This window comes from Culicoides brevitarsis, chromosome 1, assembly GCF_036172545.1.
Source record: "Culicoides brevitarsis isolate CSIRO-B50_1 chromosome 1, AGI_CSIRO_Cbre_v1, whole genome shotgun sequence".
Lineage (NCBI taxonomy): Eukaryota > Metazoa > Arthropoda > Insecta > Diptera > Ceratopogonidae > Culicoides > Culicoides brevitarsis.
Genome location: NC_087085.1, coordinates 23746990 through 23874614, shown reverse-complemented (window position 1 = coordinate 23874614; position 127625 = coordinate 23746990). Strand labels below are relative to the sequence as shown.

Sequence of the window (127625 nt, the reverse complement as noted above, 5' to 3'; positions counted from 1 at the left end):
GTTTAATTAAGGGTAAAAATAAAATAAAGAGCTATGAAAATAATATTTTACATGGTTAAACAAACTAATTTGTGGAGAAGTGTTGTAACGAAAAAAACATTTTAGGTATTAAATTAAGTAAATGTAGATCTGTATTTAAGGAATAAGGAATATATCTTCTTGATTATTATAAATATAAAATAATTGATTCAAATAAAGAAACAAATTAAATCAATTGGTTTTTATATTCAAATTGATCTTCTTGCAATTTTTCCATTCATACATACCTAACGACTCCCAAATATAACTCTTCATATATTGTTTTTTAATTCAATTAAAAAAATAAACAGGTAGGTATTATTAATGAAGACAATTAATAAAACTATATAAAGATTGAACAGTTGTCTAAAGTGTTTTTGATTTCATAGACATCAGAAACATTAGGAAGGAAAGATAAAGTATCAAGCAGTACAAAGTAGTACTATTATCAATAGAATTACTTAAAATGTTGCCAAAATATGCATTAAATTTGATAATTAAAAGAAACAGTACTTTTTATTGAAAAAAAAACTTAACATTTATAACTGAAAGCTTAAAAATGTTTTTTTTTTTAAATTATCAAAATAACTAAATAGAAAGGAGTTTATGATGATCGTAATACCTTAATGCAGTGTGTATTCTTCGTGAATCAAGTGTGTATGATATCATGGAAAGGTTTAAGTTTTCTATTTATTAAAATTCAAAGAAATTCTTATGGTTATTTGATATTATATGTTTTTATTTATTTTCATACTTTTTTAATTTAATAAAAAGTACATCGTTTTTTAAATTTTAAATTTGTAATTAGTTATGTAATAATTATGTTTATACTTCATGCAGGGTATTTTCAATAATTTATTTCTTATAAATCTTTTATTTATGATGTTTTTAATCTTTGTCATGTATTAAGTGTTTTCATCAATTTTAATTAATTTGGTTATTTTTAGTACAGATAATATATATAATAAACTGTCTTTATTTACTTTTTTAGACATATTATAAGAAGTGTCTGTCTAAAAAACTTATAAAATTTTATTGAATAGTAAAAACCGAAGCAGGTTTTTAAATGATATTTGATGTAATTTTTATATTTACTTGCCTTATACATAGTATTTATTATTAATTTATATAATTATCAATTTTTATTGTTGATCATTTTTTTTTTGTTGTGTATATGTATAGCTGTCGGGCACAATATTGATATGTGTTTTTTTTTATAATTTTTCACTTCACATTTATATTTTTGAATTTTAGTACACTTGTAATTTTAATTCAGTGTTAATTGAATACACCACAATTTTTATGTAATATATATTTTGGTGTGAGTCAGATTAATTTTAAAAGTTTATCTGTATACTTTTGAATACAACGTTAATCATTAAAAAGTTAAATCATTATGTTCATGTCTTTCGATTTTGTGTTTATAATTTAAAAATAATATTTGAACTTACATTGCTTCTATTGTTGCGAGATTTTTATCTTAGAAGTCTACTACTAAATATTATTTTTGGTTTTTTCCTTAGAAAACATAATAGTAAAATAAATAATATCTAAATATCAATAAAAAATCATTTGGTTTTCTTCTTGGTTGTCCGCTTTGTTTTCAAAATAGCATTAATTAGTAGAATGATTTTTATAACATTTTTAACTTATTTTCCTATATCTATATATTAATTGTCATTTCATTATTAAGTCAATAAATTTTTAAATTACATAAGTTATTTTGTTAACAAAGCCATAATATAGCTGATATGTATTATATTTCCACGCTTTTTGTCTACTATTCTATTATATAAAGTTTGTTCCCACTTACATCATTTAATACAATACATGCATAAAAATCTAAATGATCTTTTTGTTTCAAATTTCTTATTTAGTGGGTTATTTTTGGATTAATTATTCATAAGAATCATTTAGAGCTATTTTTTGCGTTTTAGTTTAAAATTTATTTCTTACGTTAACATTAATTTTCACTGTATTTTCTATCCAATTAAATACATTAATATATATTATATTATTATTCTAAATATATTTCAATGGACGGATTTTCTTCATTGTTTTAACTTATTTTATATTTAAATTTCAATTTAGAGTCAAAATCAGATATGCTCAGAATTATAAAAGTGATTTGAATATTCAATTGTTGGATTTTTTAAATATTCAATGAAAATTTGATTATAAACTGTCTTTTCCACTCTTTTACATTTTAATTTTATTATTATTAATTTTATATGTTGATATTATAAAAATATAGAAAAAGTAGTCGTCTAAAGAACGACATACTATACCGCATTTCAATATTACATACATATCTTTATTGTTGTCCTCACTTTACAATTTCATACTCCTCATTTCAATTTTCCGAACTTTTTATCAACTACAGACTTTTTCCATTGAAATTCATATAGGTATTTCATAATTTTCACATATTTATATATTTCACATTTTCGTACTCCTCGAAAAAGAAGAAAAACGGTCATAAGATTTATCAAGTCAAGTTTAAGTAAACTTTTGATGGATTTCAAAGCTAAAATTGAATAAATATTTATTCTAAAGATGATTTCGATCGAGATCTCCTTGATTTTTGAAGAAATAAAAAAAAAATTTTTCATGACCGTTTTTTGGAAAAAAATTAAAAACAGTCATGAAATTTTTCAAGTCAAGTTTAAGTAAACTTTTGATGGATTTCAAAGCTAAAATTGAATAAATATTCATTCTAAAGATGATTTCGATCGAAATCTCCTTGATTTTTGAAGAAATAAAATTTTTTTTTGGGGCACAGCGTTACTGACACACACACACACACACACACACACACACACACACAGACGACAAGTCGAATTTAATACCGCATTTTTTCTTCGAAATGCGGTAAAAATAAGTTTAAAAAAATCTATTTTTTTTTATTTTTACCACATTTGGAGAAAGAAAATTAAATTTCATATTGAAAATGACGGTATTGTTGGTCGTACTTCTAACGATAACTTTCTCTATTTTGTTTGGGAATGATAATTTTAAGCTTTTAATATATGAATTTTTGTTTTCCGTATATTAATATGTAGGTAGTTTAGAGTGTTCCAAAAAAGTATATTGTTTCGCGTTTTCTCCCCCATCATTTTTATCAAAAATGGCCATGGGAATTTATATATAGATTTGGAAATACTTTTTCATATTAAATGACTTAAGAAATCAAGTTTTGCTAGCTTTTTTAGCGATATTTTAGTTGTTTTTCAACAATTTTGACATTTTAAACTATTTGAGAGTTTATTCATGAACATTTCGATTAAAAAATCAAGAATTAATTTTTTACAAAAAATTTAAAATTATTTTTTAGAAAAAATTTTCAAAATAATTTTTGGAAAAGAAAAAATAAGTCAAAACGCTAATTTAACAACAATATTATAGGAAATAATTCAAATTTGAACAATTTTACTAAATAGTACTAAAAGCGAAAATCTTTACAAAATTTCTATATCCCTCATGGATTTTTTTCGAACATGTAACGCGAAACAGAAAACGGTTTTGGAACACCCTTAGATATTTTATAAAAATTATAAACCTTGTTTCTTAAATAAGTTTCACTTTTGATACCTTGTTGTTATGTCCAATTATGTTTTTCAAAAATGTTCAAAAAATGTTTGTTTTTTAATTGACAGATTTGATACTGTAAAATAAAAATGTGCATTTAAACACTCGAAGATATATATATATATACGGTAGACACGACCTAAGAATCGTTTGACTCATATGTAAAAATTTTAAAAATATTTTCCACTTGTTTGAATTATTTTTTTCATTGTTTGTATTTTTTAACTTAATTTTTTTAAATACAGTTTATATATTTTTTATTATACTACGCAATAAATAAATATTATGTAACTTTTAATTATTATATAATTAAATTCTTTAATAAATTCAAGGGACCACGCAGATTGTTTTCGAACTTAAAAATCTTAAGACAAGTATTTTTCACGAAACATCAATGATTTCATTTAACATATTTTTCAATTAAATCAAGGTTTTAGTAATTATTATGACTCATACATTTTCGAATTTTTCTATATGAAAGTTTATCTATTTAAGTTTTGAGTTGAGTTTTCTATATGAGTTATATGAAAATAATGTTATATATCGAAATTGTAAAATAATTAAAGATAGCTTAAATCTTTATTAAGATATAGTGAATTCTAGTAACATATTTGAGTATTCATAAAAAATACTTGACTTGGGCCCGAGAAACATTCTAATTTGATTGATATCATTTGTTTAAGGTTTTTTCAATGTACTTCTTTATAATGGTGGTACTTATAAAATTACGATATTTGTATTGTATTTTTAGTCACATCAAATGTTTATTGTAATTATACAATAAAATGTAATAATGTGAAAGAATAATACTACTATTTTTTAATAATACTAATTGAAAACAACATAAAAATAAATAAAGGTACTTAGCCACACTCTGATGATTCTAGTTTCTAGTTTTGCAACTTATTTATTTTTGATTTTCGATAACCATTTATTTATTAATCGTTTAGTCAAACAATAAAATATGATATTAGGTATTTCACAGTATTGAGTAAGTCCTAATAAAAATCGTCAAGAAACATAAAATCCAGTATTTCGCTAGTAAACGTGATTGTCGTTGATAATGTGAGATTCCTTTCATTTCTTTTTGACTATACCTTGTTAATTTTTTTAAACAATATAGTGCTGGTATTTTTTTCCGAAAGTCAGTCAATATTGTAAGTCCAATATTAGGTACTTATTTAGAAAATATTTTGTTCTATTTTACTATTATATTTACTATTTATGTTTTTTATTTTTTTTTATCAAAGCTTTTTCATTAATGCTTTTATATAGTCAAAATGAAATTCAAGTTCAACGACTGACTGGGTTGTATTTGTTACCGTAAATTTTCATGAAACTAGAAACTAGGTGTATACATTTTTCACTTAATAACTATCAATTTTAAACAATTAAATTTTTTTAGCTTAAACCGAATCGTAAAATTTTTAAATGGGAATTCAAGATTATATTTATGAACTAACATTTTCATTTTCTTTATTTACTAGTATCATTCAATTTATATTGCTTTGGTAGAACTTTTACTTGTGTTACTTTGGGATAAAAAAGTGGTATGCTTATTAAACTATGAACTAAAAATTATAACATAAATTCTACTGATATTAAATATACATATATACAGTGGCGGATTTACCCTTAGGCTGATAAGGCTGAAGCCTTAGGCCCAGAGCTTCCTGTAGAACAAAATTCTTCAAAATAGGCCCTTAAATTGTTGAAAAAGGCCCAATAGCCTTAGGCCCAATTTTCAGTTAATCCGCCACTGCATATATATTATATGTAAAAATAAATGATAATGGTTTTTATGTTTTTGTTAATTTTACTACACGGATATTGTTCATTTGCTATTTAAGGTTTTATAATGTTTAAGAAAATTTTCAAGATTGAAACCATAGTAGCGGATTAAAAATTTTAGAATGTAAGACTCTTTTGGGCCTTTTATAAAAATTTTAGGGCTTTTTCATAAGGTTTTGCGAGAGGACAGGACATTGTATTTTGTATGTCTAAATAGCCTAAAAATTAATCCGCATATAAATTTATGATTTGCTACTTATTGGTATTAAAATTCATTTTTTACATGAATTGACCCTTTTTAGTTTTCTAATTCAACTATTAACAATCGTTTATTTTTCTTTTTTGTTAAACTGTATCTCTGTATGATGCCAATTGTAAACAGGTGTATATATCAAATATCTTTGTCAAACTATAAAAGTACATAGCTTTTTGCATCAAAAATTTTAATTTTACAGTAGTAATTTTTAGGGCACATTCTGGTTAGAGATTTATCAAATTACAATTTGATTAGCAAATATAAAGTTTTGACAAAAGCTTAACTGATGTTAATACTTGTGAAAGTATTATTCGATTTTTAGATGTTTGTATTGGATCAAATTAATTTAAATAGTCTCTTAAAAGGCTTTGGGTGAAAAAGATGATTTAGCTACCTTAAGAATATATATAATTCAAATAGATTTTTATCCATTTCAAAACTAAAAATAGACATATCATATCAATTTAGACTCCCTTCTGTTTTCTAGACTTAACTTCACGAATTTGTCGAAGAATTTAAAGTATTTTTCCAATTACCAAATTTTTATGTTTTGCAGATTCATCTTAAAAATGGTTCGTTGATATTGTCTGTTCATAGGTCAAGTTGTTTTCAATGAAGAGCTTGAATCAATCTGATGATCTTGGTATTTCAAATTTTCAAAATTAGGTTGTCCTGTTCTCGACTCTATTTCTGCATTCCTATAGAAAGAAAAACAACAATAATTTAATTTTTGTAATTATAATTTCATTGGGAATTATAAGATTCGAATAAAAAATATAGATAACGTGATTTAAATATATGTATAGTTTTTTTTATAGATATCTGTTTTGAATTCAATAGTTCAAGAATTAGAATAAGTTCTAGTTTAAAAAAAATCAGTTGAAATTAACTCAATATAAACAATAATCATTTAATGTCCATAAAGTTAAACGTTTTAATAAACAAAACTGGTATTTTAAATAAAAATAAAATAAAAATGAAAAACTTTCAAATGGATGGCCGATTCAAATGGAACTCTAGACTAGTGTCCGAGTTTGATTTGAAACCAAAAATAAAAAAATCCAAAGCATTGGGTGCATTCAAGAATGCTCATCGATGGACATCAATGATTTTTTCCAAAAATTTTGTCATCGAACGCTTTCAAGTTTAATAAATAATTTAATTGTTCAATTTTTCGAAAAACATCATAAATCGTTAACATTAATCATAAAAGTCAAAAAATATTCATCTGTATTATCATGGAAAAAATATAACAGAAAAAAAGCATGATGGAAACGATGAGTGATCTTGAATGCACCCATTATAAATCTACAGTTACAGTTAAATAAAATAGTTACAATACATACATTTCTTTATAATCATTTTCAGATAAAAAGTGGCCCAGATTTGTTACAAATAAAGTTGGACAAGAACTGATTGAAGGCAATGAATTTGATGTTTGTATTTGAGAACTTAGAATTCTTCTATTTGAACTAGTTGGACTTGGTAAAAAATGTCCGCTTTGTTGTTGTAATTGATGATAGTTTAAAGTTGTAGGTATAGTATGAGGATTATGATGTAACATTAATTGATTCTTATTTTATGATATGTACAATAGAATGGGAAACAAAAACAACCAGAAATCACTAAATGCGTAAATAACACATTGTTGTAATAATAATTAATCACTCTAACAAAATTCTTTTGGTGCTTACCTGATGTAACGACTGTTCTGTGAACTTGTCTGAATTTAGTCAAAGGTATGATCGTACGGGTACTTGAGGATGAAGAGGGTGCACTAACGTGGCATGTTGTAAGGCTGCTGCACTTGGTAATTCAGCGGCTGCTGTAATACAGCAAGGTATTGGCTATCTGTATTGAATCCATTATTGTTTTGAATTAATTTACCTGCTGCACTATAGGCTAGCTGATGGTGCCATAATTCTGGACCACCTGGGAAAAATGGTGTTCCTAAGTCTGAAAATATATTACGACAATGAAACTTTATGAATCAGAATAAATAAAAACATGATGGAGCGTGCCTTATTACGCACTTAAGTTTACTTAAGTTATTACGCAAAAACAGCTTAATCTTTGACCCTGGGACATTGCTCATCAGTGGTCATATTAAAAAACTTAAAAGAGACTTTTGTTTTCAAAAGAAATAGCTAAAGTATTTAGATGGAAAATTTTAGATGGACTTTATTTAAAAAGCTTTTCATTTAATTTTAATTCTTTATTTAAAGGTTTTTATTTGAGGGTTTTGTATGAAAAAAACCTTTTGCAAAATACTTATTATGGCTACTGTATAATTAGTTTTATACAACATCCATTAATTTTTAAACATTAGATTAAAAAGATAGTATACTTACGCCCAGCGGTAAGTGGGTGCATCAATGCAGGATGAGTGCCTGTAGTCGTTGTATTAGGCTGAGGTTTTGGTTTGCTAACCTTGGTATTACTTTTAGCAAACTCTAATCTTATAGTCTGAGGCATGTCAGGATCAAAGCGCACCCCTTGCTGTAATTAGTTGTTAAGAATTCAATAAAAAAATTAGAGTTTGACATCTGGAAATATGTATTAGTTACATTACACACAAAATGCAGTTAGCGCATTTTTAAAAAAATACGCTGTTACTTTTTTGACGGAACGAAGAATACAAATATTTTATGTACCTGTAAATCCTGTTTAGCTGCCTCAGCTCCGGCACGTGTTTGAAAAGTAACAAATCCAACGGGCTGAATTTGATAAATAAAGAAGGAATTTAATAAAAAACATTTGAAATTCAAGTTTTACTTATATTAAATTGTTTTATTTAATGATTTACCGAAGCAGTTTTTCCATTTTTGCTTGTAACTTTTAACAAGGATCCTTCATAACCTTCGTAAGCTCTAAATAAAAGATATAGTTCTCGTGGTTTTGCATCCATTGGTAATCCACTGACAAACAATGTACGCACCTGAAATAAAGGATATACTAGCTTTATTCAGAGTTTTTTGTTCATCTAATTTGTAAACCCAGTAAGATCTCTCTTACTGGTTTAAGGTTTTTATTTTAAGACTAAACCATTTCTAAAAATATACGGAAATCGGCATTTTTTTAAAAAACTAAAACTTCAAAAACTTAACTTGTTATGCTTTTCTTTCCCATGAAAAACTTGTTAGAATAATCCTATGAAGTTTTTCGAAGCTTCTATGAACATTTTCGAAGCTTGTATGAAAATCGTCGAAGCTTCAATGGAAAACTTGTATGGGAAATTTTCGTACATTCCATGAAGTTTTTCGAAGCTTCTATGAAAATTCTCGAAAAGTTTCTCATATATTTCTAAAGTTTCTTTAACACTTTGCCTAATAAACCATATAAAACTTTGCCCCAATGCATATTCTGAAAATTTGACCCAAACCACAATCTAATACCCTGCCCCAATGCACATTCCGAAAATTTGACCCTCTTTTCAGCTATTTTTTTTAGCGAATCAACTTTGACATATTCAACCAACTAGAAAATATTTTAAAGTTTATTTGTTCTATTAATATTGACCAATAATGTTTCCCATTTCCACGACATTTTTACCCACGACCAAAATATTCAAAAATTATTTTTTTAAAAATATTTTGAAAAATTGCTAAAACAATATCATAAAAAATAATTCTAAGACTAGAACAAAAAACTAAAAATGAAAATATATAAAATTTTTATATCTGGTTTTTATTTAAAAATTGTAACGCGAAACTGAAAACTTTTTTAGGACACCCTTAAAAACCAAAAAGAGGAAATTTTCAAAAAAGGAATATTAAATCTGTTTTCACAGTTGTTCGTTCGAAAACAGTTTTCATAACTCATTTTCTTCAATTTACGAATAAAAAGTATAAGAGGGAAGAAGAGAAAGCGCAACGTTCATGCTTCAATGTTTTAGAAATTTTTTTATAAATCTAGTCTAGATTTATTTTGCTCAATTAAAGTACTTCATAGTAAGCACTAACTCTTGAAAACGTGATATTTATTATGAATGATTTCAAAAGCAAAACATCTTAGATTTAACTTTGAAACAAACAATGGAATACCAATACGATCTTATTCCTATAGATTTTTGACAGTTTGAAACAAAAACCGCCCTGAAAATCCAAATTTGTAAAAGGGTGGAAATATGTATGTATCAAGCTTTTCAGAGAATCATCAATATTACACAACGCAATGTAGCTGGCTATATTAACTCGGCCCACAAAGCAGTCCAATTTGACAATTATTATTCTATTAATATTTTTCCGTTAAAACAAAAAATAAAAATCATCTAATAAATCTTAATATGGTATTGACCATACACATTATATTAATGAGGTAAGTAATAATTAAGTTTCGAAACTCCTACGATATGTCCATGTATGCGTATATTGTTTTATACTAATTAATGAACTTTGTTCTGTTTTATATATATAAAAAAAATAAGCTTTGTTGAAAATTTTTTAAATCAAATCCGCTTGTTCAGGTTTTTTTTTATTACAGAAAACTTGTTTATTTTTAAACACTTTAAATAAACGGCATAACGGATATATCGAACAGCCGCAGATTTTTCCAAGTTGATGTTGGAGAAAAAATAATGAAAATTGGTACATATATTAGAACAACTTACTATAATGAAGTTGAAAACCGAAATTATGGTAATGCAGTAATATTTTAAACTATGTTTTGCAAAACGGAATATAAAGATAACGACGAGACACATAAACTCATTATTTTGAAAACAATCGGAAGTGTTGGCTGAGCTGTGATGATTCTATGATGCTTTGATTCAACAACTGGATAACAAAAGCACAATCTCGGTTAGCTTTGAGAATCTGTCAAATATTATTTCGACAAAAATTGCATAAATACGTATTTAATTTCACCCTTATTACTCTAAGTATCTTTTGATAAATTTAATTTATCGTAATTTTTGTAAAAATCGTAAAAAAGTTTTATTTTTAAATAGAAATTGTATTTTGAGTTTAGATTGGGTGCATTCAGCGAACGTGTTTGCGTGAAAATTTTGCGCAAACATTGCATTTAGTGAAAATTTTGCGCAAACTCTGAAAAACAAGGTTTGCTTGAGAGTAAAGTGTTTTTTCATATTTAATTTAATTAAATTAATCATATTTGTTATTCAAAATTATTATTAAAAATATTTATTCAATTAAACTTATTTTTTAATTAATTTAAATTAAATTAATTTTGAGACCGTATCGAATTTTCTCCAAATAACCCGGAAATAAAAAGTAGTCATCGAGCTGAGAAAACCTCTTTATAACCCAAGCGCTTTAAAGTTTTTTAAAATTCGGTCTATGCGTATAGCTATGAAAGGAAACTTAATGAGAACTTCGGAGAACTTGTTTGAAATTTTTTGCATGGCAAATTAGTTTAAAATAAGAAAATATCTTTAAAAGTTATTATGGAAATTGTCAAAATTATTTTTGTGATAAAAACTTCATTCAATTCGAAGGAAAGAAAGAAGAATGGAAATATTTTATTAAAAATAACATACAGAAACTCAGATTTTTACTCACAAACTTTGTTTTTTATATACCTAATTTGTTAAAATTTACCAATGGTCATTTTTGATAATAATTTTAACTTTTTCTTTATTTTACCCATGGATTTTTACTTTCAAAATCGGTTATCGAATCTTATCTTTTAGTTTTATTTAAAATCGGCATTAATAATGAAAACATCACTGCTATTTTAACTTAAATTAAGAAAAATCTAAAATTCAAGTATGATATTAGAAAGTTGAGAAAATTTCATGAAGATCCTTCATACATCGTTTCTCTCTCAGACCACTCTAAATAGGTGAAAACTTAACAAAAATGTAAAAAAAATATATTAAAAAATATTTAAAAAAAATATATTAAAAAATATTTTAAAAAAATATATTTAAAAAAAATGTTATACAAGAAGTTTTCAACTTCAAAAATAGAACATTTATATTCGTCAAATAAAAAAAAATAGTAAAAAAAGCGAACTAAAAAGGAATAAACAAGAGCCTTGTGGTAACAAAGTCGAAAAAATTGCCAAGTAAATAAAGTTACAAATTTTTGAGAACTATAACTTGAATATAAATTATTTATTTCAGTCTACGTCAGCATTGATATTTATTCTGAAATAAATCCTTTATATTCAAGTTCTTGTTCTCAAAAATTTTGTAATTTTATTTAATTGGCAATTTTTTCGGCTTTGTTACTACACAGCTCTTGTTTATTCCTTTTTAGTTCGCTTTTTTACTATTTTTTTTATTTGACGAATATAAATGATCTATTTTTGAAGTTGAAAACTTCTTGTATAACATTTTTTTTAAATATATTTTTTTAAAATATTTTTTAATATATTTTTTTAATATATTTTTTTAAATATATTTTTTTTTTATTTATTGCTTTTTAGTGTTGTACAGAAGAAGTTTTTAACATTCATTTAATCATAAAATTTCTAAAAACTCAAAAAATTACCCACAAAAAATTCATTGTAGTGACCGCCTTGGGTTAAGAGGTGTCATTTGTATGGGATGTCCATTTTAGAGAACCCCAGGACAAAAGTGATGTATGGCAATGTTGTGCGTCTCGACAAGACAAACATTTCTGTATCATTAGATTTTTGAAATTTGCACTGGGATTCGGTTTAAATTTGAATTTTCCGTTTATTTTCCGTCATAATTTTGAACTCTTATATGGGGAAAATTTTTTCTGCATTGGAATCATGCCTCGATTCCACAAATGGGACCTGCCCAATGCAAAATAAGCATGACCTGTAGAACAAATGAACCTTCTATCTTTTACAGGAAAGCCGTAAAATCGGTTCCAACAGACTGACAGAAGCCTCATTGACTAAATATAAAGGATCTATAAAAATATGTTTACGCAAACAAAGCAAATACATTTTTTCGTTTGCGGTTTTGCGCAAAACTTTTACTGAATGACTTATTTGCGCAAACTTTTCACTAAATGAACGCAAACTTTTGGGCTCGCAAACCATTTGGGCAAATTTTCGCGCAAACACGTTCACTGAATGCACCCATTGTTTGAACTTTTAAATGACAATTTAAAATTTGGATTCTTTTTATATTTTTATTGTTTTGTTTTGCTAAAACCTAAGCCAAAAAAAACTAAAATTATAGTTTATTTAGTTTTGTATAAAAAAACTACATTTTTGAATTCCGGCTTTACTTAACCTTTGGTTTTACCTAAAAAATATGGTTTCTATTATTTATTTCAAAGTTTTTACGCATTGTACAAAAATATTTTAAGGGGAAACGAAGTCCACTGGTTCATTTAACTTCATACAAAAATAAGAGTATAAAACAATGAATTTAAAAAATGTATACTTATACAATAAATGGTAATGCTGGAAACAAGTGTTCTACATGACTGGTCAAGCGTACATTTTGTGAAACGTAGGTAGGGCATTACCTTGTCATGCTTGTCAATATTGTACAAAAAATTTAACTATTTTTTATTTAATATAAGTTAGCAAAATTGTTTTAAAAATTTAGAATATTGAAAAAACTAGACTAGAAATATTTTTAAAGACAAATTTTATTACAATAGTTTTGGAGTGGAGTATGTACAAAGGCGTGTAAATAAGTTTTGAAAAAAAAATCAACATTATTTTTAAATTATGATATCGATGTTCTTGGAGCCATTATTTTTTTAATCTTGTTAAGTGCATTTTTCTAATGTTTTATTTTTTAACAATATTTTGTATGTAAGTTTGTAAGAAGGTTGGTTTATCTTTAAATTGGAGCTAAAATCAGTAAGCATAAGAAAAAATCGTTTGATATGAAATTATTAACATTATTTAACATGACAAAAAGATGCCATAAGAGAAATAGTCGTAGTCAACAAAAGTTAGAGAAATTAAGACAACATAATACCTAATGGCTTTTGGGAAAAATTTAAGTTTGATGATCAAACAAAATTAGTTTTCATATGAAAACATTAAATTTTAAAATATGAGCTTGTCAGTTTGAAAATCAATTTCAAACTTGTTAATCAGAAAAAAATAAAATTAATTACTGGGTCATCCTGTTCAGATATTTTGTCGATAAAACAATTGATAATATGATATACTTATCAATGCTTTCAAAATATGTATGTATAATATTTATTTAGTTCAAAGAAGAAAAGTGTTCTTTATTATCAGTACCATGGCACGTCCTGATATTATTTGACTTAACAACAATATTCAACAACCGAAAATAAACAAAAACCGATAAAATGATTCACGTAAGTAAATTGTTTCATATCATTTATTCTAGAAAAACATTATAGAGCTTCATTTTTAGCAATTCTACGCTGATTCTATTACAAAAGAAAAAAACACATCGAATTCATCAAACATCAACAAACAGATCAATTCTAAAGTGAAAAAAAAACCAAAATTAATAACTATAAAATTAAGTTGTTCATGAACAAAGTATGGATGTATGGAATATTATTTATTATTGATGAATTGACATAATTTGATTAGATGATTACATTTAACTATTTAAATTTTGATCCCAACTATATTTGGTAGTGTTAGGAAGAAAAATACCCTGTCGGAATTTCTCTGTGAGAATTCTGAATTCTAAGGCTAATTTTAAATATATTTGAGTTCCTTTTTTTCAATGCGTCCTTTTACCTTAATTGTAACTTACCTCTTCTTCATTGCTGTTTGTGTTCACTGAGTCCATGCTTTGAGACAAAGTTATTGGAGCAATTGGTGCTATTTGCCCCATTGGATTGTCCATGTTGTTTGATGGATTTGCGGTCTGTGAATGAATGTCTGTATTGATATTATTGCTGTTAGCAGAGTCCAAATTTTCTGTTGATGAGCCTTGTTTTTTGTTGTTGCCGTAATTTAAATTTGATTGTGGATTACTTGAGGAAACAGCAATAGTAAGCTCGTTTTGGTTGGATGTTGTGTTATTATTGTTTAAGATTGTATGGTTATTAATTGAAGAGGCGGTTGTAGTTAATATTTGTGTTACTGGTTGTACTAGATTGCTTGTTGTATGTTGCAACTGAATCTGCGTTGGTTGTTGGTGCAAAAACGGCAGCGAGCTCTTGTTATTTGCTATCAGCTGTTGCAAAGCAGCGTGATGTTGATGGTGATTTGCTGGTATTGATTGTATTAATCCAGCAGTAGCTTGATTACGAAGTAAATTTTGGGTATCAAAAACTTGTTGTTGAACAGGTGTTCCAGCGATTATTTGATGATTTGTAATGCCGGTCGTTACAAGTGAAGTCTGACAAAATCGTTTAGGTGACAATACTTGAGGGGCACTCGCTACCGTTATTTGCGGAGCTGGCCTTCGCTTAGCCACAGTCGACGAAATGGTGACGCCTTTATTTTCTGAAATTTTCTTCGTTTTTTTTTATTTCCTTTTTAATAATTGACTTTTCTGCTTAGTTATACACGAGGACCAAATATTATATAGCCTGAAAAATAAGACATTACAAGCTTTATTAGTATAACATGTATCAAAAACACTACATAAAACATATTTCACTTCAAACAATAAGAATAAAATATTAAAATATATTTGCATGACATTTTTCTAAATTTAGATACAGAATGTTTTAAAAGACTTTGTCGATCTATAGACATAAAGTTGTACTGTGCCAATAACTGAATTAAGATTATCATCGGAAGTTTTCATCGATATCAAATTTGAAAAATAAAAAAATATAATAAAACGTGACGTTAATGAAAAATAATATCTAACTGGAATACTAATATTATGTTTGTACAACCTGGTGTCATGGCTACTAACATACACTAAAAATTTTCATTAGCAACGTAAAAAAGAGAATTGTTTTAAATTAATCATAAATATTTTGGATTATTTTCGGTAAATACCTAACAAGAAATTCAATGCATAATGTATTTTTGAATTTCCTTATTATAAATATGTATAAGTTATTTTCATTTTATGCATATGTAAATTTACATTTCTCATGTAAATTGACAATATTATTTATAATATTTGACTAGACATCGGTTTTAAAAAAAGATGAAATTATTTTTCTCTTAATTTACAACACTTAAAAAACCTTGATCAAAATTTCGAAATTTTTATTATTTTTTCATTATTGTTATTTACCTAGTAGTTATTCAATTACTAGAAATTAGAAAATTGTTAAACAATTTCGATTGTATGCCAAAAAATCAAAAATGAGATCAAAAACAATATTTGTCATTAATATTTATTTTGTATTTTTAGCAGACTAACTCAATCATATATTTCTCTGTTGTTTCGATTTAATATGAGTGCAAGTTGAATGCTTGACGGACTTGCAAAATATATATGTATTTGTATCCCACAAATTGGTATGGGCTTCATTGCAAAATGAGAAAATTTTGATTTGCAATTTATTGAACGTCATGAAGGAAACTTGTACCTTTTTTAAAGCATATGTAAATATTTGTTCCTCTGAACTAATTTTTATATTATTAATTATAAAGTATCGTAGCAGTATTAAGCAGCTCAAAACACCTAATAAGGTATAAGGATATATTCAATATAAGATTTAATTAATATTCTTTTTAAACATACCAATACAATATTTATTGGACATTTGAATAAACTTCTTCCAATGCATTTTAATATTATGTAATATGTGATTTCTTTCAATCAGTTGATAATGCATTAACTTCTCGTAGGTACAAAACACTGCATTCATGATCATTTTTTTTATTAAAATTGAATTTAAAATATATATATTTTTTATACCAAAAAAAATCAATACCAGTCACACAAAAAACAAAAAAAGTAAATAAATGCGGGAAATAAGTTCGTTTGGGCTGTTTTTTTACCTTATAAATATTCATATATGTGAGTATATAGTTTCATGGTCGACATAACATTCTATAAAACAATACTTCACTAATAAATTACTGAAATTTTATTTGTATTTTAAATCAGAAAAGCCCTATCAGAATGCAAAATTATTTATCAGATTCTTATTATTAAAGTCATTGAAACTCTATTGAAATCTCCATTGAAAATCTATTCGAGATGTCTTATCATATTTTACAAAAACACTTCTTTACTGTATTTTGGTTTTTCAGTTTTTTTATAATAATGTTAAATAAAACTAACAATTTCGTTTTATCATTCACAGGTACTTTTGTTTTTCAATGCAATTAAGTTCTCAAAAAAAGAAAATAAAATAAGAGTTTGATATCCTCATCCACAAAAATTCTTATTCTTGCACATAATCCTAATTTTTCTGTTCCAAAACATTCTGTTGACAAAAAAAAACAGAAATACTCAAGAGATTTTCAATTATATGAACATACATTTTTATACATGCATATTAATATGGAAGTACATAATTACTAATATACACTATTTTTGATTAAAATTTCATATTATTTATTAAATACTTTATTTTTCATATGCTAAAACTATAAACATATATATATTTTTTAATATTTTCACTTACAAGTTTGTGAGTCAATTTACTTTTTTGTATCGATCTAAGAAATGCAATGACGGCTCTATATACTTGTATTTATGAGTTGTATTTAACCTCTTGATCTAAGTCAGTGTAGGAAAAGTCAGCGTAAATGAAATATTTAACATATATGGAACAACTACAATTCTCGTTATATGTTTGTTTCTGCCGTTTGATTCAATTAACTTCATTAATTTTCAAATATTTCTTTATTGTTTTTTAAGTGTCCAATTTTTTACTTTGACTGTAATTCTAATTTCACTTTTTTAAGTTAGTAATTCCATTTAAATTACTCTTTGTATTTAGTAATGTATTTAGGTATTATATTTTTAAGTAAACTTCAACTTCAAATTGTATTTCAATATGAAAGAACTAAGCATTATATTTATTTCTACTGCATTATACTCTTTAATTCTTACAATGTTCATTGATATAACGAGTAACTTTTCCGAGTGCTGACGGCAAACTAATGAGTAACAACCAACCTATTAACTCTAAAGCTATCGTACAAGAATTTTTTCCGTTTTTGTATCGACCGACTCATTATTCTATGGTTATATGTATGTAATAAATGCGCGAATGTCTATAAAAACAGCATGTAGATAATTTTATATAAAACTTGATCAACTACAAAACATATGACTCTATGCATATACTCTACATTGCCCACCTGTATATTTTATAAAATAATTGGATACTTGTACCCGTATATAAAATTAATAAAATAGACAGAGACAAGTATATTTTCTTTATACATATGCGCACATCGGAACCGGTGGTCGGAGTACCCTCGACTTTGTTTTCAGTATGAATTGTTTTATATAAGGCTTTATTATTGTTATTATTATATTTAAACACGAAACTCACGCGATGTTCTCATTGATGTTTTACCTAAGCACATGCGAAGAATTAGTTGTTTGTTGAAATAACAATAAAATAATACCTATATATTACCCAGTTTCAGCATGCAACGAAACTTATTTACATAATCGTGAGTGAAAATAAGTGAGACAAATATATATATTAAAGGAGGGGAGCTTTGAGATCTCTGGTGAATTGAACTTTCATTGAATTTGAAAAACCTTCCAGACTTTCTATGGAGTTTTAGAATATTTACAAATATTATAAAAGATGAAATATGTGTGAGTTAATTCAAATTTATCACCAAAAACAAACAAATGTTACAATGCGTGAGCGACAAAAAGAATTTTATTGTTCCAGAGTATATATTTATATGACTGAAGAAAATATTATATTATATGATCATTACCATTGTTGAGTATTAACAAATATACATATTAAACTCTATGCCAAAAGTTTGAAGCAATTATAAGACCCATTGAAAATGATAGAGGATGTGGCTGGCCAATTCTTTTATGGCGAATTTTTGTTACTTACACCTATCATATATAGGTTTTTTTAACACTTAGCAACATGTTAGATTAAAACACAAACAAGGTATTTTATATTGTCTGTCCTTTATATTCCTGATTAAAACTAACATGTGTATTTGTGTACATATCTATAAAATTATAAACTTAAGGAAACATTATTTTAGGATTACAGGTGTTTTAAAAAAATATATATATATAAAATTATGGATGTAATGTAACATATGACAAACATACAATATAAAAACTTGTATATATTTTATATACCTATAAATATGGGTCATTTTACGAAGAATCACAGAAAATCACAACATCGCCAAATCAAAAATTTAAGAAACTGGGAAAATTTTTTAATCGCAGTAGACAAAATTTAGGGAGATGCGGGAACAGTAAAAATTTGAAGAAAACTACAGAAAATATTTTCTTTATACATTCATATTTTATGTATTTTTGACAAATATTTTATTCAAAAGTTTTTAAATTTATTTTTATATTTATCAAGATTATCTTTGATAATTTGCTTTTAAACAAAATTGCATTCTTAGCATAAATTTAATAGTTCAATGTATATTTTTCTTCAATTATCTAAAATATTTAAAATTACAAACTAAAACCTTTTAGAAAATTAATTAAATTTAATAAAATTAATAACTAATTATGACACTAATGTTATTAATAACTTTAGTAAAATTTATAACTAAAAAAAACTAATATAACCACGACAATATATTGATAAACAAAAGCCTGCAATTAAAAATAATTTACCTTCACAGTTTAGTTTGTAATTTTAAATATTTATGAGAATTGAAGAAAAATATACATTGAAGTATTGTATTTATGCTAAACATGCAATTTAATTTTAAAGCAAATTATCAAAGATAATCTTGATAAATATAAAAAAAAAATTTAAAACTTTTGAATAAAATGTCTGTCAAAAATACATAAAATACGAATGTATAAAGGAAATATTTTCTGTAATTTTCTAGGTTTTCTTTAAATTTTTACTATTCCCGCATTTCCTAGATTGAGATGAGGCTTGGTGTTCTTGATTAGGCTTTATCATCCTGAGCAAAACCCAATCGGTTATTTTGGATTCTGACCCGCGGGATCGTTTTCTGCGAAAATCTCCGAATTCGCGCAACTCTGTAACTATATATCAGATTTTAATAATTTTAACGTCATTAGAAAAGTATTCAAAATGCCAACAACTATGACTTTTGACTCTGACTTATTTTTCCTTGGAAAAAGAAAGATATTGACCAAAAACTGTCAAAATGTGGTTAACTTTAAGCCGTCGTACCTCCTTAAGTTATGAAAAGTTTTTCATAAAAACTTCAAAAAATGTTGTTTATTATTATATCTTGTTAAAATGCAGATATAGAAATTATCGTACCTATTCCAGTTTCTTAGTTACAGTTAAAACAAAATTGCTAAATTTTGAAAAATTTAGACCTTTTTAAACTATAATTTCTACGTTTTATGCGTAATATTGTATGAGTAATTCACCAAAACAAGAAAAATGTGAATAATTTATACAACATTACGTACAAAAACATACGAGAAATGTTTGGAATACTAATTCTTTCGAATCAAAAGGTCTAGAGTATGAAAAAATAAGAAACTTTTGTTCTACCGATAATCTTTGGCAGTAAATTTTCTGAGTTTTTCTCCAGAAACCGATTGCACTGCAGAGTAAAATGTATGAAAATCGATACATTTTTTGGTTTTTTCAAGTAATGATCCATTTCTGACCATAAATCTTGCAAAGAAAAATGATCTACTCCACAAAACAAGCAATTCCAGTGAAAAAAAATAGAAAGTATTCCAAAATTTTTATACTATAGGTAGAAATTTTCTTAGATTTTTGATTTGGTCATGTTATGATTTTCCGTGATTTCTCGTGAAATGGCCCATATAAAAGCGTTCGATATATTATTCATGTTTAATCTTAAATTTGTTTTTAATAAGCAATAAATAGTTTAAATAAATTGATGTAATTTTTTTGTCTATTTCAATCTAAAATAACATTAACATGTAGAAACATAATCCGTATATGACCTAAGCGCATGACAAATTTCAAGCGAATATTTTTGGTCATAAATTATAAATGTATCGCATGCGCTTTCGACAGTTTTTCATTTCAGAATAGGTATAGAATACATATTTATATTTATTATTTAAAAAAAAAATTTTATCAAATATTAATTTTTTTATATATTATTTTAAAGTAACTTTCTAGTAACAAATGCTACGAATTTGCACTTAAATAATATCTTGTTTCTCACAATATTTTCACACATTATACAGAAACATCAATATTAAATTCAGCAAATTACATGCTGTATAAATACGGACATAATTTTATTTTTTTAAAGAATAGTAACACCCCGGTCGTCACTAAGTCAGTCAAGTTTGAAATATAGTCATAATAATATTTCGTTTTACAAACCGTCGAAAAATATACTAAAGTCCTCTACTTTCGAAAAAAACCAAGATAAAAATAACCATTGATTTTGAATTATTAAAAGGTCAGAATGATTTTAAAAATACAATATGCAATTTAGTAAAGACATTAAAATAAATAGTGTATAAAATTATTATTAAACATTTTTTAATATATTCAATTCGTCTTGACAGAATATTTAAATTAAAACTACATATATTTAACATAGATCGTAGGGAAGTAGGGTCAATCAAACATTTATTTAATTCACAATCTACGAATCTAATTCTAAAACATCAATTGAAAAATTTAGGATATGTTTCCACATTTTATCTTTTTTTCCTTATTACGTCTTGCGCACATTGTAATTATAAGACATAAAATATCAATATTATTGAATAATTAATAAAATTATACTTACAATATCCTGACTATTCTTTGATAATATTTATCAATATGCGACACAATTCATTTAGCAATAACGATGTATGATAATATTTAGAAATTTGTATTAATGTGTTTCATGTTTTTCGAAAGTTAATAAAAATAGACCATTTATACTTAAAAATAGGAATATAAAAATTTTCCACTTTTTCTATCTTTTATATCAATGATTTTTACATATGATTTAAAGCAAGAAATATTCCAAGTAAAATTATATTTTGACGTGGCTGTTTGCTTATGATTTCTTCATATAACCTTGTTTTATATATTTAGATATGTATTAATAAACTAAGAATTTAAGAATCGACTTTTGCTTATTTAAGTTATTTAACTTAGCTCAAAAATTAAAATTTTTGTGGATCCTTGTGATAAGTATTGAAAACTATAATGATCTGAAATATGTATGTATTGTGAATGTTTGTGCGCATGTGCCCAAACTTCCTTTGTATTTGACAGATTTTTTGAAAAACGTAAATGACCATGGACAAAATAAAATCGGGAAACCAGAAGAGTTAAAATAAGGGCAAAACTATTTTTGAATATGTATTAACATTTTAAAAATTGTTGATATGAAATGTATAATACATTTAGTATTCTTAATATACTGCATCAAATACACCGATGATAAACGAATAAACATAAATGAGTTAAAAAACGTTTATGAAAGTCTTAATAGATTATTGTTTTATTTATCGAGCCACATGGACCATGTAAGTTAAATGTTAACTGTTAAAAGGTTAATTTTGAATAAGCTTCATACGAATGATTAACAACTTGCAATATTATGCTGATGATACAATTCGTCTGTCCATCCATATGGTATAGCTGTTGTATGTATAAAATTTTAAACCATTCGTGCAGAGGTTTGCATTGTAGCTCAAAATCAAAAATGATATTTTTTTTTGTGACAAATCAAACAATGTTTTGTTTTTGATTTGATATGCAAAACATTCAAATTGTAATTTTTTTTTGTTTTGACCTAATTTTGACAAGAGCGAAGGAATCTGAAGGGCATTTAAAAGTTTTTAAGCATCATCACTTTGTTTTATAAACATGTGTGTATGACCCTAATATTTTTTTTTGTTTTATTGATATTTAGATGGAGGGAAGCATAAGTTTTTGTGGAAAAACTGTTTTACAGATCAGAAAATGTTATGAAAAACGTTTTGAATTATTACATTGAAATGTATAAGAAAAGTTGGTCGAAATGCGGTCTTTCTTCTGACAACTGCTGCATTTCAAGTTTTTAATGTGTGGGTCTAAAGCTTAATTTTTCTTTAAAAATATTCGAGAAAGTCTAGTGAGCAACGTGAAAACCCGGAATATTAGAAAAATATGAGCTAAACACATTGAAATGCGGTTTTAATTTCTACGATTACTTTTAATTCTCTTTTGTTTGGAGATATATTTTGAAGATAAATTAATTTTTTATATAGGTATGTATTTATTTTTATCAAATTTTTATTGTATCAGAAACAAACTAAATTAGGTATATCAAATTTTTGACAAAAGCCTCGCATTTCTAAAGGTGCAAAACAAATACTTTTTCATACTAAATTCTTATTAAAATGATATCAAATTATCATCAATTAGATATGAAGTTTTAGTTTTACTTATAAAGTCGCTATCAATTAAATATAAAATATATTTATATTTTTAATAAATTTTTTTAAATATTTAAATATAAATAAACACAGATATTATACTCATGTCGACCTTTAACATTTTTTATTTGCTTGAATTTGCTTGAATTGCCATAAAATAAAATAATTTTTGTATAAATATTTTATGTAATTAAAAAATTTTGTTTTACTTGAAGATTGGAAGCAGTTCTGGATATTCCATTGAAAAAGCTGGTGAAAATGAAAAAGTACTAAACAATCTTATGAACAGACATGATTATTAATTTAGATAGATATGGCACCACCGCGTAATTCTGTAATCCTATTGTGGTTATTATTAATTTAGTTTTTCTTTTAATTTTCAGCTTGATGTGAGCGTGTTTTTTGGTGTATCCATTTCTGACAAACTGATTGAAACAGACTTAAATATCAAATCAATGATGGAAAATTGTAATTTAAAAAAAACAAAGCTAATCCATCACAATTTCCACTTGCTATTGAAAAAAACTCACTATAATAAATTCGTGTCTAACACCATCGTTCATATTTTAATTAAGAAATGGTTAATAAATAAACATTGGAAACTATGGAATTCTTTAAAATGTAAAAAATACTTGAACATACTAAAAATTCAAAGTCAAGAATTAATGCAAGTCGACTTATATATAAAGCTTATGGATCAAGGATCACCTTCATCAATTCAATCGGATGCTTGTATAGCTGAGCTCGTTTTGTCAGAAGCCTGTTTCATATCGAAATTCTGTCAAAATACAATGAATGAATACAAAGCGAGCAAAGGTTATAGATTGACACACAAACTGATATATTATATAATAATACATGATAAAGGATGTTTCAACTTTTTTTCGAAAACTTTTTGGATATTAACCAGACATATATGTCAAGAAGTACATACAGAATTTGTTAGATACTTGACATATACTTTGGATTTAAAGTTAAGAGACATTTTCCTTGAACAAATGATATTTTGTGTGAATCTTGGCTATAGTGAATTTTTATTGAAAAACTTGATTTACATGATACTCACATGGCAAGATGCTGACGGGCAATTCATACATTTCGGCAAAGAGTTCGATAAACATATAAATGGATTAGGGACTACATTTTTAGCTACAGTTTCAATAAAAGGATAAATGATGAAGAAACCACAAGTAAAACAATCATGAATTTTCATATGTTTTTATTATTTTACAATTTTATTGTCGGTTCTCGACATTTATAGTTAAATTTTATAGTCGAGAGGAGAATGGATAAAAGCTTAAAGATTTTCGCAATATGATAATAATAAAATGATAATAATTGATAATTTTCAATGTTGGTATTTTTAATAAAATTAAATATAAAAACAAAACATTTATTTTTATACTTGATATTTTGAAATTATTTATTTTACGGTCAGTTTTTTGGCTGATTTATTGTTTTTTTTTCTTATAGTCCTTTTTATAGTATAATATTATTAATAATAATCGTTCAATATTATTAATAATAACTGTAACAATATTTATTTATAATCATTATCATCCTATTATACAAAGTTATTACAACTGGTGTATTCAATTCTAAAAAAATCGAAAATCACGTAAAACTGACTAGATTTTTGTACTTGTATCTAAGGAGAGAAAGTTGTTCTGGCGAAAACATATATCATATTTTATAAAGTATAGTAGAACATAATTTTATTACAAAATACACGTGAAAGATTCTTGACTTTTCAATGTACATTTGAATTAGACAATCATTTTCTATTTTTTTATAAACATTTTTAAATTAATGAATAATTTCATTAACGAAAAATTTAGACTAAAAAAAGTTTTTGCACATTGTTACAAACATTTACTCAGTTTTCAATATGATTTTTAAATTCTTAGAATAGAATGACTTCAATATGTTATTTATCTTTTTACATGTTTTTTGCACATAAATTAATTGTATAGAATTTTAATTTTTTTAAATTAAACAAGTTGATTGATTCAGCTATACAACTAAAACTACAATTTTTTCCTTTCATTTTTTTTCAATAGTAAGTTTTTTCATAAAAAAACATCAAAATAGAACTTTGCATACTGAATTGAGAATAGGTAGTTATAAAATTTTCTAACTTAAGTAAAAAACAGGTAAATGTTTCTGAATCTGCATTAGTTTATTCATAATTTTAATCTATATAAAAATTTTGTTGGACTGCTCCAAATTTATTTCGAAGCTTTTTTTTCAAAATACAGGCATGGTAAAAAAAAAGTTCAGAACTAATATAATAGTAATAATTTTACATAATAATAGTAATAGTAATAGTAATAGTTTTTATTATTTAATTTGAAAAATAAAAAATCTGTTGGAGAAGAAAACTCATTCATATGAAACATTATTTATGGACATTTTTTTAAAATTTAATTTTAAAAATAATTGTGAATCAAAGGCTATGAGAAACGCAAAAAGTTTTCATACATAGAAATATTTTCCTCCAATGTATTTTCGTCTTTTGAAACTGCGCAAATTCGAAAAAATTTGGAGCGATCTTTCTTGAAAATATAAAAAATGATTATGATCATGTAGATTGTAGATTTTGTAAATATTTTTACAAGCAAACAATAAAAATTGGACGGATAAGGAAACTGATCTTATAAAATAAAAAAAAAACCAAAAATATACATTTATATAGTGTATTTCCATTCTAAAAAATACGAAAATCACGTTTTAAATTTTATAAAACAGTAAAAGAACTAAAAAAACTGAATAGTTTATCGTTAGGTCGATCAAAAAAGAAACTTTTGCTTTGGTGTAATTTTTTTCCTTGTTTTTCAAAATTTTATGAGAGTTTTAAAAATTTTTTATCACAAAATATCGACAAATTACGTGTAGTGAAAATAAAAAAGGTCAAAATTTCAAGTTTTTTATTTTAAATTTTTCATACCTATTTGAATTTTGAAGTAAATTTAAAAGGTGGGATTTTGATATTTTTTAGAATGGAATGCTCCGTATATAAAAATGTAAATTAATATTATTTTTTGAAATTTTGTAGCATCATTTATTTTTACTAATATTTGTATACAATCAACAACCAATCCCATTCATAAAACGCAAGAATTATGTTTTGTTATTTTTTAGTCTGTATTACAAATACGTTGCCTGGTCATTTCATATTTTATCACTAATTTTCGTTTTACATACTGTGACTATAATATTTTAATGTTGTTGCTTATACAATAATAAGTAAGTCTCGTTTGCTTTTTAAGTTTTTGTTTTCATAAAGTAAAGAAGGAGATGCTGATATTCTAAAAAGACTCAATTTATTCAGTTTTTGTTTTAATTCGTGTGCTAAATATTAAATGAAGAAAAAATAGTAATAACTTTTTATAATCAGTAAAATCAGAAACTGAATAAATTGAAAGTTTTCAACACTCCTGCACTTTAAATGGTTTAAACAAATGATTTTGTACTGAAATGAGGATTTTTTTTTTAAATTTTACTATACTTATTAATATATTGTTATATAACATTTTTTTTACTATTTGTTTATTTAGTTAGTTTTTTCAATTCCCAAGAAGCATTAATATTTATGTAACTTTTTTTTATAAATATATTATTAATTTATTTCTAATCAATTATTCTATTAAACTTACTCATTATTTGCAACAAATTTTATGAATAAGAGTTTTTATATTTTAGTTGTTCTTAGTTCTTCTTTAATAATATCATAATATTAGCCTTTTTAAATGTACTAATTTTTAAGACAAGATATGATTTTGGCGTATTTTATATCAAATTTAAGACGTTTTTTGACAAACAAAATAAGTTAGGTTTTCTTTAATTTTATTTTAAATGAAACTATGAACATACACACTGTACAATAACAAGTAGTAAACTTGCTCAGGAAAACCGATAATTTTATTATTTAATGAAATAGTGTTTCTCATGATTTACATGATTCGATGGTAACAACTTTTTTCGAGAAGCATAACAACTTTGAATGCATTGAAACCAAAAAAATCTCTAAGCACTATTTGTACCGAAGCAATCCTTTTTTGTACAGCAAAATTACTTTTATTGTACATCTTATAATGTTTATCACGTTGGAACCTTCTGTAACAATATTGTACGTAAAATTAAATCAGTTGCATTCCATTCTAAAAAATACCAAAATCTTTTTCCAAGAAAGAGTAATAAAACTCAATAAACTAGTTTATCGTTTATCCCTGGAAAAAGTGCGAGAACCTTGATCTTGAGAAATTTACAAAAATCATTAAAAAAAATGTGAATTTATAGGAGAAAAAAAATTTTATAATTCAAAATTTAAAAAAGGTATACCTAAACTTAATTTAGGTTTTTTAATGAGTTTGGTTCCCGGAAAAAAAAACTTTTTCCGTATCTGAATCGTTGGGTCCATCAATGAAGAATGAACTTTCGCTTTGGCGAAACATTTTTTCCCAGTTTTTGTTTAATTTTATGATAGTCTTGAAAAAAACTTAAAATGTAAAGTTTTTAATTTTCTCATCAAAATTGTTTGTCGTCTCGAGTACATTAATTTTTACTATAAATAGTATAATTTTACTACATATAGTTGGTTGGTTTTTTGGTAAGGCAAGTGCAATTTCAAAAAATGTTTCACATGTCCTCCCACCTAACTTTTTCCGAAAATCCAAGGAGGGAATAATGATAATGGTTTTGAAATATTTTTACATTCAAAACATACGAAAAATGACTAAAAATCATCAAAAATTGGTTGAAGTCAATAAATTTTGTTATATTTTGCAATTTTTCAAAAGATTTGACTAATTTTCACAGAAAAAAATTAAAAAATTTATAATTTGGAATTTGCCAAAAAAACTTTAAATTTCAAAAAATCGTTAGAAATTTTTTTAAAAATTTAAATTTCGAAAATGAATCAATTGTTAAAATAAAAGATCTAAAATGTCTATAAAGCACACAATTGAATATTATAACTTTTTAAATATGGTGAAAAAGATGCAAAAATCATTGATATTATTGTTTTTCATTATCATTATTCATTACTCCCACCTCCTTACTTTTTGAGGTCCAAAATAATGTGAAACATTTTTTTTAAATTGTACTTGCCTAAATGGTAATTTTTTCGCTATAAAAATATTTTTGAGGAAAAATTTTCGCTATACCAAAAAATTCTTATTTTTTGACTTATTTTTTATTTTTAAAATCAGGGATTTCGGTATATTTTTAGATTGGAAAGCTCCAAAACTAGAGCAAACAATAATGAAAATAATAGAAGGCTAGTTATAATTTTGCAGTGAGAGATCTGATAAATATTTTTATTTCATTTTATTTTTACGGTATTTTATTTTTTGGAAGGCTTATTCTTTACAGTTTTTAAAAAAAGTTCATAATAAATTTATGATTCAGAGTATTTTTTTTAATTCAATGTTTAATAATTAAGTAGTTATTGTTATAATTAATAAGCATGATTTCTTTTATAAAATAATATCCTACTTTTTGCATTTAAAATATTTCATCACATTTTATTATGCTTTAAATTTTTTCATTTTTTCATTTCAATTTGCCTCAACAAAGATTTTTTAAATAAATGTACACATGTATTTAACTATGAGATTAAAATCGCGTGCTAGCAAGCAAAGGTTTTTGACTGCATATAAGGAATATTTAATAGATATTTTGTTTTATAAATTTCGCTCATCAAAACCACATTTTCAGTGATTCATTTTCTTTATATATGTTTTCTATTGTTTTTTACATAACTTTGAATTACCTTTAAATAAGATTGAAGGAATTAATAATAGCATAATCAATGTATTGATCTTTGGAGAAGACTATTAAAATATATTATGCAAGAAGAAGATCTGTTGGTCGTTGTTTTTCCACAGGAATCTATAATAAGAAACCCTTTGAAACATTTGGTAAGAATAATTACATATGGGTCATTTCACGAAGAATCACGGAAAATCATAACTTTGCCAAATTGAAATAAGAAAAAATGAAAAAATAAGAAACTTTTTTGCAATGGAGTTTTTCTTCAGAAACCGATTTTACTGTAGAGTAAAATGTATGAAAATTGACATATTCTTCTTTTGAATTATGTTTAGTTTAGTTTTAGTTTAAGTTAGAATGAAATAGAGGTTTTTGTGGAGATTTTCCTCTCAAAAATTTAAACAGTTATAAAAATGTAAATCTTGCTCTGACAACTTTGTACAGTAAATTAGTTTGTTAGAAGCCACCTCCCTGGCGTTACAGTAGATTATTTAGTCCGTAACAAAAATTGTACAAATATGAAGAACACGACAATAAAATATATTATTATTATTATTAAATCGACACATTTTTTGGGTTTTCTGATGCAACGGTCCAATTCCGACCATATGTTTCATGGAAAAAATGATCTACTCGACGTGACAAGCAATTCAAGAAAAATTGACAAGAAAAATTTTTTTTCGAAAAAATTCGACCTGAACCTATGAAAATTGTCAGATTTTCACGTGAGCAAAACGTCAAAATTTGAATGTCAATTTTTTTGATTTTTTTTACTAGGATTGTTTGTCGTCTCGAGTACATCATTTTTCTCCATGAAATATGTGATCGCAAATGAATTGTTGCGTCAGGAAAACCAAAAATGTGAATTTTAAGTCCCATTTTTCCAATTTGGTTTTTGAAGAAAAACTGTGAAAATGAACCGCCACAGAGTTTCGCTAGAACAAAAGTTTCTTTTTTTTATGCTCTAGATGGAAAGTTTCTTAGATTTTTTATTTGGCGATGTTGTGAGTTTCCGTGATTCCTCGTGAAATGACCCATATGACTTATCCCATTCTAAATGAAGTTAATGCCACATATTTAATCTTAGAAAATATACTTTCAATGTAAGAAAAAGGTTAATAACCATCGTAAATTAAAAAGGTTCTTGCATTTCGTGACTTTTTCTTCGTTTAGAATTGAATTAGCAATATACTTATGAAACAAGTTATTAAAATGAGAAAATGTTGTTTTGAACGAGGAACTCATGATGTTACTTGGACCTTTGCTTTTCAAATTATTAAACATAAAAGCAATTCATTAAATATCTCTCTGTAATCTGAACATTATAATTACGTTATTATTTTATAAGAAAACTATAAAAATATGAAGTTCATCGTAATGAGCTTGTAAAATAATAAATATCAGGCACTAATAACAATCAAAAATGTTTTCGATTTCCTTAAACATAAATACGAGAAATTTTCAGGAAGGATATCTAACATCCTACGATGTAAGTACCTACAAGTACTTAAAATGTTGTTCATTTTACAGGAAATATTATTTGAAATCTTTGCGAAAAATGATCAAATTTTATACTAAAAATATTTATCTCTCATCTTAAATATTTATCTCAATTTTAAGACATTTCAATACTTTTAGAAACTTTTTATACTGCTAATAGTTTGATATAATTTCTTCTGAATGTTTAGGGAAGCTACGAAATTGAAAACATTGTCGATTTTTGTATAGCCTTGTGTTGAAAAAAAAATAAATAAAATGTACATAAATATAGGTATCATTTTGTGAATGATCCCGTACAAGTATCATTAAATATTTAAAGTAGCCAAAAAGAATTTATATTTTAATTTATACGTGTAAGTGCAATTTATAGTTTATTACGTTATGAATGAACAGTTTATTTTTTCTTGAAGGTTTAAAACATAAAAAAATGAAGATAAAGAAATTATTCTGCTATAAAAAAAACTAAAATGTGTAAAAGTAATAAAAAAAACAATGATATAAAACACATCTAATTTAATAGTTTGAGTGATTCAAATGATGTGATTGAAGATCGCCTAGATAAGTTGATAGTTGGTGTACCACTGACCAATGATGTTGTTCCAAATAGTTTGTACCATCCTATTACTATATTCGTCAAATTCAAGTCATCCAACATAATTTGAGCTACTCCCATGAACACCTTTTTACCCTCAATTCGTCCATAATCACCCCAAACAGTCACCTATAAAATTATTCATTGTTACACACTTTTTTTTTACACATTTCAGGCAAATTCAGACGTTTGAAATAATTTCAAAGTTATTTTTTCGGAATTTTCTATGGCCATACTGATCTATTTTCATAATATTATGACAAATCTATCCATTTAAAATTTTTTAAAGAGTTGATGATGTTGAGTGAGAGAATGACATTTGAAACTTACGCGACATTTCCGGTTTTTTTTCAAACAAAATTTTATTTTCTAGAAAAATAGCATCTAGAAACGCAAATGAATATTTTTGAATATTTATGAACATATTTTGTTTTTTAAATTATTGATTAAAATTGAGTCCCAAAAAAATAATTTCGAAATTTTCGATTTTTCAAAATCTCCATGAAATGCCTGATTTACAAATTTATATACATACTTGTAGCACACATCCATCAAATGGTTCTCGAAAGGCTAATTGCTGCTGATAAAGTGGATCTAAAGTTTTTCTTGCAGTTGTAGTTTTTGCTTTTGCCACACATTTTTTACCTTGCACTAAATATACTTTTACATAAGGAGCTGGTAAAACTTTCGAGCCAGGTCTAGACTGTAATGTTTAAATATAAGCATGTACTAGGCTAGTAAATTGAATTAAAATAAAAAATCTTACTTGAAGACCTCTAGCTCTGATCACCTCAACTTCTAGAAATCCTTTTTGTCGACACATTGATAATTGAATATCACCTAAAGCAGGAGCACCTAAAACTTGTCGTCCAACTAGTTGCCCTGGTCCAAGCCCGTCAATAAATTCTGATAATTGACCACTATCTGTGATTCTTAATGACGGTGACCATCTAATATTTATTGATAAGAAAATGTAAATGAAAATAAATTTTATTTTATTATTATCACAAATTTTCAACAAAAAAATGTCGAAAATGATTAAATTTTTCAGAGTGTAAACAGAATGTATATATATGTATATATATGTATGTATATATATGCATATATATGCGTATAATGTATATATATATGCACTCAATGATGGGTTTACTATAAGGCTGACGCGTTAGATTTCGATAATCATGCAAACGTGTGAACTGAAACTATTCAAGAAAGGAGAACTTTTATAAACTCCGAATTAATAGTAAGCCCGACATTGTTTGTGCCCAATGTAGATAATACTTAAGGAATTTTAATAAAAAAAAGATCACTATAAAATGTTATCAATTAAAATTCAAATCTAAAGATAGTACAAACAATTGGTCGATTCTGCGAATTTAGTAAGAAAATATGGAAAAAGGAAGGTACATATATTCCTATTTTTCAAAATTCTAATTTTCTTTATATTAATTATGAAAAAGAAAACAGTCAACTTAAGTACAAAAAATGTTTTGTTGCATAGATATTTTTGTGTTATTTGATAATTTTTCTTCATTTCGGCATCAAAATTCGGATCTATTGAGGAGATATGAGAAAAAAAGTTATGAATTTTTAGGAAATTTTTGAAGTATTGTCACGTCAAAAACCATTTCTTATACAAATTTTATATATCGTTGGTATCAGAGCAAAAATTCAATCAAATACCAGTTAAATACATTGTTTCAATAAACTTTAATCCAGATTTTACTTTTTAATTTTAATTTTTTGCAAGTAAAAATACATAATTTACTTATGAATAGTAAAATAAATTGCTTCACTCATAAGTAAAATTAAAATTTTGTTTTTTTTTTTTTTTACTTTTTACTTAAATATCAAGTTAAATTTTTAAAAATCATACTCCTTAGCTGTTTTTTTTTGTGAGTTGGCTACATAACTTTAATGGGAATCAAAAGTATTTTTGTTTTGGGCTCCTGGCGAGCCATGTAATTAAATACAAATAATACTTTCTATCGAATTTGAAGAGTGACACATTTTCTAAACAAAACAAAAATCATAGAAAATTAGTATTTTCACAAAGGAATATAAAAAAAATTATAGCGATCTTTTTCTCAAAACTCCTTAAGCGATCAAGATGAAGGATGAATGAAAAAATAATATTTAATTTAATTTAAATTAGGTACATTTAAATACTGCATTAATAATAATAATAACAAAAGAGAATTGTTACTTTTAAATTATAATCTTCATCCAAATATAATTTTACTTTTTTGAATCATTTTTATAATATAAATTTAGCAAAATTATACTAACTACAACTACTTTTTAATATAAGAGAAAGGTTTTAACATAAGAGTCACGTCATGTTTTTCACTATAAAAATAAACAGTCAAAAAGTTGAATAAGTTCGAGTTAAATAGGTATGTGAGTTAGGTTAGGTTACTTTAAAATGTGTCTTTTTTAGACGTATAATAATTTACAATTCCTTTTTTTGAATGCATCTTTTGAATTCGACTATAAGTATTTGTCCTTTGTTAATGTAAATAAATTAAAATTTACAGTTTTCAAACAAGAATTTCTTGTTTTAAATTTTCCGACAAAAACTATACATTTTATTTTTCCAAACCACCAAAATTCGATAAAATCTTCAAAAAACGCTTTTTTATAAATGTTTCCTATTGAAAATACTGTCATAACTGATTTTCTTAAATCCAATTTGAGCTCAAAATTCTAAGAGTATTTACAAAATATAAAATTTATCTGAGACGATAAAATTTAATTTTCTCATGTCTTCTCGTTTTCTTTTTTTTATAATTTTCTTATTATTTCTATTATATTTCTACAAATGGTCAAAAGAAACCAACCGTAACAGTTGAAAAAAAAAATGTTTTTAAACATGAAATAAGCAAATTAACAGTGTAAATTTTCACATTACACATCATATGCATGGCATTGTAGACGTTTAAATTCTCTCATATTTAACAAAAATTAAATTATAAATTAATGAATATTTTAAAAAGCATTCCAATTAAGTTTTGAAAAATTGATAACACTCATTAGTAAAAAAGATTTAAAGTTTTATTTAGAGGTATACAGCTTGGTTTTTGTTGTTTAGAAAAGAATGTCAGATGGAGGATAAGAAAGGACGACAGTTGATGTTTCGTATGTTTATGTATTAACATACAACGTGCGAAAAAGGGATATCAATTAATTTAAAAAAAGAAATTTATGGTAATTTGCGTTTTTTGTTTTCAGAAAAACACAAAACTTACGATGAGCCCTCTGAACTGGAAATTGATTGCAGACTTCCTGCACGAATATGCTGAGTTGTATTGGATGCTACTTCACAGGATCTTTGAATTGATCCAGCAGATGCTCGTTTTCGTTGGTCGGCTGATCCCCGATCTACGTATATGTTAAGATTGTGTTCTTTAAATATTTAATTATTTTAACAGATACATGTTATTAAACAATTTTCATTATAATATATTCAATAGATATTAATTAACGGTAATTCTGTTAATGTTTGGTAGTATATACCTCAAAAATTGATTTAGATCTTTTTTAGATATTACAAATATAATCTTCACACCATGACCAAGTCACAATCATAATCAAAGGACTATGTTTATCTAATCAAATATTAAGTTGGCTTATTTGATGTGTTAAATTTAAAAACATCTTTTCTTGTAACATATTTGATAATTGTCTCACAATAATCCGTTTCATGTCATATTTAATATTTCGTTTAAAATAATATATAGCAAATAAAAAAATAAGAATGATATTTGGCGAATGATAAATACACTACATCTTGTGTATAAAAAGGCGAAAAGAAATATTAGCGAACCTGTCGCCTAACTCGCTTCCTTCACCATCGCTAGATGCCGAGGATCCTCTAGAGAGGCCTCCGCGCATCTCTCCAGGTAGAACTTCTTCGCTTCGTTGTACAGTAAAGGAGGTTTTGCCACGTTTGCCAAATCCCAACCGTCTTTTTCGACCTTTTAATTTTTATTTAGTTTTATATATTATCGTAAAAGATTATATTAAGTGAAATTATATCTACTATTTGATGCTACTTTTTTTTACACAAATATCTATTTAATTTTCAATATATCTTTGAATGAAAAAACTATGAAAATGGGGTCAACATTTATAGGTAAGGAAAATTTTCTTATCGAATTCTTTTTGGTACTTCTGAATAATACATATATTTATTACCTGTTGCTGAGAGTTGTGACGTTGAATTACTCTTTTTACCCATTCCACTTATACCTATGCTTCGTTCACTTGTTGGTGTTGCAGTCTTAGGGGATCTTTGATCATGGCGACGTCTTGCTGAATCTAAGCATTGAAGTCCAACAGCCGTGTCACTTAAGCTGCCATCTGTAAAAAAGTAAAATAAATAACCACTCAATGTTGTATTAGAACTCACATTTTTACCTATTTTATCATCAGGCGTTCCTTCATTATTTGAAAAGCTTCTATCAATAGTACTTTGATGTGAGCTTCCTCGTTCTTGATCACTACTCATTGTTCCGTCTAACTGTTCTTGTTCTCGCTTTCGCTCCAAGTCTCTCTGTCTATCTCTATCAGTTCTTCGACGAACCGATCCTTTTTGGTGTTGCTGGTCTTCTCTGTATTTTATTTTATCTCTAGATCGTTCATCATATTCACTGTTGCTTATAGTACGTTTTGTTTTTTTTATAGCACCAGAATTTACAACACAATTTGAAGATGTCGTGTTTGATTTTTTTAATGATGTACGTTTAGGAGATGTGGACAACAAAGCAATACCGTTTTGAGGAGAGGGAATACAAGAAGCAATGTTAGCGTGTTTATAATTAGCACAATGTATACATGTTTTTTGAGGCGATGAAGGAGATTTTATGTATTCATAAATACTAGGATGATCATTAATACTAACAGAACTATGTCTAGTCTTATGTGTCAATTTATTTGTAAAATTATTTAGTCCATCTAAACTACTAGTTCGTCTATAGTCATGTTTTTTATTATCTATAATCGAGTCACCATGTAATGATGCAGGTCTATTATGGCAAAATAAATTATTTATGTATAAATCACTATTATATTTAGGTTTTGGATAATAATTATCATTGTTGATTTTTTTGTTTTTTCTTTGTTCATTGTTTTCTTTACAATTTAAGAAAACATTATCATCGGCATATTCGATGTTCATATATTTTTTAGACTTTTCATAATGCCTTTTACCTTCGATTTTTTGTTTTTTTTCCCTCAATGTTTTTACTTTATTTATATTTTTGATATCACTTTTATCACTATCACCATACTTTTCACGGATTTCCGTCTGAGTTAACAAAGCATTCCGTATTTCCTCATTAAACATATTGCATGTAGCTGATTGATTCTTCATGTAAGAAAATGGTGCATCATACTCATTTATTCTATTGGAATCAAGTACGTCAGTTGCTGTTTTTATTTTAGCTGGTAATGAACGTGAACGTTTCGTAAACAGTTTTATCTCATCTCTATTCAAACATTTTGCTGATAGTCCCTTTAGCACCGATTTATTTATTTGATTGTCTGTTGAGTTTTTTTCTATATCTAATGGTTTAAATAACCGTTTTGTTGATCTATCGACATAATCAATAGGAACAAAGCTTGTATGTATGGTAACTGGCCGGAGTTTTTTAAATTTAGGAATATCTGGAAGTCGCCGTCTAACATTTTGCTCATGTAAGTTTATTGTTGAATGTGACTTAGTATATTGTTTCGAAGTTGAAATATCATCTATAATGTCTTTTTTTGTCATATTATTATCATCAGAAAAAAAAAATTTATTAGGTTGATATGTCCGCTCACTTTTAACTTTCTTTTCTCCAAATAAATTTGTCAGTACTTCCATGTCTTGTAAAAGGTTTTGTTCAGAAAAAGCTGACCTTAGGGTGGCAAAATCGTTTGGTTCAATTATAATATTTTCGAAATTGGTAAAAACCTTTTCAATTGGTATTGATGTACATATCAAATCTGTCTCACTATTAAGTTTATTTTCATTGAATTTTATATCATTTTCATGAGATAAATCACTAGAGTTTGAGTTTATAATTTCAGGTAGCATAATTCTATTTGCAGGCTTTTCTCTTAAAAATAAACATTGTTCACTTAAAAATAATTGTTTTTCACCGGAAATATTATGTATTTGACAATCGATTTGCATCGCTGGAACACTATTAATATTGTCGTTTTCACTCATTGAAGCAGAAATAGAATATATTGATTGTGTTTTAGGTAGTGTAAAAGATAATTGTCCAGAAGCTATTTCTGATAAAATTTTTCGAGTTTTTGAAATGTTTTTATTTTCGGTCGGTATAACTGAACGTGGTCTTGTCAAAGGAAGACTCCGATGTTTTATAACCCGTCTTTATAATTAAGCAATTCTTTTTTAAAACACGTTATATATATTCATATTATATTAAATTACCTGGTAACGCGGGAGCCACGTGGACGTTCTGATTGAGTTGAAAAAGCACTTGAGGTAACGCTTACTACTGATTCCATATCAGAGTCAGCAAATTCTCCCAGAAAGTCTCTATCGGGAGATAAGGAATGTCTTGGTCGTAAGCTTGTTTCTGTGTGAGAGGTCAAATCACTATCAGATAGTCCTGAATAATGACGTTCCCAACCTAAAAAAATTATCCATAGTTCAAGTGTTTTAATTGATTCACAAAATCCGGTAAAATATCTACTTACCCCCCATTCCAGTACTCCTATAAGTTGGTTGTTTTGATAACTGCTGCCTTGCACGTTGCCTGCTGTATCTCTGATTGCTTTCTCTGTCGTCAGACTCGTGTAAGAATATAGCTGAACTTCTACTAGCTACATGAGGTACTTGTGGCAATTGCCTTTTCTTTGGAGAACCAGTTGGTGTAACTGTAGCCGATTTAGATGATGTTTGAGGTTGAATTGGAAGAACTGGATATTCAGAATAACGATTATCTGGAGGTGATAATGAGCCACGACGACTGCCTCGTGGGTAATAGTCTCCCGGAGTTGCTGAATGGCTACGATGAGCTTGTGTCATTGTTTCACTACGTCGGTTGGTCGATGACTGTTTCGTTAAAATTAGAAGTACATTTAGTTTCAATCATAATTTAAAATTTTAAAGACTCACTTGATTATAATATGATTGCCCTACTCCTGATACGGTTCGATAATCTTTTGAAACCATACCACCTAATTTTCGTTGTCCTTGTGGAGACACGTCACGTCTAGATCGACGTTCAATCAAATCCACCTGTAAAATTAACAAATATTTTAATTAATTATAGCATACAGTATTATTTATTTATCAATCAAAAAAAAAGTTGAAAAATAAATGCATATATCAACTATTAATCAAGACACTTCCATATACAAAACTATTCAATAAAGCTACAAACATACAAACAAAGCTGAAAAATTGACTTATAAAATTATCAGCATCATAACAAAAAATAAACAAATTAATAGATAATAATGGGTCATAGGTACAATTTATTTTTTCAACTTAGTTTTCAACATATTTTTCTTTAAATGTGTATGTATGTGTGTAATGTTCTTTTTTGGTAAACGTATCACACTTTCTTATATTTCAAAGCTTTGTAAATCGGATGTGACTCATGTTATCTAAACTGCCAAATAGAAAGAAAAAAATTAATATAAGAAAAGTAAGTTTTTATAGGTTTAGAAAGTGAATATTATTTACATCGTATTGTTAATGTTTTAAGATGATAGAGAATAGGTAACTACTAGGTGTTCAGTTTAAAAGAGTATCTAGAGCGCAATTACATTTTCTGACTAAAAGACCAACTTAACAGGTTTTCTATTTAAATGCACGTCATAAGATCTCGTATTTTTAAACAATTTAGAAAATCATTGTAAAAAAATCAATTTTTACTATTATATTAAGGCCGCTCCAATTTTTTTTCTATGTTGCCCCGTGCTTGTCCAATGCCCTATTTCAAAAGTCAAAAATCCAATGGGGCGAAATTAAAAAAAAAAGTTAAAAATTTGATAAAAATTTACTGTTTTTTTGTCCTTTTCCATATTTTTAAAATTTTTTTGTGAAGTATTTCAATTTTTAATAATTTTCAAAAAAAAAAATATTTCAAAATTTTTTGACAGTTATTTTTATGAAATTTTAATCAAATCTCAATGTAGATATCATAAAAACAACTAAAATAATCGTTAATGACCAACAATCGTTTTTATGTTGTCATTTTGAAGGAAAAAGTATTTTAAAACTATTTTTAATTTTTATTTTTCAACCAGTCTTCGAAAATGTAAATGCGCAAAAAAGTGCAAAAAAATGATGAACATGTGTAATGAAAGGTAATATATATTTATTAATGCCAAATTTTTTAATACTAAATTTATTTTTAATATTATTTCATATTATAGATTAAACAAAACCATCATATAATATCAAAACAAATCTGTGAAGTATTTTACAAAGATTTTTACGAAATGCAAATTTTTAAGAGTTACAAGCTTTTAAAGTTTTTGAATTTAGAATGTTTTATCTTGAAGAATGAATTGTATAAAACATTTTGTATAAAAAAAAACTGAAATCAATGCTTCAAAAATATATATATATATATATAACAAAAAACATTGAAATTATTTTGATAACATTAAAGAATTCATTGCTTATAGTTGTATTGTAAATGTTAGTGAAAGATTGAAAAAATGGGATTTTCGCGTAGTTGTGTTCATTTTTGCAGTAAGATTTAAATAAAAACAAAACTTTTTTTTTTCGAAATTACCTCTGGTGGCGGACTCGTCGAGCTGCCTATAGAAGATATACTGGCACCATCACGCCCTGTATTTATACCATCAAAGTCAACTTCTGAAGTTGTATCTGAATCACTAAATCGGGATAACGTACTTGGTGGCGATAAATGATCAGTCGGTGTTGAAATCATTTCTATTTCATTTGATTGAGACAAATCCACATCTCGACGTGCCTGCAAAGTAATAATAATAATATATGAAAAATAAAATATTAGAACATACAGGTATTGAAAAAAAAACTACATTTCTAATATAAATTTCGAACATAAGAGTATTCCGTTTAGGATTGTTTTTACATTTAAGACACAGCTGATTACTTTGCTCTGTCGTAAGTAAAACGTTGCACCGTTATGCTCAATTCTCTACATTGAGCAATGAATATATGCATTGTCTAAGATTTGTGACACGGTGATATGTGAATTGATGAGTCTTGGGATCATTAAAAAAATTATATTTTCTGATTGTTAGAAACAAGTTTTTTAATCTTTCGTTGGTAAAATTGGTTAAAAAATAACATTCCTCTCAAAACTGAGATCCAAATATTATGAATCTTGAGAAATTTTCATTCTTGTCATATCTAGTAATTCTTTCAAAAAGGGTAAGTTGGACGAAATCATAACTAAAATTTCAAATGCGTTATTCAAACTACATAGTTCTCTGGTTCATCCTTTTAAATGTGTTAGAGAATTAAGTTTACTTTAATTGGGCGTTTAGAAATTTCAGTTTAAACGATTATTTAAAAATTTATGATCGTTCGAGATTGAATAACATTCTTGACCTTCTTAAGGCTTAATCGCATTTAACACATTAAAATGCGGATAAGCCATTCGTTATAACGTATGCTTCTCAACTCGTTTAAATTCGAATTGCTTAGATTTTGATTTTTTTTTGTTTATTTTTAACCATATCATATAATCATACCATATCATATAACCCTTTTTCCTAAAAAGCATATTTTTAAAATCGATTTTTTTTTTATTCTATAGAAAATAGTCAGACTAAATTTTAAAAAAAACGAAATTTATACTAAATCAACGAAATCAAATTTTCTACTTACTAAATTGTTCTGCGACATCTCGTATTGTTGAAGTATGTACCACTCTGCTTCATCATCAAGTGGATGATTTCCCAATTCTAATATTACTTCACCCAAAAAAACATTTTTACCAAAACGCACATAATCCCATACGGATATCTAATAGAATTGTATTTTAAAATGCAAGTCAAATTTTAACAATATTATTATCATCTTTTCTTATTTTACCTCAAGTAAACGACTATTTAAATCGACTCTTCGAAGTCCAGAATAAAGAAATGTTTGGCCCCATCGAGGATCATTTGTGTTTGCTATTGTTTTCGTGCGCCTTTTAGATTTTTCAGAACGATCAGGCAGTAAAAAAACCTAATTTTTGGAGATTTTTTTTAAATAAATTTAAAAAGTAACAGATTATGTCAAAAGTGTTATTTCTCACTGTAGCATAAGGACTTCTCAGGTCACCATTTGATCGATATGTCAAATCAGCAGCGCAAATAATAGTTATTATGACATTCAAAGTACTAATCTCAAAACCCAACTTTATTTGAATTCTTCCACCAATATTGCTTTGCTGAGAGGCAATACTGCCTGGTGTTAAACGATTCGCATACCGTCCACAAATCGAAGCACTATTACTTTTTATTTGACAATCTGGTGACCCAGGGGAAGTTACTAACAAACTTGGTTTTTCAGAACGATCATATGAATCTAGGTAAAACACAAACATAAATTATATCAATACGCTTTCCAATTTTTTTAATTGTTTTTGAGGAACAAGAAAATAATACAAAAGTATATAATCAATTAAAAATAAATAGGTATCTAATAATTATTATAAATACATAACGGTATTCCAAAAACGTATCTTGTTTCTACCACCATTTTTAGGAAAAATTACCATGAGAGACATAGAAATTTTAACATTAAAAAAAAAACTTTAAATCGTTTTTTTTTCTCTTAAAAACTGCAGTTTCCTTTTCGCCTGGGATGTATAGATTTTGAAATACTTTTTCATACTGAATGACTTAATAAATGAAGTTTTGCTAGCTTTTTTTTAGCGATGAGTTGTTGTTTTTTTAACAATTTTTTACAATATTTTAGAGGTTATTTAAGAACACTTCGATTAAAAAATCAAGAATTAATTTTTTTGAAAAAATAACGATCAAAAAATTTGAAAATTATTTTTTTAGAAAAATTTTTCAAAAAAATTTTTGGAAAAGAATCTTAGAAAATAACTCAAAATTTATCAAACAACTTTTAATTCAAACAATTCGATTACTTTTACGAATCCGAAATACTACTAAAAACGAAAATCTAAATAAAATTTCTATATTTCCCATCCCCCATGGTTTTTATATCAAAAATGTAACGCAAACAGAAAACGTTTTTGGAACACCATAATACAAAACATGTTTATTCATAATAAAAATTTAAGTAAAAAAAAATCATAAGAGGTCAAAACTTCAACGATAAGTTAATGACATTTTTGGATTCAAATGCTTTTTTTCTTGCTAAAATTCGGATAATTTTTTAAAATATGATCTTAGTATCAAGTATGAATAATTATTTCGTTAAACAATTGAACAAAGCTACGAGACAAAATACGATGAAAATTCGCGTAGAAATACGTAATAGTTCAAAAGTTCTGGAACACAATTATTCGTGCAAGTAAAGCAAGTCACATGATGGAATGATTTTCGAATGAAATTATTCCGAATGGAAGACTAGGTGGGGAAATGGTCAAATTTCATATCTATATCTACATATCTGATTACGTTAAAATTATAACTTGATAATTAGTTGGTAAAATTATTTAAATAATACAAAAATATAAATTATGCACAAAATATTGAATGATTTCAATATGGGCTACCTCTACAACGTTGTTGTGTCTGAACACGTGTCGGTGAATGTGACTGTCGCCATGATTCTTGTACGATCTTGCGATTTAGTATTGCTAGGGGACGTGAAACTATTAATTCAACTTGAGAATCTGTTTTACTATCGTAGATAATATCGTACACTTCTTGTACACTTTTATTTTGCAGTGATTGACCATTCCACTCTATCACTTCATCACCTATTCCAATTATAAAAAAAATTAATTATTTATTGTTCATATACATAATAATAATTTATTTATTTTTGCGATTTTAAAAAATATTTCACAATCTTTTGATCTCCAAAAAATAAAAATAGTTTATACCATTTCAGAGCTTAATTTGACAATTTTATGAATATTATGAAAACTATTAAATTTCGAATAAAATAAAATGCTACTAATTCATTGATTCTACTAATATTGATTCATTCTATAGGTACGTGGTAAATATATATATATATATATATAGGTAAAAAGTAAATAGGTAAAAATATTACCTGCTTTTATATGTCCCTCTTGATCAGCTATTGAGCCACGTTTTACCTTTTCAACGATAGCTGCTCGTGTTCCATTTGGAAATGATTTCCCACCAACAATTTTTAATCCTAAAATATCTTCTCCGTCTAAATTTTTACGTAAAATCATGTGTCCAATAATTCGACCTCCATCCGATGACACTTGCCAACTCACTGGATGCTGTGTTTTTATTAGAATCAGTGTTAAGCATATGCCACAATTTTCTTTTGATTACACACATACGTACACAAAAAGTAAAGAAAATTTCGATAAACAATAAATGAAAACTTATAAATGAATGAAAACCACTGTTTTTTTTTACCTATAACATATAATTCAATATTTAAAAAATTCTTGTGTCAAAAATTTTGTTGGTTAAATAGATATTTATGATACTTTTACATAGAAATTTTTGCAGTCAATTTATATTTTACATACACTTTGTAGCCTATTTAAACAATTTTTATTTTGAAACATATAATATATATCAAGTTTAACATACAACTAAGACGATACTAGTAAAAGGAATTAGAAGCAAAAACAAATATATATATATATTAAGAAATATTGAACACAACATCAATGCATCAACGCAACTGAATTATAAAATACTGCAAAAACATTTATTGTTTCGAATTTCCACTCCTTACACATTCCTCTTTAGTGTACACAAAAATGCAATTAAAATATATTTCACTTTCTCTATTACTGTATCCATAAGTGCATTATTAATTAAATTATATTCATATATGTACTATATTTAGTACTATTGATTGGATGAGTAAATTTAAAATCTCAATGTATTTTACATTATGTTGAACGGAGGACTGGAAATCGAATTTAATTTACTCGATTAGTATTAGTCTAAAAATAAAAATGAAAAAGCTCTATTTCCGATTTTCATTAAGAATTTCAATAAATGAACAGAAATATTAGCAATACAATAAATAAAAAGCAAATAAAATAAAAAAATGTCAAATAAAAAAGTAAAACTTGTTAATGGAAAACATTATTATACCTTAGGACCGTCGCCACGATTTGAATCTTCACTGCTTGTAAACGTACTACTAGTGTCAATGCCTGAATCTTTTGTTGCCGAGTCTTGACTACCTTGTCTTTCATTTTCCCAACGGGTCCAATCATCCGAGTCTTGTCCATCAAAACGAACAGTTTTCTTTCTTCGTTCCGTAAAACGTCTACTGTCTGTTGATTCTTCCCAGTATGAATCTGAATCGCCTCCAACATTAGCAGTACCGCTTATAGACGTCGATGATGGCTGTGCATAACGATTTATTTGATTATGTAAATTATGCAATGCACTGTATTGATTATTGTTATCAACGTTTGACAAAGTTGGCGAAGCATTTGTTGTACAAGTTGTTACATCACACACCACAACTTGCGGTAATAAAGTAGATGATGATTGGCCTACCTGGCTGATAACAGAGCTTTCATTCAATGAATGATATCTATTATGGATATTTCGATTGTATGTGTTTCTTTGATGTACATCCAGTTTTCCAGGATTATTTAAAGGTTGTTGAGGATATCGATATTCAGTTTGCTGATGATTAGTGTCCAATGCTTGATTATCATAAAGTAACGAATGTCCCACTGTAAAGGAGATCAAATCTTCATTTATCACATTGTTATACGCGTTACGTTTTCAAACATGATGAATTTAATATAAGTATATATACTTTATTTATTTTTGGTATTTTTTCATTGAAAAAGCTGAAAATTTTTAAATCAACTTTAAAAATTATCAATTTAGGCAAATAAATTTTATATTTCCATTTTTGTCGATTTCCCTCCGATTTTGTCAAAACAAATCAGGGGAAAAAATAAAAATTAAATGGTATAAAATTTATTGAATAAAAAATCATAAAGAATTGCAATTAGATACACTAAAGAATAAATAAATTTCTTTTCATTTTATTTGATTATGTATTTTCACTTTTATACTTTCATTTTTTTAAATGCAAACACGAATTCTTGTGTGGTGCAGGTGGACTTGTTTATGATGTATATTAAAAATGTATAGTATTCAATATTTTGCAAATGCTTTATTTCAAACTTGAAGATGTGTTCAATATAAACACTTAAAAGCAAATTAGAATAATTCAACAAGCATTTTTTCTCTGAAAATCAAAAGTAAGAATATTTACAATAATTTCTATTTATTATAGATCAAATTAACTTTGATGCTTCGTTGATCTGTGCAAAACAATGATTTAGAAAAATAAAAAAAGTTGTGTATATGCGTACGTGTATGCAATACAAATTTGTCACACATTCAATAACAAAAAGCTCTTGATCCAAATGACGTCAATAAAACTTTTCTGATTACTATGTGAACGGCATTTCACTCAACTTAACTAATTTAACTAAATGTTAATTGACTTAACTTGATGAAACTTGTAACATATTACATTGTAGTAATTTTAAATTTAAAATAAGTACATAAATAAGTTTCTCGATATTTTTATATTTGATTAATATTTTCAATTATTGATTTTTGTTTTCCATTAATATAGTGATGTAAATTTTACACATAGTTTTGCAACTAAGCTGCAAGAATTTTGTTATGAGAATTCAATCAATCAAGGCAAAAAACAAACTGAGCAATTTCGAAACGCTTTATAAAAGCTTTCACATTTCCACTCTCTCGCTCTTTTTCTCTCTCTGTTTTTGCGCATAATTTCATAAAAGTATGACCAAAACTTTGATTTTTCCGTTAAATAAACTCTCTCGTTCACACTCTCTTTAAATCTGACGTGTAGGAGTTCAGAGTTACCATTAACGAGGTAAACACGTATCACAAATTTATCTTTTGACCGTATTTAAAAAATATTTAGTTTTTTTTGTAAAACTTTTTCACATCCTGATATTAATGTTACGCCTTTTTTTTTTTTTTTTTTTGTAAAAGGGTCATTGGAAAATATTATTGAGTTTCATTTAAACTGGCTCATTGTTTTCTTTTCCTCCTTTTTTGTAAAAATGAACGGACAATACATTCAAAAAATAAATTAAATCGAATAAATATATATATATATATGAATTATAAAAATTGTAGAAAATTCATTAATTTACCTTCATATTCTCTAATGTCTTCTTCTGAACTACTAAAAGATCTTTGATGTGGCATATAAGGACCACCACTGATAAGGTGTCGACGATGTCTTGATTTTGGTATTAAATCATGCATTTGATTTGGTTGTGTTGAGGTGTATTTTTGTTGCATTGGGTGAACTAGATGAGGGTGTGACCGCATAAGACCTTCAATTTCTCCCTGAAAAATAAGAATACACTTATAATAAGAGTGGTCAGCATGATATTCTTAAACTAACCTGATAGTATCTAGGATCTGTATCATCTTCGTATCTCATACTACCTGATTGTCCTGAATATGGTAACGAACGGGTGTAGTGATGTTGTTGTGACGATGATGAATAATGATGAGTCTGTTGATGATTAAAATCATTTTGTGGATGATTATGATATGGAGGCTGTGGAAGTTTTGGTTGCATCCTTCGTTGTGAAGGATTGACTTCTACGCTACTTTCAGTTGTCGACAATCGTCTACAAGTAGGTGTTTCTTGTTGTGAATATTGTCGTCTTAACATACTGCTTGTATGTTGCAATGGTAAATTTTCTTTTTCAGCGGCACTTCTTGTACGTTCTAGCTTCGGACGTTTGTCAGAGGAATCAAAAGGACTTAAAATGGACTAAAATATATATAAATATATTTAAAAAAAATCTGCTTACATAAATGCCTATAATCATTACCTTTCCGTCTGATCCTACTCTGCAAAAGGACACTGGACTTGATTGTTTACCAATCCACTGACCTGTTTTTGAAAGCAATTCTTGCTTTTTTCTACATAAAATACACACCCATATTACTTTGTTACTTCGTAAAGTTACTTTTCCCCCACATCTTGCACAACATCTAATATTGCAATAATGACATACGTGTCCAATGCCATCAGCGAATTTAGTTTTAAGACAAATGTGGCATGTAGCTTCAAGGTCTGCACCGGCCCTTCTCTGCTGTTGTCGTATTGTATCTTCCAAAAATGTTACTTCATCTTGTTTTCGCCTAAGAAAATATTATATATAAATATATGAAAAAAATTTGTAAGTACACAACAATAAATTATAAATTTGAGAAAGCATGGCATGTATTGTACCTCATAATTTCATTTTCTCTATCCTCTTCTTGTTTCTGTCGCTGCATAACATTTTCTATAATTGCCCGCTCCTCGGGAGTTAAGTGTGACAAATCCGGCATGTCTGTCATGTTTTTAACAGCTCTCTGTTTTTAGTGTCCTTTTGTTTAAACAAAAGAGAAATTAAAAAGTTTCAAAATAAGGATATGATTTACACAATCAGATAAATTGAATGATTTTTTTTAAATAAAATTTTCGTAATGCGGTCAACAAAATAATTATTAATATTATATTAAAAAAAAAGGTGGTGATGTGCCAATAAAACACGGGAATATCAAAATCGAAATCATGTACTATCATTTGTCGTTTTTATTAATAATTATATTTTTTATTATATTTTTAATTATATTATAATTTTTTAACTTTTCACATTCCTCAAAATATTAAAGAGTATTTTTTTCAATTTTTATATAAATTTACAGAGATTTATCACATTTTTAAAAATTTTTGTTTTCTAGAATCAGCTCATTCAAATCACAAGAAAACCCTTTTTGTATTGACAAAATGTTATAGAAATGTTATATTGGCTATGATAAGCTTAAAAGTCCATTAGTGGTGAGTCGGGAAAAATCGAAAAAATATATCCTTTAGAATGGAATAATTTTGTAAAAAATAAAATATAAATCGTGTACATTGGTATTTATTTACACTAATAGATTTAAACAGTTTAAAAATATGCATTAATTTTTATAAAGGTCAATAAAAAAATGATTAAATAAAATAAAACATCAATGCAAAATTTCAGAATGCAGTTATAAAATTTATTTTGTAAGCTTGTAATAAAAGAAAGTAATAAGAAATAGCTTTATGCTTTACTTCATTTAATTTGTTATACAAACCCTTAATTATTTTATACGATGTATGGTCTATTTATTTTTAATCTTATTTAATTTTTATTTTTTTATTTTTAAATGATGAGTTTTTAGATACCATCAACAAAATAATTTTGATTTCACTTAATAATCATTTTTTATGTATTGTAATTCGGTATTCTTATCACTTGAATTTATTCTTGTGTACCTTAACAATTACTAGGTACACTCCATTTTTATACACAATAAATTTTATTTTTCAACACTAAGTCTCAATAAATAAAACCTTATTATACACACAGATATTTGCATCTAACTTAATTTATGCAAGATATTTTGAATCAATTTTGTAATGAACAACAAGATTTAACAATTTTCATATGATATGAAACTTAAAATATTGGACATTTTTTTGTGACGTCAAGTATTGATTTTGCTTTGATGATACAGTGAGCATAAGAAATATCATACATTTTCGAATTTTCCAATTTTCCAACAACGAAAAGCTTGTTACCCAGTGCAAAATATTGTGTTAACTTAAATTAAAAAAAAAACGTTATGCGTCTTTTAAGTAAATTCAATAGTAAGTATATTTGTATTTCATTTATAAACATCAGATACATATTTATAAACAAAGGAATATGTATTTGTTCCAGCTATTTCATTCTAAAAAACACCAAAATCCTTTTAAAAAAATCTTTTAAAAAAATTTTATCGCAAAATAAGGGCAAAATTAACGTAGCGAAAAAAGATCAAAAAATCAAGTTTTTTATTTTAATTTTTTTTCTCACCAGGCGGTTCCAAAGTATGAAAATCTAAAAATGTGATATTTTTTGTTTTAAAGCTTTTATTATTGTGTATTTTAAAGTGAAAATAATTTTCAAAAATTAAAACACTTTGAATGTTTTAAAAGTAATAAAAAAGTAATATTTATGCCGCTTTCAATTCATTTTGAGCTTTTTGTCTCAAAAATTTTATTTAGAATGGGGGGAGAGATTTGTAAATTTTTTTTCATACAAAATAATAAAATTCAAAAAATTTTTGTTAAATAACCACTTTTATTGTTGTATTTAATGTATCTACATTGCGATTGGATAATTTAAAATTAAACTCAGACTATTTCAAGTAAAAAAAATTGAACAAAAAATTTTTAATTTTATTAAAAATATCAAATTTTCATGCTTCACTTTAACGAATTTTGGTTTGGTATTTGTTTATTTGAATCATTCAATCTTTTAAAAAAAATGCATTGTAAAAAGTTTTACTTTAAACAGAAATTAAACAATAATATTTTTACTTTTTTATACTTTATGGCACAAATGGGCTAAATTTTCTGACATTTCGAAATCTTTAAAAATCGATAAATATTGGGCCAATATTCCCGGGAACTTTTAGTTGGTTAAAAGGAAAATACGACGTCGCATAAATTCTCTATGGTTAAGATTTTTTGTTTCAAGTTTTCAAAAATATTAGAGCGCTTCAAACTTTTTTGTTTTGTTTTGTAACCTACTGAGCAATCGTGTAAATTTTTTTAAAAAATTTCTATATAAATTTGAGCTAAATTTAAAACAAATTTTCTTAAAAGGGGGGGGGGGGGGGTTATATTTTGCTAAAAAGTACGTCGTTAATTAGGGGGGTGTTTAAATTACGAGACGGTTTCCGATTATAAGGGGGGGTGGGGGTCAAAAAATGTCCCTTTTTATGCTTAAAATACAATTATTATAAAATAAAATTAATAATATTACGGTCATAAATCAATATGTATGTAAATATATTATATTTAGATTAAAATAAATATTTATTAGGAACTTCCTCTAATTATTATTCTAAAAATAAAAAAAAGTCCGTTATTAAACTAAAATACCATTAAGTTCACAACGTTGGACATTTTATAATGTAATGTTTCATTCAGTTTGTCTAAAAAATTCAAATTGATTTATTGAACTTTTATGTAAATACTTAATTTAAATTGTCTTTGGAATAAATTGCATACTTTCGAGTGTTGTTTTTTTACGAAAAAAGAATAGTAAATCTAAAAAATATTTATCACATTATCCGAGATCAACGGTTCGAATCGATGGCCTTAAAGTGAAATCTGTAAGTTTAGGTAGAAACCTAAACTTTTTAGTAAATTTTGACGAATTGTGTATAGCATCAATTTCTTTAGATGTTTCATTATATGTCTTGATCATAATGTTGCGTGTACGTTCCATCAAGTCTAAATTTTTTTGTAAAAATCAAGCATGTTATTATTTATTTGATGATTTGATATAAAATGATTTACCTTCTATGTCGTCTATTTTTAATCCAATCGTCATAATAGGAGGTAATGTAGTGATGATTACTTTTCCTTGATCGAAGCGATGTTGTTGGTCATCCAAAAATGAAGAGTATGAACTAATAACCACTGGTAATATAGGCAACTGATTTGCTAATGCAAAATGAAATGCTCCCTTTTTAAATTCATGAATCTTTCTAGTGTTTCTTCGAGTTCCTTCTGGAAAAATCCATAATTTTATACGGTTGCTTTTAATATATTCAGCAGCGTCATTTATTGATGCTTTTGCCTTATCTGCATGCTTCCGGTCAATGAATATTAAACCACATAACCACGCTGCCAAACTAAATGGAAAAGCATATAACAGTTCCTTTTTTGCTACAACTGTGCATTTATTCATTATATGCCAAATTTGAAACATTCCAAGAACATCAATGGAACTTTGATGATTGGCTACAATTACAAATGTTTTATCTTGGCTAAGGATTTCTTTGCCTCGCAACTCCCATTTTATACCCAAAAACATAGAAATCGGTCGTGTAACATATCCAGCCCAACTAAAAACAAATTTATAAAATAGTATTAAAATAATTTTTTTTTCATCTATAAAAATAAATTAATTTAAATATCGATTTTTTGTTTGAAGATTATTTGTTTTATTTTCCTATTATATACGTATGGTATAGGTAAATAGTTGAAAAATAAATTAAAAATTCAAAAACTTTTATACTTACACCAAGTTTGAAACATTTTTTGCATTAATCAAAAATAGAGGAATCATAAAAACCGACTCAAACATAACAAAAGCATAGTAAAAAGAATACTTGCAATAATATCGAAACGTAGAAGAACTTTCAAAAAGAAAAACAAAAGACAACATGAAAATTACAAATAAGAGTTCTAAACCCGAGTTGGAGTAAATCATTTTTTTATGTTTAACAACTAAGAAATCACTTTGTAAAATTTAAAATCGCTTCATTTTTGAAAATTTTCAAATTAATCATTTGTAAGTATTATTGAATTCTTTATAGGAAGTTCTTTTGTTATTGGGCTTTAGTTCAGAAGACAATCGAAATGACATGTAACCTGGGTTAAGAATGTTCGTTCAATAAAGTTTCAGCTTAGTTTCTTTTATCATCAAAATGTGTTTATTTAAACAAAATATTGTAAGTTCCATGTGTTTTTATCTATGAATTGAATATTAAACAGGTATTAGAAGACATTTTTTTAGAAGTCATTAGAAGTCACCATTGATTCTATGGATTTAAATACTTAATAACTTCATCATAAGTTCATTTAAACTTGACAGAACGAACACATCTTAATTTTTCCTATATTTTAATTAAAACACACCGGTTTCGTGTGTGCAGTTTTTATAAACATTTATATTTTTTAAAGGAACTATTAGAGTGACAACAAATATAAAACTAACGTTATTTTTTTTGTTGAAAACAATATATAACCTGATTTTAACTCAAAAACCTTTTCGTAAAAAATCAAATTAATATTTACCTCAATTGGAAAAAAAAAACTAAGCTGAAAATGGGCAAAAAATCAACAAAAAATTTGAATGACAATAAAAGTCTGAGCATGACTAAACGCAACGAATTAAATAATCTTGTTAATTCACTTCTTAAATTGGTATTTTTGGAAACAAATAATCCTTTGGAACTGTGGAATCAATATTTGGAGTTACATGCTTTGATTGAAAGGATAAGAAATATTGAGAATGTGACTGTTATAAAGAAAAGTAATCAAAGAATTACATCTTTAGAAGCTTTCTCTAAATTTATGCATGATAATGGAGCAAAAATAGATAGTGTAGATGTAACTGAGTTTCCAGGATATGATTTGGGCTTACGAGCTCAAAGAGATTTTGAGAAAAATGAATTATTTATAACGATTCCGGATAAACTTGTTTTTAGTTTTGATAAAGCTCCGATGGAAGTTCAGCGTGCTGCAAAAACTGTATCATTAATTTCTAGTATGCCAAATATAAGTCTTGCATTCTTTTTATTGGTTGAACGTTTGAATCCGAAAAGTTTTTGGAAGCCATATTTTGATGTGTTACCTGAAAAGTATTCGACTGTTATGTATTTTAAACCGAATGAATTGAACGAGTTAAAAGGTACTTTGTCTAAGTGAATCAATTAAATTGGAAGTTTTATTTTATTTTAATTTAATGTTATTAACATTGTTCAAGGTTCTAGTGCTCTAAAACCAGCTATTAACCAAATCAAAAATATTGCAAGACAATATGCAGTTTTATACCAAATTTACCAAAAATTGGAAGATGATTATGAAAACCCTATTGGAAAAATTCTTAAAGATAAATTCACATTTGATCTTTATTGGTAAGTTTTTTTATACCGCTTTATGTACTATCATTATATTCACGCCCACAGTATTAAAATAATAGAGTTTTTGAGTGTCTGTAACTTAAACTAAAAATCTAAAAAAATTGAACAATTTATTTATATTTTTATAAATCTTATATTTGATAACATATCCATTATACATTTTTATTAACACCTAATTTAAATTTTTATATAATATAATAATAAGTTTTTATTAATAATTTAAATAAATATTTTTTAAACTTTTAAGGCTGCTTCAAATTCATTTTAAATACCTTGTCAAACTGATTTTTGCTATTGGTGTTTTCAATTTAACAATATTTTTTCTCAAGAACAATAAAAGGGCATCTGATAAAATATAATTGTTTGATAAATTTTAAATTTAGAACGGCCAGAGATTATTATTTGTATCAGGTTCTATGTGTTTATCTTCTTTTTAAAAATTATTTTATGAACTTTATAAATATTGTATTCATTTATGAAACTCAGATTCATGGTTTTCAAGGAATATAAACGATTATAGAAAATTCAAACCAGTTTCCAAACCATGTAGTAAGTTATATTTAATTCTGTAAAACTTAGAATAAATTTAAAAATTAGTTAAAAAGTCAATTAAAAACAGTTTTTGCAGAATATGTGAAGAAATTTTACTCTTCTATGAAGAAGAAGGCCTGCTGAATTTCTATTAAATCAAAAACATGTTTAATATGTCATAAACGTTTTTGAAAAAAATATTATATTTTTTACGTAAATATAAATATGTTTTTTAAAAAGTATTATTACTCATTGTTGTTCATTGTGAAACGTTTTTTACTGGGCCCCAACCTAAGTAGTTATGAATTTCTGATGAATTGGGGTCCATTGTTGTCAAACGACTTATTCGTCCACTACTATTTCGATGCTTTGCACATAATACAGGAGAAAATTTTTTATCTTTTAACGGCTCTTTATGAATTATTGGTAAACGACCCTTTGCAATTTCATAGCTTTCAGTGTAATTTAATTTTCTCTTGCGACTTTGACGCCACCTGTAGACAGCAAGTAAAAATGAGAATAGTACTAATGTTGTAATAACGATGCATGAACTAACAATAATGGCAGATTTAACACCACCAGATCTTTGATTCGTTGTTTCTCTCAAAATGTTTTGTCGAATTTCTATTTTTGATTCACTATTTAATTCAGGAAAACTTAAAGATTTCAATTGAATTTCGGTTGAATTTCTATTGTCCTCATTATCATCTTCATTAAATGTTAATGTTTTATATTGACGATTAGATTCTTTTGCATATTTATGAATATCTTGCAAAGCTCGGGCTTCCTTATATATCTCGTCAGTTGGACGAATATTTATAATTGAAGTAAAGTAGCTAAATCCCTGTGAGTCTGTCTTTATATCATCTGGTTGAATACTTTTGAGATTTCCTATATTAAATCTAGGAAAGTTTTCGAATGCTGTTACTATATCTATTTTATCTTCTGCTTTTGTCTTTTCCGCAAGCTTTCGTTTAGTTTTTAATAATTCTTGTAAATGAACGTGACTTGAACCACGTTTTCGATGTTCCATTAAATCATCAATTGTCATATTACTTTGCTGTAATACTTTGTTCAATTTTAAGCCGTGTCTTCTGTCTTCCAATAATTGAATTATCTCATTTTTCTCCGCTAAAAGGTCTATTTCACTAGATTCTGTAGCTAGATGAAAAGAATTTTGAGTGCTTTTAATGACTTTAGGTTTTGCGGTTGTTGGTAATTTATATGATGTTGTTATATTGAAAAACCGATTGGTTATGTTTACCGTTGTTGGTGTGCTGTGCTTGCTCTTTTGTTGGATTTTTTGGATACGCGAAGCTGGCATACCTTCTCTTGGTGTTGAAAAATTATCTTTTGATTTTTTTTCTTGTATATTTTTTTCCACTGTTTCAACATCGGACACTTCCAGTTTTGTTGTTGTTAATTCTACACTATTGAAAAGTGGTTTTGTCGTTTCATCAAAAAAATCATCAGTAAAAACTGCAAATGTAGTTGGAAATTCAGTAGTAGTTGTGATTTTGATCCTCGAAGCAGTTCTAGATGGTAAACGAATCCGAGGTTTGACATGCAATCGATTTCTGATAATATCTATATTTTTTGGTGTTGTACTTGTCACAAATTGATCTCTAAATGATTTTTTTACTGTGTTAGTACTTGTCACATTCTTTTCTGACGATTCGAACCTTTTACCAGGTATTCTATCACGAAAATTAATATTAGGTGCCAATTTATCCCGTTCCTGCTCTTTTGAAATAGTTGTATTAAATTTTCTTCTTTTATTATTCACAAAAGAGTCTTCTGGTTTAACTACCTTACTGTTTGTAAAATCTGGTCTGATTCTCGGAATTACATTTTTGATTGGACGTCTTTCCAATTTTTCTCGATGCACAGGCACAACTGGATTTAAAGCCATTTGTTTTGTTTCAACGGATGGAAAAACTCGAGTATCTTCATCTTTATATAAGTTAATGTTTTCAATCAAATTGTTATTTGATGTATCGTCTTGCAACTTTTGTCGTGTGGAAAAGTCATTTTTTCTAGTTGGCAAGAAGCCAGAGCTTTCAGATATCATTGGTGTATTTTTAGATCTGATAAAATTTCTTATGCGATACTCTTTTTTCTCACGTTGAATTGGGGACTCTGTTTGATCATGGCTTAAATTTTCATTTTCGAAATTATTTATTTGTGTTGTAACTACTTCAACGGAAGATTTTGTTTTATTTTTTGAATCGAATTCTCGTTTTGAATTTGAATTTTGAAATAAAGCTGCCAGAGCTATTTGTTTCCCTTCTAAAAGATCCGACAATGAAACATTTTTTTGCTGCAATACTTCGCTTAAACTTAAACCACCTGACTGTTTTAAAATTGATTTCAATTGGAACGCAGAATTTATATGTACTGGTGGTTCTACTTGATTTTCTTCTTTTTTTAATGAATAAGGCTTACGATACGACTTTTGACTATTTTCTTTTGAATGCTCACTCACATTGATTTGTTCATTTATTGAGTCAAAATTCCTTTGTTTTCCTTTCTTATATAAAGGATTTGATATATTCTTTTGTGTTAAAAACTGTCCATGATTATCTACTACAGGAGGTCTTAATGTTATGCCATTTAAATTTTGTTCGACTATTTTTACGGGAATTTTCCAATTATCGGACTTAATGACTTCATGACTTTTGTTATCGTCAATATAAGAGCTATTTATTAAAATCGGTTTATTTTGGTGCTTCCATTCATCTTCAGATGGATTAAATTGTACAATCGTTCGGTTTAATGGATTATTTAACGAATCATTTCCATACCATTCTTCACTCGCCACCGATTGTGGTCTTCGTCTTCTTTTCCTACCCTGCCTGATTCTCTTTCTCAAAGTTTCTTCATTATGTTTTGTCACTATTGATTCAATCGGTAATACATGTCTACCATGTGACGATTGGGGTTGGATATGTACTCGAGGTATCAACTGTCGCAAATCCTACAAATAATAGAAATGGATAATAAAATAACTTTCCCATTTTATTAAGATTTAAAACATACATATGTACATATACATGTATAAAAAGAAAACAACTGAAAGCGGATCTACCAAACTTGAAAAATAAGAAAACTGGTTTGAAAGTGTATTAATTTATTTGTATAATTTGTATGTACAATTTTTTTGTAAATAAATTTTCCCTAGCATTGTCTCGCTCATAATTTTTTTAAAATTATTTTTAAGTACTTTCTTGTAATTTTTTACTTTTATGTTACTACTACCTATTTGAAATTGTACAGTATCAAGAGATTTCCCTAAGTTGAGCTATAATATTTTAAATTTCTTTTACATTTCTAAAGTTTTCTAGTGTCCCATAAAATTAAAAAAAAAACAAGGAAAAACTATCGTAATAAAACTGAAAGAGAAACTTTCTCTTCAAACTTTCAGAGGTGGAAAAAGTGTAATTTTTTCCGAGACCCAAATTTATTCACAATGTTATTACCTAAGACTTTTTATATAAAATAAAATAATAGTTTTATGATTTTCTAATATTTTACCACCTCAAACCCTTAAATATCTGGAAATTCATCAAATCTTTGTATATATACTCCTACCATTGTAACTGTATATTGTATACTTTGAGATAAGGTTATACTAACCTGATGATGTGGAACATCTGGTAATTTTCTTATAATATCAGCAGAATCTTCAAGAATAAGATCTTCCAGTTTCAGAGCAATAATTTGATTACTCATATAGACAAGAAATGTATATATAATAAACAGTGCTGTAGAATAGCTTGATAACGGATTCATTATTCTTATGCGTAAATTATTATATTAACAATCTCTTGATGTATTAATGTGTAACTATTTAAGTATACCAATAAAAACAGTTTTTATTCATTGCAGATTTGTTCTTATATACTTAAACATTTATATAAACATTTTTTTATTTCATTTTGAGACCAAATGATAAAAAATTTTTGCTTCAGTTACATTTTATTTATTGTTTTAATAATACTTTTAATTGTTAATTGCAATGATTTTATTTTATTCAACACCGTTTAAGACACATATTATTTACAAAATTTTGTCCGACTCTTACAAATGGTAACCCATTACTGAAATCATCTACAAATAGTAGAAAACTTTCAAACTCGAAACACTGAAAATTTCACCAACTACTACATGGATTTTCCTCTGAATTACATACATAAATACTAAATTCATATACTATGGATAAAGTACATTGTTTGTAACTACTAAACACGTTATTATTGTCTTGAGTTACTTTTATAATGTGTGGTTACTTTATTTTCTCGCTAGTTTTTTCTTCAAAATTCGAACAAACATACATAGTTTTTTACAACTTTTACATTATCGAGGAAAGAAATGAGCTATTGAGCTGGTTGCATGTCCAACAGTATTTGATTTAAAAAAAATATTTTTTTGAACTTATACCTAAATATAAAAAAAAATGTAGGTAGATGTGTTTGAATTCGTCGGTTCGACAATCATCTTAGTTCTTTTTTTCGTTTCAGAATTATATTGCGTTTGAAAATTGGATAAAATTTGTACCATTTTAAAATTAAATGAAATGCTTTAATTTATATTTAAAGAGGTACGGCGGTATCATTTTTCGTTGTTGATAGGTAGTTGAAATTATTATTATTATTATTATTATAAAACTATTATTAAATTATAATAAAATCGTATTAGTATTATTAAAGAATTATTTGAAGTATTGATTGAAAGCTTACAAAAATTGGAGAGGCAAAAAAAATAAAAACATTTTGAAATACTTTTTTTCATACAAAATGCAAAATGTCAAACAATTTTTAACCGTTAATCAATATATTTGTTGTTTTAAGTCTTTTTGCATTGATAATTGTTTATTTGCTATTGATTTAACAACATTTTATTCAAAATTGAAAAAATAATATAATAAAAAACTGTCAAATTTTTTTTGAAAATACGGAATTTTATAACTTTATAATATAAAAACAGTCTATTTTGATGAAATTTTTTTGTCCTACTTGCTTTTTGGATTTTAAAACGGGGCACCGTACAAAACTATTGAGTTTTATTTGGAGCGGCCCTAATATATCAAATGATCAATATCACAATAGTTCTTCGGACCGCGGTGATGTATCCTCAAACCTATATAACCTAACCTATATCAGAAATAAGAATGACTGATATTTACCATAAATTATTTTTTAATGTTTTCATTGAAAACTCTTCAACACCGGAGATCATTCAAAACATAAGTATTTAAAAATAAATGAGCCCACGAAAAACAAAATTGTGTCACAATTTATTATGACCCCGATTATATAATAACTTACATCATGACAATTTATATTAATAAAAATGTAGTAAAAAGTAATCTAAATTGTAAAAAAACAATATAAATATAAAAACATTATACATTAAATACACAAGAAACTTTAATCTGATAAACTATTGTTATATTTATATCATAAATTATTTCCTATTGTTTAGTAAAGTGGAGATGGATTTTTTTATTCACAAGCAATTAAGGTAAAGCGACTGTGATAAATATAAAACGAATACAAAAAACATAACAGACGAACGGCTTAACTATTTTGTTCACAAATCCTGTTTTGTTAGCAAATTTTACCAGTTTTCAGGATTATAAATACATATATATTAACACGATGCCGTCGTCCGTTTATCACGTAATAAATAAATTAAATGAAATAAAATAGAAATGCGGTGGTAAAAATGTTTCAAACAACTTATTTTATTTTGTATTTTGAATAATAGGTAGGTAGTGGAAGATGGGGTGCATTTAAGCAGAAAACTTTGACTGCCAGGAAATCATAGAATTCTAAAGATATTCAAAAATGTCATTTTGTAGCTTCGAGTGTTAACTTTAATTTACTGTTAGACAATTTTGCTCTAACTGTTGTTTTTATGCTCAATATAAGCGGTTTTCCAAAAAAGGTCATTTGTCTGAAGGATAAAATAAATGTGGTACAAGTAAATTTTTTTTTGGCAAATGAAATTAATTTAAAATCTATAAGAAATATTTAATGTGGCACATACAAAATGCATTTGTGGCAAACAAAAAATGCATTTGTGGCAAATAAACATTTCCATTTGGCACATGAAAAAAACTTTAAAAAATTAAAAAAATAAGAATGCTCATCGATGGACAGGAATTCGAGCTACAACTAATTGAAAAATTGTAATTTTTCACGAGTCGAACGTTTGCCTATGTACATATACATATGTATCGAATTTACCTTACTAATTTTTTTAGTACTAGGTACCTATTACTAATAATTTATTAGAAAAAAATATACGAATGTCTAAAAATGTACGAGATACGTATAGTTTAATAGGTTCCAAAAGCTCCCATAATCCTTATAAATCAATTCATTGATATAAGTAGTAACCATTCTCAGCAGTTTCTTTTTTACCTAATATTTTCGAGTATTCCCTTTACGAGTATTTTCTTCCGAATTTGAATTTTGACTTGTGTTATTAATAAGAATACATATTATATATTATAAATTATAAATATATTTTTTTATTAAATTATATGTCTTGTCTTTTTTTTTTAGTTGGTCTGTGTCAACTGTTATGACCCGACAAAACTTGATTCCGACAATAAAAAATGATAGTGTGACAAAACAACCTGCTTTAATACCCTTTTGGGATTTCGCTAATCATGCAAATGGATATTTATCAACCTCTTACAACATTGAAAAGCAACAAGTAGAGAGTTTTGTACAAAAAAAATACAAAAAAGGAGAGCAAATATTTATTTTTTATGGCAGCAGAAACAACACGGATTTACTAGTTCATAACGGGTGAGTTATACACGATCATATTAGTTATTTTACATCTAACTATCACTACCATTCTAATCAAAAACATCTTATATTTATTTTAGGTTTGTTTGTGACAACAATGAACATGAATGTATCATAACACAATTAAGTTTAAGTTCTTCTGACAAATTACTTGATAAGCGTATCAAAATACTGGATTTTTTGAAGATGCCTAAAAGTGTTCTTGTTGAAATACTTCCAGCACCAATATATATATCTGAAAAGTTTCTAAGCTTTGCCAGAGTATTCAACATGACAAAAGACCAGTTAGATCAGTGGATTGATTCAGGTCGATCAGAAGAATTATTTAATATGAATTGTATTATTGAAAGTGATTGCGAATTAAGAACGTGGAACTTTATTATTAACCGTTTGACTTTGCTGTTAAAAATGTCGCCTACTTCTATGGAAGAAGATAAGCTAATACTAGAAACTAGTAGCTCAAAGATCAACAGAATTAAGCAAATGTTAATACGATTTCGAATAATTGAAAAGAATCTTCTCATTGAGGCTCTCGAATTCTCCAAAAAGCAAAAAAAGCTTTTAGAAACACGTAGTGCATAAATCGCATAAAAAATAATATGTATAAGGCAAGTACAATTTAAAAAAATGTTTCACATTATTTTGGACCTCAAAAAGTAAGGAGGTGGGAGTAATGAATAATGATAATGAAAAACAATAATATCAATGATTTTTGCATCTTTTTCACCATATTTAAAACGTTATAATATTCAATTTTGTGCTTTATAGACATTTTAGATCTTTTATTTTAACAATTGATTCATTTTCGAAACAAAAAAAAAATTTAAATTTTTAAAAAAATTTCTAACGATTTTTTTGAAATTTAAAATTTTTTTGGCAAATTCCAAATTATAAATTTTTTAATTTTTTTCTGTGAAAATTAGTCTAATCCTTTGAAAAATTGCAAAATATAACAAAATTTATAGACTTCAACCAATTTTTGATGATTTTTAGTCATTTGATGATCGTATGTTTTGAATGTAAAAATATTTCAAAACCATTATCATTATTCCATTATTCCCTCCTTGGATTTTCGGAAAAAGTTAGGTGGGAGGACATGTGAAACATTTTTTGAAATTGCACTTGCCTAATTTATTTGAGTTTTGTGAAGTTTGATGTTTTTTTTCATTTTTTGTGCAATAGTTTACAATATAAATACATAAAAAACATTGGCAAATCATTATTTACCTATTTAAAACCTCATAAATATTAAATACTAAAAAGGGTGTTCCAAGACCGTTTTCTTTAAAATTTTGTTTTTTTTTTCAAAATTTAATTTTTTTACTACTTTTTTGACGTTTTTGAACGTTAATCGTTGATTGAACACATTAAAATAATTTTTACTTTTATTATTTTAAGTTTTTAAGTCAAAACTTTAATAAAATTTCACAAAATAAAAATTTAAGAAAAAATAAAAAATTTTTTCACGTGACTCAAAAATTTTTTCATCAAATTTTCGATAGATAATGCGTCTTTAAAGCAAGTTAAGTTCATATCTAATATAATTTTAATTTTTACTGGACATCATTATCGTTTTTCAATTAAAAAGTAACATAAAGTGACATAAAGTGAAATAATTAAATTTAATGGTCTAATCAAAATAAATTATTTTTAGTTTGTTTTTATATTTACAAATAAAACATTTTTTTTGAAACCCCCTTCTATGTCTTTTTATCTGTTTGAATAGGGTTCTTTTGCATTCGGCCGTGGTCTTTCTTTAACCCACCAAAATTTTAATGAAACAAAGTAAGCTTTTAGATTTATATTATGTTATAACGAAAAGAAAATACATAGTAAATTATACATTCTTATAAAAAATGTGTGTTCAAAGTTACTTTCATACAATTTGATGGTTTTAGCAATTTAAAAACGAAACTCGAAAACTAATCAAAACTACAATGATTATCATCATATTTATTTTTGTTCAAATTCTATTAACTCAATATTTTATGATAATTTTACAAAATGTGAAACATTTTTACGAATGCAATAAAAGGTAATTTTAGTGAAAAAACACGTGAATAATCCACAATTTATAGTTAGGCAAGTACAATTTCAAAAAATGTTTCACATTATTTTGGACCTTAAAAAGTAAGGAGGTGGGAGTAATGAATAATGATAATGGAAAACAATGATATTGATGATTTTTCCATCTTATTCACTAATTCTAAAGAGCTTTTACATTAAATTGTGTGCTTTGAAGACATTTTGCATCTTTTGTTTTAAAATTTTGACAAATTTTCGAAAAAAAAAATTTCAAGAAAAAATTAAAAAATTTTTTAACGACTTTTTTGAAACTTAAAAATTTTTGGCAAATTTCAAACTTTAATTTTTTTTAATTTTTTCTATGAAAATTAGTCTAACCCTTTGAAAAATTGCAAAATATAACAAAAATTATAGATTTCAACCAATTTTTGATGATTTCTAGTCATTTTTCGTATGTTTTGAAGGTTAAAATATTTCAAAACTATTATCATTATTCCATTATTCCCTCCTTGGATTTTCGGAAAAAGTTAGGTGGGTGGACATCTGAAACATTTTTTGAAATTGCACTTGCCTTAGATCGTTTCAAATGAAACTAAATAGTTTGTTCAAAATTTTTAAGAACAATATAATAAACAATTTTTAACCGTTGATCAATATGTTTGTTGTTACATTGAGATTTATTAAGATTTTAATTATTTATTGAGATTATTTAAAATTCATTTAAGAACATCTCGAATAAAGAACTTCATAAATTTATTGAAAAATAAGCTAAATATTTTTAGAGAATTTTACTGATGTTTTAAAATCTGAAACAAAATTATTGAGTTTTAAATGAATTAATAAGTTTAAAAATCTTTTGCAGCTCTAACTTATTTTTTTTTCTTTGTTCTATGGTATGTGTAAATTAATTTCAATAATTTTATTGAATACAAATCTTTTATTTATTGGTGATTTCACGTATCGCTTTTCCATAATTTAATGGTTTTATCGCTTTCCAAAGCAGCAGATGCAATAATGTTTTCAGTAGGATGACACGCAGTGCACAAAACAACATCTGTATGACCTTGCAAGCGTTGTACAATTTCTTTGCTTTGCAAATTCCAAATGTAAACCATATTGTCTTCACTGCCAGATACAATCCACTAAAATGCAAAAAATTGATGAATCGAAGAAGAAAAAAGTTAGAATAAGAACAATTACTTACCTTTCCTCCAGTTACTGAAAAATTTGCAAATATACAATACTTTTCATTTTTATGGCCTGTGTAAGTTTTTAAGCATTTTCCTTTGGAGTAATCCCATAACTTTAACGTGTTGTCTAAGGTGGCTGCTAAAATGTACTTTCCATTTGGAGAAAATTTAACGAAAGAAACTGGAGGATTATCGTCATCGATTAACGTTTTTAAGCACTGTCCACTTGATGTGTCCCAAATTCGACATAACCCATCATAACTTGAAGAAACAATTAAAGATCCGTCTCGATTAAAATGCACTGCTGATACGGGATCTGAATGTGCAGGTAATGTTTTCAAACATTTTCCAGTCCTAACGTCCCAAATGCGGACGGATTCGTCAAAACTACCAGACACGATTAAGTTACTTTGTGGATTAAAATTACAACAAAAAACGTAATTGCTATGTCCTTTAAGAGTCTTCAAGCATTTTCCTGAACTAAGTTCCCAAATTTTTAACGTCTTGTCGTCACTAGCTGTTACGAGTAATCTACTGTCGCTTGACCAAGCTACGTCACTTATGCCTAATTTATGACCAGCTATAGTTTTTTCGAACTTTCCATCATAAGCTCCCCATATTTTTATCAGTTTATCGGCAGCTTAATTGGAAATAACATTTAAATATACAAATAATATTAATAAATAACTATTCAATGTAAATACAAATCTTTACTTACAAGAACTGGCCAACCACTCTCCATTAGGACTAAATTTAACTGCTGATACCGCTTTTGTATGTCCAGCCAAGGTAAATTTGAGTGTATAGTTAGGTTTCTAAACAAAAAAAAAAACATGATGAGTTGCTGCAAAATATTTACTAAACAAGCGGCAAAACTCACAACATTTGTCGATTGTCTTGCACTCGATGAGTGAGAGCTAGTTTGACTCTGAGAACCAGGTTGCATCGTCTGTGACATAGCTGGTTATAATAAATAATTTAATTTAAGAGTTTTATTTATTTTCTTTCCAATTTATTTCCCACCTATTCCATGCGGACCAGCACCCGGATGGCCTGGCGGCAGCAATCCCGAGGATACTTGCATTTTGTAAGAGATCAATGTAAAAAACTACTAATGAATTTTGAGTTGTTTACTTGATTGATTGCTTGGCTGTTGTTAATATTAATCAAATTAATTAAATTTTCGATTAAAAAAAAATGACTTTCTTGTCACCTTTTGTTTATCAAATGATCAAGTGTCAAAAACAACACTGTTCTTAAATTATATTTATGAATTTAATATTAATTTTTTAAAAATATATTTTAGTTTTTACTATTTTCAAAGCAGCTTCGCTACATACAGCTTTCCTCGATAAAAAACTACGATTGCACGATAGTACTTGAATTAGAAAGTGCGATTTTTATTTAAATACTGTTTTTATTTAACTACGACTCCCTTGCTTAAATATATAAATTGTTTGAAAGATTATTAGAAAAAGAAAATATGTCGTTTGACACAATACCAAAAGATTTGAGAGGTACCAAAATATTAAAATGTCTTTATATTCGGGTATTTTTCTTACTCTACCTTAATTATATTTTATGTGTACTTTTTAGGTTTACGAGCTTGTCTAGTTTGCTCTCTGATTAAAACATTTGATCAATTTGAAATAGACGGATGCGATAATTGTGACGGATTTTTGAGAATGAAGGGCAATAAGGACAACGTTTACGACTGTACTAGTAATAATTTTGATGGGATGATCGCAGTTATGAGTCCAGAAGACAGTTGGGTCTGTAAATGGCAACGCATTAACCGATTTGTGAAAGGAATGTATGCCATCTCAGTATCTGGACGTCTACCCAATGGAGTAATTCGGGAAATGAAGAATCGCGGAATCACATATCGTCCAAGAGACACTTCTACCCGGTAGAAAGACAAAAAGAAAGAATTTAATTAAGAACAAAACAAAATTGACTTTTCAATAAATGAGTAATAACTTAACTTTATATTTGTCAAATATTTTGAAAACTCCCAAAAAATATCAAAATTTTCGTTTTTAATTTTTCTTTCTTTTTTAAACTTGGAGTTAGCGTTGCCAGATTTATCTTATCCATATAGTGAAGTAGTTCACTATTCTTGATTCTAAATAGTGAACTTTTGTTCCTAATTAATTTTTTTTCTTACAAAATCTTTTAAAAAAATGCGTTAAAAATTATTTTGGGTTTTTTGTGAAAAAAAGACTAAAAATTTTGTAAATTATTTTCATCAAATTTATAGCTTCGAAAGAAAAAACTTACAAAAGTTCATTTCAATTGATATTTTAACCTAATATGAGCCAATAAAATTTTTGATTTTCTTTTTATGAAAAAAAAGACTAAAAATTTTAGTTTTTTTGTGAAAAAAGGCTTTGAAATACTATATTATTATTTTTTAAAACTTGTAAAAAAGAACAGTAAAAAATTAATTCTCGAACGAATTTAAACATTGAAATGTTTGAAATTAATTTTTTTGTCTTTCTAAAGTTTGATCAAAAATTTTAAATTATCTTATATTGTTAGATTTAATTTTAAAATCTCTACCATATTGTCTTATAAAAATTCTCATAAAACTAGCTAAGTAGGGAGAAATCCAAAAGTAAAAAAATAAAAAAAAGAAATTTGTAAAGAAAAAATTACGAAGATTGGTACTTTTTTTTTTTGAAAATAAGTTATTTTGACTGAAAATTTTATTAAATAATTCTAATTTTAAAACTTGTGTTGCACTAAAATAGTGAACTTTTATATTTGAAATAGTTTTTTAGTGCGAAAACTCTAAAATAGTGAAAAGTTCACTAAAATAGTGAACAGTTGGCAACGCTACTTGGAGTTCAATTTTTTGCGAAAACTCTAAAATAGTGAAAAGTTCACTAAAATAGTGAACAGTTGGCAACGCTACTTGGAGTTCAATTTTTTATCATCCTTCTGAATTTTTGAAATATATGCAAAATCCTACGGAATCATACTAAAAATGGTGGGTAAAAACATTTTCAAAAATCTTTACTTAAAAAAACCTTTAATAAAAAAAAGCATTTCAAAACAAATATAATTTATTATTTGAATTAATTTAAATATTTTATAAAATCATAAATAAAATCATTCATAATTAATAGCGTTTTCAATAAAAATTTGTAAAAAACTGTACAGTGTGTGCTAATTTTTGTCGTATGTCTATAAATATTTGATTTAAGTACATAGTACCAAAATTCAAATGAATAAAAATTTTAATTAGAACCTTAAAATATTTAAGTGAACATTGTTTTTTTTTTTTAATTTGTCAAAAAAATTCTATAGTAATCCCTTAGGCGGATTGCTATTTATATAGGTAAAAAATATATTTACATCAAACTCCGTTGTTTTTTTTTTGTTTCATTCTTTAAATAAATACCAAATTAAGTAAAAATATTTGAAAGGGCTTAGTGTATGGTCGTAAAATAAATAAATACTCCAAAACAAAATAATGAGTTCGCCAATAGAAAAAGTTAGAATAATTGTTGTGGGTGACTCCGTAAGTTTTGAGCAAATCGTCAACTCAAAGTTTTTTTTTACAAAAAATCACAATTGCAGGGCGTTGGTAAAACTTCTCTCATTCATTTACTGGCAAATGAAGAACCACTTTTATCCCCTGGATGGACTGTTGGAGCTCAACTTGAAGTAAAGTTACATGAGTACAAGGAAGGTAATCCAGCCCAAAATACGTTTTTCATCGAATTCTGGGACATTGGTGGAACTAGTCATCATCTTAATGCTCGAAAAGTTTTCTATCAGCCTACGAATGGTGTGATTTTAGTACATGATCTCACGAATATTAAATCATATGAAAACCTTCAAAATTGGCTATTGGAAATTTTAGATAAAGACACAAAGGACACTAAAGCAGTAATTTGGGAAAATATTGACCCAGAGCAGTTTATTGGAAGCACGCAGATTCCAATATTGATTGTTGGGACAAAAATGGATTTGCTAGAGGCAAAAGACACCAAAATACTTCAGTATAAAAAACTAGGAACAAAAAATATTGGAGAGTGGTGCAACGCAGAGGAAATCAATATAAGTTGCCATAACGTCCGTTCCCTAAGCAGTGGCACAACGGATTCAATTAAATTTACACGCTTTTTTGATAAAGTAATTGAACGAAAATACTATATGAGTAATAAAGAAGCAAATTTTTTGGATAAAAGACGTGTTTATCCAAACATGTCTTTCTCGTCAACTACTCCAATCAAATTATTTTCACCGACTTAATTTTCTACTGATATTCTTTATTATTTATTTTTATTCATTCTGAAAAAAACATTTCTTCACAATAAACAATAATTAACCATAACGTTTACTTTTTTTAATTTTTCGGCTCAAAAGTATAATGTACTTGACCATTTCCTGGCTTTTGAGGTGGCATTACAGGTCTAAACATTTTATAATCTTCCAAGAAAAAGTAAGCACCAAAGAAAAACGTCATCACACCAAGAAAAGAATAAAACATTGTTGATTTTGAATATCTCAGAGGTGCTGCTGTACCATAACGATCTTCGCTATATAAGCTGTTTTGTATGTGGATCTAATATTGAAAAATACTTTATTGATGAATATCTCTATTTTAATATTTCTAAAGAAGCATACCGGATCCCCAAAATTGCGTTTTAGTTCTGGCATGTCCCATGGATAGTATGGGTCACGACGTTCCACAGGTTCATCTTTGAGTTTTGGATAATCGCCATAGCCTAATCCATCATCAGGATATGGTTGATATTCTGAAGGATGCATTCCATACTTTTTAGCAGCTGCTTTTCGTTCCTCTTCAGTCTCAGGATATTTGGATGCTTTCCAGTCCTTGTTCCAATCTAAAGAAAATAAAAAAATATTAAATAAGCGTTCTTATAAGAATTTGTAAATAAACAAACAGCAATGTACTTATTACGTAAAACTTTCGAAACAATCCTATTTCAATCTTTTGAAGAATCAAATTGAAAGTTTAAAAACTTACGGTTGCGAACAGAAACATGAAATGGAATTGTGACTCTGGTGGTTGCTAATTGGGATAGTTTTACCCCTTTAATCAAAAAAGTCATGTTGGTCGTTTCTTTTTTCAAGAAAAGCTACAACAGTTTAATTGCGGCGGATGATGACAACTTCATTGTCCCAGACTACAACAAATTATAAGTAATCAAAAGTATTTATTATTTATTTTACTTAAATTTTTTAATTTTATTTTTAACATATAATATTATTGGATATGCAATGATTTTATTTAATAATAAACTTTTAATATTTAAGTCAATAATATTAATATTACCTTATCGATTTAACGCTAATACAATTTCCTTAACAAAGAACTTTCCTAATACTATTTAAATATATTTGACAGTTGTCAGACCAAGGGAGGTCGATTTGTTTTATCTTCAAAGAAGTGTTTGGTTAAACATTTTTTTTTTATATATGGAAAAAATTAATTGTCTTTTTTACTTTTAAACTAAGATATTTTTGTGAAAAAATATAAGCAATATAATAATATAAAAAAAAATAATATGCTGTAAAACTTCAAAAAAAAAATTCTTCAATGACATTCAATGAAATTCATTGAAATTATTCATTTATAATGAATCATCGATAAGGAACAAACATCAAAATTTATGTTGGTTATTCAATTTACAAAATGCACTAGAAAAAAATCCAGCAACGATAAGCATTCAAGAATAAGACATATAAGACACCTAAAAATGTCTTTCTTAAAACATTTGTTTAGCACCAAAGAAAGCAATATATCCGAGATTTCTTATCCAACCAATGTCGTTCATGGAATCCATGTAGAAAGGAATAAATTGACAGGAGATTTAGAGGGACTGCCAAACCAATGGAAAAAAATCCTTGATACGCAATTTACACAGGGTATCCCTTATAAATTACCTTTATTTTTTAACACAATTATGTATTTACATACATATTTGCTTTATTAATGTGTATTTTTTTTTCTTTGGAATTTCCACTATCCAACATCCCAATAATTTTAGATATTTTTTCATTGTTTTTTTTTTTCATATAATTAAATTCTTAGATGAGCAAAGTCAAAACCCAGATGCTGTTTACCAGGCAATGAAATTATTTCAGTACAGTTGCAAGCCAAAGAAAGACAATGAAACGTATATAAAGCCAATTATCACGGAAGAAGTTATTTCAGAAGAGTCAAAAGAAATCGATGACTACATCAAAATAAATTTGGCTAATAACACAACGTTAACAACCTCTTCAAGCAACGCTTCTAGCAACAAGTCGTCTTATAGTGAAGACAGTAATAGCAATACAACATTAAAAAGCATTGTGTTTGCCACACCAAAATATGAAAAGATTGATACGAATAAAGTATATCCACCGCCAATACCTGCAAAAAGTTCTCAGGTAAAACCTGCTATTAAACCAAAACCGAAAGTAACAAGTCACAAAAAAACTGTTTATACAAAAAAGGTGAATGAAATAGAAACGATCACCGACGTAATTCAAGATTGCAATAATGAAGAAAGTTTTCTTCGACAAAAAGATACTAAGGACCGTTCTGTCAAAACAGACGAGCAAATTTATGCTGAATTTCGTAAAATTTGTAATTTAAATGATCCAAATTTAAGATATGAAAAGAAGAAAGAAGTAGGAAAGGGAGCGTCAGGTGTCGTTTTTATTGCTTTAGATCAAGAAACGGGAGCTGAAGTAGCTATAAAAGTAATTGATTTGAATAATCAGTCGTCTAAGGAGTTGATTCTTAATGAAATACGAGTCCTCAATGATTTCAATCACAAAAATTTAGTCAATTTTCTTCAAGCTTATTTGATTGAGGAGAAAAACCATTTGTGGGTTATACTTGAATACATGGATGGTGGTCCGTTAACGGATGTAGTAACTGAGACTATTATGAAAGAAAGACAAATAGCGTATGTTTGTAGGGAAGTGCTAAATGTCATAAGTTTTTTGCATAGTAAAGGCATTATTCATCGTGATGTTAAATCTGATAATATCCTGTTAGGTATGGACGGTTCCGTGAAAGTAACGGATTTCGGGTTTTGTGCAAATATTACTGGAGACGAAAAACGCCAAACTATGGTCGGTACTCCATATTGGTATGTCAAATATTAACTTAGTTTATTAGTAGTTGATTTTTATCTGATATTTATTTATTTTTACTAGGATGGCTCCTGAAGTTGTAACGCGTAAACACTATGGAAAAAAGGTATATATGCCTCTATATATATATATATATATATATATATATATAAAAAATAAACCAAATAAACCAAAGTGTAATGCCCCATCCACTTTTGTGAGTGGAACAAAAAAAATAAAATAGTTAAAAAATTTTATTGAGTTGAATTTAACTCTAAATTTACAAAAATGTTTTGTCTGTTACTTTTATGATTTTTTTTTACTTTTTAGACCGCTTCAAATGAAACTCAATAGTTTTGTCCAAAATTTTTGAAATAAAAATGGGGGGGGGGGCAATAAAATAAAAAATTTTGAAATACTTTTTGTCATACAAAAAGTCAAATTTTTAAAATGCTTTTGATCGTTAATCAATATTATTGTTGTTTTAAGTTTTTTACATTGATATTTGTGTATTAAAAATTGATTTAAACAACATTTTAATTAAAATTTTAAAAAATTAAATTCATAAAAATAACTGTCAAATTTTTCATTAAAAAAAAAATCCAATAATTTCCATGAAAATTATTCAAAAGAAAATTTCATGCCAAAATACGATTTTCAATACAAAAATTACTAAAAATTGAAAAACTTTTTGAAAAATTATGAAAATACACTAAAAATCGGTACTTTTTGATGAAATTTTTAACTTATTTTTATTTTGCCCCATTGGATTTTCGAATTTAAAATGGGGCTCCGGACAAAACTATTGAGTCCCATTTGGAGCGGCCTACTTGAAATGTTCTTAACTTTAATCCAATCTCAAAATTGTTTGATTTTTGTCATTTTGTATGATATAGGTAAATATGGCGTCATCCATTAAAGGCGTCGGCAAAAAAAGGGCATTTTTTGACCCCCACCCCCCTTACAATCGTAAACCGTCGAAATCCAACAACCCCTCCTAATTTACGACGTGTTTTTTCACATGACCCCCCCCCCCCCTCACTGAAAAGGAAATTTTTAGTATCAGTTCAAATTTCAATGAAAGCTCGTGAAAAATTTAAAAAGAAAAACTCAATTAAATGAAAATTTGAAAAAAAAAAGATTACTAAGTCTGAAATACTTCAAAAATTATTTTAAATAATTCAAAACGAAAAATTTTTAAACCGTGAATATGGCATATTTTTATGACGTCGTACATTTCTGTTTACCATCCTCCCCCCCCTCGTCGAAATCCGTCGTAAATTTGATTAATTTCATTCGTATTTAATGTGTTTCACAAACTATCACATAATTACTTTTGTAAATACTCCTTATTGGCTATTTTTTGCGTTATTTATCCATTTTGATCTAAATATGTTTTGCTTTGAATTGAAATAGGTTGACATCTGGTCGCTTGGAATAATGGCTATTGAAATGATTGAAGGCCAACCACCATATTTGAATCAAACGCCGCTACGAGCTTTGTATTTAATAGCAGCAAATGGACGCCCTGAAATAAATAATGACAAACTTTCTGAAAAGTTGCGTGATTTCTTAGATCGCTGTTTAGAAGTAGAAGTTGACAAGAGAGCAACAGGTAAGAATTTAAATTGCCAGGATACATGTATTTAAAATAATAAATTTTATTAATTATCTTTTATTAGCTGATGAGTTGTTACAACATGAGTTTCTTCAAGATTGTGCCGATAAACGAACTTTGATTCCGCTCATTAAGGCAGCTCGTCAAATTCTTAAAAGAGATTCATGAAATACATAAATGATGAAATTTTTGTAACGGAATTGTAACTACTAATTTTTCACAAGCTATTCTTTCTAAAAATTAATTTTATGTTTTAGATATTACAAATTGGTTAGAAATAGTCAATTGAAACTATAAAAATAGTACCCTACTGTGAGAATCATGTGTGTCATGTATTAAAAACACTTAATCTTAAAAATCATGATTTTTTACAAAGGAAACTTACTGCTTAGGCGATGAAATTTAATTATTTCATATCATAACAGTATTTTGATAAGGAGGAAAACAATTTTTTTTTTTTAAAACTAAAAATTAAATAAGAATTGAACATAAATTCTCTTGACGTTTTTTGTATGTCTAATAAAAATTTTGATTTTATTTATTTTCTGGCTTAAAAAAAATGAAACTAATAGAAAATAATCAAATTAAATTTTATGTGCGTTTTGACGCGTCATTGTCTATTTTTTTTTAATTTTTTATTATCTTCACCTAGGCTCATTCTGAGCTTTTTGTGGATAATAATCAATATTCATAAAGTGCCTTTTTACATTTATTTTATTAGACCTCGAATAGGAACTATATCGAGTATCTACTAGAATTAATGGCAAAGTAAATCTTAGAGTGGGATAATAATTGGAAATAATAATGTGAAATTTTTTTCTTCTTCTCTTTATTATATTTTATTTTATATTTTTTAGATTCATATATATATTGTATGAAATGGCCTTATTATATCGAATTTTTACATATTATATTTCTTTAAGAAGATAAATTAAGATCATTTCACGTAAATTCATATGAAGTCAAATCAAATCACTTGCCTGTGAACAGAAAAAATTAAAAACTTTAAAATTGTTTAAATTAAAATTGTTTTTTTTTTTTTTATTTATTTTCTTATTTCTGACTTAGTTAATACCCAATTATATTTTTCTGGTCAACATGGTGTTTTTGTGATTGTACGTACATGTTAAAACTATATTCGATACTACATAAAACAAATCATATTTTTTTTTTGTATGTAATATATTAAAATTTAAAAATAGCCTCAGAATGAAAAACGATAATGTGTTTATCATAAGTACATGTTTTATCAAACCAATTAGTTTTGTAATAAATACTGTAGGAATTACTTCGTAAGTTAAGGAAATACTTTCGGAAGTAATAAATGATGAGGACAAATAGCATATTCAACTATGAATAGTTAATGTTTTTTGTTACTGCCTTTCAAAAATATTCAATATCCTATTCTCTACGTCTAACAATTGATTGAATATTTTTAATCAATTAATGCATTCCAAAAACCCTTTCTGTTTCGCTTTAATAATTTCAAATATTTACCTACATTTATGTTATACATTTATATTTACCTACATTAATATTTATACATTTTTATGAAACATCATATAATTAGAATTAAACTAAGTCAAATAAAATAGTAAAAAAGCTGATTAGATTTTCGTTCGGTAATTTTTCTTTGTAAAATATTTTTATTTTATTTTTCTATCGTTTTTTTGTTACATTACTCTTTGTCATTCCAGTGACATAAAGTCGGTTAAGGAATTAACAAAGACGAAAAAGTAAAAAATTAATTTAATATATTTAATGAGTATGAATTATATTAATGTCCATTTAAAAAGATGACACTTGCTTTGACGAAATTCATTTCTCTTTGTTTTTCAAATAAAAATTATAATTTTTTTTAAAAAATCCAAATTTTGTCGCAAAATACACGGTGAAATAAAGTAAAATAAACGATCAAACATTTTGTTCGCCAGGATCGAGTCCATCAATTTTTACCATGAAAAATATGATATAAAATTCTGATTTTCTGTGATTTAAGAGAAATGCTGAATTTTTATTTTTTTTTAAGTACATAAAAAAAATTATCAAAAATGTTGCAGGTTTCCTCCCACACAATTTTTTGAAAAAATCTCAGGAGGGATATCTAGTAAAAGGATATTTAGAAAAAAAATTATATATTGATACATTTTTAACTTAAATTCTTTCTAAAACTTATTAAAACTTCCGTTTAAATCAGTTGAAAATTCAAATTTTTAGTGAAAAATGATTTGTTTTGTAAAGAAAAATAATGATCCCTATAAATTTTCAAAATTTTTGTTCAAAAACATGTAAGGCCATTAAATTTAATTTTTTCACTGAAATATTTTTGATAATTGTATTATTCTAATCTTTACTATGAGCTAACAGACTAACAGAAATTTTTATAGTTTTTTTCTTCAAAAAAATACTAAAATATGAACATTTTAGATACTTAGTATTTTTTTTCTGAAAATCTCCCATAATTATTAAGAATATAAGAGAACAGAAAATCTATTTTACACTTTACTATTATCTCCCTAAGAGAAAATTTATTTTGAAATTCCTCCTCTCCTTAATTAAGAAGAGGAAACTTGAAACAAGAAAAATTTTTGGAAAATATCTAAAGATGAATAATTTTTTTTTACTTTAGGTATGTGGAAAGTATAATTTAAAAATAAATATAATAAATGATAAAGCTTGCTTAAACATGTTTTATACAGCATAAATATATCAACATAAATATAAGTAGTTAATAATTTCAAATTTTTATACTTTCATAAATACATGTATAATATTGCCCAAAACGTTTAATAAACATTTAAATTGAAAAAAAAAAAAATAATAATATATTTTTCATCTTTTTAAAAGTTTGTGAATCAAAAACGCCAATAGTCATGTTGTCATCAAATTCAAAGTTTTTTTGAAAAAACTGTTGACATTTTTTTCACTTTTATTTTATTTAAAATGCATTTTAAGAAAAAGAACAAGATTGTATTGGAACATTAAAACTCATGTTAATTTTCTCGATACAATTTGGCAAACGCATTACTTAAAGATAACATTTGGCAATAAAAAAATCATTGGATCAAGAAATATGTTTTTACCGCATTTCGAAGAAAAAATGCGGTATTATGCTGGAGATGTCGTACGTCATGTGTGGCCTAATTGGAATGCACCCGGAATGCAGCCGGAATGCAGTCGGAATGCAGCCGGAATGTCGTTCGGAATGTCGGAATGCAGCCGGAATGTCATCGGAATGTCGGAATGCAGCCGGAATGCAGCCGGAATGCAGCCGGAATGCAGTCGGAATGCAGCCGGAATGTCATCGGAATGTCGGAATGCAGCCGGAATGCAGTCGGAATGCACCCGGAATATCCGGAATGTACTCAAAATGCACTCAAAATGGGTGCATTCCGGGTGCATTCCGAGTGCATTGCGAGACATTCCGGGTAAATAATTAAATTTAAAATATCCCAATTAAATAACATAAAAACTTATACACCTGAAATGCGGTACCGTTGAACGTACGCTGTACGGATACAGCTTGATCTGGTTTTTTTATATATATTGATTGTTTAATTTTACTTAAAGTAATACCTACTGCTAATACCTTAATAGTAATACCTACCAGCAAAAAACTACTTGTCATAAAAGTTTGTACTTTTGTCAAATGTACATTGAATTATTTTATTATTTATTTATTTATTATATCTTTATTTTTCATTTATTTAAACGTAAAAATGGAAAAAAATATTGGTAATTAATTAATTATTTTGATACTATCATTTTTAAGTTACAATATTTATGATTTTTACTATCATACATGTGAACTTTTAGTTATTACTTTTGAAATTTTTTAAATATTGTTCAACAAGTTTTCGGTATTTTTTATAATAGCATCAGTTAATTCCGCATTTTTTTTCAACATATATTCAGTAATTTCCGTTTTCATCTGTTCCTTTATATGTGATAATCTATTATCAATTCGTTTTTTTGTTTGAATTCGTGCAAGTGCTAATTCGTCAATGCATGAATCCTGTTTTTCGTTAACTTTTGAGTGGTTTGAAGATTTTGTGCAACTTGAGTTTGTTTCATCCATTTCTATTCCGCATTTTTTAAAATTATGTTCTAATTGTTTCAGATAACTACAGTGCCACTCATTTTCAGCTATTCCAATATACTTTAAATTTGGATAAATTTTCAAAACGGTTTTATAATCCAAAGTTGTTAATCCACATGAATTACAAAACATTATTGTAAGATTTTCTAAGGTAAAGGAAGTATTCATATGTTGGTTATTCAATTTGTTTCCAGACAAATCAAGTAAATATAAATTTTTCAGTCCAAACAGTTCGATTTCTTGAACTTCCAGACCGGTATAAGATATATTAAGTTTGCGTAAGTTTTTCATCGTCCTAAGGATTTTAAAATTAAAGGATGAAAGGACATTATTGGACAAAGTCAAGTCTTCTAAGCGATTATTGTCCATAAAATTCAAAAATTCAACGTCTACTAAGTTGTTATCTGCTACATTTAATATTCGTATATTTTTATTGTACCGAAATATTTTCTTATCAAGTTGTGTAAGAGAATTGTTGCTGAAATCTACTTTTGTTAAGAAAAGGTTATCAATAAACATTTCATCTTGAATGTCGTCTAAAAAGTTATGTGATAGACTTAAAGAATATAATCCTTCTAACGAATTAAAACATTTTTCAGGAAGTGTCTTTAACATGTTATGCGAAAGATCTAATGAATTCAACATTTTCAAACCGTAAAAAGCTAATTCTTCAACATCATTTAACTGATTATGACTTAAATCTATGTACCCTAATTCAAAAGCGCCGTAAAACATCATATTACACAATTTTGTGAGATGATTGTAGCTCAAATAAAGTGTATTTATAAGTCTGGCACCATTGAATGAGTAGTCGTTCGTATTTTTCAATGAAGTGTTTTTGAAGTCTAACTCGTTCAAATTAGTAAAATAAGTAAACATTCCTGCAGGGATTTCGGGAAAACTCGAATTAATAAAACTAATTTTACGAATATAAGCCGGATGAATTGTTGACTGGAAATTATACGAAGTTCCAGAGACCCCAAAAACGTCTTCAAAATAGCAGCACAATGAAGATACACAGTTTTCATCCTCTACGCAAACTATCGAAATATTTTTCAGGTTTGCAGAACAATTGTTTGTTAAATACGTAATAAACAACAGTGATATTGTATTTAAGAAAGCAAAAAACGTCATTTTAAATATTGACTGATTTCAGTGACTTTTGGACTGTAACTGATTAATACTAAATTTTTTTTTCTCATTTCGGATGTTTGTACATGTATAATTATCAACCAACGAAACAATTTGTCATATAAAGAAAGTCGTTTTCAGAATTTCTATAACAAAAACATAAAGCAACAAAATGCTTTTTGGGCTAGTGAATATCTATTTAAGGAGATGACTTCCATTTCCTTCCTTCTGCGGAGACAAATTAATTGAGTAAAATATTGGCATCTATTTTAATTCTAAAGCCCGATTCTCGAAATAGGTATTTGATAAAAATGTATTATCGCATTTTCAATTCAGAAACACTTTCCGAAGAAGTGCGCTGTGCTGAGTCCAATTTCAGTAACATTTTTAAGGTAAACATCCCTACAAATCATGAATGCTTCATTGCACAAACTGCTGATGATGTACTGTTGCTATACACAAAAAAAAAGAGCAGCAACCGTAAGAAAATAACTTCAATCGGCTGCGTAAAAAAGAAATTAAACATATTTATTATATAATATTATTGTTAAATCTATCAATTCCTCGCATAAATTTTCACTATCACAGAATATTTAGTTACTGCTATCTTGCTAACAGAAAAATAATAAAAACGAAGTTGAAAAGCATTCGTTGAAACTAACAGCTCAACACCATTTGAACTGTCATATTCAAATACTAAAATATTGTCCAAGTTTTTCCGTTTTTCCACGAGTATACATATCTTACATTGAGTTTACATTGACGAATTCCATATTGAAACAATCGAGTCCAGGAATCATGTCTTCCGATTTTAACGAAACTTTGGGGAGAAATTTAAGGTTTTTAGTTTTTCAGCCACAACTGCCCAATGGAGTACAGTATACCTTCAAATTTTGAAAATCTAAATATGACATCTTATAGCATGTAAAAAGACCTCCCCCCAAAAAGAGCTCCTCCCCCCCCCTTTGACAACTATTTTTCAAAATTTTCCAACATTTTCCCAGATCTTTCATCTTCCAAAGTTTCGTTGAAATCATGATTTCTGATTTCATGACTTTCTGAAAGATATGATTTCTGGACTCGGTCGTTTTCATTAAAATCTAAATCATCACGACATACGGACACCGGATTTTTTTTCAAAATAAATTTGAAATGCTGTAAAAAGCTGGCACAATTGTTTAAAATATTAAATTAGTTAGTTATTAAATTATTAGTTATTAATTTGTTTAATATATTCATTTTTTATATGTTTTTCAGCGTTTTGGATGTTAAAGGTTGATTCTTAACAGTAAATTAAGTTTAGCTTACATTTAATTGATTTTTGAAACAAAAATATTTCAATAGACAACATAAAGCAAATTGCTATTGTTTTTTGTATAATTTAATTGTAATGATTTTTCAATCGAAAAAACGACAGAAAATATCGATACAAAAAGTCTTGAAAATCAAAATTTTAAAAATTTTTTCTTGAAAAATTTCATGAAAAAATATGAAAAAAGACCAAAAAAACGGTAAATTTTGATGACATTTTCAATTTTTTTTATTTTGCCCCATTGGATTTTCGACTTTTGGACATGGGATAAAAAGTTCAAAAAATTTGGAGCGGCCAAAAATTGATGTATTAAAATTTTTAGCATTTAAAATAAAGATTTATAGCATTAAAAACAAATTCTCAAATGTGTGTCTCAAAGCCGAGACCACAAGAATCGTGACTGGACATTTCGTCTACTTATTATATATGTCGAAATATATTTTAAGCTAAATAATATACTATTTTTTGTCTAAATATTTTTTTGTTATATTTCATAAATTTTCACTTTAATATTTACGTACAGATTCAATCATGAATAGTATTAATTATTATTACTATTATTATTAATAATTATTATAATAAATATTAAAAAATAACAAAAATAAAAATATAAAAACGAACTAAAGTACATTTTCTTCGTATAAACGTGAAACATGAAAAAGAATTGTAATGACCCTACATTATATAAATACAATACATGTAAAGCAACTCTCACGCAGTTGTACTCTTTCAGACCTACTTTTATTTCATAGTAGAATTTAAAAAACAAGACAATCTGTAAGTGAAAATATTGTTTTCATTAATTTTTTAATTTTAATTTCATGTTGTTAAGAATTTTGATATTTTACCGTTCAGTACAGGTAAAAGCCAATCTTTAAAAAATATTACATAATAAAAGAATCAACTTAATTCTCGAACAATAATTCTTATATAATAAATCAAATAACAGAATTTCAGTATAAAAAACACTCATCAATTATCGTAGATTAGATTTAAAAAAAATTGTTTTTTTTTTTTTTTTGAATATGTACATGATTACAATTTTGATGTAATTTATAATTACTCAAAAACTTTTTTTCGACGGTAAAAATATTTGTGCCACGTTGACTAAGACATACTGGATTGACAAAAAAGGATTTAGTCCAAAGAACCCCATTCCATTTTTTAAATTAGTTTTGCACCAAATTTTGCTTAACTAACGTATTAGAACATACATTATATTTAACGATCCTTGAAATTAATTTAACTAATATTAGAAATACTCTGGTTCATAAAAAATAAATAAAAATAACCGAAAAAATGATTCTTGGTATGCAAGAAATTTACAAAACATGTTTTGCCCAAAATAACAATATATTTTAAGTGAATATAAAGTTTGTAAAATGAACACAAAGCAATTATCAAACTTTATCAATTATCAAGCTTATTTTTTATTTTATTTTATTAGAAAATGTCACTCAAATTATGTTTATTACGATACTTCCTTCTAATATTTTTATAAAATATAATATTTTTGTAGCAAATGGTTTTCGATGCATTCTGTACAATTTCAAGAGCATCAAAAATTGTCAAAATGATAATTTAGGCATAAAATGCTTTGACTTGACCAACAGGGGATCAAATTAGTGAAAAGTTTGATTGAAAATGGAAAAAATTGTCAAAGCGATTTGTAGTATTTTTTAGCTTATTTGTCGTTATATTTAATTGATATTCCCTTGGTTTGAACAAAACTTTATGCTCATGAACTAAACATCGATTCGGTACAATAACATAGGAATATGTACTTTTTTGTTTAATTTAAAAACAAATAAACACAAACTAGGTACCTAATTTAAAAAAAAATACAATGTGTTAAGGAATGCAATGAAATTTTGGAAAATTTAGTTTACGAAGTGTTTTTTTATACATTGTCATAGTTAAATATTTAAATAATTAAAATTGCGTGTATACTATATTTCCTTAATATTTAAGTAAATCTTAATTTAAAGCAAAATTGACTTTTATTTTACTATTTATTTCAGCTTTATAACAGATCTGCATTAATATATAAATTCGCAACATTACTGTTGGTAAGCAGCATTAAGAAAATGCCTTGCCCATTCTTAACTCGATTTAATGCCAATTTCATTCGGAACTATGGGCCTGCACTTTTGAAGACATACGGCCATCAGTGTCCAGTAGTACGAAAAATGTCGACGGCACAAACAACTGAATTATCCTTATCGAAAACTTTAAGTGGCTCTCATGAAGTCGAACATAAAAACCGTGATCTGAATACTAAAACTGATGTTCAAATATCACATGAAGAAAAGGAGTGTCCATTTTTATCTAAAAATAAAAATCAAAAAGTCAAAAAAGTTGATGAGGATGTACAAGACATTCCTACTACTCGGGCATTTCCTTACGAAGATTTCTTTCATGAACAAATTATGAAAAAGAAAAACGATCATTCGTATCGCATTTTTAAGAAAGTAAATCGTTTAGCAGGCATCGGCCAATTTCCCTCTGCTCTTGAATATAGCTATGGGGAAAAACCAATAACTGTTTGGTGTTCTAATGACTATCTTGGAATATCTTCGCATCGAAAGGTCAAAGAGGCCGTTAGAATTGCTTTGGATGAACATGGATCTGGAGCAGGTGGTACTAGAAATATATCAGGTAATTCTTTATATCACGAACGCTTAGAAAATCGACTTGCTCAACTTCATCAAAAAGACGCAGCATTGCTATTCACTTCTTGTTTTGTCGCAAATGATTCTACGCTATATACGTTAGCTAAAGCAATTCCAGGATGTCAAATTTTCTCTGATGCTGGTAATCATGCTTCTATGATTATGGGAATCCGAAATTCCCAAGCCCCAAAGCACATCTTCCGACATAATGATGTAAATCATCTTAACGAGCTTTTATCAAAAGTTAGCAAGTCAATCCCAAAAATTGTAGCTTTTGAAACAGTTCACTCAATGACTGGAGCTGTTTGTCCATTAAAAGAATTATGTGATGTAGCTCATGAACACGGTGCCATCACATTTGTTGATGAAGTACATGCTGTAGGTCTCTATGGAGAACATGGAGCTGGTATAGGTGAACGTGATGGTCTTTTGAGCGAAATGGATATTATATCTGGAACATTGGGAAAAGCTTTTGGAAACATAGGAGGTTACATAGCATCAACTTCAAATTTGATAGATATGATCAGATCATACGCTGCTGGCTTTATTTTTACCACTTCGTTACCACCCACAGTTCTTGCAGGAGCATTTACTGCTGTAGAAATTTTAGCTTCGCAAGAAGGCCAAAAATTAAGAAAACTACATCAATATAACGTAAAATACTTGCGAGAAAAACTGTTTGAGGAAGGATTTCCTGTTGAACATACACCAAGTCACATTATTCCAATTAAAATTGGTGATCCACTATTGTGTTCTCAAGTGTCTGATCTCATGTTACGTGACTTTGGACATTATGTACAAGCAATAAATTATCCTACGGTTCCGAAAGGTCAAGAAAAACTTCGTTTAGCTCCGACTCCATACCATACACCCGAGATGATTGATCGTATGGTGGCTGACATGAAAAAAGTTTGGGATGTTCTAGGAATGAAACTGAATACATCTAAATGTCAAAAGGTAAACAATGTTTTGAAAATTCTTCCTTTTTATCCATATTATTTAGTATTTTTGAAGCACTTACTACCATAATTTTAAAAAATCAAAACTTTTTTTTTAAATAAAATTAAAAATCCTTTTTCAAAACATTTTTGCCTTATTTTTAATTTACATCAATAAAGTCTCTTTTTTTTAGGAATGTGAGTTATGCCAAAAACCATTAAATTTCGAACTTCGTAAGGCACTAAATTTTGAATGTGGTCCTGTTGTTAATATTTGTCAACTTCCGAATTGCCCAAAATTGGTCGTAGAAGCAACATAACCGTTAAAAGCTTTAAAAGCATAGTCAAAAATGGCAGATATTATGAAATCAAACACGAATTGGCGGGTACAAGTTCTGCAAATATACATTTTGTTTAAATTTTAAATTTGTTCCACTTTTAAAATATATCAACTTAAAAAAAATAATTTATTGGTTTCATTCTATCTAATAAAATCTATATAAACTAAAATATATAATCTAAAATCTAATCTTATTGATTTTATCGAAATCCAAATAAACCATTTTAACACACTACTAAGTTTTTAATCCTTTTGCTATTCACTTTTCTCAATCGTATACCTGACGAAGCAAGGTAAATTTCAACATGGTTTTGTCCATTTTGAATATTTTATCATTAATTATATTTTAGCAATTTTCAATTAATTTTGTTGATTTAAAACTATTGTCAATATTTCATTCATAGAATTTACAATATTTAGCTTTATTTTTTTTAGGAAATCTCGCATTCCCAATAATTATATAAAGTATATTTTAGAAGTTGAAAATTTAAATAAAATTTTTATTTTTTAAAAATTTTTTAAAATTTAAAAAAAAATTTATTTTTATTATTTTATAGTTTCTTATATTTCATAATTTTTAGTGTTAAATATTTTTTGAAGTTTAATTAACCGATTGAATTAATTTAACATAAATCGATTTTTAAATTTGAAGCATTTTTAAGAATATTTAAGAGGTATTTAGAGATTTTATCAAAACACACGGAAATTTGACTTTCTACTGATTTCATAAAAGCAAGTTCATTCTGATAAGAGGATATCAGTGTTTTTTTCGCTAAGCATTTCTTACGCCAATAAGATAATTTTCATATATTTTAAACATGGTGCATTCCATTCAAAAAATACCAAAATCACGGTTTTGATTTTTCCATTAGTTTATCGTGAAAAAGAAGAAGAAACTTTTGCTTTGGCGAAATTTTTTTGTCCTTATTTTTTAAAATTTTATGATAGTTAAATTTTATCTTAAAATATGGGCAAAATCCGTGTAACGAAAAAAAAGGTCAAAATTTCAAGTTTATTATTTTGAAATTTTTGCTCAACAGGATTGTTTTCGTCTCGAGTACATCAATTTTTACCATATAGACAAAAACAAAGCGTTTGGTCAGAAAGGCTAAAAATGTGATATTTTTGTGTTTTTAAAAAATTTTGAGTAATTGATAAAAAATTTTAAAATAAGGCGAAAATAAATGTCAATAAAGTAAATTTAAAATCCGGGATTTCGGTATTTTTTTTAGAATGGAATGCACCACATATGCGAGGAGGATCTCTATTCAGAGATTAACAATAATCAATAATTATAATATGGTAATATCAATATAAAATATTAAAAATAAGGCTAATCTTAAGTCAATAACAATCATTCTATGATTTAATCAATAAATGAATACGAAAGATAATCAACGACGAAACCACCGGACCATTAAGGCCCACAGATTTTTTGATGAATTTCAGGACTTAAATATGGTTTGAATTTTTATTATATAACCAAACATCCTCACATACAAAATATAGTAAGATAAGTAAATTACATAGATATTAAATGTGTTTATGTTAATTTTCACAAGTGATATCAGCTCGTACTGGATTTTCAGCCTGCTGCCTGCCATGATAATAATATATTATAAAATACATCATATATTCTAAAATAAAGTACTTGCCATACTATTGATCAAACAATTTTTTGTAAATACATTTTTTTCTGTTCACACATTTTTTGTCCTAACAGTAAGTTAAGAAATATTTAAATGCAGATGAAAAGAAAAAGAATATTAGAAAGTGGATTTAGGTATTTTTAATTCTAAAATAAACGTACTTTAATGTGTATTGATAAAGTTTCTAACAAGGTAAATTAAATAAAAATAAGAAAAATATTATTCCTGAATACAAATTAGAAAAAATATTTCATGTGAGTAAGGCCAATGCAATTTGTTTAGCACCGGATTTAGGGAGGAACTTGGAAAGAATCCAAATTAAATTTTATTTATTTTGCTCAAGTTCAAAGTACAAAGCCAAACAAAGAAAAAATTTCAAAGACAAAACATTCGATGAAAAATCCGATTAAATCTTTATTGTTATTTCGTTCAAAAACTAAAACTAAGGAAGCTTTTAGCCGAAGAATCATAATAATTTATGACTTTATAATATTTACCTAGTTATTATATATACTAAATGTGAATAAAATCTATTTTTTTTTTTTAAATTTCTCAAAAGTTTGACGCTAATATTCATCAAATCTTCAAAAATTACTTTTGATAAATTTGGCGTTTTATGTTTTTTAGGTATACATTTTGTTAAGTGATTGATTTTTCCGTCTGATTAAATTGATTTTTTGCTTAAACTTTAAAAAATATAATCAAATAATATGGTATAAGAAAACTATATTACCTATTATTATTAGGTATATATACATATTTTACTGAGCAAAATCTCTACTGAAAAGTAAATAGTATTCTGCTTATCATCATGAGTAATTCACGTTGGTCTACAATCGCATCAACATTAACAAATGTTGAAGGGGCACGCGCAAAAGATGGGCAGTCAACAAAAGGAAGCGCGGTTATGCTGAAAAGTGTTTCAATACTCATGGCATCTGCAAGGCGAGCAAGTGGCAAGAGTAAAAATGGGGATGGGTCTTTAGGAAGGAATCTTCCGACGAGAAAGAAAGTTCATAGAAAATTGTCTAAACTAGGTAATTATTTTCCTATTATATTTTGAAGTTTCAAATAAAATCTTAATACATTAGATGAACAACAGGGTAAATTGCATCCAAAAGTTATGGAATACTACAAGAAAAAGACTCATTTCTCAAAGTAAGCTTTGTAGAAAGAATATTGTATTTTGTTTTAATTTTATATTTTTTCTGTATTAAAAGAACAGAAATAGAAGCTTTAGTGCGAATGTACCGCAAGTTAGTTTCGAACTGTCATATTGGATCAAGATCTCTTGCTACTAATAGCGGAGGTTCTTCCATAGCAAAGCCACATTCAACAGTCGAAGGTATTGAAAGATCTGTTTTTCGTGAATTATTACATTCGACGTTTGATGTTGTAACCGAAGAAGCACTAATGGAACGCATATTTTGTGCATGGGAAAGGGGACATGAAGGAATGCCTATACGACTTGAAGGTTGGTTGGTCGGAATATCTGTTTTATTAAGGGGTACACATCAGGAAAAAACTGCTTTTTGCTTTCGAGTTTACGATTTAAATGGAGATGGATTTGTAACAAGAGATGAAATGTTTGTTTTGTTAAGGTATTGAATAACTAAATGCAAACGACTGACACGAGCATGATGTGTATTTACAAGATTTCTGAATATTTTTTTACGTTGACTTTGCAGAAATTGCTTAATCAAACAACCACAAGATGAGGATCCAGATGAAGGAGTAAGAGATCTTGTAGAAATTGCTTTGCGTAAATTGGATATTGACAAAGATGGAAAGGTAATGTGTAAATATAGTACATTATTTTTTGGCCAAAATTTTAATTGGGCATTTAAATCTAAAAAATACCAAAATCTCGGTTTGAGCTTCTACATAAAACGGGAATAGAATTAAAAAATTAATAGATTTTTTCAGGTCCATAAAAAAAGAAGAAACGAAAATTTTGACGAATTTTTTAAAAATTTTATGGTGGTAAAAAATATCGCACATTTAAATAAATGTTGTGAAAAAAAGGTCGTTTAACCATCTAAAACTTTGTCCCAATGCACAATCTAAAATTTTGTCCAATGCACAATCTAAAATTTGGTCCAATGCACATTCTACAACTTTGACCTAAAGCACATTTTGAATTTCAATAAAAAAAAACACGTAAAAAGTTTGAATGAAAAACTTTATAAAATGTAAATGCGCTTCAGTTCATCGGCTCGATAACTGATCACTAGTTATTGATCGGAAACGTTCTATTTGGTCAGCAAATCTAAAAATGTGATGTTTTTATTTTACCGCGTTTCGAAGAAAAAATGGGGTGTTATGCTGGAGATGTCGTTTTTCATGTGTAGCCTAATTGAAATTCAACCTGGAATTCAACTGGATTGTTGAAATTCACCCGAAATCTATCCGTAATTCAAACGGAATGTCAAAATTCACCCGGAATATATCCGGAATTCAAAGGAAATTAAATTTAAATTCATTAAATAAAAATTTAATAAACATATACGAATACATCTATATCATCTAAAACATTGTTTTTAGCTGAATGGAATTGAAAAAGGCTACATCACAAAAAACGTTAAATCGAAAAACTGAAAAAACGGGATTCATAATGAAATATTAAAAATCTCTTACCGATCAAATATGCAACGTGGTACAGTTGGACGTATATATTACGAATACATCTATATCTTGTTTTTAGCAAACGTTAAATCGAAAAAAATGTCGTCATATCAAAAGTTTTTTATTTTTGATGGACTTTTTGTTGAATTACGCATCTTTAAATTCAATTTTTAATATATCAGTGTATGCCCATTCATTTATACCTGTTTTTTAGGTTTCTTTCCAAGATTATACAACTGCTGTGACTGAACAACCCCTGTTATTAGAGGCATTTGGACAAATTCTACCTTCAGAAGGCGCCACTGTTTCATTTCTGTCCACATTACAATCTTAAGTTTAAAATATTTTATTTAATAATGTAAATAAAGTAAAAAAAGAACTTTTTTCCATTCAAAGTAAGTTTTATTTAGTTCTGTTAAGTCACTAATAAAAAGTTTAGTTCATATTTTGCTATTTTATTGAGTTTTAAGTTTTATTATTAGGTATTATTATTATTATCATATTTTCAAAAAAAATTAATAAAGCATATTTATATATACAGTAGCGATTATAAGTTTTTTGCAAAAGGCTTTTTCTAAGAAAACCCTTAGAATTGGGCTGTTGTGAAAAATTTTAGTTGCTTTCGGTAATTTTTTCCACATATACGTTTTTGTTAGGTAAGAGTTTTTGTTTTGTTGCTAGAGTAAGACAATATTGTCGCTCTTATGAATATTTTTATCTTTACGAGTTTCATGGACATTAGTGTTTTATAAAACAATGGTCAAAAATGATTTTTATATAAAAATTGAAATTGAAATCAAATGAACAACAAAAAGCAGAAACCATTTTTTACAATAATTTAGAGGTAGATTTTCATCTTTTATTTTGCATCTGTTGTACGAGAGAATGCTTTACATTGTAATGTTATTCAATTCAAAGTCTCTTGAATATTAACATATATATTTTTTTAAATTTATGTTGTGCTATTCACTGGGTGGAGCCATCTATCTAAGTATTTTTAAAGATAACAAATCAGAAAATTATTTACCGAATTCATGTTTATTATTTAGATGTCAAGATGAAATTAAAACCTAGAAAGCCTATGAAGAAGAATAAAAATTGACACATAGCAATTAAAGTTTACCACGAAAATATACGAACCACCGGACCAAAATGGCCCTATATACAATGCAGTAAAATGTTTTTACGATTTTGTATTTCTAGATAAAAAGATGAATATCATTGATTTTTGTATCTGCAAAACAACAGTTAATTAGTTAACTCGCTTAACTTTTCTTAGTATATATGTAGGTACGTACTTTATTATTATGGATATTACCGTGCTACCGAGAATGCTAAAAGAAATTAAAAATCTTTCTCTTAACGAAAATAGAAGTCTCGTTTCAAAATCTTATATTTGATAATTTTTGACTGAACCTTTTTTAAAATTTGAACTAATTTTGTGTTTTTTTTTTTTTATTTTATGTATTTTAAAATTATTATTTTATTTTAGTGTCAAAAACTGTTAAAAATATAACTGAAAATTATTGAAAAATATACTTTAAAAAAAGTAAAAAATTTGAGAGAAATTATTTTCTCTTAACTTTACAATTAGCCTTCTCTTAATTTATCTACATTTTTCTATTTTATCTGAATTTTAATTGTTTTTTTCTCTTAGCATTCTCTACATTACGTTATTGTATTCTACATATACATTTTTTGATTCATTTTGTGATTCCTTGATGTAATGTTAAACCAAACATTAGAAGCACATGAACCGCGACATTGTAAAGATCTAAACAAATATCGTGAAAAAGATTTCATACTTTTTAAAATCAATAAAGTCATAAAATCATAAAACCAAATGATTGGAAGTCGTGTCACTTTCTTTGTATTCACCCTTATAATTGGATTGTGCCTTTGTCAACAGATAGGTGATAAGCTGATAGAGGATAAAAGTCAATTTTCAAAAAAAACACAACGCCAAACAGGTCATAGTATGAATACAAGCACTCAAAAAAAGGTTTTAAACTGTATTAAAAAACTAAACATATTTCGATGTACAATGATTTTGCTATCAGAACGTTTAGAACAAACACGTTTGCACAAAAACACGGGAAATGCAGCAACTGATTTTTTAAACTATGTAATTAACTCTGATGACAGTAAAATCTCTTTTAACTTTTTTGAAAAGTATTCTGATCTAAATGACACTTACTTGATGAACCAATTATCAAAGTCGTTTGAAAATTTTTTTGAAGGGAGAAATATTATATTGCAATCGGTACCAGGGATTGTGATAAAAGTTGTACCCAAACGGAATAACTTATTTCAAATTGAATATAAAAATGAATCTAATATTGAAAACCCCAATTACGCAAGAGCAGATTTATCAGATTTAAATAAACTACATCGGGACGATTTATTAGGAAACAAAAAATATAAAGGATATAGTCATTATTTGGAAGTTGGTGTTCCTGTTTTATTTTTTCCAGCAATACTATTTAGTAGTGTCCTGCCATTTATCATACCAGCTTTAAAAATGACCACATTATTTGCAACGATGATCAACAACGCAGCACTGTTTGCAGGAGCAATGTTTTTGGCAAGACAAACAGCAGTTGAGAATGAAAAAAAACAAACGATTTATTTCAATCCTGGTTATAATAGAAAAAAAACATGGTCTTAGTACTGAATGCTCAAACCTAATTTAATCAAACTTAATCAAACTTAATTTAATTGAAATATTTACATTTAATCATATATCAGAGGCGGATCCGGTGGCCGGTTTACTTTTAGGCAAAAATAGGCTGAATTTTCGGAAATTTCAATATACAAATGATAAAATTTTTGAAAATGGGTCAATTTTGGGCCTATATTCCCGGTAACTTTTGTCTTCCTAGTCCGCCTCTGTGATATATTTAATGATATATTTATATTTAATGATATACGTATGAAAAAGTATTTGTATTAAAAAAAAACATTCAAATTTTTAAAGATTTTCATAAAAAATTACAAATAGAACAAAAAAAAAATAAAATAAAAAATTTTATAGTTTTCAATTCTGAACATTGGAAATGAATTGGAGATGAACGGAAAATTTGATTTTTTTAAGTTATTTAGGTCAGGTGACATTACCCCAGTCCAAAGACCTATTGTAGTTCTTTTAATTTTTTGATAAGCTTAAAAAAAGAAAAAGTGTAAGTATTTAGGTATGTATGTTATTTTTTTAATGCATGCATTTTAATTACATGCTGTGGAGGCGGGCTTTGGGCACATAAAATACAATAATTATTAATTATTAAATACTCTAAATTAATATCAAAGTTGGAGCACATTCCGCTCTCACGGCTGTCCCAAGTCAGCTGATCATTGTTTACATCGGGATGTCCCAATACACAATTGTCAGAGGATTCATCCCAATACACAATGACACCTCCACATCTCCCCTTTTTCAGAACAAAACTCTACAACTTATAGACCAAAAACTTGAACAACTCCTCACATTTCAATCAGGCGATCTTGTCTCGTTCCAACCAGATCAAATCTTATTTAGCAATCTGTTGGAAGTCACTTCACAAGTTTCATGTAATCAGTACATCTTCATTCATCAACTCATTTAAGCTAATCTGTTGTCTCCATCTCTTTGATCTCTTAGATCAACAAATATTCTTTAAAAATTTCAATCTCAAAATTCTCCATCTACTTTTACAGCTTGTTTTTCTCCAACTCCTCGTTCCCTCTCCCTCCTTAAAAAAATCTTTCGACTCGTTTCAAAACCAAAAAAATACGAAACGTTTCCATAAAATTAATACAGACTGTTCCATCCACAGCCCAATCTGATCTTCGCTTCCATCGACGATTATGAACCGTTTCCAAAACAAATTTTTTCAAATTCACAATAATGCTGACAGGTGCTTTGACCCGGCATCAAAACAGCTTCTCCGTTATACTTCAAAACGAAAAGAATATTTTTTCTTCACAACAATTTCTCAATCAGTCTAAGTTCCTCCAAAGGAACAAAATAGCTTTTCCTTGAACTCGTGCACCAACTTTGACATTTAATAACATTTGGAGACTTTCTCCGACAACAAATTAGACTGTCTTTCAACATTTGGCTAAACTTCTTAAGCAAGCAGACATTAAAAATCATAAATTTTGATCTTAAACATCGAAGCAACAACTTGGAAACTTATTTTCCACAAAACTCGGAAGTCTAATCCCGCAAACAGCGAGAATTTGGAGACACTCTCCGAAACAACAAATATGGAACTAATTTCCAAACAACAATTTCGGAACTGATTTCCAAACAACAACTTTGGAACTAACTTCAAAACAACAACAAATGGAAACTTCAATTCCATAAAACAGGAAACTATTTCCTCAAATATCTTCAATTTGGAACTATACTTCCAAACAAACAACTGGGAACTCATTTCCCAACAATTTCAGAATCTCGGGACTTTCTACCCGTTAAATAATGCAAATTAGGGACTAAACTCCCTCAAAACAGTGCATTTCCAAAGCTCACCTCGCCGAAATCATACAATTTGTCAATAAATAAACAATATTTCACACGTGTAACAACAGGTCCGCCATCTTGAAAAAATGCGTTGTCACTATTTTCTTCAAAAAACACGTCAAATTGCACGTTTCAGCCAAAACTTCCATTTTTATCCTCGTCGCCATTTGTGGAGGCGGGCTTTGGGCACATAAATGGACACCACGGCTGTCCCAAGTCAGCTGATCATTGTTTACATCGGGATGTCCCAATACACAATTGTCAGAGGATTCATCCCAATACACAATGACACCTCCACACATGCTTTTGTCCTTCAATTTTACATGTTTCAAATTTCTAGAATTAACTCTTTTTCTTTCCTGGTTGAACAATCGTACTCTGTTTTTCTTTTATAAAATAAACGTTGATGAAAAAATCAATGATTTTTGTTTCTTAGTTTTTTCGTCAAATCGATGAATTTAAAAACAATTGATTTTTTTAATGTTTTCTTTTATTTTTACTCCTTGATCTTATTTTTTTTTATTTCATACAGTACTTATACATATTTACAATATATTTACAATATTATAATATTAATGATTAGGTAAATGTGTTTTGTAGACTTTAAGAATTAGATTAAAATTTATTTTTTATATTTGAAAAAAAAGTTTCTAATTAATTTGGAGTTCAATCTAATGACTAAATTTGTTTGTCATCGTGTCCTTAAGTCAAATTGTTTGTTTGGGTCATTTCATGAAAAATCACAACACTGTCAAAACAAAAAAAAAGAACCTTAAAAAATAAGACATTTTTGTTCTAGCGAAATTTTTTTACGATGGATCGATAAAAAAAACACATTATTGAATAATTTATCTAATCTAATTATTTGCATTCATGTAATTTTAATCAGCCAAACATATTTTGTTGCATAAAACTATCTTTGGAGCAGCATTATCCATTAAGTAGAGTAGATGAATTTGAGGTCAATTGTGACTTGTTCCCCGTTTTTTTATTTTGACGTTTTACAATGACTGGTTTTGCTAAGTTTGATAACATCCTCGTGTTATGAATTAAGTCAGATTCCATATTCAAAACTTCATTGTCTACCAACATTTTCAGCTCACTCAAGTTTGGTAAATTTTTCACGTTTTTAATGTTCAAAAGTTTGTTAAATATTTCAGACCAAACATGTTTTTTAAGGTACCTAAAAAATAATTTTAACAAAAAAAGAGAAAATATACATTTACATTTCTTTTACCACATTACTACATTGCTACTAGCACATTGCCACATATTGGAATTCAAAAATGTAGCAAATGGGCAGCTTTTTTGAATAAATTCCATCGAAAATTTTTTTTTATTTTATGATGAATTAGGATGAATAAAATGTCTGCACTCAAAAGGTTTCTGAGATAAAGGCAAAAGAGTAACGCCTGATTTTCGCTTATTTTCCTCTAACAATACTTAAAATGGTATCTTTAACAATACTAACCTTTGGAGTGCAGACATTTTATTTTTAATATGTTATTCCTTAAAGGATTACCTTTAATTTGAATGTACTCCGAGCCCAATTGAAAGTGCGCTATAGAAATGCAACAGGCTCAAAGATGGGCTCTTTTTCGCGGTTTTTCCTTAATAACTTTTCAATTTTTCAAGTTAGCTAATTTTTTACAAAGACAATTTTGTTCGTCTTTTCAATACCTTTCCAACGACACCTCAATTATCAAAATCGTTTAAAACGTTACAGAGATAAAGCTATTTATAGGTTTTGAGCCTGTTTAGAGCCTAAAACGCGTTTTTGCGCCCTAACTGGGTCAAAATGAGTCATGAGCCCAACAAGATGTATATCATTTTGCTCAGAATTTTATCATCGATAAGAATCCATCATAAAATAAAAAAAAAATTTTCGATAGAATTTTTTCAAAAAAGCTGCCCAAATATTAAAACAAATTTAGGACTATTTTTACATCTTTTTCTTAAATTACTAAACATTCTAAAAAGATTCTAAAAACATTCCTTGTGTTTTATTATTTACTTTTACTGAATCATGATCATTCTTAAGTAAGATTTAATATTTTTAGTCCTAAACAATACTCATGCAATTTTAATATTGTTCAATTTTACCTTGGAAGCTTATTTTTGATTTCCCAAAATGTTCCGTTTTTGCTAAGCTGCATATATTCACCGAATAACATAACGTGAATTGTGCCTGCTACACAAAATAAATCAGTTTGATATGACCAGTCACGACCCTCTAACATTTCTATGCAAGTGAATCCATCTGTTTGAATAACCTATTGAATTAAAATAAATTTTTGAAAAGTTTGTATGGGATTTAAATTCAACAATTTTCAAAAGTTTCAACAGAGAATTTTTGTTGAAACGACAATTTGCTGAAAATATGACAGGAGCTGTCAAACAAATATTTTACGTGTTTTTGTTTTAGTTAATTTTTAATAGGTATTTAGTCTGTTAGGAAAATGTAAATGATGATTTAGGGTATTCCAAAAACGTATCTTGTTTCGCGTTCCCTCCCTCATCATTTTAATGTAAAATAACCATGGGGGATATAGAAATCCCAGGCGAAAAGGATAAATCGCACAACTGAAGTTTTCAACAAATTGAGAAAAACGGTTTACAGGCATTCCATGGAGATTTTGAAAAATCGAAAATTTCGAAATGATTTATTTGGACTTTTTAATCAAAAATTTTAAAAACAAAATATGTAGGCATCATTAGATTGCGAAGATCTTTCACGTTAAAATATTCATTTTCGTGTCTAAATGCATTATCATCAGAAAATTCACGATTTTGCCAAAAACGTGGGTTTCAAACACTGGTTTTTGGGCAATAAGTCCCTTTAAATTTAACATATATCGGGGTCTGTACCTATATGTAATACTCTAATTTGGTATCTTTAAGGACATTTTCAATTATTGGTTTTGGTTTAATATTTCTAGTTGAGAAGAAATTTACAATTAAATCTTGTTTGAAAAAAAATCGGAAATGCCGCGTGGGTTTCAAACATCTTTGTATAACTCTTTAAATATTTTTAAATGGTTTCAAACGCTGGAATGCCTGTTTAAAGTTTTTTATGGTTTTTGAGCTGTTAAAATTTATTTATAAACTATTTCATCATTTTCAAGCTCACTAAAGTAAAAAATTGGCCAATAACAACAATTTTTGTGCAGAAAAATTTCTTATCTAATCTGTACGGGTAGTTTTGGAAAATTTTTTGTTTAGAAAAAGGATAAATCGCACAAAATTTCTAAAAATGAGATTTTTAAAGTCTTCTAATTTCAAGATTTTTCTAAAAATTTTTGGTTTAATTGAAGCATATTATCTCATTATTACTTAAGCATATTATCTCATTCTTAACTCAATTTTGTCAAAAACTGCAGTTGTGCGATTTATCCTTTTCACCCGGGAAATTATATCCCGGGCGAAAAGGATAAATCGCACAACTAACATTTTTGTCAAAATTGAGTTAAGAATGAGAAAATATGCCTTAAGACGAGTATTTCAAGATACATTGAGAGATTTTCAAAAATTTTTAAAAAATACCAGTTTTATTTCCCGGGCGAAAAGGATAAATCGCACAACTGACATTTTTGACAAAATTGAGTTAAGAATGAGAAAATGTGCTTAAAGACGAGTATTTTAAGATACATTTAGAAATTTTCAAAAATTTTGAAAAAATATGAGTTTTATTTCAATAGAAAGAATAGACGAAAAGGATAAATCGCACAAATGCATACAAATTGGTAATAAGTCAAATTTAAAAATTTCTCCAAATCATTTTTTGTTTATGTTTTTGTGTTTTTTATGCTCTGTTATTACATAAAAAGTCAACTTGAACCAAAAAATTTGGAAAAATATTGAAATTGGAAAACTTAAAAAATCTCATTTTTATATGAAATTTTGTGCAATTGTGCGATTTATCCTTTTTCTCAATAAAAAATTTCCCAAAACTACCCCTTAGAGATTAGATAAACAAATTTTCTGTACAAAAAGTGTTTTTAGTGGCCAATTATTTACTTTCGTAAGTTTAAAAATGAAGAAATAGTTTTTAAAAAAATTTTTACAGCTCAAAAACCGTAAAAAACTTTAAATCGATTTTTCTCAGTTTGTTAAAAATGTTAGTTGTGCGATTTATCCTTTTCGCCCGGGATATATAGATTTTGAAATACATTTTCATACTAAATGACTACAAGTTTTGCTAGCTTTTTAGCGATATTTTAGTTGTTTTCAACAATTTTGACATTTTACACTATTATATTTAATTCAATTTAAAAACTGTAATGTAAAAACGGTAATTAGGCATAAATATTTTTTATATTAAGGCAAGTGCAATTTCAAACAATGTTTCTCATTACCACCTACATAACTTTTTCCAATAATGGAATAATGATGGTCATAATAATGTAATAATGGTCATTTTCAGATCAGATCAGATCAGATCTTTCGGGTGAGCACTTAGATTCAATAATCAGATCCATTGTGCAATTCTGATTGATAAACGGCGCTAAAAATCTTTAACTTTCAAAACATATTTAGTTACAAAAATTATCAAAAATTGGTTTAAAACTATTTTTGTTTGTATTTTGCTTTTTTTTTAAACTAATAAATGTCCATTAAATTTAATTTATGTTACTTTACGTCATATCAGGATTGTGATTAAGGATGGGGGAAGGATTTATTCGACAAAATCGGAGTGGAGGTACAATGTACCCGATACGTATGAAATTTTTCTGATAAAAAAATAAAAGCTAAAGCCATACCTTTTTGAATTGTTGATCTTCCTCAAATAGAGTCATATCAATAGCACATCCAAAATCTATCAAACGAAGTGTTGGTACGTGAGAGTCAATCATTGGACTAAATTATAATTTTGGTTTTGAGTTTAATAAGTATTTAATATGTATTTTTTTTTAAATTTATATCTTACGCTTTCATCAGTAAAAAATTGTCAGGTTTAATATCAGCATGAATAATTTTACACTTGTGCAAGTGGTTGACTATGTTGAATATCTGGCTTGTGAAATGCATGACAAGCGATTCGTGCATAACCTATAAAAATTATAAGAAATTTCGTTTTTACTTAAATAAAGTAAAACATACCTTTGTAGTAGCAGCTCGTATTTTATTATTAATATCTAACAGAGATCCAAAGCTAGAAAACTCCGATACGAAGACCGTGCAATTCGGTGCAATAAGAGCCATTGAAATGTGCATAAATCCAGGCAACTGAAAAATACAAGAGCAAAAGGATAAAAAATGTCAATTGAAGTATATAGATAATACATAAGCTTGATCCAAAAACGTTTTCTGTTTCGCGTTATATTTTTGAAATAAAAACCATGGGGGATATAAAAATTTTATATAGATTTTCGTTTTTAGTACTACTTCGTATGGAAAAGTAATAAAATTGTTTAAATTTAAAATTGTTTGATAAATTTTGAGTTTTCTCTATGATATTATTATTTTCTTTTCCAAAATTTATTTTGAAAATTTTTCGAAAAAAAAAAAATTTTCAAATTTTTTGCTCGTTATTTTTTGTAAAAAATTAATTCTTGATTTTTTAATCAAAATGATATTCATTCAGTCTAAAATAGTGTAAAATGTCAAAATTGTTGAAAAACAACTAAAATATCGCTAAAAAGCTAGCAAAACTTGATTTCTTCATTTAGTCATTTAGTATGAAAAAGTATTTAATAATCTATATATAATTTCTATATCCTCCCCCCCCCCCCTTGGTCATTTTTCATAAAAGTGAAGGGGGAGGAAACGCGAAACAAGATACTTTTTGGAATACCCTAAGTTCATCACTAACCATGTCCGTATCTTTGCAACGTTTTCTAACTTCCTGACATATATAAAATTCCCAAGAGTTCGAAGGCTTTTGATACTTAAGAGCAACAACATCTTTCGTGTCATTTTTAATCCCGCGATAAACTGCGCCATAAGCTCCTTTGCCGACCTCTTTGTCAACATAATAATCGCTTCCGCCCAGAGAAATATCCATTCCTTTACTAAATCGGGCAAAATACGAATTGATAATGCAACAATTAGATGTGCTTTCTCTGTTAGGAAAATTTAATTTAGTCAGAAAGGCTTTACACAATTCAGGACTGAAAGGATCTATAGAAGAACGTGACAAGTGTGTTTTAATAGTTATTAGAGCACTTTCTATGCGTCGTTTTCGTGTTTCTTCATTATCGACTTCTAAAAAACATTTTTGTTCTGAGGACTGTGAGTCATCATTCATGAATGAATTATTAGATGTTCGACTTTTTAACTTTATAGTATTGCTAAAGGATGATATTTTTTCTGAATTCTTAGCAAAATGTGGACGTATTGGAGTGGAGCAAAAATTGTTGTAATTGTATTCTTGCATACTATTTTCACCAGATATTGAATTATTGAACTCACTATTACACGAATCTTCATCTTCATTTGCATATGCGGCACTTATAAGTGTATATGAAGTGGTGTCATCATTTAAATAACAACCAGAAGAAATTATTTCGTCATTTTTGGAATTGTCATAATTATTCACAACTGTATATCTTCGCTGATCTTGTTTTTCTTTCGTACAAGGAGTAACCGATAAGACTGATCCGATTTCCTTCGCACGTTCTTTTTTGAATTTTATTGTAAGTCGTTTATTGGCACCATGTTCTCCAGACGAAAAGCTAATAGTTGAAGCTTCAATTTGATCTTCAATATCGTCGCTTTGATGAAAGGAATTGTTGGCTTTTGTGCTGTAACTTTTGTTTCCTGAAAACGAGTTGTTCGTATTCATGATGTATTGCGCTTGACTTTTCAGGTATTGTTGTCTTTGATGCTCCTCTATAGCTAAATCTTCTTGACGTAACTTTTCTTCTATTTGATGTCGTTTCTTATATTCCTGTTGCTGAGCTATTGAGTTTAAACGTTCCTGATGCAAGCGAACTCGTTCTTCTTCTTGTTTTTGATGTAAAATTCGTTTTCGATCACGAATTTCCTCTACTCGACGATACCATTTTCTCGATCTCAGCTCTTCTAAACTGTATTCGGTACCATCTCCAGGATAAACATAGTTCCGAGGGTAGTGAACACGTTTCAATTCACATGGCTCGTCCAAAAATAAAGGCACACGCCACATCTGGAATTTGTTGGTTGCTACTTTCATATGGTTTGACGGAAGCTGGATACCAGAATCAAAATCATAAACTGCGTTACAGTCTAATTGGTTAATGTCTTCAGTTTTTGTTTCATCGTATACATAATTTAAGGAAGAAAATATTACACTTGCTGAGTTATCGAGTGTTGGCGGCACGTAATCGTATGTTTCTTGTGTGTGTTTATGGTTTTGTTTTTTCTCGTCTGCATTTTGATCTTGTAGGGATTTATATGAAAATTGGAGTGTTTCTTCGGTAACTGAATTTTTTGAAGCATGAATATCATATTCACTTCGTTGTCGCTTTCCATTCGGATTCAATTGTGTTATTTGTTGACGTTGCTCAGCTAAACATGTTGCAGAACGTTTTTTGGATGAACCATCATCATAAAGCATTCTTTGCGCAATCGACATACGAAATTTGTTTTGGGCTTCCCGCAGCTCTTCTAGGGGCTCTGCATGTGTTTGAAGAGCTAGATTAAAAATTGATTCCGCTTGTTTAAATGCTCCAGCAGAGTCAAAATAGTGAGCCCAACCAATATAAAACGCCGCAATCCTTGTGCCTACTCCTCGGTGATATAACATTTGATACATTTGGGGAGGATTTGGTTGCATATCTATATATTTAATCCAAAGCTTTACAAAACGAACATCTTGTTTATAGCCGTCATAGTTTTCGTATATTGATAAACATTGCTCTAAAGATTTTCTAAATTGATTTTCTGTATCCATATGAGTATTTTGCTCAAGCCAGCAAATATAGTTCCACCAAAGTCCCAGAGGATCATTCCCACGATAGCAGTTAATTGCATTCTCCCAACGCCTGTAACATAAATTTTATAAATTTCCATTTGAGTTTAAAAGTAAAAAGAAAATACATTTTTATTAAAGCAAAAGACTTACCGTTTTTCATTCGACAACGATTCTTGAATGTGACAATTGAAATAGTTGCTCGTCATTTTTACATTATACAAATCTTTTATATTCGTTCATAAGTTCTTTTCACTTGTAATGGAATAAAGATAAAACATTTATAATAGATACTTCCTGAATTGATTCCAAATAATTTCTTAATTTAACAACCAACAACCCGAAAATTGTAAAATAGATCATAACCATAAAAAAATTAATCAATCCAATATTAGCTCTAAAATAAAAATATAAATATTTTTTTATTATAATAATAAGTATTTTAGAACAAATAAGACATATACTGTATTATGTTTATGTATTTAATATGAAATAATAAATATTGTCGATCTTTAAATTTAAATAAATATTTAAAAAATTATTATAATATATACAGAAATACTTTGGCGTGAGAAACTTTTTTGTTTCATTTACAAAACTTACACACTTGAACCACAATTTATGCTTAAAAATTGCTAAATATTTATAAAATCTTTATATTCAATTTTTAAATATAAACATAATTTAGAACGGTTTTTTAATACATTTACGTAAATTAAAATTTTACGTACTTTACCCAGTTATCAATTTTATATGATATGGTGTTTAAATAGCAAAAGTATTTATTTATATGTGAAATTGGAAATTAAATAATATGTATTTTAATAGTTTAGTTATTTATTTACATAAAAATTGTTATATTTACATAAAGTAATCAATGAATTCAATTCAGAACGAGTTAATTGATATTAGAAACAGTTGCGAAAATACAATAACGTGTTCAAGATTATTAAGTTGTGAAGAAACAATAGTAAGAATTACCTTCATTGTACAGATAATGATAAAAAATAATAATAATACATTTATTTTAGGTTGCAGTAGAAATCGTTCATTCATTGACTATTAAACTAATTGCTTGTCTACGATTCCCTATAGATGGGTATCCTAAAAATTGTCTTTTAATTGAGCTAAAAAGCAAAACACTAAGTGATAGGTTTTTAAACAATTTAACAAAAATTTGTGAAGAGCATTGCAAATCAAACTTACTAGGGAAAGAACAGGTTATTGCTTTTCTGAAATTTTTATCAAATACACTTCAGAAAAATCCGTTATGTGTTTGTCACGACGAACTTATTTCATTGAAAGAGTTTGCTCTAAAAGCTAATTTCACATTAAAGTTGTGTCAGAGAAGATCTTGTATCATACTTAAATCTAGATTTCACAATTACATTTTTAATGTTGAAGCCACAATTCCACCTGAATATCCATATTCAAAAATAGAATGGACCTTGTTTGAAGGCAACTTTCCGAATAATTTGATGCGATACTTGAATGCACAAGCAAAAGAGATCGTAAGAAAAAACGTCGAGCCGCCTCTTAGAGAATATAAAAATGAACCAAGTTTTAAAGTTCAGCCTTGTTTGGAAAAAACATGTAAATTTTTGATACTTACTATTCAATATTTTCTAAATGAAGTTTGTCCAGTGTGTAAACAGAAATGTTTACCGAAAAATTCTAAAGATATCGTTACTGATGAAGATAATCAATGGTTCGTGGAACGAGCTCATTGTGGTCATATTTATCACTCAGGTTGTTTACAAAAGATTTTTTTGGAGCCTCCATTCCCCATAGAAGGAAAATTATGTTTAGCTACTGATAGTAAAGAAGAAGCATGTCGTCAAAAGCTTACGCATTACAAATGGACGTTGAATTCGAAAAAGGCTGAACAAAGGTGGGCACATAAAAATGCTAAGGATCGAGAATTGAAAGAAATAGAAGATTTTTTAAGTTGATTAAGAGATATGAATCCATTTTTGAAAGTTTAAATTCGATATCAAAATTATTTTAAATCAATTTTTATTATTAAGTCACTCACTAATTGAAACTTTTAACAGTTTCAAATTCACTTTAGAATAGAAGGACACAAATGTTACTACCGATAATTATGGTGAATGGAAGGTCCATTGCCCCGAATTGGGTAACTTCATAGATGTGATCTATGAGGTCGATAATTCGATCTCGATGGTGAAAGGGATATCACGTCGCTACTTATCGGATCACCTATCTGAGCTGAGCAATAGAGATTCAATATTTTAGTTTTTGACCGTTTGTCTCTTCCTAAACACCATTACTTCAATAAATAATAATGTGATTCAGATTGATTGTACTTAGGGTGCACACAGAACAAAATAATTTTTTACCACTGATTGTACTTAAAGATTTTCGGATAATATTTACAATGGAAATTCGACTGTTCGAGACTTGTTTGCTATTTGATGAAATTAAAGAGGATTTTGTGTGTTCCAGATTTTCCCCCTAAATTATTGATGTCTTTAAAGAGATGACAATAAAGAACGATTATTATTATTTTATTTATATTATTTTATGTGAAATTACAAAATTATTTTAAATTTTAAAATAAAATCATCAATTAAAACAATATTAAAATTTAAATCTTGCCCTAACAACATTGAAAATTAAATTAATTTTTTAAAAGCCACTTCCCGGCCGTTACAGTAGAGTATTTAGTCCGTAGAAAAATTTGTACAAATGATGAAGAACACGACAATATATAAATATAATATTTATTTTTTAAAATAAAATAAGATTCAAATAATTAATAAATGAAAAAAGAAATCCTATGTATTTAAATAAATAACTGGTTGTTTTTTTTTATTTTAACAAATCCTTTTATTTGGATTTGAAACGAGTTAAATAAATATATTCCAAAACATATATATTTTTACATTAAGTTTTAGTCTGGGAATGATGAAACAACAGTTTTAGACCTATTCATAAATATTGAGTGTTTTATATTTCAACATTTAAATTAAACAGTTTTTTGGTTAGATAAACACCATAATTTCGAACATGACAGATAAAATTGTATGTATGTATTATTTCATTTGGCTCATTAAATAATTGAAAAATTTCATAGATTCTTCGCATACAAACTCCAAATGGAACTCGACGTTTGGAAGTTCAATTGAAATCTTCATTAAGAAGATTATTTGAAGATGTACATGCATGTTTGGAATTAGACACATACAATTTTCGACTTTTTAAAGATCGTCTTAAAAGGGAAGAGTTGATTTCTTCTAGTAAATGTATTGAGAGCGCAAACTTACGACATGGTGATATGTTATATCTTTCTGAAGAATCTGGTGCAATGTCAGACTCTTCTTCAAAGGTGATTTTTCTACCTATTGATTTTTTTTATATCGTTGTCGTATTTATTATATAGTTAATTTTTAGAAAAAATTTGATCAAATTAGACAAAACAATAAAACACCATCAATGCATAAAGAAGATGAGGTAGATTTACAATTATATAAACTTGATGGGAAAATTCAGCGTAAACGTGACGATAAGATGTGTAGACATACATCAAAGGGTTGTTGTGTCCATTGTTCAGCTCTAGAGCCATGGGACGAAACATACTTAAAAGATCAAAAAATAAAACATTTATCATTTCACTCATACATTAGAAAACTTACTTCCGGTGTTGATCGTGGCAAGTTTGTCGCTCTTGAGGATCTTAACTGTAAGATAAAACCCGGATGTCGAGATCATCTTCCATGGCCTAAGGGAATTTGTTCAAAATGTCAGCCTTCAGCAATAACTTTAAATCGCCAGAGCTATAGACATGTTGATAACATAATGTTTGAAAATATTTTGATCGTAGAGAGATTTTTAAATTATTGGCGCTGCTCAGGTCATCAACGTATGGGACTACTTTATGGAAATTACGAGATTCATCCTGAAGTTCCATTAGGAATTCGAGCACGTGTCATGGCTATATATGAACCACCACAAGAAAGCAGTCGTGACTACATTAAAATTCTTGAAGACCCAAATCAATCAGATGTTGATGAGGTTTCTAATGCATTAGGAATACGCTGTGTTGGATGGATTTTTACCGATCTCCTGACAGATGATGCCGCCTTAGGCACAGTTAAGCAAACACGAGGCATAGATACATACTTTTTGTCAGCTCAAGAATGTATTCTTGCTGGTAATTTACAAAATAGTCATCCAAACGCTAGCAAACATTCATCAACCGGATTTTTTGGTTCAAAATTCTCCACCGTATGTGTTACTGGTAATAAAATCCTGAAATTACATATATTTTGTATGGAATGTACCGGGATTTCGGTATTTTTTAGAATGGAATGTTCCATCAATATCTATGTAGATATATCCCGGGCGAAAAGGATAAATCGCAAAACTACAGTTTTTAACAAAATGAGAAAAAACTATTTAGTTTTTTTTATAGTTAAAAACGTTTTTTGAGCTGTAAAAATTGATTTTTAAATAACTCTTCATTTTCAAGCTCACAAAAGTAAATAATTGGCCAATAAAAACAATTTTTGTGCAGAAAATTTTTTATTGAGAAAAAGAATAAATCGCACAATTGCACAAAATTTCATATAAAAATTCTAATTTCAAGATTTTTCCAAGGTTCAAATTGATTTTTATGCAATAACAGAGCATAAACAATACAAAAACATAAACAAAAGATGATTTGGAAAAAGTTTAAAATTTGACTTGTTAGCAATTTGTATGCATTTTTGCGATTTATCCTTTTCAATTGTGCATATTGAAATAAAACTCATATTTTTAAAAAATCACTCAATGTAGGTATCCCTAAATACTCGTCTTTAAGCATATTTTTTCATTCTTAACTCAATTTTGACAAAAACTGCAGCTGTGCGATCTATCCTTTTCGCCCGGAATATATAATATTACTTATAAATATTTTATAATTTCACGCAGGTGATTCAAAAAAACAAGTTCATATGGAAGGATATGCTGTTTCTGCACAATGCATGGCTCTTGTACGAGATAATTGTTTACTACCCACAAAAGACGCACCTGAATTAGGTTACATTCGAGAGTCCTCTGATAAACAATATGTCCCTGATGTTTATTACAAGGTAAGAATTTACATTTTTTATATCATTTACATTTTCCATTATTGTATTAATGCATTATTATTTGCATTATTGTTATTTACATTTTAAAGACCAAAAATATTTTGAAAAGAATTAAAATTTTGCAGAAAAAAAAACAAATCATTCTTTCAAAACGTTCCTTTTTGGCCGATGTCATCCCCTCTAAATAACTTTTTATTAGACTCATAAAATTTTTAAATATTTTAATGCCAATTTCCGAGTTTTCAAAAGCGCCTAGAAATTCAAAGGCGGCGGATTGCCACACTCGAAAAGTCTGCATCAGGTATTGAAATTCATCTCAAAACCTTTTTCATTTTGTTGAAAAAAACATTGAATTTTTTTTTTGTTTTTTGTATTCATGATGTTGGGTTCATGACTCATTTTGAACTCGTAAAGGCGCCATAAGTGGGCTCTTTTTTGCTTAATAACTTTTCAAATGTTAAAGTTAGCTAACTTTTCACAAAGAATTTGTTCCTCTTCGGAATACCTTTCCAACGACACCTATATCAGCAAAATCGGTTAAAACTTCATAAAGCTGATTTTGAGCCCGTTTAGAGCCCAAAACGCGTTTTTGCGCCTTAATGGGGTCAAAATCAGTCATGAGCCTTGTACACCATTTTGATCAGAATTTTATGCCTAACAAGAATCCATCATAACATAAAAATTTTTTTCATATGGAATTTATCGAGAAAAGTTACCAAGCAATTTAGACAATTTTGTTCCATATGTTTTACATAAATATTAGGTGATTTTATTTCTTTTCTTTTTTTACATTTTACATGAATGAATTTAAAAATAAGTAAAACATACATATCTTTGACTTTCAATTGTATTTTTTAAATGCCTAGACATACATCTGTCTATATTAGGTTTTGTAATGTTTAGTACCTATTATTTGTTTATATTGCATTTATTTCTAAACATATTTATTTTATGCTTATTATACAATAAGCTTATAATTACGAAATAATATAAAACGAGAATGAATTGCATTCGTGTATAAAACGAATGACTTGACCGCATTTCAATGTGTTCAATTCCATGATTTTTTGAGACTCCCCTGAACATTTTAAAATTTTGAAATGTTTCAAGATTTTCCGATTTTCCATGAATTTTCCGAGTTTTCCCGAAAATTTTCATCAATTTTCACTTTTCATGTTACTCACGAGACTCCCCTGAACATTTTAAAATTTTGAAATGTTTCAAGACTTTCCGATTTTCCATGAATTTTCCGAGTTTTCCCGAAAATTTTCATCAATTTTCAGTTTTCATGTTACTCAAGAGACTCCCCTAAACATTTTAAAATTTTGAAATTTTTCAAGATTTGCCGATTTTCCATGAATTTTCCGAGTTTTCCCGAAAATTTTCACCAATTTTCAGTTTTCATGTTACTCAAGAGACTCCCCTAAACATTTTAAAATTTTGAAATTTTTCAAGATTTTCCGATTTTCCATGAATTTTCCGAGTTTTCCCGAAAATTTTCATCAATTTTCACTTTCCATGTTACTCGCGAGACTCCCCTGAACATTTTAAAATTTTGAAAATTTTCAAGATTTTCCGATTTTCCATGAATTTTCCGAGTTTTCCCGAAGTTTTCCACTAATTTTCATCGACAACATTTTCCAACGGATGAACACTCATTTAAATTTCCAACGGATAATTTTTTAAAATATGCTGTCAAATCTGTCAATTGAAAAGAATTCGCCAAACCTGCTAATTCAAACCAAGTTAAAGTGGCACACCACACAGACGGACGGACAGACAGACGGACGGACGACATCACGAGCACAATACCGCATTTTTTCAAAAAAATTGAAATGCGGTAAAAAAAGAAAATTATTTGTTAAATAAAACTTATAACAGAGGTTCTTTAAACTAATGTGATTCAATTTTTTTTTTAAATAATTTTTTAAAATGAAAAATAGATATTTTGTTGCTTTACATATTTTGGTAACAATCGATTGTAATAAGAAAGAGAAGCTTTACTCTTATTTAAACTTTAAGGACTTATTTTTTCAAAACTTTCAATCGTTTTAAGACCAAGATAATATAAATTTACTTTCTAACGTCCCTGAACTGTGATTATCCACTTCTTTGTTATTCTTTAAATATTTTCATTCATTTATAACACTTGTACAGTCAATAATGTTGCATTTTTGTGAAACATACTCTTTTGGCTATCATTTACTATCTAAACAGGTACTTCTTTCCAGAACTGGACATTTGAATAATTTTTTTTTATGTATTATATTTAAACTATGTATTAAATTTAAATAAACATTAAATAACTATACATTAAATTTAATATTCTGACTGTATTTTACTATATATTCTAAGAATTTTCTCAAATTTTTTGATTGAAACTTAGCCACCCAAACTCCATTTGAAACATAACGTTTTCAATATTTTGTTTACCCAAATAAAATACATTGCATGCATTCAAGATCGCTCATCGCTTCCATCATGATTTTTTTCTTTTAATCTTTAATCTTTCTTTTAATATTAACATATTTTAATCTTTTAAGATGTTTTTCGATTATCGAACAATCCATCTTATTTAAGGTTAAACTTAAACGCGTTTGATGAAAAAATTGGAAAAAATCATTGATGTTCATTGATGAGCCTTTTTGAATGCAACCATTAAGACATTCTGATTTCTAAATCGCATTTGAAATACGTACATATTAATTACTGAGAAATTCTTTCATATTTTATGTGAACAAACAAAATTAGTTTTATTACTAAAATCATTTTTTTAAATCGATAAACAGTAATGTATATAGATAGATCGCATATGTTGGACTTATTGTAATTTGCCGCAATTAACTATAACGATGCTACTTTGAGGCTTCCCAGCTGAGTCGCCGTTCTGGCTTATTTTTTCTACCAACTCCAAACCTTCTATGACAAATGCAAAAATTCCAGTAAAACCCCGCATCTCTCGTAGTATAATACGAAACTGGGAACCTACTAACCCCATATTATCATGTCGTTTTTGACTACGACGCATACCCACAGATCCACGTATTGCCATAATTTTTGTATCATCAGGCATAAAGAAACTATCTTCGAACACAGACCGCCCTCCTCTACCATTGTTCAGTTCAAAATCTCCTGTAATTATACTTTCATTTTCCCAGCATTGGAAAATTGTACAACCTTTATAACCAAATCCTAACTCACCAGTCGTTAAAACATCAAAATTTTTCGCCATTTTAGGTGCAACATCATTCCTTACCTCAATTAATATTCGTCCAACTGATTGTCCATTAATTTCAATATTAAAAAAATATATGGGGTGAATATGAAGTGTTGGATTGACCAAAACGTTTGTATTTAATGCAGTGCTTCCAGTTGTTGGACTTCCACTAGTTTTAGATTGACTTTGTTGTCCAAATGATTGAGGGATCTGTTGCAATGATATTCCATTGATGTCAGGTACAAACAAGTTAACAAGTGGTTGTGTCCGCATCGATCCACATGAGTTTTTTGTTGGTTCAAGTATTTGGCCAAAATTTCCCTGAAACGTTTTTGTTAGTTGATTTAGTTCCATCAAACGTTTTGATAGTATTGAGTCATTACAGTGTATGGTTGGAGAAACCAATGATTCATTATTAGATAATTGATTTGTTATTATTAACGAGCTAATTTTATCAGAACCATTTGTAGCCTTTAATTGCCTTGTTGCGTTTTTTGAAGTTATTGTATGGCGTGAATATAATTGGAATATCGTATAGTTGGCTAACAATAAATATGGGTTACCGTGCCCAGGTCCGCTAGCGCTAAGATTAGTTCCAATCTCTGGCCCTGTTCCAGGAGTGTTGATTTTAAGTATCGCTTGTTTTATTGTGTCAAAATCGAATAAAGAAATATAATTATAGACTAAATCATCTAATTTACATTTTATACGCATTTCTGAATGTTTAAAATGTAATCTTTGCTTTTCGATGTTCAGATTATTGAGCAACTTAAACGCCTCGACAGGAGATTGCTGATCTATCATAGATAAACAAACTTTTGCTTTTGATATTGTCTCCTTTATATCTGCCACCTCATAAGTGGGAAGATGATCAATCAATTCGGCTTCGACTTGAGTTTTGAGTGCAATACATGCTTCAAGGACCTTCAATAAGTAATCTCGTTGTTTAAACACAAATTGTTGTAGCTCGGAAAGTGTGTTTTGCATACTGAGTATTTCGTTGGCAATATCGTTACTAATTATATCCTTAGCTTCTGTATTTGCTTTAATCGAATGGTTTCGGTGTTCGTCGGTGCTTGAACATGCTCGGCACAAAAATATATTGCACTTTAGACACCATAGACTATTAGGCATCGCATGTGTAAGACAATTCTCTCCCATACTAATTTTATTTGAAATTCCAACGCTTCCACTTGTTGAATTTTCGTCGGTCTTACTACAACTCTTAATTAAACGCTTAGTACACACATTATTAGTAGTTAACGCATTCATATTTTTAAGTATGTAGAGGATCGAGTTGTTTGTCGGCAAACTTTCTGGTTTCATATCAGGTGGCTCTGTTCTTTTCCAACAGTGAATACAATATAATTCATGACCCTTTAGAAGTACGGTTGTCGTACATTTTAAACAGAAAAAATGTCTACAGGAAAATAATTTTGGAATTGAATCATTGTCATTAAATGGCAAGTGACAACAACTGCATAAAACTAATTCTTCCAATTCTATCGGTATTGAAAAGTCCATCTAGAAATAAAAAAAATATTTGCAATAAGAAATGTAGTTTATAATTTATAAAATTGATATAATATTTATTTTGCAAAATCAACATAGTGTTTTCCTATTTTATCAGATATCTAACTTTTTTTTAATAGAATTAATATCAATGTATTCAAATAAATGGTATATGGAGATATGTATAATGACAGTTAAAAAACAATTTCACCGGTGCATTTATTTCCCGCCATTCTTTTGAAGGTCAAATAAAATGACGTACATTTATATATATTTTTTTTTGCAGTTTTTATTAAACACTTAAATCAGTATTGAAATTAATGAAAAAAACATTCTTAATTTTCTATCCTTTCGCTTTTTTATTGTTTTGATTCTTAAACAATACTATGATTGAGTAAAGATTCTACACACCTTAAAATTTACATATTTTATCACAGATATCAAATATATACGTGTATATCAAATAAATCATATGATATTTCTTATTTTTTTTGTAATATTTAACACAAAAGATTTTTTAGTTTTCAAGTTCCTCAATACTTTTTTTTATTAATTAATTTTGTACGACGATGTTTCAGCAATGGCAATATGTAAGAACGTGTCTGTTGCGTATTAAAAAATTATTTGCAATATGGTTGTACGCAACATTTTTAGTTTGGATGGTGATTTTTTAAAAGTATTTTATATGAAAACACTTTAATATCGATAATTAACAACGTATGTATCTGACGTCTTTTTGTTTGATCAATTTCAGCAAAGTACATTAATTTAAAAGCTTTGCTACGCACTTCGGCATTTGAAGATTCATTTCACTTTTAAATAATTACTTAATTTGATTGAAAGAAAATAAGATTCCGTCATCTGAAGAAAATAATTGATTAGTTCCACAACGACAACAGCAATATATTCCATTGACGGCCATTTTAGCAGTTACTTTTTGTGTATTTACGTTGTATATAATATAACTCTCTCCGTCGCATAGTATTTCTTAAAGCATAGAAAGTGGTTATTTTACCTATGCCTACATACACATGATTACGAGAACAAGTCTCCTCTTCGTGTAGCAAAAGTCAATAAGAATGAACAAAAAAGTCTCGAATACTTACTTATAAAATTACTTACGTAATCTCTTTTTTTATTTTACTCTTATTATAATTATATTGATTTTATACTTAATTTTGAACTTGTTTTGGTTTTCTGAAATATTTCATATCTCTCTTCATAAATTTGTTAGATCTCTTTTCTCTTTTCGTATATATTATTTTAGACTCTTTCTACACACTCTCTCTCTCTACATTTCATATAATATGTATAATACATATATATTCAACAGATGATAATAAAGATGTACCCATGACATTGAAAACTTTTTTGACCTATGAAAAAATGCTTATTAAATTCGTTCACAATACTGAATTAAATTAAAATTATATTTTGGATAATATGGCATTGATTGATCTCATTTGATTTGTCTTTTTTTTTCATTTTATATTAAATCAAAATAAATAACTGTTCTTTATACTTTAATTTTACTCATATGCTTTGCAGGAAAAAGACGTTTATGGAAATGAGGTTCAACGTTTAGGTAGACCCCTTCCAGTGGAATATTTACTAGTTGATATACCAGCATCAACGCCGGTTCACCAATTACATACATTTACGGCTCGAGAAGATAAAGGTCATTTCCCAATTGAAAACCGTTTTTTAGATGGTCATATTCAAGATTTTACCGCACTTAGCAATTATTTATCAAAGTGGAATAGCAATGAATTTATAGAAGTGAGTATGAAGAATTTTAATTTGTACTTTAAACACTTATTTATATTTGACGTTTATTTTTGAAGTAATATTTTAACAACATTGCAAATGAAGCAACATGATATATAATTTATATACTTAATGATTTTTCATTTTCAGGCTGTTTCAGACTTTCATCTGTTAATTTATCTCTACCGCATGGATATGCTTCCCCTGAGATCAGAAATGTCTTTACTATTTGAAGCAATAAAAACAAAAGACACAAATCTTGCACTCAAGTTTAAAACTAAAGAAGTTTGGTGCACTTTAGAACAACTAATTTCAGCATCAGTACAACATGAGTAAGGTTAAACTTTCAACAATTAATAACTTTTTGTAAAAATTTTCAATTTTAGTGTCTCTGCACAATCATTAAGTAGCACTCTAGTCGCGGATACTGATGATTGGGTTTGTAATCATTGTACGTTCCTTAACACCAGGTCTGGTTCGCAAACATGTGACATTTGTAACTTGCCAAGGTATGTGTGTTGAAAAAATAAAAGTAAATTCCTTGAAATAATAATGATTTGACTTAACTAATTTCAATTTTAGAAATTGAAGCTCTTTAAGTAAATAGATAGCTGAGAGCCTAAATTATGTAATGTACTACAAACTTATGAATTTTTGATTTTGATGTTGTGAAAATAAATTAATACATACATAGAAACTCTTCAACGATTTCGTTTTGAAATTTTGGTCTCAATTAAAATAGTGAAGAACGTTAAACTATAATCTAAAGTTATCAAAAAGAGGACTTATTTGAGACCGCGATGGGAGCCGATCAATACCTTACCCTAAATTGTAAGCTGGTAACGCATATTTATCTGAGCCACCCCTTGTTGATTTTTGTGACAATTTTCCTTTTAATTTATCAAAAATAAATATGGACCTGTATTTCTCTTCATAAAAAATAATATTTTATAAAATATTTGTGAACAAAAAAAAGTGTTCAACACTTTTTTCATGTTTTCAGGTTTAATTTTGATTTTTTATTTGAATGTTCAATTGTTTTTAGCATATTTTCGATCATTTTGAAAATTTTTTCATAATTTTTTTGAATGTTTTTCATTATTAAGAGTCCATATATATTTATGATAACCTATAATGTAAATTACTATCACAAAAATTAACAAAATTTTTATGTCTCAGGCTTGATAGAAGTCACGTCAAATTGTATGAGAACTTGGAATCGGGTTGGGTTGGGTACTTGCATTTTCGATTTTTGCCTATTGAGTTAAACTGTCGCTAGTACATGAAATTTTCATACATACATTGCTTGTAATTTTATTTTACTTACCTGTGTTTTAAAAAGCAAATGAATTTATATTTTTTAATTAATTTACACGTTTTTGTTTTCTTTTTTATTTTTATTATTATTAAGTGAAAAATTCTTCAAATGATATCACATGCAAAATCACAAAAAATCTGAAAAATTAAAGTCATATTCCCTTTAACGATTTTATTTTTAAGACGAATAATAAAAAAAAAATAAAAACAAGTTTTGTGCTAAAACGAACGTATGGGCAATAATTTTTTTTATAAACTAGAAATATTAACGGTATAATGAATTACATAGTAGATTCTAATATAGCAATTAATCATTAAAATACAATTAAAATGAAAATTAATAAAAACACTAAAAAGTGAGGTATGGTTTTCATGCATGAAGTTATAAATTTAAATCTGTAATAAAAAAGCAACAAATATATTCTACTTTATTATTTTTTATTTTTTAATACTTTTTAATTAGTTACAAATACAAATTTTTACTCAATTACATTTATATTATTCTATTCTACAATTATGTTATATGGAAATTTAAAAAAATGAACTTCAAAAATAATAATACAATCGAGTTATGAAATAATTTTACATTCTTAGTTATTTAACTATAACTATCATAATTAAGAAATGTTTTCTCTTGCAAATATTTTAATTTATTAGTAATAATATGTTTAAAACGAATTCCTTACTTAATATGTTTCAAAAACAGAATCTAACAGATTATTTACTCAAAAAATAGTTTTATTAATGCATTTAAATAAAAAGGAATACTACAAGCATGGTGATTTTTTATTATTTTGACAAATGTTGTATTTCATTTATTTTTTTAAAGAAAATATACTTACGTATATTTTTATCTATTATTTCATTAATATCTAATAATATGATTTCCATTAATTAATTAATTGAATGAAAAAATAAAATAACATTAATTCTATGTTTTTCTCTAACTTTGTACAATTCTATTTAGATAATAATGGTCACATCAAACAGATAAGTTTTCAATATAAGTAAACCTAGTTTTATTTTCAGAAAATCTTAAAGACAAAAAAAAAATAGCAAACACTTTGTTCGATATGTTTGTGAAATACTATTACTTCTTGTTTTTAGAGTACCGAAATTGTTATTATTTTTAAGAATTCTTACCGATAGCTTATGGAATCACACAGTTATACCATAATGTTTATGACACCAAGTCTATTGTACTAATATGTTTACTTTTGTTTTGCTTTTTGAATACCAATGTAACTTATTTGGTTTAAGTACTATTCTATATAAACTAATTTAAAAAATATGTAATTCTTGTTTAAGTCATGTTTATCTTAATTTGTCGATTTTCAACTATGAATAATTTTAATTGTAACTCTAGTTTTTTTTTATTTTTATGTAATAAGTTATACTTTAAGATAAACTAGTTTGTCGCTTGTCACATTGTATCGAATTTGAAAAACAATATTTCTAATACTTATTTTACCTAATAACTTTGAACTTAAAAGTCTACCTTGTTTTTGCACCTCAGATAACATTTGAAAAATTTAACAAAATTTCCGTGCGTTTAAACACCTAATATCCGATACATTGTGACAAAATATTGTCATAATACTTATTAAAGAATACTAATTTATTGCTTTTAAGTTTTATTTATTTCTGAAACGAGTAATATTTTCATTTAAAATATCACATACAATACCACAAGTAATTAAATTATGTTATGGCATATATTAAATATTTTAAAGGAAAGAAAACGATATGAATTTGATTTTTTTTTAATGTAGTATTGTCATTTTTTTATTTATATTATTTTAAATTTCTACAGATGAAAGGTACATACTTAATTTCTTCAATTATTTGTAAGTATCAAAACGTTGCATTCAGTAAATAAAAAAAACATCACCTAAAAATTATTTTGGCTTTTATTTTTGTTATTTTGGTTCTTTTATTTGACGAGTTATATTTTGAAAGTAAGGGTATGTACTCCAAAAAGTCTACAATTTTTTGAGACCGCGGTGAGAGCCGATTAATACTCTACCCAAAAAGTCATCTTGTTTTGTGATATATTTTCTACACTAAAAATAGTGCCAAATTTCTATTTTACTTCTAGGATTCCAGACATATTTTTAAAGTTTAAATAATGTTTCCGTTGCTACAATAAACAATTAATAAACAGTTTAAGTAACAAAATCAAGATTTACAATAAATGAAGAAAACAGAATAACCGATTTTTTTTTGTTATATTTTTCCTACATTTTTTTAAAACTTTCAAGAGAGAAAAAAGGAGGAAAGATTCAATCCACAAAAAAAAAACATATTAATGTAATCATTAATAAAAATTTATGGGATCTCAAATTTTTATCATAATTATATTTTTTTGGCCACTTTAGAACTTTTTATGACTCATTGTATATGTTAAGTTATGGTTGTTAATACGCATTCAGAAAACATAAACAGCAATCAATAATTAATATTATCCAATCTGACCAATCAGTGTATACACTTTGGCACGGAATATAAGCTTATTTACTTTGCAATTCTAAAATATAAATATAATTTATTTTTAGGCGAATAATATTAATATTTTCATTTTTTGTCAATAATATTAAGAGGATTTTCAAAAGGGGTAAATAAAAAATGAGTATTTTGTTTTTTTTTTTTTTGTAAATTTTTACATTTTTACGTTCTTGGACCTAAAACGTTGAAACGTTTTAATGAACTAAAATCTGAGGGGGAAAGTTGACTAAAAATGGATGTATAAAATTTGTTCGCCTTAATGTTAAAAAATTTTTTTCATGTACTATTCATGTAGGTACCTAAATTATGAACAATCAGCTGTAACTACAACATAAATAGAAGAGTTGCTTAAAAGCTAAATTACAGTTTTATTTTTTTTTACACAATACTTATCAGTTATCGAGGTGACAATCTGTAGCGCATTTACATTTACAATACATTTTTTGGTGATAAACATTAGATAATACGTTTTGTTCTCAGATCATGATTTCGAGATCTCGAACCGACGACTTTACGCTCATCATTTAGTTGCGCTAACCACTATACTAAGCTTGGAAAGTTTATTGTACTAAATAGTTTATCGTTATGTAAATCAAAAAAGAAGAAACTTTTGCTTTATTCAAAATTTTATAACAGTTTCAAAAAAAAATTTAAGTTTATTATTTCAAAATTTTCGTTCACCAGGATTGTTTGTCGTCTCTAGTACATCAATTTTTACCATTTAGAAATGTACCGTTTGGTCAAAAATTCTAAAAATTTGATAATTTTTAAAAAATTTTGAATCAATGATAAGAATTTTAAGGCGAAAATAAATGTTTGGACAGACATCACCATAAAACAAAAATATTTGAATTTTTTGGTTTTTCAGATATCATAGGCTTTTATTTTAGACATCCTCCATTTATTTCCTATAAGTATTTCTTGGCATCGAAAATGTAAATGCTTTATATACAGATTTGTAATTTTATATTTTTTATGAAACCTATATTATTTTAAGTTTATTCGATAGATAACATTTGGAAATAATACTGCTCTTTGCGAGTTTTGTAATCCAATTTCAATAATTAAAAAAAATCATATATTACTTATGCTATGTATTTGGATTCATTTTAGAAACCATTGATAATATTTCAAAAACAAAAAAGAAATGCATTTTTCTTCAGCTTATTTACTAGTATACTAAAAATATCACTTACGGACAGTTTTTTAACATACCTAATAATGTATTGAAGAATTAATTTATCTAAAATGAAAAAAAGTATAAAATTTAAGAAGAATTTCATCATGTCGAAAAAAAATTTAAGAATCCATTAATAATGTTAGCAGTTGGTTAAAATCAAATTAATTAAATTATTATATGGAATATTTAGTTCAAAATAAATAGTAGTTATGATGACCAATTATTAAAATCTCATTTTAGTCATCAAATGTAAATAAAAATTCATAATATAATATAAGTAAGAATGATATTCATAATTTTAAGAAAAATAGTAATTATATTATAATTGTATTTTACAGTTAAAACAACAAAAACTATTTAAAATTACTGCTTCTTTCCATGCACATTAACTTTAATTACATAAGAGCATCCAATCTTAGTTAAAAAAAAAAAATTTTTTTAATAAAAAAAAAATAAATTATGACAGCAAATGTTATAACAATTCTAAAAAATATTATGCATACGTGATTTAAGTACTGTAAATATAATATTTCAAATACAATACATATTTCGATTTGACAATGTTATATTAAACATAGAGAAAATACAGCAATCAAATTTTAGCTTTTTTTGTATTTTAATTTGTAAATAATTTTGAATCACAATTACTTTTTCAAATGTTGAGTATTCAAATAAAAGTTTTAATTATCATTAATCAATACTGTATAAAATAAGCATATGGAGATCTAAGTATTGTGTGCACGTTTACATTCAATACAATATGTCTGTTGGGCACTAATAATTTCTAAAATCAACCATCATACACTTTCATATAATTAATCACGTTAAATGCTTAAACTTTAAAACAAATAAATTCTTACATTGAAAATAAAGATGAGTATACTTATATTACTTCCTAATACACACAAATACTGTGTATATGATAGTAAAGCTAGTTAGATAAAAATACATGATAGTTAATTCTATAGTATATGATTAAAAATTAGTTTCAAAAGTGTACTAATTAATAGGAATCATTACTTGTTTGTTTTGCATATTAACTCAATTAGTCTCAAAAAACTATCAACAACATTTTTTACACATACATTCCCATTCCATACATAGAACCCCAATCTACACCTTGAAAAGCTGACAAATCCATAGTGGGTAGAGTAGGCAAACCTGGATAAACTGGTATGCCTGCAGCATTCGGATTACTTGTCATTGAAAGAGAACCAGTTTGAGCACCTGGATTGTTATAAGTATGTTGTACTGGTATTGAAGCATGAGCATTCTGAGCGGTAGCTTGGGTAGCACTAGCCTGTTGATTGCTTTGCGATTGTGTTGAAACTTGGCCCATTTGAGGTGTCGCTACTTGTTGTTGTGACACTTGACTTACCGTTCCAACGGTGGTAGCGTTTGCGGCAGCGAGTGCACTTGAAGGTATTGGATATGGAGAGTATCTGTGAATTTTTTGAATTTCTCATTTGTGCTATTAATGAAGTCATGAAACATTAATTACCTTAAACTGTGTAAAGCCGGATTAAAAGTTGTAATCATTTTACCATAACCCATTGATGCTATGTTTTGAGCTTGCTGCAAAACTGCCATCTGCTGATGTAAAGCCAATGGACTACTTGTTAGAGTTCCTATTCCTTGAGTTTGTAAAACACTGGCCTGAGGGATAGGAGATCCTGTAAGTAATGGACTTGTTCCTCCAGGAATTCGGACACCAGTTAAACCTAATCCATTGCTGATCATCATGCGTTTTTGTAAGAGTTGAGCAGCTGGAGTTACAGATTCTTTTGGTTGGGCTTTTTTGCATTCTACTTTTTTGTTTTTTATTGTATGAAAATGAATTTCACAAACACGATCAACAACATCTTCACTTTCAAATGTGACAAAACCAAATCCACGATGGCGTTTAGTCTGCTGATCCATTAACATTACCGTTTCTTCTACTTTACCAAATTGACTGAAGTATATTTTGACCTCTTCTGCAGATGTTTCTTGACTTACACCACCAACAAAAATTTTTTTTGTTTTGTTTGACGGCTTAGGTTTGTTTTTTGGGGTCGCATATTTGGGATCAATCTTTTTACCATCAAGAATGTGCTCTCGAACTTGTAAAACTTTTTCAACACTTTGTGGGTCCGAAAATGTTATAAATCCAAAACCTCTACTCCTCTATAAAGAAAATTTAAGAAACATATTAAGGACGCTCTTTATCTTAACCTTTTTATACTACAAATTTTTATGATTTGTAGTGGATAAAATTGAAACCATTAAAACATTGAAACATTTTCGTTAATTAATAGTTTGATTTAATTCTAAGGTTTTAATATTGGTCTTTGATAATGTATTTTAATTAAGTTTAGAACATTTAATCAAATGATTGTGGAAAACATTTTTCACTTTTTGCAGTAAGCTTTCTTACTTAATACTTTCGTAGCAAACAATTTTTAAAATAAATTTTGAAATGTACATTACTTGTGTAGCTGGATCTTTCATAATAAGAACATCTGTAACAGCGCCAAATGAACCAAAATACTCTTTCAATTTTTCTGCTGACGTCTGCCAGCTTAACCCTCCAACAAACAGCTTTCCTGGTGATGAATCGATTCCATCTTTCGGTGTAGACCTTCCTGAAGAACTAGAGTTTGAAGTACCTTGTGTATTTCCTCCTATTTGTGGTGTTACATGAATGTCTTCAATTACAGTGGCATCAATAGCAGGCGTGCTATAAAATATATGGTAATAGTAAATAATATAGTTGTAAAATTATCTCTTAAATATAAAATATCTCTTTTGTCATTAAAAAATAATTATATTGTTTATATTTATTTTATATTATATTATAATATGTAGCATTCCTTTTTGTATAAATTTGAAGATTAATTTGGTCAAAAAGCTTATTTACGCCAACACCGAAAAAGCAAATCTCTTAATTCAATACACTTTTTTGAGATTTTCATTCAAAATATAAGAGAAAATAGCACTCAAAATAAAATCTCTCACGACTGAGGTTATCCACCATACCAAAATTCCATTCTAAAAATATAAAAGTCCAAATCTGATTGTTTTATCCTGATGTCTATCCAAAAATAAGAATTCCCGGTAAGTCGTTCAAAACGTCATTTGGGACATGTTCTTGGTGACTATACGAACGCTATATATATATGTATTATGAAAAATTTCTACAATATATAAAGCTTTTATATAGTATCTCCAAAATAGTATAGGGCATAATTATTTAATATGTGAGTAAAAAATTCGATTTGGCTGAAATTTCGTATACGGATAGGCCTTGTCATCCTGAACAAATCCCAATCGGTCATTTTTGGTTCTGACTCATCATTGACCCGTGGGAGGCTTTTTCGCGTTTTTCGCGCATATCTCGCTTTTTTATGCGTCAAATTTTCAAATGTGCATATCTTTTTAACTATAAGTCCGATTTTAATGATCGAATACTCGTAGTCGCACTATCCTCGAACATTTCTTTATAATTTTTATTTGCAATGCTCTTACAAGTAGAACATGTAAACATATTTTTAGATACCCAAGTTTTCCCTAAATTGTGGAAAATTGTCAAATACTTGTCTGACACTTTACTCATTCTTTTATCAGCTTTTTTAGAGACATGATGTGAAAATGGATTGCAGCAATAATTGTAATTTTTCGAAAATCGACTGGGAACTTTTTGAGTTACGCAGGCTCAAAGTTAGCCAAAAAAATTTAGTTTTTGACCAATAACTTTGTCATTTCAAAACGAAAATGATTTTTTCCTTCAGCAAATTTGTTTGTCTTTTAAAGACGCTTCCAACGAGTATTCCAACGAACCCCCCCCCCCCTATAATCGTAAACCGTCGAAATTTAAACCCCCCCCCCCCTAAATTACGACGTGTTTTTTACATGACCCCCCTCCCCCTCACTGAAAAGGAAATTTTTAGTACCAGTTTAAATTTCAATGAAAGCTCGTGAAAAATTTGAAAAAAAAAACTCAAATTAGTGAAAATTTGAAAAAAAAAGATTACAAAGTCTGAAATAGTTCAAAAATTATTTTTAATAATTCAAAACGAAAAATTTTTGAATCGTGAATATGGCATATTTTTACGACGTCGTACAATTCTGTTTACCTCCCTCCCCCCCTCGTCGGAATCTGTCGTAAATTTGATGAGATCGAATCCACATTTTTGAATGAAAATACAATTTTTATGTTGTATAAAAAAAATAAAATAAATAAAAAAAATGGTAAAAAACAAGGAGAAAAAAATTTTTCCAAAGGAAATTTAAACCGTGATATTGGTATTTTTAGAATGGAATGCAACTGTTATTTTTTTAAAATGGCTCAATATTTTTTTAGAGGTGCATTAGCTTTAAGTCTAAAATTTTCCACCTTAAAGAAAGTAGTCGTCTAAAGAACGGCATTTCGATATTACATGCCTTCGCTTTTTTGTACTCCTCACTTAACAATTTCATACTTCCCATTTAAACTTTCCGAAATATTTATCATCTTATCATTTTATTTTTTTCACGAATTTGTACTCCTTCACATTTTCGTAATCCTCATGACCCTCTCACAATTCCATACACCTCATAGCCCGAGGGACTGCCCACAGATCTTCAGGGTCTTCAAATTACTAAGAATTAAAAAAAAAAATGTCGGGCACAGGTGACACACACACACACACACACACACGAGTGAGTTTAATAACGTATTTTTTCTTCGAAATGCGGTAAAAATATTTCACATTATTTTAGACCTTTAGAAAATAAAGAAGTACTGAATAAATGAAATGTAAATGAAAATATTAATTTAATTTAGTGGACTAAAGTAGAATTTAATTACTAAAATTAAATTATTTTATTTTGTCGCCTTAACGACTAAGATCAAGTAAAAAATTAATTTTTTTATTGATGTTTTCAAATTGTGAGAAACACAAAGATATTAATGAAGCTTAAGCCATAGAAAAAGACACCATTATAATCATTTTAAATTTAAAGCTAAAATATAAGTGAAACAAAATTGAGTTAAAATATATTCGAAATAGTTGCGCAAACTCTTACGAAGTCTCTATATGTATATGTATTATGAGAATTACAATGACCGTAGTATTGATTTTAAAGAAATGTTATATACATTTTGTATATGTATATATATATTTGTAGGTACATAATAAAAATTTAGAAAATATTCAACTAATTTTTGTATCTGATATTTTTATTATAAATAACCCATTGTATAGGAACAATATATATGCATATGCTTAATCATTTATTTTCGAAATAATTCGTTTTTCCAATACAAGTTTTGCAATGCGTGATTCCTTGGAAAATATGTCCTGATTCGTGTTACTGTATGATTGTACAACGATTGTAGTATGCATTGTAAATATATATTTTACATAGATGTACATAGTTGTCATGGCACCGTGAGATCGAACGAAAAAGCAAAGCAACCCTAGTCGTCATAGTTAGCTTCTGCAGTTCACACACACTCAAATAAATAGAGTTTAACATTTCAGCTTATCCTCAAATAAAATTTATATTTTAAAAATGTTTTTTACAACCAAAAGTGATAAAAAAAAATCAAAGAACTTGTATTGTGTTAACTGAAATATTTAATTTAGAAGCCAGTGATATTGTCCTGTCACAGCAGTACTGAAATATGTATGTTACTGTTGTCTCGGGACATTAACATTGTCTCTAAAATGGACATCTAAAATTCAAAGTATCATAAAAATGATCATATTCGAATAAAATATTTAAGAAATGCAGTTGAAAGAAAATTTTTACTTTACATACATACACCTATGCATGGAAAAATCAATAATACTTTGTTTTTTTTTTCTGTCAAATCTTAACTGAGTTTGAATTCTTAAAACTTTACTGTTAAATTGATCGATTTGATCGAAATCATGTGAATCATTATCTTATAAGATTAAAACAAAATTTTATTTTTATATTTTTATTTATATGTTAAGAGTTGTCGCCATTTTGAAAATTGTGCTATATATAAAAACTCCTTATAGCTGTATAAAAAAAAATGTGAATTATTGTTTATACTTAATTTATCATATGCATTGCTAAAATAAAATAATTAACATGTCATATTGTTTAATAAAAAATAATGTAATTAAATAAAAAGATCTTAAATAAAATAAAACAATTCGACGCATGCGCATATGAGTAAAGCAAAGCAGTTTTTTTTCGTTCAGTGGAAAATTCAGGACCTCAGTAGGGTTACCTACAATCAATTTAGAAAGGCAGACCATTGTACAATTTTTCTTTGTGTTGTTATTTATTTATATCAGATTTATATATATTTATTATTATAATTATTACCTAATTAGGTACATGTTTATTTATTTATTGTCTCCTTAGATTTTTTTTCTTTAAAAACTTACTATTAATTCAGCAAACTCAGCACATTTTAAAATTGATATTTCTACAGAACTTGAGAGGGCATTGCTAGCAGATCGAAATGAACTTAAAATGAACTCGGAAATGAACTCGGGAATGAACAAGTCCAGCGCACATTTAGAAATTTGTGCCGCCTGTGTCTCGGGGCTGTCACAAATTTGCAATTGTGAAATGGGCTGTGTGCACACTGAGCTTGAAAAATTACCCGGATTTTGAAGCATGCACTTAAAATCGATGTGTTTTTATAATGTGTGATTAAAAACACAAAATATTAAATAAGTAATTATGTAATTTTAAAACTACATGGAAGAATGACGGTTCTTCTTAAGCCAGTTCAATTTAAATTTATAAAACGTTCCACATGTTATCACTGTTAGCTTCTAAAAAAGAGATAACGAAATTATGATAATCGTTAATAATTTATTTTTCGTTTATTTATTTATTTTTTTTTTCAAAAATTTGAAAACAAAACGGTTGTTTTTTGATAACTGACTGGAAAACAATTTGTTCAAATCTATTTTTTGTTGACCAAATCATTTTATGATTTATATTTTCTACATTTACCAATGGCGTATTTACCAGTAGGCTGATAAGGCTGCAGCCTCAGGCCCCGAGACTTCTGTAGAAAAAAATTCTACAAATAGACACCCAAAGTTGTTGAAAAAGGCCTAATAGCCTCAAGGCCATTGCCAAAAAATCCACTGTTTACATCAGACAATCGTTACTACAGTTACAATCGTGAGAAAGAAACTGTCAAAAATAAGCTCAAACATTTTTTTCAAATAAATACTACAATTGGAGCATACCGAAAGTCCAAATTTTATTATTTTTTTGTGATGTCCATCCAAAAATAAGAAAATTTTGCTTTGGTGATTTATTTTCGCATTTTTTTTTATCAATGACTCAAAACTTTTTTAAAAACAAAAAATATACCATTTTGGCTTTTCTGACCAAACAGTTCGTTGCCAAGCATGGTAAAAATCCATGGTAAAAATTGATGGACATCAAGATAAACTATTCAGTTTTTCAGTTCCATTACTGTTTTATGGATGAATGAAAATCGTGATTTTGGTATTTTTTAAGATGAAATGCACCAAAATAGAAGGAAAAATTTCCTTCAAAATTGGTCCGAAATAATGCGAAATATTTTTTGAAATTCATCATATATTTGAAAACATAAATAGAATTATACCTACATAAAAATAATAAGTATCATTTCATTTAATATGGTAGAATACATTAGGGAAGAAATCTAAAAATAAAAATATTTGACAAAATAAAAGTCAGTGAAATATTAACTGATCAAAAATTTGTCCAGAAATTTTCCTTTGGCACATTTTTTTATTTTTAGATTTTTTTCCAGTATTATTTGAAAACGGTAGATGTGTATATAAAAACATTAGGTTCTACTATATATAAATAAGTGTAAAAAGAAAATTATGAGTGAGTTTATCGAATCTATTTTAGATATTGTAGCAAAGTTTTATTTTCAACGTTTAAAATAACTGTACTTGTACAACTAAAATGCAGTTTTAGAGGAACAATTTCATGTAACCAATCATAATATAAAAGTTTAACATTGAAATTAAGTCAGACTAATTGAACTTTGTTAGATTGTATTTTTTTAATAAATAAATAATTTTTTTTAAGGTATTTCATAAAAATATTTTTTTGTAAAAATGTTTTTCATGCAAATATAAGTATATGTAATGCCGATACAATAAACAAAAATTGTTTCGATTTAATAGACCTTCTAAACCTGAGGTAAGATTTACATGTAATTTACTATACATAAGTATTTTGCAGCGTAAAAAAGTATTTTTTTGTTATTTTGTATGAATATTTTTCTTCGTAAAATTGATTATTTTTCACTAAAAATTAAAAATTTTGATCTTTTTCAAAATAATTTATTTCAAAAATGTACTAAAATTTGAATACGTATTTCATCACACATTAGATAATCGATATTAGATGTGATTTTTCAAAAACAAATTAGGCAGTAGAAAATTTGAGGCCTTTTTTTAATATTATTTTGGCCTTATATAGAATAGACTACAAAAATGTATACTGTTGCTAGGATTGTTTGTTTTATCAATATTTAAATAAAGCAAGAAAAAACAATTATATATATGTAGGTATATGAATATTTGCTTCATCGAAAAAACCATCCTTCAAAGACAAATTGTATGGTCAACTTGTTTTTATTCATATTTATGTACTTTTAAGCGATAGAGATTATTGAATCCATAGTAAGTTAAGCAGTCTTACAAGTTTCGTCATGAAGTTACATTTTACGTTTTTATCTACCTGTCCTTTAAACAATTTCATTAAACTCCTTTTATTCAATTGTAAAATTTAAAAGATTAATTAGTAGAAATTAGGAATTTGATTTAAATAATCAGATATACTAGATATATCAGATAATCAGTTAACATTTTTACAATAACAAATATGTTATCAAATTAGATTATAAATAACAATTTTTTTCCGTATTACAAATATATAGTAAATGCTTATAAAGGAAAGAAATTATTACCTTAAGTTTTGAACTGCAATATTGGATGCCACTGATGGTTGTTGTAAAATTTGATACATTTTTGTCGTTGGGGTCTCGAATAACATTGCTTGATATACTTCTTCAAATCAAATCGTTAGTTGTTTGAGCATAGGAAATGTTTATGAGAAATATTAGACCTAAGATTGCAGGTAAATAATATTGCTATAACATTCTTTACTAATTGCTCCTTTATCAAAGAATGCAACAGCAGGATTAAAGAAAAGTACAGCAGGATTCTCTTAAAAATTTGTATATATATTTATTACTGTACAATAGAATACGTATGTAAAAGAATATGTACCTAAGTAGTGGTTTATTTAATAATGCTTCAATACTTTTTTTTATTTTAAACTCTAAGATTCGTTAGGTCTGTTATACATTGAATTAATTTCACTGCACAATTTACTTTACAAATATTTAAACAAACTTTTTTAAAAGACCAAATAATAATAAAACAAGGATGTGAATTTATTCTTTTCAAACAAATCAAAAAATTCTTTCTTCTAAAATTGCTTATGGTTTCACTTACACATTGATACTGAAACAAACAAAAGCGATTTTTAAGATTGCTAATTCGATTTTATCAATTTCATTCGTCTTACTGTAATCCGGAATCATGGAAACTCAGACTTGTGATCTCGGCCTCTCTATTTTTTATATCAAATACTATGAAATTCCAGCAAGAAAAAAAATAGGGAAATTATTAAAGTTTCGTTTTAGTTCTTTTTGGAAAATTATATGTCGAGCAAAAAGAATTAAAACTAAAAGTCTTAAAAAAACTTAAGTCTTCCAATTTAAAAAGTTAAAAGTTGTTCGCGGGAAATTTATAAAATTTATGAAGAATAAATAAATATTTATACCTATAAATATTTTTTTGTCGCTTCAATTTTCAACTGTTAAAATGAACAATTATCTGTTAATGTCGAAAGACTTTATTTAAAATAACAAAAATGAAAAACATGTCTACTATTAAAGACAAAGCAGGCAAAGGGAATGTTTGTTCCATAGTTAAGTATTTAAATAAATACATTTATTTATAAGTTAAATTTATGAACAAACTTCGTTCAAAGATATTCAACGTATTCGCTTGCATAGTTACATGTAATTCTTGAAAATTTAAAAAACTCAAAATAAATAAATACAATAACATGAGCTTCATAAGAAGAGTAATTAATGCAGTTCATGAAACTGAAATTACTGACGCACGACAACAAATAGCGATTTTGAATAGCGAAATAAAGTCATATCAGCAGAAAGGCAGAAAATGTATTGAGAATAAGTATAAAAACTTCCTTCCAGATGTTGGTGAGAATGAACGATTTATGCTAGAAGGAGAAAATTTGGTTCACGATGTTAAGACATTTCTCGAGCATTTAGAGAACAATGTGAAACATAATGAGAGCCAATGCAAAGATGATGTAGAATGCATGGTAAAGTCACTGGAAGAAAGTGCGTTGGGTCTTACAACTTGCATAAAGCTTGTTCAAATTGAAAATTTATTAAATGAAATACACAAGATTAATAAGCTTAATCGCTTCAATGACGCAACAAATGTACTAGCAGAGCTGAAAATGTTAATATACGATGACGAGTCCAATGATATTATTCGTCATTTAGATTGCTACAAAAATATAAAAATTCATTACATTCAAGAGTATGAGACCTTTTTATGCAACTTACATCAGAATTTTGAATCTTTGGTAGAATTTAAAAGCAAAACTTTTCAAAATACGAAAGCAATAAGTATTCGTATTAGTAAAGATATGGAACAATTACGCGATACAACTGTTGCATTGGTAAATACCAATTACTGTCCGATAACAATGTGCGACTTCCTTCTTGAAAACGTCTTTGAACCCATATGTACTCGAAGTTGTACATTAAATTTGGATGACACCGATTGCACAACTGTTAAATTGCTTTTATCGTACAATTTAAATGAAAATAATGGTTACCCCGATTATCGTGTTGTCTTCAACAATGTGAAAAAAGTATTCAAATGTTTAAGCTATATGAATGTCATCATTGATAACGACCGATCCGTTTTCTCAATTATTGCCCAAAATATCAAAGATAATTTTTTTGATTTAATCATAAATAAATGTATTAGCTTAGCAATTCCTAAATCAATAAGTGAAATGAAGAGCTCAACCATAATTGAAGATATGAAAAGAATTCACAATTTTTTATGTGATGTGCAATTTTTGAATAACGAAAAGCAGGAAGATTTGCGTTTAATAACGGCTATTGACAAAGTTATAATTCTATTTAGTAAAAAATATGCTTCCAATACCCTTGACGAAGCTAAAATTATTATGCATAAAGATTTGCATGATACAAAAACAGTAGAGTCTACTTTCACCATTGAAAGTACACTTACTAAATGCCAAATTTCAAAAAGCACTTTTCAATTAATTAAACTTTTGGAAACAGTTATAGAAAATGCAAAAGAATTTGAGGAAAACTCTGAGCAAGTGCTAAATACAGTTCTCATGGTTCTTGAACGTTATGGTCAAGAAGTTTGTGAATATCACAATAAATTACTGGAAAGTGTACCGCAACAATCAGCTATTTTTCGAAATAATTGTCACTTTATTGCAGAATGGGGAATCACTCATAATAGTCTAAAATGTTTACAATCGTTTGAAAATGTAACACAATTTTTATATCATCTGGGTGATGAAAAATTCAAATCACAGCTCTACACACAAATAAGAAACTTACGGATTATTTTGGAAAAATTAGATTTTTCTGAATTTTCACAAATAAGTCCGGGGCCACATCGATTGCTTCGGCAGTGTTTAAGACAAATGGAAGTACTGAAAAATGTATGGCACCCAATATTACCCTCTATGGTTTATAAAGAA

The 127625-nt window shown here is 27.3% G+C and overlaps 20 protein-coding genes and 1 long non-coding RNA gene across 33 annotated transcripts in view; 10 read left to right on the top strand and 11 right to left on the bottom strand.

Moving 5' to 3' along the window:
• Nucleotides 1-6219: 6219 nt before the first annotated feature.
• LOC134833619 (protein couch potato) lies at nucleotides 6220-15011 on the bottom strand (the record flags this gene model as incomplete). Its single annotated transcript, XM_063847999.1, has 7 exons — nucleotides 6220-6351; nucleotides 7348-7478; nucleotides 7541-7609; nucleotides 8005-8152; nucleotides 8308-8370; nucleotides 8460-8591; nucleotides 14295-15011. Coding segments are annotated over 6 exons (1221 nt in total), but the record flags the coding sequence as incomplete, so codon positions are not given.
• Nucleotides 15012-30762: 15751 nt separating this feature from the next.
• Nucleotides 30763-48666, bottom strand: LOC134837480 (regulating synaptic membrane exocytosis protein 2). The gene is made up of 21 exons (XM_063852858.1): nucleotides 48145-48666; nucleotides 47267-47405; nucleotides 46863-47175; nucleotides 46424-46801; nucleotides 46167-46365; nucleotides 44092-44687; nucleotides 43055-43253; nucleotides 42549-42755; nucleotides 41112-41383; nucleotides 40904-41041; nucleotides 40697-40834; nucleotides 39612-39812; nucleotides 37979-38101; nucleotides 37558-37915; nucleotides 37289-37490; nucleotides 35266-37226; nucleotides 35044-35208; nucleotides 34673-34823; nucleotides 31613-31796; nucleotides 31382-31549; nucleotides 30763-30975 (listed from the first exon to the last, which is right to left on the bottom strand). Exons 2-21 carry the CDS (start codon nucleotides 47374-47376, stop codon nucleotides 30763-30765), a joined length of 6276 nt encoding a protein of 2091 aa, XP_063708928.1. The 5' UTR covers nucleotides 47377-47405; nucleotides 48145-48666.
• A 639-nt stretch (nucleotides 48667-49305) lies between these two features.
• Nucleotides 49306-51451, bottom strand: LOC134833576 (1-acyl-sn-glycerol-3-phosphate acyltransferase alpha-like). The gene is made up of 3 exons (XM_063847943.1): nucleotides 51130-51451; nucleotides 50402-50952; nucleotides 49306-50335 (listed from the first exon to the last, which is right to left on the bottom strand). Exons 1-3 carry the CDS (start codon nucleotides 51318-51320, stop codon nucleotides 50169-50171), a joined length of 909 nt encoding a protein of 302 aa, XP_063704013.1. The 5' UTR covers nucleotides 51321-51451; the 3' UTR covers nucleotides 49306-50168.
• Nucleotides 51452-51800: 349 nt separating this feature from the next.
• On the top strand, nucleotides 51801-61729 carry LOC134827442 (actin-histidine N-methyltransferase). 4 transcript variants are annotated; one of them, XM_063840073.1, is made up of 5 exons: nucleotides 51801-52523; nucleotides 52599-52749; nucleotides 59859-60107; nucleotides 60191-60718; nucleotides 61613-61729. In XM_063840073.1, exons 1-4 carry the CDS (start codon nucleotides 51938-51940, stop codon nucleotides 60690-60692), a joined length of 1488 nt encoding a protein of 495 aa, XP_063696143.1. In that variant the 5' UTR covers nucleotides 51801-51937; the 3' UTR covers nucleotides 60693-60718; nucleotides 61613-61729. The 4 variants fall into 4 exon arrangements, with proteins under 4 accessions (XP_063696143.1, XP_063696142.1, XP_063696144.1 ...); XM_063840072.1 differs by lacking the exon at nucleotides 61613-61729 and adding an exon at nucleotides 61261-61548; XM_063840074.1 differs by lacking the exon at nucleotides 61613-61729 and adding an exon at nucleotides 61293-61547 and having other exon boundaries at nucleotides 60191-60711.
• On the bottom strand, nucleotides 53378-55702 carry LOC134828058 (uncharacterized; the record flags this gene model as incomplete). The annotated part of the gene is made up of 1 exon (XM_063841006.1): nucleotides 53378-55702. A coding segment is annotated over one exon (2157 nt), but the record flags the coding sequence as incomplete, so codon positions are not given.
• A 487-nt stretch (nucleotides 61730-62216) lies between the features above and the next one.
• LOC134838262 (WD repeat-containing protein 5) lies at nucleotides 62217-64670 on the bottom strand. The gene is made up of 6 exons (XM_063853754.1): nucleotides 64539-64670; nucleotides 64349-64475; nucleotides 64206-64285; nucleotides 64044-64140; nucleotides 63340-63965; nucleotides 62217-63277 (listed from the first exon to the last, which is right to left on the bottom strand). Exons 2-6 carry the CDS (start codon nucleotides 64407-64409, stop codon nucleotides 63089-63091), a joined length of 1053 nt encoding a protein of 350 aa, XP_063709824.1. The 5' UTR covers nucleotides 64410-64475; nucleotides 64539-64670; the 3' UTR covers nucleotides 62217-63088.
• A 33-nt stretch (nucleotides 64671-64703) lies between these two features.
• LOC134838071 (transcription elongation factor SPT4) lies at nucleotides 64704-65309 on the top strand. The gene is made up of 2 exons (XM_063853516.1): nucleotides 64704-64842; nucleotides 64922-65309. Exons 1-2 carry the CDS (start codon nucleotides 64809-64811, stop codon nucleotides 65236-65238), a joined length of 351 nt encoding a protein of 116 aa, XP_063709586.1. The 5' UTR covers nucleotides 64704-64808; the 3' UTR covers nucleotides 65239-65309.
• Nucleotides 65310-66738: 1429 nt separating this feature from the next.
• Nucleotides 66739-67683, top strand: LOC134828029 (rab-like protein 3). The gene is made up of 2 exons (XM_063840973.1): nucleotides 66739-66851; nucleotides 66911-67683. Exons 1-2 carry the CDS (start codon nucleotides 66804-66806, stop codon nucleotides 67586-67588), a joined length of 726 nt encoding a protein of 241 aa, XP_063697043.1. The 5' UTR covers nucleotides 66739-66803; the 3' UTR covers nucleotides 67589-67683.
• On the bottom strand, nucleotides 67585-68703 carry LOC134828030 (NADH dehydrogenase [ubiquinone] 1 beta subcomplex subunit 8, mitochondrial). Its single transcript, XM_063840975.1, has 4 exons — nucleotides 68637-68703; nucleotides 68328-68487; nucleotides 67964-68184; nucleotides 67585-67901 (listed from the first exon to the last, which is right to left on the bottom strand). Exons 2-4 carry the CDS (start codon nucleotides 68410-68412, stop codon nucleotides 67683-67685), a joined length of 525 nt encoding a protein of 174 aa, XP_063697045.1. The 5' UTR covers nucleotides 68413-68487; nucleotides 68637-68703; the 3' UTR covers nucleotides 67585-67682.
• A 99-nt stretch (nucleotides 68704-68802) lies between these two features.
• On the top strand, nucleotides 68803-73553 carry LOC134828028 (serine/threonine-protein kinase PAK 2-like). Of its 2 annotated transcripts, XM_063840972.1 has the most exons (6): nucleotides 68803-69229; nucleotides 69396-70446; nucleotides 70514-70556; nucleotides 71846-72044; nucleotides 72112-72249; nucleotides 72305-73553. In XM_063840972.1, exons 1-5 carry the CDS (start codon nucleotides 68974-68976, stop codon nucleotides 72213-72215), a joined length of 1653 nt encoding a protein of 550 aa, XP_063697042.1. In that variant the 5' UTR covers nucleotides 68803-68973; the 3' UTR covers nucleotides 72216-72249; nucleotides 72305-73553. The 2 variants fall into 2 exon arrangements, with proteins under 2 accessions (XP_063697042.1, XP_063697041.1); XM_063840971.1 differs by having other exon boundaries at nucleotides 72112-73552.
• Nucleotides 73554-75784: 2231 nt separating this feature from the next.
• LOC134827189 (phospholipase A2 inhibitor-like) lies at nucleotides 75785-77138 on the bottom strand. Its single transcript, XM_063839759.1, has one exon. It carries the CDS (start codon nucleotides 77023-77025, stop codon nucleotides 75883-75885), a length of 1143 nt encoding a protein of 380 aa, XP_063695829.1. The 5' UTR covers nucleotides 77026-77138; the 3' UTR covers nucleotides 75785-75882.
• A 2134-nt stretch (nucleotides 77139-79272) lies between these two features.
• Nucleotides 79273-82665, top strand: LOC134828373 (5-aminolevulinate synthase, erythroid-specific, mitochondrial). Of its 2 annotated transcripts, none has more exons than XM_063841336.1 (3): nucleotides 79273-79366; nucleotides 80611-82218; nucleotides 82394-82665. In XM_063841336.1, the coding sequence occupies exons 2-3, from the start codon at nucleotides 80677-80679 to the stop codon at nucleotides 82517-82519; spliced, it is 1668 nt and encodes a 555-aa protein (XP_063697406.1). In that variant the 5' UTR covers nucleotides 79273-79366; nucleotides 80611-80676; the 3' UTR covers nucleotides 82520-82665. The 2 variants fall into 2 exon arrangements, with proteins under 2 accessions (XP_063697406.1, XP_063697396.1); XM_063841326.1 differs by having other exon boundaries at nucleotides 79351-79449.
• Nucleotides 82666-84028: 1363 nt separating this feature from the next.
• On the bottom strand, nucleotides 84029-84532 carry LOC134827426 (uncharacterized). The gene is made up of 3 exons (XR_010161792.1): nucleotides 84350-84532; nucleotides 84191-84255; nucleotides 84029-84132 (listed from the first exon to the last, which is right to left on the bottom strand). It is a non-coding gene; the product is annotated as an uncharacterized LOC134827426 (long non-coding RNA).
• Nucleotides 84533-84980: 448 nt separating this feature from the next.
• LOC134827182 (calaxin) lies at nucleotides 84981-87207 on the top strand. Its single transcript, XM_063839753.1, has 5 exons — nucleotides 84981-85225; nucleotides 85280-85346; nucleotides 85409-85789; nucleotides 85877-85979; nucleotides 87028-87207. The coding sequence occupies exons 1-5, from the start codon at nucleotides 85000-85002 to the stop codon at nucleotides 87145-87147; spliced, it is 897 nt and encodes a 298-aa protein (XP_063695823.1). The 5' UTR covers nucleotides 84981-84999; the 3' UTR covers nucleotides 87148-87207.
• A 1650-nt stretch (nucleotides 87208-88857) lies between these two features.
• Nucleotides 88858-89481, top strand: LOC134837479 (uncharacterized). Its single transcript, XM_063852857.1, has one exon. The coding sequence runs from the start codon at nucleotides 88858-88860 to the stop codon at nucleotides 89479-89481; it is 624 nt and encodes a 207-aa protein (XP_063708927.1).
• Nucleotides 89482-91867: 2386 nt separating this feature from the next.
• LOC134827945 (uncharacterized) lies at nucleotides 91868-100285 on the bottom strand. 2 transcript variants are annotated; one of them, XM_063840859.1, is made up of 8 exons: nucleotides 100187-100285; nucleotides 99359-99460; nucleotides 97127-99278; nucleotides 96415-96540; nucleotides 96242-96363; nucleotides 96075-96171; nucleotides 93418-93587; nucleotides 91868-92497 (listed from the first exon to the last, which is right to left on the bottom strand). In XM_063840859.1, the coding sequence occupies exons 2-8, from the start codon at nucleotides 99412-99414 to the stop codon at nucleotides 92245-92247; spliced, it is 2976 nt and encodes a 991-aa protein (XP_063696929.1). In that variant the 5' UTR covers nucleotides 99415-99460; nucleotides 100187-100285; the 3' UTR covers nucleotides 91868-92244. The 2 variants fall into 2 exon arrangements, with proteins under 2 accessions (XP_063696929.1, XP_063696925.1); XM_063840855.1 differs by lacking the exon at nucleotides 100187-100285 and adding an exon at nucleotides 99809-99930.
• LOC134827954 (uncharacterized) lies at nucleotides 100030-101996 on the top strand. 2 transcript variants are annotated; one of them, XM_063840879.1, is made up of 3 exons: nucleotides 100030-100175; nucleotides 100237-101096; nucleotides 101260-101996. In XM_063840879.1, exons 1-3 carry the CDS (start codon nucleotides 100083-100085, stop codon nucleotides 101279-101281), a joined length of 975 nt encoding a protein of 324 aa, XP_063696949.1. In that variant the 5' UTR covers nucleotides 100030-100082; the 3' UTR covers nucleotides 101282-101996. The 2 variants fall into 2 exon arrangements, with proteins under 2 accessions (XP_063696949.1, XP_063696941.1); XM_063840871.1 differs by having other exon boundaries at nucleotides 100237-101996.
• A 128-nt stretch (nucleotides 101997-102124) lies between these two features.
• Nucleotides 102125-111502, top strand: LOC134827784 (nuclear protein localization protein 4 homolog). The gene is made up of 8 exons (XM_063840603.1): nucleotides 102125-102250; nucleotides 102303-102554; nucleotides 102620-103466; nucleotides 104141-104301; nucleotides 110579-110809; nucleotides 110948-111129; nucleotides 111184-111306; nucleotides 111380-111502. Exons 1-8 carry the CDS (start codon nucleotides 102236-102238, stop codon nucleotides 111384-111386), a joined length of 1818 nt encoding a protein of 605 aa, XP_063696673.1. The 5' UTR covers nucleotides 102125-102235; the 3' UTR covers nucleotides 111387-111502.
• LOC134827783 (uncharacterized) lies at nucleotides 105059-110521 on the bottom strand. 3 transcript variants are annotated; one of them, XM_063840602.1, is made up of 3 exons: nucleotides 109442-110521; nucleotides 107503-109042; nucleotides 107340-107444 (listed from the first exon to the last, which is right to left on the bottom strand). In XM_063840602.1, the coding sequence occupies exons 2-3, from the start codon at nucleotides 109040-109042 to the stop codon at nucleotides 107440-107442; spliced, it is 1545 nt and encodes a 514-aa protein (XP_063696672.1). In that variant the 5' UTR covers nucleotides 109442-110521; the 3' UTR covers nucleotides 107340-107439. The 3 variants fall into 3 exon arrangements, with proteins under 3 accessions (XP_063696670.1, XP_063696671.1, XP_063696672.1); XM_063840600.1 differs by having other exon boundaries at nucleotides 105059-109042; XM_063840601.1 differs by having other exon boundaries at nucleotides 105059-109042; nucleotides 109677-110521.
• A 4935-nt stretch (nucleotides 111503-116437) lies between the features above and the next one.
• Nucleotides 116438-125277, bottom strand: LOC134828389 (RNA-binding protein Musashi homolog Rbp6). Of its 4 annotated transcripts, none has more exons than XM_063841371.1 (5): nucleotides 125060-125277; nucleotides 124738-124996; nucleotides 118269-118518; nucleotides 117301-117965; nucleotides 116438-117241 (listed from the first exon to the last, which is right to left on the bottom strand). In XM_063841371.1, exons 2-5 carry the CDS (start codon nucleotides 124821-124823, stop codon nucleotides 116875-116877), a joined length of 1368 nt encoding a protein of 455 aa, XP_063697441.1. In that variant the 5' UTR covers nucleotides 124824-124996; nucleotides 125060-125277; the 3' UTR covers nucleotides 116438-116874. The 4 variants fall into 4 exon arrangements, with proteins under 4 accessions (XP_063697441.1, XP_063697432.1, XP_063697448.1 ...); XM_063841362.1 differs by having other exon boundaries at nucleotides 124738-124895; XM_063841378.1 differs by having other exon boundaries at nucleotides 124738-124837.
• Nucleotides 125278-125810: 533 nt separating this feature from the next.
• The window catches only part of LOC134835403 (centromere/kinetochore protein zw10), a 2439-nt gene continuing 624 nt past the window's right edge, over nucleotides 125811-127625 (top strand). Inside the window, exon 1 of the mRNA XM_063850283.1 lies at nucleotides 125811-127625. This exon is cut by the window's right edge and continues 73 nt beyond it. Coding sequence (XP_063706353.1) covers nucleotides 125907-127625 — 1719 coding nt within the window. The 5' untranslated portion in view covers nucleotides 125811-125906.

Excerpts from the sequence above, each read along its gene's own strand:
- LOC134838262 (XM_063853754.1), bottom strand. The coding sequence starts at position 64,409 with ATGCAAGTATCCTCGGGATTGCTGCCGCCAGGCCATCCGGGTGCTGGT. Across the intron at positions 64,286-64,348 it reads TGCTGGTCCGCATGGAATAG|CTATGTCACAGACGATGCAA; the intron begins GTGGGAAATAAA and ends TATTATAACCAG. Across the intron at positions 63,278-63,339 it reads TTTCAGTAACTGGAGGAAAG|TGGATTGTATCTGGCAGTGA; the intron begins GTAAGTAATTGT and ends TTTGCATTTTAG.
- LOC134827784 (XM_063840603.1), top strand. Across the intron at positions 102,555-102,619 it reads TGTCAGACTCTTCTTCAAAG|AAAAAATTTGATCAAATTAG; the intron begins GTGATTTTTCTA and ends GTTAATTTTTAG. Across the intron at positions 103,467-104,140 it reads CTCCACCGTATGTGTTACTG|GTGATTCAAAAAAACAAGTT; the intron begins GTAATAAAATCC and ends AATTTCACGCAG.
- LOC134828389 (XM_063841371.1), bottom strand. The coding sequence starts at position 124,823 with ATGTTATTCGAGACCCCAACGACAAAAATGTATCAAATTTTACAACAA. Across the intron at positions 117,966-118,268 it reads TGAAAGATCCAGCTACACAA|AGGAGTAGAGGTTTTGGATT; the intron begins GTAATGTACATT and ends TTTTCTTTATAG. Across the intron at positions 117,242-117,300 it reads CCGGCTTTACACAGTTTAAG|ATACTCTCCATATCCAATAC; the intron begins GTAATTAATGTT and ends AAAAATTCACAG.
- LOC134827954 (XM_063840871.1), top strand. The coding sequence starts at position 100,083 with ATGAATTCAATTCAGAACGAGTTAATTGATATTAGAAACAGTTGCGAA. Across the intron at positions 100,176-100,236 it reads TAAGTTGTGAAGAAACAATA|GTTGCAGTAGAAATCGTTCA; the intron begins GTAAGAATTACC and ends CATTTATTTTAG.
- LOC134837479 (XM_063852857.1), top strand. The coding sequence starts at position 88,858 with ATGATTTTGCTATCAGAACGTTTAGAACAAACACGTTTGCACAAAAAC.
- LOC134827783 (XM_063840600.1), bottom strand. The coding sequence starts at position 109,042 with ATGGACTTTTCAATACCGATAGAATTGGAAGAATTAGTTTTATGCAGT.
- LOC134828029 (XM_063840973.1), top strand. The coding sequence starts at position 66,804 with ATGAGTTCGCCAATAGAAAAAGTTAGAATAATTGTTGTGGGTGACTCC. Across the intron at positions 66,852-66,910 it reads TAATTGTTGTGGGTGACTCC|GGCGTTGGTAAAACTTCTCT; the intron begins GTAAGTTTTGAG and ends TCACAATTGCAG.
- LOC134833576 (XM_063847943.1), bottom strand. The coding sequence starts at position 51,320 with ATGATTTACTCCAACTCGGGTTTAGAACTCTTATTTGTAATTTTCATG. Across the intron at positions 50,953-51,129 it reads AAAAATGTTTCAAACTTGGT|TTGGGCTGGATATGTTACAC; the intron begins GTAAGTATAAAA and ends ATTTGTTTTTAG. Across the intron at positions 50,336-50,401 it reads AAAAATAGACGACATAGAAG|ACTTGATGGAACGTACACGC; the intron begins GTAAATCATTTT and ends AAAAAAATTTAG.
- LOC134827182 (XM_063839753.1), top strand. The coding sequence starts at position 85,000 with ATGAGTAATTCACGTTGGTCTACAATCGCATCAACATTAACAAATGTT. Across the intron at positions 85,226-85,279 it reads TAGAAAATTGTCTAAACTAG|ATGAACAACAGGGTAAATTG; the intron begins GTAATTATTTTC and ends TTAATACATTAG. Across the intron at positions 85,790-85,876 it reads GAAATGTTTGTTTTGTTAAG|AAATTGCTTAATCAAACAAC; the intron begins GTATTGAATAAC and ends TTGACTTTGCAG.
- LOC134837480 (XM_063852858.1), bottom strand. The coding sequence starts at position 47,376 with ATGACAGACATGCCGGATTTGTCACACTTAACTCCCGAGGAGCGGGCA. Across the intron at positions 44,688-46,166 it reads AGACATTAGAGAATATGAAG|TGGGACATTCGTTACTTTAT; the intron begins GTAAATTAATGA and ends TCTCCTTTACAG. Across the intron at positions 31,797-34,672 it reads GGAAGCGAGTTAGGCGACAG|ATGGTCACCGTCATTAAGAA; the intron begins GTTCGCTAATAT and ends AATAAATATTAG.
- LOC134828373 (XM_063841326.1), top strand. The coding sequence starts at position 79,411 with ATGTTGTTAAGAATTTTGATATTTTACCGTTCAGTACAG. Across the intron at positions 79,450-80,610 it reads TATTTTACCGTTCAGTACAG|CTTTATAACAGATCTGCATT; the intron begins GTAAAAGCCAAT and ends TATTTATTTCAG. Across the intron at positions 82,219-82,393 it reads ATACATCTAAATGTCAAAAG|GAATGTGAGTTATGCCAAAA; the intron begins GTAAACAATGTT and ends TCTTTTTTTTAG.
- LOC134828030 (XM_063840975.1), bottom strand. The coding sequence starts at position 68,412 with ATGACTTTTTTGATTAAAGGGGTAAAACTATCCCAATTAGCAACCACC. Across the intron at positions 68,185-68,327 it reads TCATGTTTCTGTTCGCAACC|ATTGGAACAAGGACTGGAAA; the intron begins GTAAGTTTTTAA and ends TATTTTCTTTAG. Across the intron at positions 67,902-67,963 it reads AACGCAATTTTGGGGATCCG|ATCCACATACAAAACAGCTT; the intron begins GTATGCTTCTTT and ends TTTCAATATTAG.
- LOC134838071 (XM_063853516.1), top strand. The coding sequence starts at position 64,809 with ATGTCGTTTGACACAATACCAAAAGATTTGAGAG. Across the intron at positions 64,843-64,921 it reads AATACCAAAAGATTTGAGAG|GTTTACGAGCTTGTCTAGTT; the intron begins GTACCAAAATAT and ends TGTACTTTTTAG.
- LOC134827189 (XM_063839759.1), bottom strand. The coding sequence starts at position 77,025 with ATGTTTACTTATTTTACTAATTTGAACGAGTTAGACTTCAAAAACACT.
- LOC134828028 (XM_063840972.1), top strand. The coding sequence starts at position 68,974 with ATGTTGGTTATTCAATTTACAAAATGCACTAGAAAAAAATCCAGCAAC. Across the intron at positions 70,447-70,513 it reads ATGGTCGGTACTCCATATTG|GATGGCTCCTGAAGTTGTAA; the intron begins GTATGTCAAATA and ends TATTTTTACTAG. Across the intron at positions 72,045-72,111 it reads AGTTGACAAGAGAGCAACAG|CTGATGAGTTGTTACAACAT; the intron begins GTAAGAATTTAA and ends ATCTTTTATTAG.
- LOC134827945 (XM_063840859.1), bottom strand. The coding sequence starts at position 99,414 with ATGACGAGCAACTATTTCAATTGTCACATTCAAGAATCGTTGTCGAAT. Across the intron at positions 96,541-97,126 it reads GTTGCAAAGATACGGACATG|TTGCCTGGATTTATGCACAT; the intron begins GTTAGTGATGAA and ends TGTATTTTTCAG. Across the intron at positions 93,588-96,074 it reads AAGATCAACAATTCAAAAAG|GTTATTCAAACAGATGGATT; the intron begins GTATGGCTTTAG and ends TTAATTCAATAG.
- LOC134827442 (XM_063840073.1), top strand. The coding sequence starts at position 51,938 with ATGGGCAAAAAATCAACAAAAAATTTGAATGACAATAAAAGTCTGAGC. Across the intron at positions 52,524-52,598 it reads TGAATTGAACGAGTTAAAAG|GTTCTAGTGCTCTAAAACCA; the intron begins GTACTTTGTCTA and ends ACATTGTTCAAG. Across the intron at positions 60,108-60,190 it reads GATTTACTAGTTCATAACGG|GTTTGTTTGTGACAACAATG; the intron begins GTGAGTTATACA and ends TATTTATTTTAG.